Source organism: Corylus avellana, chromosome 6 (genome assembly GCF_965113065.1).
Source record: "Corylus avellana chromosome 6, dhCorAvel1.hap1.2, whole genome shotgun sequence".
Taxonomy (NCBI): Eukaryota; Viridiplantae; Streptophyta; class Magnoliopsida; order Fagales; family Betulaceae; genus Corylus; species Corylus avellana.
The window spans coordinates 14,036,388-14,180,566 of record NC_142495.1 but is presented as its reverse complement, the minus strand read 5'-3'; positions in this window follow the sequence as shown (position 1 = coordinate 14,180,566).

Here is a 144,179-nt window from a genome sequence, read left to right as displayed (position 1 = left end):
GGACCGAAACCTTAGGCCGAACAAAATGGTCGGATGCGAAGTGAAATTTTTTCGCTCAAAATTTTACGAGCTTGTGCAGAACTTCTAGGCAATCATATCGGCAGGTGACACGAATTGATTCGAGTTCGTTTGCCCCCCCATTTACTTTAACGAACGATAACTTTTTGTGAAAATAACAAGTGCCCCGATCGCGGCCAAAACGAGTCGAATTACACTTCGAGACCCGCCGACATGATCGCCACGATGCACAGAGCACCCTCGTAAATTTTCGGGACGTTTCATTTTTTCACAACCAGGACCGAAACCCTAGGCCGAACAAAATGGTCGGATACGAAGTGAAATTTTTTCGCTCGAAATTTTACGAGCTTGTGCAGAACTTCTAGGCAATCATATCTGCAGGTGACACGAATTGATTCGAGTTCGTTTGCCCCCCCATTTACTTTAACGAACGATAACTTTTTGTGAAAATAACAAGTGCCCCGATCCCGGCGGAAACGAGTCGAATTACACTTCGAGACCCGCCGACATGATCGCCACGATGCACAGAGCACCCTCGTAAATTTTCGGGACGTTTCATTTTTTCACAACCAGGACCGAAACCCTAGGCCGAACAAAATGGTCGGATACGAAGTGAAATTTTTTCGCTCGAAATTTTACGAGCTTGTGCAGAACTTCTAGGCAATCATATCGGCAGGTGACACGAAGTGATTCGAGTTCGTTTGCCCCCCCCATTTTCTTTAACGAACGATAACTTTTTGTCAAAATAACAAGTGCCCCGATCCCGGCCGAAACGACTCGAATTACACTTCGAGACCCGCCGACATGATCGCCACGATGCACAGAGCACCCTCGTAAATTTTCGGGACGTTTCATTTTTTCAAAACCAGGACCGAAACCCTAGGCCGAACAAAATGGTCGGATACGAAGTGAAATTTTTTCGCTCGAAATTTTACGAGCTTGTGCAGAACTTCTAGGCAATCATATCGGCAGGTGACAAGAAGTGATTCGAGTTCGTTTGCCCCCCCCCCCCCCCCCATTTTCTTTAACGAACGATAACTTTTTGTGAAAATAACAAGTGCCCCGATCCCGGCCGAAACGACTCGAATTACACTTCGAGCCCGCCGACATGATCGCCACGATGCACAGAGCACCCTCGTAAATTTTCGGGACGTTTCATTTTTTCACAACCAGGACCGAAACCCTAGGCCGAACAAAATGGTCGGATGCGAAGTGAAATTTTTTCGTTCGAAATTTTACGAGCTTGTGCAGAACTTCTAGGCAATCATATCGGCAGGTGACACGAAGTGATTCGAGTTCGTTTGCCCCCCCATTTTCTTTCACGAACGATAACTTTTTGTGAAAATAACAAGTGCCCCGAACCCGGCCGAAACGACTCGACTTACACTTCGAGACCCGCCGACATGATCGCCACGATGCACAGAGCACCCTCGTAAATTTTCGGGACGTTTCTTTTTTTCACAACCAGGACCGAAACCTTAGGCCGAACAAAATGGTCGGATACGAAGTGAAATTTTTTCGCTCAAATTGTACGATCATGTGCGGAACTTCTAGGCAATCATATCGGCAGGTGACACGAACTGATTCAAGTTCGTTTGCCCCCCCATTTTCTTTAACGAACGATAACTTTTTGTGAAAATAACAAGTGCCCCGATCCCGGCCGAAACGAGTCGAATTACACTTCGAGACCCGCCGACATGATCGCCACGATGCACAGAGCACCCTCGTAAATTTTCGGGACGTTTCATTTTTTCACAACCAGGACCGAAACCCTAGGCCGAACAAAATGGTCGGATACGAAGTGAAATTTTTTCGCTCGAAATTTTACGAGCTTGTGCAGAACTTCTAGGCAATCATATCGGCAGGTGACCCGAAGTGATTCGAATTCGCTTGCCCCCCCATTTTCTTTCACGAACGAGAACTTTTTGTGAAAATAACAAGTGCCCCGATCCCGGCCGAAACGACTCGAATTACACTTCGAGACCCGCCGACATGATCGCCACGATGCACAGAGCACCCTCGTAAATTTTGGGGACGTTTCATTTTTTCACAACCAGGACCGAAACCCTAGGCCGAACAAAATGGTCGGATACGAAGTGAAATTTTTTCGCTCGAAATTTTACGAGCTTGTGCAGAACTTCTAGGCAATCATATCGGCAGGTGACACGAAGTGATTCGAGTTCGTTTGCCCCCCCATTTTCTTTAACGAACGATAACTTTTTGTCAAAATAACAAGTGCCCCGATCCCGGCCGAAACGACTCGAATTACACTTCGAGACCCGCCGACATGATCGCCACGATGCACAGAGCACCCTCGTAAATTTTCGGGACGTTTCATTTTTTCACAACCAGGACCGAAACCCTAGGCCGAACAAAATGGTCGGATACGAAGTGAAATTTTTTCGCTCGAAATTTTACGAGCTTGTGCAGAACTTCTAGGCAATCATATCGGCAGGTGACCCGAAGTGATTCGAATTCGCTTGCCCCCCCATTTTCTTTCACGAACGAGAACTTTTTGTGAAAATAACAAGTGCCCCGATCCCGGCGGAAACGAGTCGAATTACACTTCGAGACCCGCCGACATGATCGCCACGATGCACAGAGCACCCTCGTAAATTTTCGGGACGTTTCATTTTTTCACAACCAGGACCGAAACCCTAGGCCGAACAAAATGGTCGGATGCAAAGTGAAATTTTGTCGCTCGAAATTTTACGAGCTTGTGCAGAACTTCTAGGCAATCATATCGGCAGGTGACACGAAGTGATTCGAGTTCGTTTGCCCCCCCCATTTTCTTTAACGAACGATAACTTTTTGTGAAAATAACAAGTGCCCCGAACCCGGCTGAAACGACTCGAATTACACTTCGAGACCCGCCGACATGATCGCCACGACGCACAGAGCACCCTCGTAAATTTTCGGGCAAATCGGACGACGTTCTATTTTTTCACAACCAGGACCGAAACCTTAGGCCGAACAAAATGGTCGGATGCGAAGTGAAATTTTTTCGCTCAAAATTTTACGAGCTTGTGCAGAACTTCTAGGCAATCATATCGGCAGGTGACACGAATTGATTCGAGTTCGTTTGCCCCCCCATTTACTTTAACGAACGATAACTTTTTGTGAAAATAACAAGTGCCCCGATCGCGGCCAAAACGAGTCGAATTACACTTCGAGACCCGCCGACATGATCGCCACGATGCACAGAGCACCCTCGTAAATTTTCGGGACGTTTCATTTTTTCACAACCAGGACCGAAACCCTAGGCCGAACAAAATGGTCGGATACGAAGTGAAATTTTTTCGCTCGAAATTTTACGAGCTTGTGCAGAACTTCTAGGCAATCATATCTGCAGGTGACACGAATTGATTCGAGTTCGTTTGCCCCCCCATTTACTTTAACGAACGATAACTTTTTGTGAAAATAACAAGTGCCCCGATCCCGGCCGAAACGAGTCGAATTACACTTCGAGACCCGCCGACATGATCGCCACGATGCACAGAGCACCCTCGTAAATTTTCGGGACGTTTCATTTTTTCACAACCAGGACCGAAACCCTAGGCCGAACAAAATGGTCGGATACGAAGTGAAATTTTTTCGCTCGAAATTTTACGAGCTTGTGCAGAACTTCTAGGCAATCATATCGGCAGGTGACACGAAGTGATTCGAGTTCGTTTGCCCCCCCCATTTTCTTTAACGAACGATAACTTTTTGTCAAAATAACAAGTGCCCCGATCCCGGCCGAAACGACTCGAATTACACTTCGAGACCCGCCGACATGATCGCCACGATGCACAGAGCACCCTCGTAAATTTTCGGGACGTTTCATTTTTTCAAAACCAGGACCGAAACCCTAGGCCGAACAAAATGGTCGGATACGAAGTGAAATTTTTTCGCTCGAAATTTTACGAGCTTGTGCAGAACTTCTAGGCAATCATATCGGCAGGTGACAAGAAGTGATTCGAGTTCGTTTGCCCCCCCCCCCCCCCCCCATTTTCTTTAACGAACGATAACTTTTTGTGAAAATAACAAGTGCCCCGATCCCGGCCGAAACGACTCGAATTACACTTCGAGCCCGCCGACATGATCGCCACGATGCACAGAGCACCCTCGTAAATTTTCGGGACGTTTCATTTTTTCACAACCAGGACCGAAACCCTAGGCCGAACAAAATGGTCGGATGCGAAGTGAAATTTTTTCGTTCGAAATTTTACGAGCTTGTGCAGAACTTCTAGGCAATCATATCGGCAGGTGACACGAAGTGATTCGAGTTCGTTTGCCCCCCCATTTTCTTTCACGAACGATAACTTTTTGTGAAAATAACAAGTGCCCCGAACCCGGCCGAAACGACTCGACTTACACTTCGAGACCCGCCGACATGATCGCCACGATGCACAGAGCACCCTCGTAAATTTTCGGGACGTTTCTTTTTTTCACAACCAGGACCGAAACCTTAGGCCGAACAAAATGGTCGGATACGAAGTGAAATTTTTTCGCTCAAATTGTACGAGCATGTGCGGAACTTCTAGGCAATCATATCGGCAGGTGACACGAACTGATTCAAGTTCGTTTGCCCCCCCATTTTCTTTAACGAACGATAACTTTTTGTAAAAATAACAAGTGCCCCGATCCCGGCCGAAACGAGTCGAATTACACTTCGAGACCCGCCGACATGATCGCCACGATGCACAGAGCACCCTCGTAAATTTTCGGGACGTTTCATTTTTTCACAACCAGGACCGAAACCCTAGGCCGAACAAAATGGTCGGATACGAAGTGAAATTTTTTCGCTCGAAATTTTACGAGCTTGTGCAGAACTTCTAGGCAATCATATCGGCAGGTGACCCGAAGTGATTCGAATTCGCTTGCCCCCCCATTTTCTTTCACGAACGAGAACTTTTTGTGAAAATAACAAGTGCCCCGATCCCGGCCGAAACGACTCGAATTACACTTCGAGACCCGCCGACATGATCGCCACGATGCACAGAGCACCCTCGTAAATTTTCGGGACGTTTCATTTTTTCACAACCAGGACCGAAACCCTAGGCCGAACAAAATGGTCGGATACGAAGTGAAATTTTTTCGCTCGAAATTTTACGAGCTTGTGCAGAACTTCTAGGCAATCATATCGGCAGGTGACACGAAGTGATTCGAGTTCGTTTGCCCCCCCCCCCCCCCCCCCCATTTTCTTTAACGAACGATAACTTTTTGTGAAAATAACAAGTGCCCCGATCCCGGCCGAAACGACTCGAATTACACTTCGAGCCCGCCGACATGATCGCCACGATGCACAGAGCACCCTCGTAAATTTTCGGGACGTTTCATTTTTTCACAACCAGGACCGAAACCCTAGGCCGAACAAAATGGTCGGATGCGAAGTGAAATTTTTTCGTTCGAAATTTTACGAGCTTGTGCAGAACTTCTAGGCAATCATATCGGCAGGTGACACGAAGTGATTCGAGTTCGTTTGCCCCCCCATTTTCTTTCACGAACGATAACTTTTTGTGAAAATAACAAGTGCCCCGAACCCGGCCGAAACGACTCGACTTACACTTCGAGACCCGCCGACATGATCGCCACGATGCACAGAGCACCCTCGTAAATTTTCGGGACGTTTCATTTTTTCACAACCAGGACCGAAACCTTAGGCCGAACAAAATGGTCGGATACGAAGTGAAATTTTTTCGCTCAAATTGTACGAGCATGTGCGGAACTTCTAGGCAATCATATCGGCAGGTGACACGAACTGATTCAAGTTCGTTTGCCCCCCCATTTTCTTTAACGAACGATAACTTTTTGTGAAAATAACAAGTGCCCCGATCCCGGCCGAAACGAGTCGAATTACACTTCGAGACCCGCCGACATGATCGCCACGATGCACAGAGCACCCTCGTAAATTTTCGGGACGTTTCATTTTTTCACAACCAGGACCGAAACCCTAGGCCGAACAAAATGGTCGGATACGAAGTGAAATTTTTTCGCTCGAAATTTTACGAGCTTGTGCAGAACTTCTAGGCAATCATATCGGCAGGTGACCCGAAGTGATTCGAATTCGCTTGCCCCCCCATTTTCTTTCACGAACGAGAACTTTTTGTGAAAATAACAAGTGCCCCGATCCCGGCCGAAACGACTCGAATTACACTTCGAGACCCGCCGACATGATCGCCACGATGCACAGAGCACCCTCGTAAATTTTCGGGACGTTTCATTTTTTCACAACCAGGACCGAAACCTAGGCCGAACAAAATGGTCGGATGCGAAGTGAAATTTTTTCGCTCGAAATTTTACGAGCTTGTGCAGAACTTCTAGGCAATCATATCGGCAGGTGACACGAAGTGATTCGAGTTCGTTTGCCCCCCCCCATTTTCTTTAACGAACGATAACTTTTTGTGAAAATAACAAGTGCCCCGATCCCGGCCGAATCGAGTCGAATTACACTTCGAGACCCGCCGACATGATCGCCACGATGCACAGAGCACCCTCGTAAATTTTCGGGACGTTTCATTTTTTCACAACCAGGACCGAAACCTTAGGCCGAACAAAATGGTCGGATACGAAGTGAAATTTTTTCGCTCAAATTTTACGAGCATGTGCGGAACTTCTAGGCAATCATATCGGCAGGTGACACGAACTGATTCAAGTTCGTTTGCCCCCCCATTTTCTTTAACGAACGATAACTTTTTGTGAAAATAACAAGTGCCCCGAACCCGGCCGAAACGACTCGAATTACACTTCGAGAGCCGCCGACATGATCGCCACGATGCACAGAGCACCCTCGTAAATTTTCGGGACGTTTCATTTTTTGACAACCAGGACCGAAACCCTAGGCCGAACAAAATGGTCGGATGCGAAGTGAAATTTTTTCGCACGAAATTTTACGAGCTTGTGCAGAACTTCTAGGCAATCATATCGGCAGGTGACACGAATTGATTCGAGTTCGTTTGCCCCCCCATTTACTTTAACGAACGATAACTTTTTGTGAAAATAACAAGTGCCCCGATCCCGGCCGAAACGACTCGAATTACACTTCGAGCCCGCCGACATGATCGCCACGATGCACAGAGCACCCTCGTAAATTTTCGGGACGTTTCATTTTTTCACAACCAGGACCGAAACCCTAGGCCGAACAAAATGGTCGGATGCGAAGTGAAATTTTTTCGTTCGAAATTTTACGAGCTTGTGCAGAACTTCTAGGCAATCATATCGGCAGTTGACACGAAGTGATTCGAGTTCGTTTGCCCCCCCATTTTCTTTCACGAACGATAACTTTTTGTGAAAATAACAAGTGCCCCGAACCCGGCCGAAACGACTCGACTTACACTTCGAGACCCGCCGACATGATCGCCACGATGCACAGAGCACCCTCGTAAATTTTCGGGACGTTTCATTTTTTCACAACCAGGACCGAAACCTTAGGCCGAACAAAATGGTCGGATACGAAGTGAAATTTTTTCGCTCAAATTGTACGAGCATGTGCGGAACTTCTAGGCAATCATATCGGCAGGTGACACGAACTGATTCAAGTTCGTTTGCCCCCCCATTTTCTTTAACGAACGATAACTTTTTGTGAAAATAACAAGTGCCCCGATCCCGGCCGAAACGAGTCGAATTACACTTCGAGACCCGCCGACATGATCGCCACGATGCACAGAGCACCCTCGTAAATTTTCGGGACGTTTCATTTTTTCACAACCAGGACCGAAACCCTAGGCCGAACAAAATGGTCGGATACGAAGTGAAATTTTTTCGCTCGAAATTTTACGAGCTTGTGCAGAACTTCTAGGCAATCATATCGGCAGGTGACACGAAGTGATTCGAGTTCGTTTGCCCCCCCCCCATTTTCTTTAACGAACGATAACTTTTTGTGAAAATAACAAGTGCCCCGATCCCGGCCGAAACGACTCGAATTACACTTCGAGCCCGCCGACATGATCGCCACGATGCACAGAGCACCCTCGTAAATTTTCGGGACGTTTCATTTTTTCACAACCAGGACCGAAACCCTAGGCCGAACAAAATGGTCGGATGCGAAGTGAAATTTTTTCTTTCGAAATTTTACGAGCTTGTGCAGAACTTCTAGGCAATCATATCGGCAGGTGACACGAAGTGATTCGAGTTCGTTTGCCCCCCCATTTTCTTTCACGAACGATAACTTTTTGTGAAAATAACAAGTGCCCCGAACCCGGCCGAAACGACTCGACTTACACTTCGAGACCCGCCGACATGATCGCCACGATGCACAGAGCACCCTCGTAAATTTTCGGGACGTTTCATTTTTTCACAACCAGGACCGAAACCTTAGGCCGAACAAAATGGTCGGATACGAAGTGAAATTTTTTCGCTCAAATTGTACGAGCATGTGCGGAACTTCTAGGCAATCATATCGGCAGGTGACACGAACTGATTCAAGTTCGTTTGCCCCCCCCATTTTCTTTAACGAACGATAACTTTTTGTGAAAATAACAAGTGCCCCGATCCCGGCCGAAACGAGTCGAATTACACTTCGAGACCCGCCGACATGATCGCCACGATGCACAGAGCACCCTCGTAAATTTTCGGGACGTTTCATTTTTTCACAACCAGGACCGAAACCTAGGCCGAACAAAATGGTCGGATGCGAAGTGAAATTTTTTCGCTCGAAATTTTACGAGCTTGTGCAGAACTTCTAGGCAATCATATCGGCAGGTGACACGAAGTGATTCGAGTTCGTTTGCCCCCCCCCATTTTCTTTAACGAACGATAACTTTTTGTGAAAATAACAAGTGCCCCGATCCCGGCCGAATCGAGTCGAATTACACTTCGAGACCCGCCGACATGATCGCCACGATGCACAGAGCACCCTCGTAAATTTTCGGGACGTTTCATTTTTTCACAACCAGGACCGAAACCTTAGGCCGAACAAAATGGTCGGATACGAAGTGAAATTTTTTCGCTCAAATTTTACGAGCATGTGCGGAACTTCTAGGCAATCATATCGGCAGGTGACACGAACTGATTCAAGTTCGTTTGCCCCCCCATTTTCTTTAACGAACGATAACTTTTTGTGAAAATAACAAGTGCCCCGAACCCGGCCGAAACGACTCGAATTACACTTCGAGAGCCGCCGACATGATCGCCACGATGCACAGAGCACCCTCGTAAATTTTCGGGACGTTTCATTTTTTGACAACCAGGACCGAAACCCTAGGCCGAACAAAATGGTCGGATGCGAAGTGAAATTTTTTCGCACGAAATTTTACGAGCTTGTGCAGAACTTCTAGGCAATCATATCGGCAGGTGACACGAATTGATTCGAGTTCGTTTGCCCCCCATTTACTTTAACGAACGATAACTTTTTGTGAAAATAACAAGTGCCCCGATCCCGGCCGAAACGAGTCGAATTACACTTCGAGAGCCGCCGACATGATCGCCACGATGCACAGAGGACCCTCGTAAATTTTCGGGACGTTTCATTTTTTCACAACCAGGACCGAAACCCTAGGCCGAACAAAATGGTCGGATGCGAAGTGAAATTTTTTCGCACGAAATTTTACGAGCTTGTGCAGAACTTCTAGGCAATCATATCGGCAGGTGACACGAATTGATTCGAGTTCGTTTGCCCCCCCATTTACTTTAACGAACGATAACTTTTTGTGAAAATAACAAGTGCCCCGATCCCGGCCGAAACGAGTCGAATTACACTTCGAGACCCGCCGACATGATCGCCACGATGCACAGAGCACCCTCGTAAATTTTCGGGACGTTTCATTTTTTCACAACCAGGGCCGAAACCCTAGGCCGAACAAAATGGTCGGATACGAAGTGAAATTTTTTCGCTCGAAATTTTACGAGCTTGTGCAGAACTTCTAGGCAATCATATCGGCAGGTGACACGAAGTGATTCGAGTTCGTTTGCCCCCCCCCCCCCCCCCATTTTCTTTAACGAACGATAACTTTTTGTGAAAATAACAAGTGCCCCGATCCCGGCCGAAACGACTCGAATTACACTTCGAGCCCGCCGACATGATCGCCACGATGCACAGAGCACCCTCGTAAATTTTCGGGACGTTTCATTTTTTCACAACCAGGACCGAAACCCTAGGCCGAACAAAATGGTCGGATGCGAAGTGAAATTTTTTCGCTCGAAATTTTACGAGCTTGTGCAGAACTTCTAGGCAATCATATCGGCAGGTGACACGAATTGATTCGAGTTCGTTTGCCCCCCCATTTACTTTAACGAACGATAACTTTTTGTGAAAATAACAAGTGCCCCGATCCCGGCCGAAACGAGTCGAATTACACTTCGAGACCCGCCGACATGATCGCCACGATGCACAGAGCACCCTCGTAAATTTTCGGGACGTTTCATTTTTTCACAACCAGGACCGAAACCGTAGGCCGAACAAAATGGTCGGATACGAAGTGAAATTTTCTCGCTCGAAATTTTACGAGCATGTGCGGAACTTCTTGGCAATCATATCGGCAGGGGACACGAAGTGATTCAAGTTCGTTTGCCCCCCCATTTTCTTTAACGAACGATAACTTTTTGTGAAAATAACAAGTGCCCCGAACCCGGCCAAAACGACTCGAATTACACTTCGAGACCCGCCGACATGATCGCCACGATGCACAGAGCACCCTCGTAAATTTTCAAGACGTTTCATTTTTTCACAACCAGGACCGAAACCCTAGGCCGAACAAAATGGTCGGATGCGAAGTGAAATTTCTTCGCACGAAATTTTACGAGCTTGTGCAGAACTTCTAGGCAATCATATCGGCAGGTGACACGAATTGATTCGAGTTCGTTTGCCCCCCCATTTACTTTAACGAACGATAACTTTTTGTGAAAATAACAAGTGCCCCGTTCCCGGCCGAAACGAGTCGAATTACACTTCGAGACCCGCCGACATGATCGCCACGATGCACAGAGCACCCTCGTAAATTTTCGGGACGTTTCATTTTTTCACAGCCAGGACCGAAACCCTAGGCCGAACAAAATGGTCGGATACGAAGTGAAATTTTTTCGCTCGAAATTTTACGAGCATGTGCAGAACTTCTAGGCAATCATATCGGCAGGTGACACGAAGTGATTCGAGTTCGTTTGCCCCACCCATTTTCCTTAACGAACGATAACTTTTTGTGAAATAACAAGTGCCCCGATCCCGGCCGAAACGAGTCGAATTACACTTCGAGACCCGCCGACATGATCGCCACGATGCACAGAGCACCCTCGTAAATTTTCGGGACGTTTCATTTTTTCACAACCAGGGCCGAAACCCTAGGCCGAACAAAATGGTCGGATACGAAGTGAAATTTTTTCGCTCGAAATTTTACGAGCTTGTGCAGAACTTCTAGGCAATCATATCGGCAGGTGACACGAAGTGATTCGAGTTCGTTTGCCCCCCCCCCCCCCCCCCCCCCCATTTTCTTTAACGAACGATAACTTTTTGTGAAAATAACAAGTGCCCCGATCCCGGCCGAAACGACTCGAATTACACTTCGAGCCCGCCGACATGATCGCCACGATGCACAGAGCACCCTCGTAAATTTTCGGGACGTTTCATTTTTTCACAACCAGGACCGAAACCCTAGGCCGAACAAAATGGTCGGATGCGAAGTGAAATTTTTTCGCTCGAAATTTTACGAGCTTGTGCAGAACTTCTAGGCAATCATATCGGCAGGTGACACGAATTGATTCGAGTTCGTTTGCCCCCCCATTTACTTTAACGAACGATAACTTTTTGTGAAAATAACAAGTGCCCCGATCCCGGCCGAAACGAGTCGAATTACACTTCGAGACCCGCCGACATGATCGCCACGATGCACAGAGCACCCTCGTAAATTTTCGGGACGTTTCATTTTTTCACAGCCAGGACCGAAACCCTAGGCCGAACAAAATGGTCGGATACGAAGTGAAATTTTTTCGCTCGAAATTTTACGAGCATGTGCAGAACTTCTAGGCAATCATATCGGCAGGTGACACGAAGTGATTCGAGTTCGTTTGCCCCCCCCATTTTCCTTAACGAACGATAACTTTTTGTGGAAATAACAAGTGCCCCGATCCCGGCCGAAACGAGTCGAATTACACTTCGAGACCCGCCGACATGATCGCCACGATGCACAGAGCACCCTCGTAAATTTTCGGGACGTTTCATTTTTTCACAACCAGGGCCGAAACCCTAGGCCGAACAAAATGGTCGGATACGAAGTGAAATTTTTTCGCTCGAAATTTTACGAGCTTGTGCAGAACTTCTAGGCAATCATATCGGCAGGTGACACGAAGTGATTCGAGTTCGTTTGCCCCCCCCATTTTCCTTAACGAACGATAACTTTTTGTGGAAATAACAAGTGCCCCGATCCCGGCCGAAACGAGTCGAATTACACTTCGAGACCCGCCGACATGATCGCCACGATGCACAGAGCACCCTCGTAAATTTTTGGGACGTTTCATTTTTTCACAACCAGGACCGAAACCCTAGGCCGAACAAAATGGTCGGATGCGAAGTGAAATTTTTTCGTTCGAAATTTTACGAGCTTGTGCAGAACTTCTAGGCAATCATATCGGCAGGTGACACGAAGTGATTCGAGTTCGTTTGCCCCCCCATTTTCTTTCACGAACGATAACTTTTTGTGAAAATAACAAGTGCCCCGAACCCGTCCGAAACGACTCGACTTACACTTCGAGACCCGCCGACATGATCGCCACGAAGCACAGAGCACCCTCGTAAATTTTCGGGACGTTTCATTTTTTCACAACCAGGACCGAAACCCTAGGCCGAACAAAATGGTCGGATACGAAGTGAAATTTTTTCGCTCGAAATTTTACGAGCTTGTGCAGAACTTCTAGGCAATCATATCGGCAGGTGACACGAAGTGATTCGAGTTCGTTTGCCCCCCCCCCCCCCCCCATTTTCTTTAACGAACGATAACTTTTTGTGAAAATAACAAGTGCCCCGATCCCGGCCGAAACGACTCGAATTACACTTCGAGCCCGCCGACATGATCGCCACGATGCACAGAGCACCCTCGTAAATTTTCGGGACGTTTCATTTTTTCACAACCAGGACCGAAACCCTAGGCCGAACAAAATGGTCGGATGCGAAGTGAAATTTTTTCGCTCGAAATTTTACGAGCTTGTGCAGAACTTCTAGGCAATCATATCGGCAGGTGACACGAAGTGATTCGAGTTCGTTTGCCCCCCCCATTTTCTTTCACGAACGATAACTTTTTGTGAAAATAACAAGTGCCCCGAACCCGGCCGAAACGAGTCGAATTACACTTCGAGACCCGCCGACATGATCGCCACGATGCACAGAGCACCCTCGTAAATTTTCGGGACATTTCATTTTTTCACAACCAGGACCGAAACCCTAGGCCGAACAAAATGGTCGGATACGAAGTGAAATTTTTTCGCTCGAAATTTTACGAGCTTGTGCAGAACTTCTAGGCAATCATATCGGCAGGTGAGACGAAGTGATTCGAGTTCGTTTGCCCCCCCCCCCCCCCCCATTTTCTTTAACGAACGATAACTTTTTGTGAAAATAACAAGTGCCCCGATCCCGGCCGAAACGACTCGAATTACACTTCGAGACCCGCCGACATGATCGCCACGATGCACAGAGCACCCTCGTAAATTTTCGGGACGTTTCATTTTTTCACAACCAGGACCGAAACCCTAGGCCGAACAAAATGGTCGGATGCGAAGTGAAATTTTTTCGCTCGAAATTTTACGAGCTTGTGCAGAACTTCTAGGCAATCATATCGGCAGGTGACACGAAGTGATTCGAGTTCGTTTGCCCCCCCCCCCCCCCCATTTTCTTTAACGAACGATAACTTTTTGTGAAAATAACAAGTGCCCCGATCCCGGCCGAAACGACTCGAATTACACTTCGAGACCCGCCGACATGATCGCCACGATGCACAGAGCACCCTCGTAAATTTTCGGGACGTTTCATTTTTTCACAACCAGGACCGAAACCCTAGGCCGAACAAAATGGTCGGATGCGAAGTGAAATTTTTTCGCTCGAAATTTTACGAGCTTGTGCAGAACTTCTAGGCAATCATATCGGCAGGTGACACGAAGTGATTCGAGTTCGTTTGCCCCCCCATTTTCTTTCACGAACGATAACTTTTTGTGAAAATAACAAGTGCCCCGAACCCGGCCGAAACGAGTCGAATTACACTTCGAGACCCGCCGACATGATCGCCACGATGCAAAGAGCACCCTCGTAAATTTTCGGGACATTTCATTTTTTCACAACCAGGACCGAAACCCTAGGCCGAACAAAATGGTCGGATGCGAAGTGAAATTTTTTCGTTCGAAATTTTACGAGCTTGTGCAGAACTTATAGGCAATCATATCGGCAGGTGACACGAAGTGATTCGAGTTCGTTTGCCCCCCCATTTTCTTTCACGAACGATAACTTTTTGTGAAAAAAACAAGTGCCCCGAACCCGTCCGAAACGACTCGACTTACACTTCGAGACCCGCCGACATGATCGCCACGATGCACAGAGCACCCTCGTAAATTTTCGGGACGTTTCATTTTTTCACAACCAGGACCGAAACCCTAGGCCGAACAAAATGGTCGGATACGAAGTGAAATTTTTTCGCTCGAAATTTTACGAGCTTGTGCAGAACTTCTAGGCAATCATATCGGCAGGTGACACGAAGTGATTCGAGTTCGTTTGCCCCCCCCCCCCCCCCCCCAATTTTCTTTAACGAACGATAACTTTTTGTGAAAATAACAAGTGCCCCGATCCCGGCCGAAACGACTCGAATTACACTTCGAGACCCGCCGACATGATCGCCACGATGCACAGAGCACCCTCGTAAATTTTCGGGACATTTCATTTTTTCACAACCAGGACCGAAACCATAGGCCGAACAAAATGGTCGGATACGAAGTGAAATTTTTTCGCTCGAAATTTTACGAGCTTGTGCAGAACTTCTAGGCAATCATATCGGCAGGTGACACGAAGTGATTCGAGTTCGTTTGCCCCCCCCCCCCCCCCCATTTTCTTTAACGAACGATAACTTTTTGTGAAAATAACAAGTGCCCCGATCCCGGCCGAAACGACTCGAATTACACTTCGAGACCCGCCGACATGATCGCCACGATGCACAGAGCACCCTCGTAAATTTTCGGGACGTTTCATTTTTTCACAACCAGGACCGAAACCCTAGGCCGAACAAAATGGTCGGATGCGAAGTGAAATTTTTTCGCTCGAAATTTTACGAGCTTGTGCAGAACTTCTAGGCAATCATATCGGCAGGTGACACGAAGTGATTCGAGTTCGTTTGCCCCCCCATTTTCTTTCACGAACGATAACTTTTTGTGAAAATAACAAGTGCCCCGAACCCGGCCGAAACGAGTCGAATTACACTTCGAGACCCGCCGACATGATCGCCACGATGCAAAGAGCACCCTCGTAAATTTTTGGGACATTTCATTTTTTCACAACCAGGACCGAAACCCTAGGCCGAACAAAATGGTCGGATGCGAAGTGAAATTTTTTCCCTCGAAATTTTACGAGCTTGTGCAGAACTTGTAGGCAATCATATCGGAAGGTGACACGAATTGATTCGAGTTCGTTTGCCCCCCCATTTACTTTAACGAACGATAACTTTTTTGTGAAAATAACAAGTGCCCCGATCCCGGCCGAAACGAGTCGAATTACACTTCGAGACCCGCCGACATGATCGCCACGATGCACAGACCACCCTCGTAAATTTTCGGGACGTTTCATTTTTTCACAACCAGGACCGAAACCCTAGGCCGAACAAAATGGTCGGATACGAAGTGAAATTTTTTCGCTCGAAATTTTACGAGCTTGTGCAGAACTTCTAGGCAATCATATCGGCAGGTGACACGAAGTGATTCGAGTTCGGTTGCCCCCCCCCCCCCCCCCCATTTTCTTTAACGAACGATAACTTTTTGTGAAAATAACAAGTGCCCTGAACCCGGCCGAAACGACTCGAATTACACTTCGAGACCCGCCGACATGATCGCCACGATGCACAGAGCACCCTCGTAAATTTTCGGGACGTTTCATTTTTTCACAACCAGGACCGAAACCCTAGGCCGAACAAAATGGTCGGATACGAAGTGAAATTTTTTCGCTCGAAATTTTACGAGCTTGTGCAGAACTTCTAGGCAATCATATCGGCAGGTGACACGAAGTGATTCGAGTTCGTTTGCCCCCCCCCCCCCCCCCCATTTTCTTTAACGAACGATAACTTTTTGTGAAAATAACAAGTGCCCCGATCCCGGCCGAAACGACTCGAATTACACTTCGAGCCCGCCGACATGATCGCCACGATGCACAGAGCACCCTCGTAAATTTTCGGGACATTTCATTTTTTCACAATCAGGACCGAAACCCTAGGCCGAACAAAATGGTCGGATACGAAGTGAAATTAGCTCTAGGATCAATCGGCAGGTGACACGAAGTGATTCGAGTTCGTTTGCCCCCCCCCCCCCCCCCCCCCCATCCCGGCCGAAACGACTCGAATTACACTTCGAGACCCGCCGACATGATCGCCACGATGCACAGAGCACCCTCGTAAATTTTCGGGACATTTCATTTTTTCTCGAATTACACTTCGAGACCCGCCGACATGATCGCCACGATGCACAGAGCACCCTCGTAAATTTTCGGGACATTTCATTTTTTCACAACCAGGACCGAAACCATAGGCCGAACAAAATGGTCGGATACGAAGTGAAATTTTTTCGCTCGAAATTTTACGAGCTTGTGCAGAACTTCTAGGCAATCATATCGGCAGGTGACACGAAGTGATTCGAGTTCGTTTGCCCCCCCCCCCCCCCCCCATTTTCTTTAACGAACGATAACTTTTTGTGAAAATAACAAGTGCCCCGATCCCGGCCGAAACGACTCGAATTACACTTCGAGACCCGCCGACATGATCGCCACGATGCACAGAGCACCCTCGTAAATTTTCGGGACGTTTCATTTTTTCACAACCAGGACCGAAACCCTAGGCCGAACAAAATGGTCGGATGCGAAGTGAAATTTTTTCGCTCGAAATTTTACGAGCTTGTGCAGAACTTCTAGGCAATCATATCGGCAGGTGACACGAAGTGATTCGAGTTCGTTTGCCCCCCCATTTTCTTTCACGAACGATAACTTTTTGTGAAAATAACAAGTGCCCCGAACCCGGCCGAAACGACTCGACTTACACTTCGAGACCCGCCGACATGATCGCCACGATGCACAGAGCACCCTCGTAAATTTTCGGGACGTTTCATTTTTTCACAACCAGGACCGAAACCCTAGGCCGAACAAAATGGTCGGATACGAAGTGAAATTTTTTCGCTCGAAATTTTACGAGCTTGTGCAGAACTTCTAGTCAATCATATCGGCAGGTGACACGAAGTGATTCGAGTTCGTTTGCCCCCCCATTTTCTTTCACGAACGATAACTTTTTGTTGAAATAACAAGTGCCCCGAACCCGGCCGAAACGACTCGACTTACACTTCGAGACCCGCCGACATGATCGCCACGATGCACAGAGCACCCTCGTAAATTTTCGGGACGTTTCATTTTTTCACAACCAGGACCGAAACCCTAGGCCGAACAAAATGGTCGGATACGAAGTGAAATTTTTTCGCTCGAAATTTTACGAGCTTGTGCAGAACTTCTAGGCAATCATATCGGCAGGTGACACGAAGTGATTCGAGTTCGTTTGCCCCCCCCCCCCCCCCCCCATTTTCTTTAACGAACGATAACTTTTTGTGAAAATAACAAGTGCCCCGAACCCGGCCGAAACGAGTCGAATTACACTTCGAGCCCGCCGACATGATCGCCACGATGCACAGAGCACCCTCGTAAATTTTCGGGACGTTTCATTTTTTCACAACCAGGACCGAAACCTTAGGCCGAACAAAATGGTCGGATGCGAAGTGAAATTTTTTCGCTCGAAATTTTACGAGCTTGTGCAGAACTTCTAGGCAATCATATCGGCAGGTGACACGAAGTGATTCGAGTTCGTTTGCCCCCCACCCCCCATTTTCTTTAACGAACGATAACTTTTTGTGAAAATAACAAGTGCCCCGATCCCGGCCGAAACGACTCGAATTACACTTCGAGACCCGCCGACATGATCGCCACGATGCACAGAGCACCCTCGTAAATTTTCGGGACGTTTCATTTTTTCACAACCAGGACCGAAACCCTAGGCCGAACAAAATGGTCGGATGCGAAGTGAAATTTTTTCGCTCGAAATTTTACGAGCTTGTGCAGAACTTCTAGGCAATCATATCGGCAGGTGACACGAAGTGATTCGAGTTCGTTTGCCCTCCCCATTTTCTTTCACGAACGATAACTTTTTGTGAAAATAACAAGTGCCCCGAACCCGGCCGAAACGAGTCGAATTACACTTCGAGACCCGCCGACATGATCGCCACGATGCAAAGAGCACCCTCGTAAATTTTCGGGACATTTCATTTTTTCACAACCAGGACCGAAACCCTAGGCCGAACAAAATGGTCGGATGCGAAGTGAAATTTTTTCCCTCGAAATTTTACGAGCTTGTGCAGAACTTCTAGGCAATCATATCGGCAGGTGACACGAATTGATTCGAGTTCGTTTGCCCCCCCATTTACTTTAACGAACGATAACTTTTTGTGAAAATAACAAGTGCCCCGATCCCGGCCGAAACGAGTCGAATTACACTTCGAGACCCGCCGACATGATCGCCACGATGCACAGAGCACCCTCGTAAATTTTCGGCCGAAATTTTTTCGCTCGAAATTTTACGAGCTTGTGCAAAATGGTCGGATGCGAAACCCTAGGCCGAACAAAATGGTCGGATGCGAAGTGAAATTTTTTCGTTCGAAATTTTACGAGCATGTGCGGAACTTCTAGGCAATTATATCGGCAGGTGACACGAAGTGATTCAAGTTCGTCTGCCCCCCCATTTTCTTTAACGAACGATAACTTTTTGTGAAAATAACAAGTGCCCCGAACCCGGCCGAAACGACTCGAATTACACTTCGAGACCCGCCGACATGATCGCCACGATGCACAGAGCACCCTCGTAAATTTTCGGGACGTTTCATTTTTTCACAACCAGGACCGAAACCTTAGGCCGAACAAAATGGTCGGATACGAAGTGAAATTTTTTCGCTCGAAATTTTACGAGCTTGTGCAGAACTTCTAGGCAATCATATCGGCAGGTGACACGAAGTGATTCGAGTTCGTTTGCCCCCCCCCCCCCCCATTTTCTTTAACGAACGATAACTTTTTGTGAAAATAACAAGTGCCCCGATCACGGCCGAAACGACTCGAATTACACTTCGAGACCCGCCGACATGATCGCCACGATGCACAGAGCACCCTCGTAAATTTTCGGGACGTTTCATTTTTTCACAACCAGGGCCGAAACCCTAGGCCGAACAAAATGGTCGGATACGAAGTGAAATTTTTTCGCTCGAAATTTTACGAGCTTGTGCAGAACTTCTAGGCAATCATATCGGCAGGTGACACGAAGTGATTCGAGTTCGTTTGCCCCCCCCCCCCCCCCCCCCATTTTCTTTAACGAACGATAACTTTTTGTGAAAATAACAAGTGCCCCGAACCCGGCCGAAACGACTCGAATTGCACTTCGAGACCCGCCGACATGATCGCCACGATGCACAGAGCACCCTCGTAAATTTTCGGGACGTTTCATTTTTTCACAACCAGGACCGAAACCCTAGGCCGAACAAAATGGTCGGATACGAAGTGAAATTTTTTCGCTCGAAATTTTACGAGCTTGTGCAGAACTTCTAGGCAATCATATCGGCAGGTGACACGAAGTGATTCGAGTTCGTTTGCCCCCCACCCCCCATTTTCTTTAACGAACGATAACTTTTTGTGAAAATAACAAGTGCCCCGATCCCGGCCGAAACGACTCGAATTACACTTCGAGACCCGCCGACATGATCGCCACGATGCACAGAGCACCCTCGTAAATTTTCGGGACGTTTCATTTTTTCACAACCAGGACCGAAACCCTAGGCCGAACAAAATGGTCGGATGCGAAGTGAAATTTTTTCGCTCGAAATTTTACGAGCTTGTGCAGAACTTCTAGGCAATCATATCGGCAGGTGACACGAAGTGATTCGAGTTCGTTTGCCCTCCCCATTTTCTTTCACGAACGATAACTTTTTGTGAAAATAACAAGTGCCCCGAACCCGGCCGAAACGAGTCGAATTACACTTCGAGACCCGCCGACATGATCGCCACGATGCAAAGAGCACCCTCGTAAATTTTCGGGACATTTCATTTTTTCACAACCAGGACCGAAACCCTAGGCCGAACAAAATGGTCGGATGCGAAGTGAAATTTTTTCCCTCGAAATTTTACGAGCTTGTGCAGAACTTCTAGGCAATCATATCGGCAGGTGACACGAATTGATTCGAGTTCGTTTGCCCCCCCATTTACTTTAACGAACGATAACTTTTTGTGAAAATAACAAGTGCCCCGATCCCGGCCGAAACGAGTCGAATTACACTTCGAGACCCGCCGACATGATCGCCACGATGCACAGAGCACCCTCGTAAATTTTCGGCCGAAATTTTTTCGCTCGAAATTTTACGAGCTTGTGCAAAATGGTCGGATGCGAAACCCTAGGCCGAACAAAATGGTCGGATGCGAAGTGAAATTTTTTCGTTCGAAATTTTACGAGCATGTGCGGAACTTCTAGGCAATTATATCGGCAGGTGACACGAAGTGATTCAAGTTCGTCTGCCCCCCCATTTTCTTTAACGAACGATAACTTTTTGTGAAAATAACAAGTGCCCCGAACCCGGCCGAAACGACTCGAATTACACTTCGAGACCCGCCGACATGATCGCCACGATGCACAGAGCACCCTCGTAAATTTTCGGGACGTTTCATTTTTTCACAACCAGGACCGAAACCTTAGGCCGAACAAAATGGTCGGATACGAAGTGAAATTTTTTCGCTCGAAATTTTACGAGCTTGTGCAGAACTTCTAGGCAATCATATCGGCAGGTGACACGAAGTGATTCGAGTTCGTTTGCCCCCCCCCCCCCCCATTTTCTTTAACGAACGATAACTTTTTGTGAAAATAACAAGTGCCCCGATCACGGCCGAAACGACTCGAATTACACTTCGAGACCCGCCGACATGATCGCCACGATGCACAGAGCACCCTCGTAAATTTTCGGGACGTTTCATTTTTTCACAACCAGGGCCGAAACCCTAGGCCGAACAAAATGGTCGGATACGAAGTGAAATTTTTTCGCTCGAAATTTTACGAGCTTGTGCAGAACTTCTAGGCAATCATATCGGCAGGTGACACGAAGTGATTCGAGTTCGTTTGCCCCCCCCCCCCCCCCCCCCATGTTCTTTAACGAACGATAACTTTTTGTGAAAATAACAAGTGCCCCGAACCCGGCCGAAACGACTCGAATTGCACTTCGAGACCCGCCGACATGATCGCCACGATGCACAGAGCACCCTCGTAAATTTTCGGGACGTTTCATTTTTTCACAACCAGGACCGAAACCCTAGGCCGAACAAAATGGTCGGATACGAAGTGAAATTTTTTCGCTCGAAATTTTACGAGCTTGTGCAGAACTTCTAGGCAATCATATCGGCAGGTGACACGAAGTGATTCGAGTTCGTTTGCCCCCCCCCCCCCCCCATTTTCTTTAACGAACGATAACTTTTTGTGAAAATAACAAGTGCCCCGATCCCGGCCGAAACGACTCGAATTACACTTCGAGCCCGCCGACATGATCGCCACGATGCACAGAGCACCCTCGTAAATTTTCGGGACGTTTCATTTTTTCACAACCAGGACCGAAACCTTAGGCCGAACAAAATGGTCGGATGCGAAGTGAAATTTTTTCGCTCGAAATTTTACGAGCTTGTGCAGAACTTCTAGGCAATCATATCGGCAGGTGACACGAAGTGATTCGAGTTCGTTTGCCCCCCCCCCCCCCCATTTTCTTTAACGAACGATAACTTTTTGTGAAAATAACAAGTGCCCCGATCCCGGCCGAAACGACTCGAATTACACTTCGAGACCCGCCGACATGATCGCCACGATGCACAGAGCACCCTCGTAAATTTTCGGGACATTTCATTTTTTCACAACCAGGACCGAAACCATAGGCCGAACAAAATGGTCGGATACGAAGTGAAATTTTTTCGCTCGAAATTTTACGAGCTTGTGCAGAACTTCTAGGCAATCATATCGGCAGGTGACACGAAGTGATTCGAGTTCGTTTGCCCCCCCCCCCCCCCATTTTCTTTAACGAACGATAACTTTTTGTGAAAATAACAAGTGCCCCGATCCCGGCCGAAACGACTCGAATTACACTTCGAGACCCGCGGACATGATCGCCACGATGCACAGAGCACCCTCGTAAATTTTCGGGACGTTTCATTTTTTCACAACCAGGACCGAAACCCTAGGCCGAACAAAATGGTCGGATGCGAAGTGAAATTTTTTCGCTCGAAATTTTACGAGCTTGTGCAGAACTTCTAGGCAATCATATCGGCAGGTGACACGAAGTGATTCGAGTTCGTTTGCCCCCCCCCATTTTCTTTCACGAACGATAACTTTTTGTGAAAATAACAAGTGCCCCGAACCCGGCCGAAACGAGTCGAATTACACTTCGAGACCCGCCGACATGATCGCCACGATGCAAAGAGCACCCTCGTAAATTTTCGGGACATTTCATTTTTTCACAACCAGGACCGAAACCCTAGGCCGAACAAAATGGTCGGATGCGAAGTGAAATTTTTTCCCTCGAAATTTTACGAGCTTGTGCAGAACTTCTAGGCAATCATATCGGCAGGTGACACGAATTGATTCGAGTTCGTTTGCCCCCCCATTTACTTTAACGAACGATAAGTTTTTGTGAAAATAACAAGTGCTCCGATCCCGGCCGAAACGAGTCGAATTACACTTCGAGACCCGCCGACATGATCGCCACGATGCACAGAGCACCCTCATAAATTTTGGGGACGTTTCATTTTTTCACAACCAGGACCGAAACCCTAGGCCGAACAAAATGGTCGGATACGAAGTGAAATTTTTTCGCTCGAAATTTTACGAGCTTGTGCAGAACTTCTAGGCAATCATATCGGCAGGTGACACGAAGTGATTCGAGTTCGTTTGCCCCCCCCCCCCCCCCATTTTCTTTAACGAACGATAACTTTTTGTGAAAATAACAAGTGCCCTGAACCCGGCCGAAACGACTCGAATTACACTTCGAGACCCGCCGACATGATCGCCACGATGCACAGAGCACCCTCGTAAATTTTCGGGACGTTTCATTTTTTCACAACCAGGACCGAAACCCTAGGCCGAACAAAATGGTCGGATGCGAAGTGAAATTTTTTCGTTCGAAATTTTACGAGCTTGTGCAGAACTTCTAGGCAATCATATCGGCAGGTGACACGAAGTGATTCGAGTTCGTTTGCCCCCCCATTTTCTTTCACGAACGATAACTTTTTGTGAAAATAACAAGTGCCCCGAACCCGGCCGAAACGACTCGACTTACACTTCGAGACCCGCCGACATGATCGCCACGATGCACAGAGCACCCTCGTAAATTTTCGGGACGTTTCATTTTTTCACACCCAGGACCGAAACCCTAGGCCGAACAAAATGGTCGGATACGAAGTGAAATTTTTTCGCTCGAAATTTTACGAGCTTGTGCAGAACTTCTAGGCAATCATATCGGCAGGTGACACGAAGTGATTCGAGTTCGTTTGCCCCCCCATTTTCTTTCACGAACGATAACTTTTTGTGAAAATAACAAGTGCCCCGAACCCGGGCGAAACGACTCGACTTACACTTCGAGACCCGCCGACATGATCGCCACGATGCACAGAGCACCCTCGTAAATTTTCGGGACGTTTCATTTTTTCACAACCAGGACCGAAACCCTAGGCCGAACAAAATGGTCGGATGCGAAGTGAAACTTTTTCGCTCGAAATTTTACGAGCTTGTGCAGAACTTCTAGGCAATCATATCGGCAGGTGACACGAAGTGATTCGAGTTCGTTTGCCCTCCCAATTTTCTTTCACGAACGATAACTTTTTGTGAAAATAACAAGTGCCCCGAACCCGGCCGAAACGAGTCGAATTACACTTCGAGACCCGCCGACATGATCGCCACGATGCAAAGAGCACCCTCGTAAATTTTCGGGACATTTCATTTTTTCACAACCAGGACCGAAACCCTAGGCCGAACAAAATGGTCGGATGCGAAGTGAAATTTTTTCCCTCGAAATTTTACGAGCTTGTGCAGAACTTCTAGGCAATCATATCGGCAGGTGACACGAATTGATTCGAGTTCGTTTGCCCCCCCATTTACTTTAACGAACGATAACTTTTTGTGAAAATAACAAGTGCCCCGATCCCGGCCGAAACGAGTCGAATTACACTTCGAGACCCGCCGACATGATCGCCACGATGCACAGAGCACCCTCGTAAATTTTCGGGACGTTTCATTTTTTCACAACCAGGACCGAAACCCTAGGCCGAACAAAATGGTCGGATGCGAAGTGAAATTTTTTCGTTCGAAATTTTACGAGCATGTGCGGAACTTCTAGGCAATCATATCGGCAGGTGACACGAATTGATTCGAGTTCGTTTGCCCCCCCATTTACTTTAACGAACGATAACTTTTTGTGAAAATAACAAGTGCCCCGAACCCGGCCGAAACGACTCGAATTACACTTCGAGACCCGCCGACATGATCGCCACGATGCACAGAGCACCCTCGTAAATTTTCGGGACGTTTCATTTTTTCACAACCAGGACCGAAACCCTAGGCCGAACAAAATGGTCGGATACGAAGTGAAATTTTTTCGCTCGAAATTTTACGAGCTTGTGCAGAACTTCTAGGCAATCATATCGGCAGGTGACACGAAGTGATTCGAGTTCGTTTGCCCCCCCCCCCCCCCCATTTTCTTTAACGAACGATAACTTTTTGTGAAAATAACAAGTGCCCCGATCACGGCCGAAACGACTCGAATTACACTTCGAGACCCGCCGACATGATCGCCACGATGCACAGAGCACCCTCGTAAATTTTCGGGACGTTTCATTTTTTCACAACCAGGGCCAAAACCCTAGGCCGAACAAAATGGTCGGATACGAAGTGAAATTTTTTCGCTCGAAATTTTACGAGCTTGTGCAGAACTTCTAGGCAATCATATCGGCAGGTGACACGAAGTGATTCGAGTTCGTTTGCCCCCCCCCCCCCCATTTTCTTTAACGAACGATAACTTTTTGTGAAAATAACAAGTGCCCCGAACCCGGCCGAAACGACTCGAATTACACTTCGAGACCCGCCGACATGATCGCCACGATGCACAGAGCACCCTCGTAAATTTTCGGGACGTTTCATTTTTTCACAACCAGGACCGAAACCCTAGGCCGAACAAAATGGTCGGATACGAAGTGAAATTTTTTCGCTCGAAATTTTACGAGCTTGTGCAGAACTTCTAGGCAATCATATCGGCAGGTAACACGAAGTGATTCGAGTTCGTTTGCCCCCCCCATTTTCTTTCACGAACGATAACTTTTTGTGAAAATAACAAGTGCCCCGAACCCGGCCGAAACGAGTCGAATTACACTTCGAGACCCGCCGACATGATCGCCACGATGCAAAGAGCACCCTCGTAAATTTTCGGGACATTTCATTTTTTCACAACCAGGACCGAAACCCTAGGCCGAACAAAATGGTCGGATGCGAAGTGAAATTTTTTCCCTCGAAATTTTACGAGCTTGTGCAGAACTTCTAGGCAATCATATCGGCAGGTGACACGAAGTGATTCGAGTTCGTTTGCCCCCCCCCCCCCCATTTTCTTTAACGAACGATAACTTTTTGTGAAAATAACAAGTGCCCTGAACCCGGCCGAAACGACTCGAATTACACTTCGAGACCCGCCGACATGATCGCCACGATGCACAGAGCACCCTCGTAAATTTTCGGGACGTTTCATTTTTTCACAACCAGGACCGAAACCCTAGGCCGAACAAAATGGTCGGATGCGAAGTGAAATTTTTTCGTTCGAAATTTTACGAGCTTGTGCAGAACTTCTAGGCAATCATATCGGCAGGTGACACGAAGTGATTCGAGTTCGTTTGCCCCCCCATTTTCTTTCACGAACGATAACTTTTTTTGAAAATAACAAGTGCCCCGAACCCGGCCGAAACGACTCGACTTACACTTCGAGACCCGCCGACATGATCGCCACGATGCACAGAGCACCCTCGTAAATTTTCGGGACGTTTCATTTTTTCACAACCAGGACCGAAACCCTAGGCCGAACAAAATGGTCGGATACGAAGTGAAATTTTTTCGCTCGAAATTTTACGAGCTTGTGCAGAACTTCTAGGCAATCATATCGGCAGGTGACACGAAGTGATTCGAGTTCGTTTGCCCCCCCATTTTCTTTCACGAACGATAACTTTTTGTGAAAATAACAAGTGCCCCGAACCCGGGCGAAACGACTCGACTTACACTTCGAGACCCGCCGACATGATCGCCACGATGCACAGAGCACCCTCGTAAATTTTCGGGACGTTTCATTTTTTCACAACCAGGACCGAAACCTTAGGCCGAACAAAATGGTCGGATGCGAAGTGAAATTTTTTCGCTCGAAATTTTACGAGCTTGTGCAGAACTTCTAGGCAATCATATCGGCAGGTGACACGAAGTGATTCGAGTTCGTTTGCCCCCCCCCCCCCCCCCCCCCATTTTCTTTAACGAACGATAACTTTTTGTGAAAATAACAAGTGCCCCGATCCCGGCCGAAACGACTCGAATTACACTTCGAGACCCGCCGACATGATCGCCACGATGCACAGAGCACCCTCGTAAATTTTCGGGACGTTTCATTTTTTCACAACCAGGACCGAAACCCTAGGCCGAACAAAATGGTCGGATGCGAAGTGAAACTTTTTCGCTCGAAATTTTACGAGCTTGTGCAGAACTTCTAGGCAATCATATCGGCAGGTGACACGAAGTGATTCGAGTTCGTTTGCCCTCCCCATTTTCTTTCACGAACGATAACTTTTTGTGAAAATAACAAGTGCCCCGAACCCGGCCGAAACGAGTCGAATTACACTTCGAGACCCGCCGACATGATCGCCACGATGCAAAGAGCACCCTCGTAAATTTTCGGGACATTTCATTTTTTCACAACCAGGACCGAAACCATAGGCCGAACAAAATGGTCGGATGCGAAGTGAAATTTTTTCCCTCGAAATTTTACGAGCTTGTGCAGAACTTCTAGGCAATCATATCGGCAAGTGACACGAATTGATTCGAGTTCGTTTGCCCCCCCATTTACTTTAACGAACGATAACTTTTTGTGAAAATAACAAGTGCCCCGATCCCGGCCGAAACGAGTCGAATTACACTTCGAGACCCGCCGACATGATCGCCACGATGCACAGAGCACCCTCGTAAATTTTCGGGACGTTTCATTTTTTCACAACCAGGACCGAAACCCTAGGCCGAACAAAATGGTCGGATGCGAAGTGAAATTTTTTCGTTCGAAATTTTACGAGCATGTGCGGAACTTCTAGGCAATCATATCGGCAGGTGACACGAATTGATTCGAGTTCGTTTGCCCCCCCATTTACTTTAACGAACGATAACTTTTTGTGAAAATAACAAGTGCCCCGAACCCGGCCGAAACGACTCGAATTACACTTCGAGACCCGCCGACATGATCGCCACGATGCACAGAGCACCCTCGTAAATTTTCGGGACGTTTCATTTTTTCACAACCAGGGCGAAAACCCTAGGCCGAACAAAATGGTCGGATACGAAGTGAAATTTTTTCGCTCGAAATTTTACGAGCTTGTGCAGAACTTCTAGGCAATCATATCGGCAGGTGACACGAAGTGATTCGAGTTCGTTTGCCCCCCCCCCATTTTCTTTAACGAACGATAACTTTTTGTGAAAATAACAAGTGCCCCGAACCCGGCCGAAACGACTCGAATTACACTTCGAGACCCGCCGACATGATCGCCACGATGCACAGAGCACCCTCGTAAATTTTCGGGACGTTTCATTTTTTCACAACCAGGACCGAAACCCTAGGCCGAACAAAATGGTCGGATACGAAGTGAAATTTTTTCGCTCGAAATTTTACGAGCTTGTGCAGAACTTCTAGGCAATCATATCGGCAGGTAACACGAAGTGATTCGAGTTCGTTTGCCCCCCCCATTTTCTTTCACGAACGATAACTTTTTGTGAAAATAACAAGTGCCCCGAACCCGGCCGAAACGAGTCGAATTACACTTCGAGACCCGCCGACATGATCGCCACGATGCAAAGAGCACCCTCGTAAATTTTCGGGACATTTCATTTTTTCACAACCAGGACCGAAACCCTAGGCCGAACAAAATGGTCGGATGCGAAGTGAAATTTTTTCCCTCGAAATTTTACGAGCTTGTGCAGAACTTCTAGGCAATCATATCGGCAGGTGACACGAATTGATTCGAGTTCGTTTGCCCCCCCATTTACTTTAACGAACGATAACTTTTTGTGAAAATAACAAGTGCTCCGATCCCGGCCGAAACGAGTCGAATTACACTTCGAGACCCGCCGACATGATCGCCACGATGCACAGAGCACCCTCATAAATTTTCGGGACGTTTCATTTTTTCACAACCAGGACCGAAACCCTAGGCCGAACAAAATGGTCGGATACGAAGTGAAATTTTTTCGCTCGAAATTTTACGAGCTTGTGCAGAACTTCTAGGCAATCATATCAGCAGGTGACACGAAGTGATTCGAGTTCGTTTGCCCCCCCCCCCCCCATTTTCTTTAACGAACGATAACTTTTTGTGAAAATAACAAGTGCCCTGAACCCGGCCGAAACGACTCGAATTACACTTCGAGACCCGCCGACATGATCGCCACGATGCACAGAGCACCCTCGTAAATTTTCGGGACGTTTCATTTTTTCACAACCAGGACCGAAACCCTAGGCCGAACAAAATGGTCGGATGCGAAGTGAAATTTTTTCGTTCGAAATTTTACGAGCTTGTGCAGAACTTCTAGGCAATCATATCGGCAGGTGACACGAAGTGATTCGAGTTCGTTTGCCCCCCCATTTTCTTTCACGAACGATAACTTTTTTTGAAAATAACAAGTGCCCCGAACCCGGCCGAAACGACTCGACTTACACTTCGAGACCCGCCGACATGATCGCCACGATGCACAGAGCACCCTCGTAAATTTTCGGGACGTTTCATTTTTTCACAACCAGGACCGAAACCCTAGGCCGAACAAAATGGTCGGATACGAAGTGAAATTTTTTCGCTCGAAATTTTACGAGCTTGTGCAGAACTTCTAGGCAATCATATCGGCAGGTGACACGAAGTGATTCGAGTTCGTTTGCCCCCCCATTTTCTTTCACGAACGATAACTTTTTGTGAAAATAACAAGTGCCCCGAACCCGGGCGAAACGACTCGACTTACACTTCGAGACCCGCCGACATGATCGCCACGATGCACAGAGCACCCTCGTAAATTTTCGGGACGTTTCATTTTTTCACAACCAGGACCGAAACCTTAGGCCGAACAAAATGGTCGGATGCGAAGTGAAATTTTTTCGCTCGAAATTTTACGAGCTTGTGCAGAACTTCTAGGCAATCATATCGGCAGGTGACACGAAGTGATTCGAGTTCGTTTGCCCCCCCCCCCCCCCCCCATTTTCTTTAACGAACGATAACTTTTTGTGAAAATAACAAGTGCCCCGATCCCGGCCGAAACGACTCGAATTACACTTCGAGACCCGCCGACATGATCGCCACGATGCACAGAGCACCCTCGTAAATTTTCGGGACGTTTCATTTTTTCACAACCAGGACCGAAACCCTAGGCCGAACAAAATGGTCGGATGCGAAGTGAAACTTTTTCGCTCGAAATTTTACGAGCTTGTGCAGAACTTCTAGGCAATCATATCGGCAGGTGACACGAAGTGATTCGAGTTCGTTTGCCCTCCCCATTTTCTTTCACGAACGATAACTTTTTGTGAAAATAACAAGTGCCCCGAACCCGGCCGAAACGAGTCGAATTACACTTCGAGACCCGCCGACATGATCGCCACGATGCAAAGAGCACCCTCGTAAATTTTCGGGACATTTCATTTTTTCACAACCAGGACCGAAACCCTAGGCCGAACAAAATGGTCGGATACGAAGTGAAATTTTTTCTCTCGAAATTTTACGAGCTTGTGCAGAACTTCTAGGCAATCATATCGGCAGGTGACACGATGTGATTCGAGTTCGTTTGCCCCCCCCCCCCCATTTTCTTTAACGAACGATAACTTTTTGTCAAAATAACAAGTGCCCCGATCCCGGCCGGAACGACTCGAATTACACTTCGAGACCCGCTGACATGATCGCCACGATGCACAGAGCACCGTCGTAAATTTTCGGGACGTTTCATTTTTTCACAACCAGGGCCGAAACCCTAGGCCGAACAAAATGGTCGGATACGAAGTGAAATTTTTTCGCTCGAAATTTTACGAGCTTGTGCAGAACTTGTAGGCAATCATATCGGCAGGTGACACGAAGTGATTCGAGTTCGTTTGCCCCCCCATTTTCTTTCACGAACGATAACTTTTTGTGAAAATAACAAGTGCCCTGAACCCGGCCGAAACGACTCGAATTACACTTCGAGACCCGCCGACATGATCGCCACGATGCACAGAGCACCCTCGTAAATTTTTGGGACGTTTCATTTTTTCACAACCAGGACCGAAACCCTACGCCGAACAAAATGGTCGGATGCGAAGTGAAATTTTTTCGCTCGAAATTTTACGAGCATGTGCGGAACTTCTAGGCAATCATATCGGCAGGTGACACGATGTGATTCGAGTTCGTTTGCCCCCCCCCCCCCCCATTTTCTTTAACGAACGATAACTTTTTGTCAAAATAACAAGTGCCCCGATCCCGGCCGGAACGACTCGAATTACACTTCGAGACCCGCTGACATGATCGCCACGATGCACAGAGCACCGTCGTAAATTTTCGGGACGTTTCATTTTTTCACAACCAGGGCCGAAACCCTAGGCCGAACAAAATGGTCGGATACGAAGTGAAATTTTTTCGCTCGAAATTTTACGAGCTTGTGCAGAACTTGTAGGCAATCATATCGGCAGGTGACACGAAGTGATTCGAGTTCGTTTGCCCCCCCATTTTCTTTCACGAACGATAACTTTTTGTGAAAATAACAAGTGCCCTGAACCCGGCCGAAACGACTCGAATTACACTTCGAGACCCGCCGACATGATCGCCACGATGCACAGAGCACCCTCGTAAATTTTTGGGACGTTTCATTTTTTCACAACCAGGACCGAAACCCTAGGCCGAACAAAATGGTCGGATGCGAAGTGAAATTTTTTCGCTCGAAATTTTACGAGCATGTGCGGAACTTCTAGGCAATCATATCGGCAGGTGACACGAAGTGATTCAAGTTCGTTTGCCCCCCCATTTTCTTTAACGAACGATAACTTTTTGTGAAAATAACAAGTGCCCCGAACCCGGCCGAAACGACTCGAATTACACTTCGAGACCCGCCGACATGATCGCCACGATGCACAGAGCACCCTCGTAAATTTTCGGGACGTTTCATTTTTTCACAACCAGGACCGAAACCCTAGGCCGAACAAAATGGTCGGATACGAAGTGAAATTTTTTCGCTCGAAATTTTACGAGCTTGTGCAGAACTTCTAGGCAATCATATCGGCAGGTGACACGAAGTGATTCGAGTTCGTTTGCCCCCCCCCCCCCCCCCCATTTTCTTTAACGAACGATAACTTTTTGTGAAAATAACAAGTGCCCCGATCCCGGCCGAAACGACTCGAATTACACTTCGAGACCCGCCGACATGATCGCCACGATGCACAGAGCACCCTCGTAAATTTTCGGGACGTTTCATTTTTTCACAACCAGGACCGAAACCCTAGGCCGAACAAAATGGTCGGATGCGAAGTGAAACTTTTTCGCTCGAAATTTTACGAGCTTGTGCAGAACTTCTAGGCAATCATATCGGCAGGTGACACGAAGTGATTCGAGTTCGTTTGCCCTCCCCATTTTCTTTCACGAACGATAACTTTTTGTGAAAATAACAAGTGCCCCGAACCCGGCCGAAACGAGTCGAATTACACTTCGAGACCCGCCGACATGATCGCCACGATGCAAAGAGCACCCTCGTAAATTTTCGGGACATTTCATTTTTTCACAACCAGGACCGAAACCCTAGGCCGAACAAAATGGTCGGATGCGAAGTGAAATTTTTTCCCTCGAAATTTTACGAGCTTGTGCAGAACTTCTAGGCAATCATATCGGCAGGTGACACGAATTGATTCGAGTTCGTTTGCCCCCCCATTTACTTTAACGAACGATAACTTTTTGTGAAAATAACAAGTGCCCCGATCCCGGCCGAAACGAGTCGAATTACACTTCGAGACCCGCCGACATGATCGCCACGATGCACAGAGCACCCTCGTAAATTTTCGGGACGTTTCATTTTTTCACAACCAGGACCGAAACCCTAGGCCGAACAAAATGGTCGGATGCGAAGTGAAATTTTTTCGTTCGAAATTTTACGAGCATGTGCGGAACTTCTAGGCAATCATATCGGCAGGTGACACGAATTGATTCGAGTTCGTTTGCCCCCCCATTTACTTTAACGAACGATAACTTTTTGTGAAAATAACAAGTGCCCCGAACCCGGCCGAAACGACTCGAATTACACTTCGAGACCCGCCGACATGATCGCCACGATGCACAGAGCACCCTCGTAAATTTTCGGGACGTTTCATTTTTTCACAACCAGGACCGAAACCCTAGGCCGAACAAAATGGTCGGATACGAAGTGAAATTTTTTCGCTCGAAATTTTACGAGCTTGTGCAGAACTTCTAGGCAATCATATCGGCAGGTGACACGAAGTGATTCGAGTTCGTTTGCCCCCCCCCCCCCCATTTTCTTTAACGAACGATAACTTTTTGTGAAAATAACTAGTGCCCCGATCACGGCCGAAACGACTCGAATTACACTTCGAGACCCGCCGACATGATCGCCACGATGCACAGAGCACCCTCGTAAATTTTCGGGACGTTTCATTTTTTCACAACCAGGGCCAAAACCCTAGGCCGAACAAAATGGTCGGATACGAAGTGAAATTTTTTCGCTCGAAATTTTACGAGCTTGTGCAGAACTTGTAGGCAATCATATCGGCAGGTGACACGAAGTGATTCGAGTTCGTTTGCCCCCCCATTTTCTTTCACGAACGATAACTTTTTGTGAAAATAACAAGTGCCCTGAACCCGGCCGAAACGACTCGAATTACACTTCGAGACCCGCCGACATGATCGCCACGATGCACAGAGCACCCTCGTAAATTTTTGGGACGTTTCATTTTTTCACAACCAGGACCGAAACCCTACGCCGAACAAAATGGTCGGATGCGAAGTGAAATTTTTTCGCTCGAAATTTTACGAGCATGTGCGGAACTTCTAGGCAATCATATCGGCAGGTGACACGAAGTGATTCAAGTTCGTTTGCCCCCCCATTTTCTTTAACGAACGATAACTTTTTGTGAAAATAACAAGTGCCCCGAACCCGGCCGAAACGACTCGAATTACACTTCGAGACCCGCCGACATGATCGCCACGATGCACAGAGCACCCTCGTAAATTTTCGGGACGTTTCATTTTTTCACAACCAGGACCCAAACCCTAGGCCGACCAAATGGTCGGATACGAAGTGAAATTTTTTCTCTCGAAATTTTACGAGCTTGTGCAGAACTTCTAGGCAATCATATCGGCAGGTGACACGATGTGATTCGAGTTCGTTTGCCCCCCCCCCCCCCCCCATTTTCTTTAACGAACGATTACTTTTTGTCAAAATAACAAGTGCCCCGATCCCGGCCGGAACGACTCGAATTACACTTCGAGACCCGCTGACATGATCGCCACGATGCACAGAGCACCGTCGTAAATTTTCGGGACGTTTCATTTTTTCACAACCAGGGCCGAAACCCTAGGCCGAACAAAATGGTCGGATACGAAGTGAAATTTTTTCGCTCGAAATTTTACGAGCTTGTGCAGAACTTGTAGGCAATCATATCGGCAGGTGACACGAAGTGATTCGAGTTCGTTTGCCCCCCCATTTTCTTTCACGAACGATAACTTTTTGTGAAAATAACAAGTGCCCTGAACCCGGCCGAAACGACTCGAATTACACTTCGAGACCCGCCGACATGATCGCCACGATGCACAGAGCACCCTCGTAAATTTTTGGGACGTTTCATTTTTTCACAACCAGGACCGAAACCCTAGGCCGAACAAAATGGTCGGATGCGAAGTGAAATTTTTTCGCTCGAAATTTTACGAGCATGTGCGGAACTTCTAGGCAATCATATCGGCAGGTGACACGAAGTGATTCAAGTTCGTTTGCCCCCCCATTTTCTTTAACGAACGATAACTTTTTGTGAAAATAACAAGTGCCCCGAACCCGGCCGAATCGACTCGAATTACACTTCCAGAGCCGCCGACATGATCGCCACGATGCACAGAGCACCCTCGTAAATTTTCGGGACGTTTCATTTTTTCACAACCAGGACCGAAACCCTAGGCCGAACAAAATGGTCGGATGCGAAGTGAAATTTTTTGGCTCGAAATTTTACGAGCTTGTGCAGAACTTCTAGGCAATCATATCGGCAGGTGACACGATGTGATTCGAGTTCGTTTGCCCCCCCCCCCCCCCCATTTTCTTTAACGAACGATAACTTTTTGTCAAAATAACAAGTGCCCCGATCCCGGCCGGAACGACTCGAATTACACTTCGAGACCCGCTGACATGATCGCCACGATGCACAGAGCACCGTCGTAAATTTTCGGGACGTTTCATTTTTTCACAACCAGGGCCGAAACCCTAGGCCGAACAAAATGGTCGGATACGAAGTGAAATTTTTTCGCTCGAAATTTTACGAGCTTGTGCAGAACTTGTAGGCAATCATATCGGCAGGTGACACGAAGTGATTCGAGTTCGTTTGCCCCCCCATTTTCTTTCACGAACGATAACTTTTTGTGAAAATAACAAGTGCCCTGAACCCGGCCGAAACGACTCGAATTACACTTCGAGACCCGCCGACATGATCGCCACGATGCACAGAGCACCCTCGTAAATTTTTGGGACGTTTCATTTTTTCACAACCAGGACCGAAACCCTACGCCGAACAAAATGGTCGGATGCGAAGTGAAATTTTTTCGCTCGAAATTTTACGAGCATGTGCGGAACTTCTAGGCAATCATATCGGCAGGTGACACGATGTGATTCGAGTTCGTTTGCCCCCCCCCCCCCCCATTTTCTTTAACGAACGATAACTTTTTGTCAAAATAACAAGTGCCCCGATCCCGGCCGGAACGACTCGAATTACACTTCGAGACCCGCTGACATGATCGCCACGATGCACAGAGCACCGTCGTAAATTTTCGGGACGTTTCATTTTTTCACAACCAGGGCCGAAACCCTAGGCCGAACAAAATGGTCGGATACGAAGTGAAATTTTTTCGCTCGAAATTTTACGAGCTTGTGCAGAACTTGTAGGCAATCATATCGGCAGGTGACACGAAGTGATTCGAGTTCGTTTGCCCCCCCATTTTCTTTCACGAACGATAACTTTTTGTGAAAATAACAAGTGCCCTGAACCCGGCCGAAACGACTCGAATTACACTTCGAGACCCGCCGACATGATCGCCACGATGCACAGAGCACCCTCGTAAATTTTTGGGACGTTTCATTTTTTCACAACCAGGACCGAAACCCTAGGCCGAACAAAATGGTCGGATGCGAAGTGAAATTTTTTCGCTCGAAATTTTACGAGCATGTGCGGAACTTCTAGGCAATCATATCGGCAGGTGACACGAAGTGATTCAAGTTCGTTTGCCCCCCCATTTTCTTTAACGAACGATAACTTTTTGTGAAAATAACAAGTGCCCCGAACCCGGCCGAAACGACTCGAATTACACTTCGAGACCCGCCGACATGATCGCCACGATGCACAGAGCACCCTCGTAAATTTTCGGGACGTTTCATTTTTTCACAACCAGGACCCAAACCCTAGGCCGACCAAATGGTCGGATACGAAGTGAAATTTTTTCTCTCGAAATTTTACGAGCTTGTGCAGAACTTCTAGGCAATCATATCGGCAGGTGACACGATGTGATTCGAGTTCGTTTGCCCCCCCCCCCCCCCCATTTTCTTTAACGAACGATTACTTTTTGTCAAAATAACAAGTGCCCCGATCCCGGCCGGAACGACTCGAATTACACTTCGAGACCCGCTGACATGATCGCCACGATGCACAGAGCACCGTCGTAAATTTTCGGGACGTTTCATTTTTTCACAACCAGGGCCGAAACCCTAGGCCGAACAAAATGGTCGGATACGAAGTGAAATTTTTTCGCTCGAAATTTTACGAGCTTGTGCAGAACTTGTAGGCAATCATATCGGCAGGTGACACGAAGTGATTCGAGTTCGTTTGCCCCCCCATTTTCTTTCACGAACGATAACTTTTTGTGAAAATAACAAGTGCCCTGAACCCGGCCGAAACGACTCGAATTACACTTCGAGACCCGCCGACATGATCGCCACGATGCACAGAGCACCCTCGTAAATTTTTGGGACGTTTCATTTTTTCACAACCAGGACCGAAACCCTACGCCGAACAAAATGGTCGGATGCGAAGTGAAATTTTTTCGCTCGAAATTTTACGAGCATGTGCGGAACTTCTAGGCAATCATATCGGCAGGTGACACGAAGTGATTCAAGTTCGTTTGCCCCCCCATTTTCTTTAACGAACGATAACTTTTTGTGAAAATAACAAGTGCCCCGAACCCGGCCGAAACGACTCGAATTACACTTCGAGACCCGCCGACATGATCGCCACGATGCACAGAGCACCCTCGTAAATTTTCGGGACGTTTCATTTTTTCACAACCAGGACCCAAACCCTAGGCCGACCAAATGGTCGGATACGAAGTGAAATTTTTTCTCTCGAAATTTTACGAGCTTGTGCAGAACTTCTAGGCAATCATATCGGCAGGTGACACGATGTGATTCGAGTTCGTTTGCCCCCCCCCCCCCCCCCCCATTTTCTTTAACGAACGATAACTTTTTGTCAAAATAACAAGTGCCCCGATCCCGGCCGGAACGACTCGAATTATACTTCGAGACCCGCTGACATGATCGCCACGATCCACAGAGCACCGTCGTAAATTTTCGGGACGTTTCATTTTTTCACAACCAGGGCCGAAACCCTAGGCCGAACAAAATGGTCGGATACGAAGTGAAATTTTTTCGCTCGAAATTTTACGAGCTTGTGCAGAACTTGTAGGCAATCATATCGGCAGGTGACACGAAGTGATTCGAGTTCGTTTGCCCCCCCCCCCCCCCCATTTTCTTTAACGAACGATAACTTTTTGTGAAAATAACAAGTGCCCTGAACCCGGCCGAAACGACTCGAATTACACTTCGAGACCCGCCGACATGATCGCCACGATGCACAGAGCACCCTCGTAAATTTTTGGGACGTTTCATTTTTTCACAACCAGGACCGAAACCCTAGGCCGAACAAAATGGTCGGATGCGAAGTGAAATTTTTTCGCTCGAAATTTTACGAGCATGTGCGGAACTTCTAGGCAATCATATCGGCAGGTGACACGAAGTGATTCAAGTTCGTTTGCCCCCCCATTTTCTTTAACGAACGATAACTTTTTGTGAAAATAACAAGTGCCCCGAACCCGGCCGAAACGACTCGAATTACACTTCGAGACCCGCCGACATGATCGCCACGATGCACAGAGCACCCTCGTAAATTTTCGGGACGTTTCATTTTTTCACAACCAGGACCGAAACCCTAGGCCGAACAAAATGGTCGGATGCGAAGTGAAATTTTTTCGCTCGAAATTTTACGAGCATGTGCGGAACCTCTAGGCAATCATATCGGCAGGTGACACGAAGTGATTCAAGTTCGTTTGCCCCCCCATTTTCTTTAACGAACGATAACTTTTTGTGAAAATAACAAGTGCCCCGAACCCGGCCGAAACGACTCGAATTACACTTCCAGAGCCGCCGACATGATCGCCACGATGCACAGAGCACCCTCGTAAATTTTCGGGACGTTTCATTTTTTCACAACCAGGACCGAAACCCTAGGCCGAACAAAATGGTCGGATGCGAAGTGAAATTTTTTGGCTCGAAATTTTACGAGCTTGTGCAGAACTTCTAGGCAATCATATCGGCAGGTGACACGAATTGATTCGAGTTCTTTTGCCCCCCCATTTACTTTAACGAACGATAACTTTTTGTGAAAATAACAAGTGCCCCGATCCCGGCCGAAACGAGTCGAATTACACTTCGAGACCCGCCGACATGATCGCCACGATGCACAGAGCACCCTCGTAAATTTTCGGGACGTTTCATTTTTTCACAACCAGGACCGAAACCCTAGGCCGAACAAAATGGTCGGATACGAAGTGAAATTTTTCGCTCGAAATTTTACGAGCATGTGCGGAACTTCTAGGCAATCATATCGGCAGGTGACACGAAGTGATTCAAGTTCGTTTGCCCCCCCATTTTCTTTAACGAACGATAACTTTTTGTGAAAATAACAAATGCCCCGATCCCGGCCGAAACGTGTCGAATTACACTTCGAGACCCGCCGACATGATCGCCAGGATGCACAGAGCACCCTCGTAAATTTTCGGGACGTTTCATTTTTTCACAACCAGGACCGAAACCCTAGGCCGAACAAAATGGTCGGATACGAAGTGAAATTTTTTCGCTCGAAATTTTACGAGCTTGTGCAGAACTTCTAGGCAATCATATCGGCAGGTAACACGAAGTGATTCGAGTTCGTTTGCCCCCCCCCCCCATTTTCTTTAACGAACGATAACTTTTTGTGAAAATAACAAGTGCCCCGATCCCGGCCGAAACGACTCGAATTACACTTCGAGCCCGCCGACATGATCGCCACGATGCACAGAGCACCCACGTAAATTTTCGGGACGTTTCATTTTTTCACAACCAGGACCGAAACCCTAGGCCGAACAAAATGGTCGGATACGAAGTGAAATTTTTCGCTCGAAATTTTACGAGCTTGTGCAGAACTTCTAGGCAATCATATCGGCAGGTGACACGAAGTGATTCGAGTTCGTTTGCCCCCCCCATTTTCTTTCACGAACGATAACTTTTTGTGAAAATAACAAGTGCCCCGAACCCGGCCGAAACGAGTCGAATTACACTTCGAGACCCGCCGACATGATCGCCACGATGCACAGAGCACCCTCGTAAATTTTCGGGACATTTCATTTTTTCACAACCAGAACCGAAACCCTAGGCCGAACAAAATGGTCGGATGCGAAGTGAAATTTTTTCGCTCGAAATTTTACGAGCATGTGCGGAACTTCTAGGCAATCATATCGGCAGGTGACACGAAGTGATTCAAGTTCGTTTGCCCCCCCATTTTCTTTAACGAACGATAACTTTTTGTGAAAATAACAAGTGCCCCGAACCCGGCCGAAACGACTCGAATTACACTTCGAGACCCGCCGACATGATCGCCACGATGCACAGAGCACCCTCGTAAATTTTCGGGACGTTTCATTTTTTCACAACCAGGACCCAAACCCTAGGCCGACCAAATGGTCGGATACGAAGTGAAATTTTTTCTCTCGAAATTTTACGAGCTTGTGCAGAACTTCTAGGCAATCATATCGGCAGGTGACACGAAGTGATTCAAGTTCGTTTGCCCCCCCCTTTTCTTTAACGAACGATAACTTTTTGTGAAAATAACAAGTGCCCCGAACCCGGCCGAAACGACTCGAATTACACTTCGAGACCCGCCGACATGATCGCCACGATGCACAGAGCACCCTCGTAAATTTTCGGGACGTTTCATTTTTTCACAACCAGGGCCGAAACCCTAGGCCGAACAAAATGGTCGGATACGAAGTGAAATTTTTTCGCTCGAAATTTTACGAGCTTGTGCAGAACTTGTAGGCAATCATATCGGCAGGTGACACGAAGTGATTCGAGTTCGTTTGCCCCCCCATTTTCTTTCACGAACGATAACTTTTTGTGAAAATAACAAGTGCCCTGAACCCGGCCGAAACGACTCGAATTACACTTCGAGACCCGCTGACATGATCGCCACGATGCACAGAGCACCGTCGTAAATTTTCGGGACGTTTCATTTTTTCACAACCAGGGCCGAAACCCTAGGCCGAACAAAATGGTCGGATACGAAGTGAAATTTTTTCGCTCGAAATTTTACGAGCTTGTGCAGAACTTGTAGGCAATCATATCGGCAGGTGACACGAAGTGATTCGAGTTCGTTTGCCCCCCCATTTTCTTTCACGAACGATAACTTTTTGTGAAAATAACAAGTGCCCCGAACCCGGCCGAAACGACTCGAATTACACTTCCAGAGCCGCCGACATGATCGCCACGATGCACAGAGCACCCTCGTAAATTTTCGGGACGTTTCATTTTTTCACAACCAGGACCGAAACCCTAGGCCGAACAAAATGGTCGGATGCGAAGTGAAATTTTTTGGCTCGAAATTTTACGAGCTTGTGCAGAACTTCTAGGCAATCATATCGGCAGGTGACACGAATTGATTCGAGTTCTTTTGCCCCCCCATTTACTTTAACGAACGATAACTTTTTGTGAAAATAACAAGTGCCCCGATCCCGGCCGAAACGAGTCGAATTACACTTCGAGACCCGCCGACATGATCGCCACGATGCACAGAGCACCCTCGTAAATTTTCGGGACGTTTCATTTTTTCACAACCAGGACCGAAACCCTAGGCCGAACAAAATGGTCGGATGCGAAGTGAAATTTTTTCGCTCGAAATTTTACGAGCATGTGCGGAACCTCTAGGCAATCATATCGGCAGGTGACACGAAGTGATTCAAGTTCGTTTGCCCCCCCATTTTCTTTCACGAACGATAACTTTTTGTGAAAATAACAAGTGCCCCGAACCCGGCCGAAACGACTCGAATTACACTTCGAGACCCGCCGACATGATCGCCACGATGCACAGAGCACCCTCGTAAATTTTCGGGACGTTTCATTTTTTCACAACCAGGACCGAAACCCTACGCCGAACAAAATGGTCGGATGCGAAGTGAAATTTTTTCGCTCGAAATTTTACGAGCATGTGCGGAACTTCTAGGCAATCATATCGGCAGGTGACACGATGTGATTCGAGTTCGTTTGCCCCCCCCCCCCCCCATTTTCTTTAACGAACGATAACTTTTTGTCAAAATAACAAGTGCCCCGATCCCGGCCGGAACGACTCGAATTACACTTCGAGACCCGCTGACATGATCGCCACGATGCACAGAGCACCGTCGTAAATTTTCGGGACGTTTCATTTTTTCACAACCAGGGCCGAAACCCTAGGCCGAACAAAATGGTCGGATACGAAGTGAAATTTTTTCGCTCGAAATTTTACGAGCTTGTGCAGAACTTGTAGGCAATCATATCGGCAGGTGACACGAAGTGATTCGAGTTCGTTTGCCCCCCCATTTTCTTTCACGAACGATAACTTTTTGTGAAAATAACAAGTGCCCCGAACCCGGCCGAAACGACTCGAATTACACTTCCAGAGCCGCCGACATGATCGCCACGATGCACAGAGCACCCTCGTAAATTTTCGGGACGTTTCATTTTTTCACAACCAGGACCGAAACCCTAGGCCGAACAAAATGGTCGGATGCGAAGTGAAATTTTTTGGCTCGAAATTTTACGAGCTTGTGCAGAACTTCTAGGCAATCATATCGGCAGGTGACACGAATTGATTCGAGTTCTTTTGCCCCCCCATTTACTTTAACGAACGATAACTTTTTGTGAAAATAACAAGTGCCCCGATCCCGGCCGAAACGAGTCGAATTACACTTCGAGACCCGCCGACATGATCGCCACGATGCACAGAGCACCCTCGTAAATTTTCGGGACGTTTCATTTTTTCACAACCAGGACCGAAACCCTAGGCCGAACAAAATGGTCGGATGCGAAGTGAAATTTTTTCGCTCGAAATTTTACGAGCATGTGCGGAACCTCTAGGCAATCATATCGGCAGGTGACACGAAGTGATTCAAGTTCGTTTGCCCCCCCATTTTCTTTAACGAACGATAACTTTTTGTGAAAATAACAAGTGCCCCGAACCCGGCCGAAACGACTCGAATTACACTTCCAGAGCCGCCGACATGATCGCCACGATGCACAGAGCACCCTCGTAAATTTTCGGGACGTTTCATTTTTTCACAACCAGGACCGAAACCCTAGGCCGAACAAAATGGTCGGATGCGAAGTGAAATTTTTTGGCTCGAAATTTTACGAGCTTGTGCAGAACTTCTAGGCAATCATATCGGCAGGTGACACGAATTGATTCGAGTTCTTTTGCCCCCCCATTTACTTTAACGAACGATAACTTTTTGTGAAAATAACAAGTGCCCCGATCCCGGCCGAAACGAGTCGAATTACACTTCGAGACCCGCCGACATGATCGCCACGATGCACAGAGCACCCTCGTAAATTTTCGGGACGTTTCATTTTTTCACAACCAGGACCGAAACCCTAGGCCGAACAAAATGGTCGGATACGAAGTGAAATTTTTTCGCTCGAAATTTTACGAGCATGTGCGGAACTTCTAGGCAATCATATCGGCAGGTGACACGAAGTGATTCAAGTTCGTTTGCCCCCCCATTTTCTTTAACGAACGATAACTTTTTGTGAAAATAACAAATGCCCCGATCCCGGCCGAAACGTGTCGAATTACACTTCGAGACCCGCCGACATGATCGCCAGGATGCACAGAGCACCCTCGTAAATTTTCGGGACGTTTCATTTTTTCACAACCAGGACCGAAACCCTAGGCCGAACAAAATGGTCGGATACGAAGTGAAATTTTTTCGCTCGAAATTTTACGAGCTTGTGCAGAACTTCTAGGCAATCATATCGGCAGGTAACACGAAGTGATTCGAGTTCGTTTGCCCCCCCCCCCCCCCATTTTCTTTAACGAACGATAACTTTTTGTGAAAATAACAAGTGCCCCGATCCCGGCCGAAACGACTCGAATTACACTTCGAGCCCGCCGACATGATCGCCACGATGCACAGAGCACCCACGTAAATTTTCGGGACGTTTCATTTTTTCACAACCAGGACCGAAACCCTAGGCCGAACAAAATGGTCGGATACGAAGTGAAATTTTTTCGCTCGAAATTTTACGAGCTTGTGCAGAACTTCTAGGCAATCATATCGGCAGGTGACACGAAGTGATTCGAGTTCGTTTGCCCCCCCCATTTTCTTTCACGAACGATAACTTTTTGTGAAAATAACAAGTGCCCCGAACCCGGCCGAAACGAGTCGAATTACACTTCGAGACCCGCCGACATGATCGCCACGATGCACAGAGCACCCTCGTAAATTTTCGGGACATTTCATTTTTTCACAACCAGAACCGAAACCCTAGGCCGAACAAAATGGTCGGATGCGAAGTGAAATTTTTTCGCTCGAAATTTTACGAGCATGTGCGGAACTTCTAGGCAATCATATCGGCAGGTGACACGAAGTGATTCAAGTTCGTTTGCCCCCCCATTTTCTTTAACGAACGATAACTTTTTGTGAAAATAACAAGTGCCCCGAACCCGGCCGAAACGACTCGAATTACACTTCGAGACCCGCCGACATGATCGCCACGATGCACAGAGCACCCTCGTAAATTTTCGGGACGTTTCATTTTTTCACAACCAGGACCCAAACCCTAGGCCGACCAAATGGTCGGATACGAAGTGAAATTTTTTCTCTCGAAATTTTACGAGCTTGTGCAGAACTTCTAGGCAATCATATCGGCAGGTGACACGAAGTGATTCAAGTTCGTTTGCCCCCCCATTTTCTTTAACGAACGATAACTTTTTGTGAAAATAACAAGTGCCCCGAACCCGGCCGAAACGACTCGAATTACACTTCGAGACCCGCCGACATGATCGCCACGATGCACAGAGCACCCTCGTAAATTTTCGGGACGTTTCATTTTTTCACAACCAGGGCCGAAACCCTAGGCCGAACAAAATGGTCGGATACGAAGTGAAATTTTTTCGCTCGAAATTTTACGAGCTTGTGCAGAACTTGTAGGCAATCATATCGGCAGGTGACACGAAGTGATTCGAGTTCGTTTGCCCCCCCATTTTCTTTCACGAACGATAACTTTTTGTGAAAATAACAAGTGCCCTGAACCCGGCCGAAACGACTCGAATTACACTTCGAGACCCGCCGACATGATCGCCACGATGCACAGAGCACCCTCGTAAATTTTTGGGACGTTTCATTTTTTCACAACCAGGACCGAAACCCTACGCCGAACAAAATGGTCGGATGCGAAGTGAAATTTTTTCGCTCGAAATTTTACGAGCATGTGCGGAACTTCTAGGCAATCATATCGGCAGGTGACACGATGTGATTCGAGTTCGTTTGCCCCCCCCCCCCCCCCCATTTTCTTTAACGAACGATAACTTTTTGTCAAAATAACAAGTGCCCCGATCCCGGCCGGAACGACTCGAATTACACTTCGAGACCCGCTGACATGATCGCCACGATGCACAGAGCACCGTCGTAAATTTTCGGGACGTTTCATTTTTTCACAACCAGGGCCGAAACCCTAGGCCGAACAAAATGGTCGGATACGAAGTGAAATTTTTTCGCTCGAAATTTTACGAGCTTGTGCAGAACTTGTAGGCAATCATATCGGCAGGTGACACGAAGTGATTCGAGTTCGTTTGCCCCCCCATTTTCTTTCACGAACGATAACTTTTTGTGAAAATAACAAGTGCCCTGAACCCGGCCGAAACGACTCGAATTACACTTCGAGACCCGCCGACATGATCGCCACGATGCACAGAGCACCCTCGTAAATTTTTGGGACGTTTCATTTTTTCACAACCAGGACCGAAACCCTAGGCCGAACAAAATGGTCGGATGCGAAGTGAAATTTTTTCGCTCGAAATTTTACGAGCATGTGCGGAACTTCTAGGCAATCATATCGGCAGGTGACACGAAGTGATTCAAGTTCGTTTGCCCCCCCATTTTCTTTAACGAACGATAACTTTTTGTGAAAATAACAAGTGCCCGGAACCCGGCCGAAACGACTCGAATTACACTTCGAGACCCGCCGACATGATCGCCACGATGCACAGAGCACCCTCGTAAATTTTCGGGACGTTTCATTTTTTCACAACCAGGACCCAAACCCTAGGCCGACCAAATGGTCGGATACGAAGTGAAATTTTTTCTCTCGAAATTTTACGAGCTTGTGCAGAACTTCTAGGCAATCATATCGGCAGGTGACACGATGTGATTCGAGTTCGTTTGCCCCCCCCCCCCCCCATTTTCTTTAACGAACGATTACTTTTTGTCAAAATAACAAGTGCCCCGATCCCGGCCGGAACGACTCGAATTACACTTCGAGACCCGCTGACATGATCGCCACGATGCACAGAGCACCGTCGTAAATTTTCGGGACGTTTCATTTTTTCACAACCAGGGCCGAAACCCTAGGCCGAACAAAATGGTCGGATACGAAGTGAAATTTTTTCGCTCGAAATTTTACGAGCTTGTGCAGAACTTGTAGGCAATCATATCGGCAGGTGACACGAAGTGATTCGAGTTCGTTTGCCCCCCCATTTTCTTTCACGAACGATAACTTTTTGTGAAAATAACAAGTGCCCTGAACCCGGCCGAAACGACTCGAATTACACTTCGAGACCCGCCGACATGATCGCCACGATGCACAGAGCACCCTCGTAAATTTTTGGGACGTTTCATTTTTTCACAACCAGGACCGAAACCCTACGCCGAACAAAATGGTCGGATGCGAAGTGAAATTTTTTCGCTCGAAATTTTACGAGCATGTGCGGAACTTCTAGGCAATCATATCGGCAGGTGACACGATGTGATTCGAGTTCGTTTGCCCCCCCCCCCCCCCCATTTTCTTTAACGAACGATAACTTTTGTCAAAATAACAAGTGCCCCGATCCCGGCCGGAACGACTCGAATTACACTTCGAGACCCGCTGACATGATCGCCACGATGCACAGAGCACCGTCGTAAATTTTCGGGACGTTTCATTTTTTCACAACCAGGGCCGAAACCCTAGGCCGAACAAAATGGTCGGATACGAAGTGAAATTTTTTCGCTCGAAATTTTACGAGCTTGTGCAGAACTTGTAGGCAATCATATCGGCAGGTGACACGAAGTGATTCGAGTTCGTTTGCCCCCCCATTTTCTTTCACGAACGATAACTTTTTGTGAAAATAACAAGTGCCCTGAACCCGGCCGAAACGACTCGAATTACACTTCGAGACCCGCCGACATGATCGCCACGATGCACAGAGCACCCTCGTAAATTTTTGGGACGTTTCATTTTTTCACAACCAGGACCGAAACCCTAGGCCGAACAAAATGGTCGGATGCGAAGTGAAATTTTTTCGCTCGAAATTTTACGAGCATGTGCGGAACTTCTAGGCAATCATATCGGCAGGTGACACGAAGTGATTCAAGTTCGTTTGCCCCCCCATTTTCTTTAACGAACGATAACTTTTTGTGAAAATAACAAGTGCCCGGAACCCGGCCGAAACGACTCGAATTACACTTCGAGACCCGCCGACATGATCGCCACGATGCACAGAGCACCCTCGTAAATTTTCGGGACGTTTCATTTTTTCACAACCAGGACCCAAACCCTAGGCCGACCAAATGGTCGGATACGAAGTGAAATTTTTTCTCTCGAAATTTTACGAGCTTGTGCAGAACTTCTAGGCAATCATATCGGCAGGTGACACGATGTGATTCGAGTTCGTTTGCCCCCCCCCCCCCCCATTTTCTTTAACGAACGATTACTTTTTGTCAAAATAACAAGTGCCCCGATCCCGGCCGGAACGACTCGAATTACACTTCGAGACCCGCTGACATGATCGCCACGATGCACAGAGCACCGTCGTAAATTTTCGGGACGTTTCATTTTTTCACAACCAGGGCCGAAACCCTAGGCCGAACAAAATGGTCGGATACGAAGTGAAATTTTTTCGCTCGAAATTTTACGAGCTTGTGCAGAACTTGTAGGCAATCATATCGGCAGGTGACACGAAGTGATTCGAGTTCGTTTGCCCCCCCATTTTCTTTCACGAACGATAACTTTTTGTGAAAATAACAAGTGCCCTGAACCCGGCCGAAACGACTCGAATTACACTTCGAGACCCGCCGACATGATCGCCACGATGCACAGAGCACCCTCGTAAATTTTTGGGACGTTTCATTTTTTCACAACCAGGACCGAAACCCTACGCCGAACAAAATGGTCGGATGCGAAGTGAAATTTTTTCGCTCGAAATTTTACGAGCATGTGCGGAACTTCTAGGCAATCATATCGGCAGGTGACACGAAGTGATTCAAGTTCGTTTGCCCCCCCATTTTCTTTAACGAACGATAACTTTTTGTGAAAATAACAAGTGCCCCGAACCCGGCCGAAACGACTCGAATTACACTTCGAGACCCGCCGACATGATCGCCACGATGCACAGAGCACCCTCGTAAATTTTCGGGACGTTTCATTTTTTCACAACCAGGACCCAAACCCTAGGCCGACCAAATGGTCGGATACGAAGTGAAATTTTTTCTCTCGAAATTTTACGAGCTTGTGCAGAACTTCTAGGCAATCATATCGGCAGGTGACACGATGTGATTCGAGTTCGTTTGCCCCCCCCCCCCCCCCATTTTCTTTAACGAACGATTACTTTTTGTCAAAATAACAAGTGCCCCGATCCCGGCCGGAACGACTCGAATTACACTTCGAGACCCGCTGACATGATCGCCACGATGCACAGAGCACCGTCGTAAATTTTCGGGACGTTTCATTTTTTCACAACCAGGGCCGAAACCCTAGGCCGAACAAAATGGTCGGATACGAAGTGAAATTTTTTCGCTCGAAATTTTACGAGCTTGTGCAGAACTTGTAGGCAATCATATCGGCAGGTGACACGAAGTGATTCGAGTTCGTTTGCCCCCCCATTTTCTTTCACGAACGATAACTTTTTGTGAAAATAACAAGTGCCCTGAACCCGGCCGAAACGACTCGAATTACACTTCGAGACCCGCCGACATGATCGCCACGATGCACAGAGCACCCTCGTAAATTTTTGGGACGTTTCATTTTTTCACAACCAGGACCGAAACCCTACGCCGAACAAAATGGTCGGATGCGAAGTGAAATTTTTTCGCTCGAAATTTTACGAGCATGTGCGGAACTTCTAGGCAATCATATCGGCAGGTGACACGAAGTGATTCAAGTTCGTTTGCCCCCCCATTTTCTTTAACGAACGATAACTTTTTGTGAAAATAACAAGTGCCCCGAACCCGGCCGAAACGACTCGAATTACACTTCGAGACCCGCCGACATGATCGCCACGATGCACAGAGCACCCTCGTAAATTTTCGGGACGTTTCATTTTTTCACAACCAGGACCCAAACCCTAGGCCGACCAAATGGTCGGATACGAAGTGAAATTTTTTCTCTCGAAATTTTACGAGCTTGTGCAGAACTTCTAGGCAATCATATCGGCAGGTGACACGATGTGATTCGAGTTCGTTTGCCCCCCCCCCCCCCCCCATTTTCTTTAACGAACGATAACTTTTTGTCAAAATAACAAGTGCCCCGATCCCGGCCGGAACGACTCGAATTACACTTCGAGACCCGCTGACATGATCGCCACGATGCACAGAGCACCGTCGTAAATTTTCGGGACGTTTCATTTTTTCACAACCAGGGCCGAAACCCTAGGCCGAACAAAATGGTCGGATACGAAGTGAAATTTTTTCGCTCGAAATTTTACGAGCTTGTGCAGAACTTGTAGGCAATCATATCGGCAGGTGACACGAAGTGATTCGAGTTCGTTTGCCCCCCCCCCCCCCCCCCCATTTTCTTTAACGAACGATAACTTTTTGTGAAAATAACAAGTGCCCTGAACCCGGCCGAAACGACTCGAATTACACTTCGAGACCCGCCGACATGATCGCCACGATGCACAGAGCACCCTCGTAAATTTTTGGGACGTTTCATTTTTTCACAACCAGGACCGAAACCTTAGGCCGAACAAAATGGTCGGATGCGAAGTGAAATTTTTTCGCTCGAAATTTTACGAGCATGTGCGGAACTTCTAGGCAATCATATCGGCAGGTGACACGAAGTGATTCAAGTTCGTTTGCCCCCCCATTTTCTTTAACGAACGATAACTTTTTGTGAAAATAACAAGTGCCCCGAACCCGGCCGAAACGACTCGAATTACACTTCGAGACCCGCCGACATGATCGCCACGATGCACAGAGCACCCTCGTAAATTTTCGGGACGTTTCATTTTTTCACAACCAGGACCGAAACCCTAGGCCGAACAAAATGGTCGGATGCGAAGTGAAATTTTTTCGCTCGAAATTTTACGAGCATGTGCGGAACCTCTAGGCAATCATATCGGCAGGTGACACGAAGTGATTCAAGTTCGTTTGCCCCCCCATTTTCTTTAACGAACGAAAACTTTTTGTGAAAATAACAAGTGCCCCGAACCCGGCCGAAACGACTCGAATTACACTTCCAGAGCCGCCGACATGATCGCCACGATGCACAGAGCACCCTCGTAAATTTTCGGGACGTTTCATTTTTTCACAACCAGGACCGAAACCCTAGGCCGAACAAAATGGTCGGATGCGAAGTGAAATTTTTTGGCTCGAAATTTTACGAGCTTGTGCAGAACTTCTAGGCAATCATATCGGCAGGTGACACGATGTGATTCGAGTTCGTTTGCCCCCCCCCCCCCCATTTTCTTTAACGAACGATAACTTTTTGTCAAAATAACAAGTGCCCCGATCCCGGCCAGAACGACTCGAATTACACTTCGAGACCCGCTGACATGATCGCCACGATGCACAGAGCACCGTCGTAAATTTTCGGGACGTTTCATTTTTTCACAACCAGGGCCGAAACCCTAGGCCGAACAAAATGGTCGGATACGAAGTGAAATTTTTTCGCTCGAAATTTTACGAGCTTGTGCAGAACTTGTAGGCAATCATATCGGCAGGTGACACGAAGTGATTCGAGTTCGTTTGCCCCCCCATTTTCTTTCACGAACGATAACTTTTTGTGAAAATAACAAGTGCCCTGAACCCGGCCGAAACGACTCGAATTACACTTCGAGACCCGCCGACATGATCGCCACGATGCACAGAGCACCCTCGTAAATTTTTGGGACGTTTCATTTTTTCACAACCAGGACCGAAACCCTACGCCGAACAAAATGGTCGGATGCGAAGTGAAATTTTTTCGCTCGAAATTTTACGAGCATGTGCGGAACTTCTAGGCAATCATATCGGCAGGTGACACGATGTGATTCGAGTTCGTTTGCCCCCCCCCCCCCCCCATTTTCTTTAACGAACGATAACTTTTTGTCAAAATAACAAGTGCCCCGATCCCGGCCGGAACGACTCGAATTACACTTCGAGACCCGCTGACATGATCGCCACGATGCACAGAGCACCGTCGTAAATTTTCGGGACGTTTCATTTTTTCACAACCAGGGCCGAAACCCTAGGCCGAACAAAATGGTCGGATACGAAGTGAAATTTTTTCGCTCGAAATTTTACGAGCTTGTGCAGAACTTGTAGGCAATCATATCGGCAGGTGACACGAAGTGATTCGAGTTCGTTTGCCCCCCCATTTTCTTTCACGAACGATAACTTTTTGTGAAAATAACAAGTGCCCTGAACCCGGCCGAAACGACTCGAATTACACTTCGAGACCCGCCGACATGATCGCCACGATGCACAGAGCACCCTCGTAAATTTTTGGGACGTTTCATTTTTTCACAATCAGGACCGAAACCCTAGGCCGAACAAAATGGTCGGATGCGAAGTGAAATTTTTTCGCTCGAAATTTTACGAGCATGTGCGGAACTTCTAGGCAATCATATCGGCAGGTGACACGAAGTGATTCAAGTTCGTTTGCCCCCCCATTTTCTTTAACGAACGATAACTTTTTGTGAAAATAACAAGTGCCCCGAACCCGGCCGAAACGACTCGAATTACACTTCGAGACCCGCCGACATGATCGCCACGATGCACAGAGCACCCTCGTAAATTTTCGGAACGTTTCATTTTTTCACAACCAGGACCCAAACCCTAGGCCGACCAAATGGTCGGATACGAAGTGAAATTTTTTCTCTCGAAATTTTACGAGCTTGTGCAGAACTTCTAGGCAATCATATCGGCAGGTGACACGATGTGATTCGAGTTCGTTTGCCCCCCCCCCCCCCCCCATTTTCTTTAACGAACGATAACTTTTTGTCAAAATAACAAGTGCCCCGATCCCGGCCGGAACGACTCGAATTACACTTCGAGACCCGCTGACATGATCGCCACGATGCACAGAGCACCGTCGTAAATTTTCGGGACGTTTCATTTTTTCACAACCAGGGCCGAAACCCTAGGCCGAACAAAATGGTCGGATACGAAGTGAAATTTTTTCGCTCGAAATTTTACGAGCTTGTGCAGAACTTGTAGGCAATCATATCGGCAGATGACACGAAGTGATTCGAGTTCGTTTGCCCCCCCCCCCCCCCCCCCCATTTTCTTTAACGAACGATAACTTTTTGTGAAAATAACAAGTGCCCTGAACCCGGCCGAAACGACTCGAATTACACTTCGAGACCCGCCGACATGATCGCCACGATGCACAGAGCACCCTCGTAAATTTTTGGGACGTTTTATTTTTTCACAACCAGGACCGAAACCCTAGGCCGAACAAAATGGTCGGATGCGAAGTGAAATTTTTTCGCTCGAAATTTTACGAGCATGTGCGGAACTTCTAGGCAATCATATCGGCAGGTGACACGAAGTGATTCAAGTTCGTTTGCCCCCCCATTTTCTTTAACGAACGATAACTTTTTGTGAAAATAACAAGTGCCCCGAACCCGGCCGAAACGACTCGAATTACACTTCGAGACCCGCCGACATGATCGCCACGATGCACAGAGCACCCTCGTAAATTTTCGGGACGTTTCATTTTTTCACAACCAGGACCCAAACCCTAGGCCGACCAAATGGTCGGATACGAAGTGAAATTTTTTCTCTCGAAATTTTACGAGCTTGTGCAGAACTTCTAGGCAATCATATCGGCAGGTGACACGATGTGATTCGAGTTCGTTTGCCCCCCCCATTTTCTTTAACGAACGATAACTTTTTGTCAAAATAACAAGTGCCCCGATCCCGGCCGGAACGACTCGAATTACACTTTGAGACCCGCTGACATGATCGCCACGATGCACAGAGCACCGTCGTAAATTTTCGGGACGTTTCATTTTTTCACAACTAGGGCCGAAACCCTAGGCCGAACAAAATGGTCGGATACGAAGTGAAATTTTTTCGCTCGAAATTTTACGAGCATGTGCGGAACTTCTAGGCAATCATATCGGCAGGGGACACGAAGTGATTCAAGTTCGTTTGCCCCCCCATTTTCTTTAACGAACGATAACTTTTTGTGAAAATAACAAGTGCCCCGAACCCGGCCGAAACCGACTCGAATTACACTTCGAGACCCGCCGACATGATCGCCACGATGCACAGAGCACCCTCGTAAATTTTCGGGACGTTTCATTTTTTCACAACCAGGACCGAAACCCTAGGCCGAACAAAATGGTCGGATACGAAGTGAAATTTTTTCGCTCGAAATTTTACGAGCATGTGCGGAACTTCTAAGCAATCATATCGGCAGGTGACACGAAGTGATTCAAGTTCGTTTGCCCCCCCATTTTCTTTCACGAACGATAACTTTTTGTGAAAATAACAAGTGCCCCGAACCCGGCCGAAACGACTCGAATTACACTTCGAGACCCGCCGACATGATCGCCACGATGCACAGAGCACCCTCGTAAATTTTCGGGACGTTTCATTTTTTCACAACCAGGACCGAAACCCTAGGCCGAACAAAATGGTCGGATACGAAGTGAAATTTTTTCGCTCGAAATTTTACGAGCATGTGCGGAACTTCTAAGCAATCATATCGGCAGGTGACACGAAGTGATTCAAGTTCGTTTGCCCCCCCATTTTCTTTCACGAACGATAATTTTTTGTGAAAATAACAAATGCCCCGATCCCGGCCGAAACGTGTCGAATTACACTTCGAGACCCGCCGACATGATCGCCAGGATGCACAGAGCACCCTCGTAAATTTTTGGGACGTTTCATTTTTTCACAACCAGGACCGAAACCCTAGGCCGAACAAAATGGTCGGATACGAAGTGAAATTTTTTCGCTCGAAATTTTACGAGCATGTGCGGAACTTCTAGGCAATCATATCGGCAGGTGACACGAAGTGATTCGAGTTCGTTTGCCCCCCCATTTTCTTTAACGAACGAGAACTTTTTGTGAAAATAACAAGTGCCCCGAACCCGGCCGAAACGACTCGAATTACACTTCGAGAGCCGCCGACATGATCGCCACGATGCACAGAGCACCCTCGTAAATTTTCGGGACGTTTCATTTTTTCACAACCAGGACCGAAACCCTAGGCCGAACAAAATGGTCGGATGCGAAGTGAAATTTTTTCGTTCGAAATTTTACGAGCTTGTGCAGAACTTCTAGGCAATCATATCGGCAGGTGACACGAAGTGATTCGAGTTCGTTTCCCCCCCATTTTCTTTCACGAACGATAACTTTTTGTGAAAATAACAAGTGCCCCGAACCCGGCCGAAACGAGTCGAATTACACTTCGAGACCCGCCGACATGATCGCCACGATGCACAGAGCACCCTCGTAAATTTTCGGGACGTTTCATTTTTTCACAACCAGGACCGAAACCCTAGGCCGAACAAAATGGTCGGATGCGAAGTGAAATTTTTTCGCTCGAAATTTTACGAGCATGTGCGGAACTTCTAGGCAATCATATCGGCAGGTGACACGAAGTGATTCAAGTTCGTTTGCCCCCCCATTTTCTTTAACGAACGATAACTTTTTGTGAAAATAACAAGTGCCCCGAACCCGGCCGAAACGACTCGAATTACACTTCGAGACCCGCCGACATGATCGCCACGATGCACAGAGCACCCTCGTAAATTTTCGGGACGTTTCATTTTTTCACAACCAGGACCCAAACCCTAGGCCGACCAAATGGTCGGATACGAAGTGAAATTTTTTCTCTCGAAATTTTACGAGCTTGTGCAGAACTTCTAGGCAATCATATCGGCAGGTGACACGATGTGATTCGAGTTCGTTTGCCCCCCCCATTTTCTTTAACGAACGATAACTTTTTGTCAAAATAACAAGTGCCCCGATCCCGGCCGGAACGACTCGAATTACACTTCGAGACCCGCTGACATGATCGCCACGATGCACAGAGCACCGTCGTAAATTTTCGGGACGTTTCATTTTTTCACAACCAGGGCCGAAACCCTAGGCCGAACAAAATGGTCGGATACGAAGTGAAATTTTTTCGCTCGAAATTTTACGAGCTTGTGCAGAACTTGTAGGCAATCATATCGGCAGGTGACACGAAGTGATTCGAGTTCGTTTGCCCCCCCATTTTCTTTAACGAACGATAACTTTTTGTGAAAATAACAAGTGCCCTGAACCCGGCCGAAACGACTCGAATTACACTTCGAGACCCGCCGACATGATCGCCACGATGCACAGAGCACCCTCGTAAATTTTTGGGACGTTTCATTTTTTCACAACCAGGACCGAAACCCTAGGCCGAACAAAATGGTCGGATGCGAAGTGAAATTTTTTCGCTCGAAATTTTACGAGCATGTGCGGAACTTCTAGGCAATCATATCGGCAGGTGACACGAAGTGATTCGAGTTCGTTTGCCCCCCCATTTTCTTTAACGAACGATAACTTTTTGTGAAAATAACAAGTGCCCCGAACCCGGCCGAAACGACTCGAATTACACTTCGAGACCCGCCGACATGATCGCCACGATGCACAGAGCACCCTCGTAAATTTTCGGGACGTTTCATTTTTTCACAACCAGGACCCAAACCCTAGGCCGACCAAATGGTCGGATACGAAGTGAAATTTTTTCTCTCGAAATTTTACGAGCTTGTGCAGAACTTCTAGGCAATCATATCGGCAGGTGACACGATGTGATTCGAGTTCGTTTGCCCCCCCCCCCCCCCATTTTCTTTAACGAACGATAACTTTTTGTCAAAATAACAAGTGCCCCGATCCCGGCCGGAACGACTCGAATTACACTTCGAGACCCGCTGACATGATCGCCACGATGCACAGAGCACCGTCGTAAATTTTCGGGACGTTTCATTTTTTCACAACCAGGGCCGAAACCCTAGGCCGAACAAAATGGTCGGATACGAAGTGAAATTTTTTCGCTCGAAATTTTACGAGCTTGTGCAGAACTTGTAGGCAATCATATCGGCAGGTGACACGAAGTGATTCGAGTTCGTTTGCCCCCCCATTTTCTTTCACGAACGATAACTTTTTGTGAAAATAACAAGTGCCCTGAACCCGGCCGAAACGACTCGAATTACACTTCGAGACCCGCCGACATGATCGCCACGATGCACAGAGCACCCTCGTAAATTTTTGGGACGTTTCATTTTTTCACAACCAGGACCGAAACCCTACGCCGAACAAAATGGTCGGATGCGAAGTGAAATTTTTTCGCTCGAAATTTTACGAGCATGTGCGGAACTTCTAGGCAATCATATCGGCAGGTGACACGAAGTGATTCAAGTTCGTTTGCCCCCCCATTTTCTTTAACGAACGATAACTTTTTGTGAAAATAACAAGTGCCCCGAACCCGGCCGAAACGACTCGAATTACACTTCGAGACCCGCCGACATGATCGCCACGATGCACAGAGCACCCTCGTAAATTTTCGGGACGTTTCATTTTTTCACAACCAGGACCCAAACCCTAGGCCGACCAAATGGTCGGATACGAAGTGAAATTTTTTCTCTCGAAATTTTACGAGCTTGTGCAGAACTTCTAGGCAATCATATCGGCAGGTGACACGATGTGATTCGAGTTCGTTTGCCCCCCCCCCCCCATTTTCTTTAACGAACGATAACTTTTTGTCAAAATAACAAGTGCCCCGATCCCGGCCGGAACGACTCGAATTACACTTCGAGACCCGCTGACATGATCGCCACGATGCACAGAGCACCGTCGTAAATTTTCGGGACGTTTCATTTTTTCACAACCAGGGCCGAAACCCTAGGCCGAAACGACTCGAATTACACTTCGAGAGCCGCCGACATGATCGCCACGATGCACAGAGCACCCTCGTAAATTTTCGGGACGTTTCATTTTTTCACAACCAGGACCGAAACCCTAGGCCGAACAAAATGGTCGGATGCGAAGTGAAATTTTTTCGTTCGAAATTTTACGAGCTTGTGCAGAACTTCTAGGCAATCCTATCGGCAGGTGACACGAAGTGATTCGAGTTCGTTTCCCCCCCATTTTCTTTCACGAACGATAACTTTTTGTGAAAATAACAAGTGCCTCGAACCCGGCCGAAACGACTCGAATTACACTTCGAGAGCCGCCGACATGATCGCCACGATGCACAGAGCACCCTCGTAAATTTTCGGGACGTTTCATTTTTTCACAACCAGGACTGAAACCCTAGGCCGAACAAAATGGTCGGATGCGAAGTGAAATTTTTTCGTTCGAAATTTTACGAGCTTGTGCAGAACTTCTAGGCAATCATATCGGCAGGTGACACGAAGTGATTCGAGTTCGTTTGCCCCCCCATTTTCTTTCACGAACGATAACTTTTTGTGAAAATAACAAGTGCCCCGAACCCGGCCGAAACGACTCGACTTACACTTCGAGACCCGCCGACATGATCGCCACGATGCACAGAGCACCCTCGTAAATTTTCGGGACGTTTCATTTTTTCACAACCAGGACCGAAACCCTAGGCCGAACAAAATGGTCGGATACGAAGTGAAATTTTTTCGCTCGAAATTTTACGAGCTTGTGCAGAACTTCTAGGCAATCATATCGGCAGGTGACACGAAGTGATTCGAGTTCGTTTGCCCCCCCCATTTTCTTTCACGAACGATAACTTTTTGTGAAAATAACAAGTGCCCCGAACCCGGCCGAAACGAGTCGAATTACACTTCGAGACCCGCCGACATGATCGCCACGATGCACAGAGCACCCTCGTAAATTTTCGGGACGTTTCATTTTTTCACAACCAGGACCGAAACCCTAGGCCGAACAAAATGGTCGGATGCGAAGTGAAATTTTTTCGCTCGAAATTTTACGAGCATGTGCGGAACTTCTAGGCAATCATATCGGCAGGTGACACGAAGTGATTCAAGTTCGTTTGCCCCCCCATTTTCTTTAACGAACGATAACTTTTTGTGAAAATAACAAGTGCCCCGAACCCGGCCGAAACGACTCGAATTACACTTCGAGACCCGCCGACATGATCGCCACGATGCACAGAGCACCCTCGTAAATTTTCGGGACGTTTCATTTTTTCACAACCAGGACCCAAACCCTAGGCCGACCAAATGGTCGGATACGAAGTGAAATTTTTTCTCTCGAAATTTTACGAGCTTGTGCAGAACTTCTAGGCAATCATATCGGCAGGTGACACGATGTGATTCGAGTTCGTTTGCCCCCCCCCCCCCCCATTTTCTTTAACGAACGATAACTTTTTGTCAAAATAACAAGTGCCCCGATCCCGGCCGGAACGACTCGAATTACACTTCGAGACCCGCTGACATGATCGCCACGATGCACAGAGCACCGTCGTAAATTTTCGGGACGTTTCATTTTTTCACAACCAGGGCCGAAACCCTAGGCCGAACAAAATGGTCGGATACGAAGTGAAATTTTTTCGCTCGAAATTTTACGAGCTTGTGCAGAACTTGTAGGCAATCATATCGGCAGATGACACGAAGTGATTCGAGTTCGTTTGCCCCCCCCCCCCCCCCCCCCCATTTTCTTTAACGAACGATAACTTTTTGTGAAAATAACAAGTGCCCTGAACCCGGCCGAAACGACTCGAATTACACTTCGAGACCCGCCGACATGATCGCCACGATGCACAGAGCACCCTCGTAAATTTTTGGGACGTTTTATTTTTTCACAACCAGGACCGAAACCCTAGGCCGAACAAAATGGTCGGATGCGAAGTGAAATTTTTTCGCTCGAAATTTTACGAGCATGTGCGGAACTTCTAGGCAATCATATCGGCAGGTGACACGAAGTGATTCAAGTTCGTTTGCCCCCCCATTTTCTTTAACGAACGATAACTTTTTGTGAAAATAACAAGTGCCCCGAACCCGGCCGGAACGACTCGAATTACACTTCGAGACCCGCTGACATGATCGCCACGATGCACAGAGCACCGTCGTAAATTTTCGGGACGTTTCATTTTTTCACAACCAGGGCCGAAACCCTAGGCCGAACAAAATGGTCGGATACGAAGTGAAATTTTTTCGCTCGAAATTTTACGAGTTTGTGCAGAACTTGTAGGCAATCATATCGGCAGGTGACACGAAGTGATTCGAGTTCGTTTGCCCCCCCATTTTCTTTCACGAACGATAACTTTTTGTGAAAATAACAAGTGCCCTGAACCCGGCCGAAACGACTCGAATTACACTTCGAGACCCGCCGACATGATCGCCACGATGCACAGAGCACCCTCGTAAATTTTTGGGACGTTTCATTTTTTCACAACCAGGACCGAAACCCTACGCCGAACAAAATGGTCGGATGCGAAGTGAAATTTTTTCGCTCGAAATTTTACGAGCATGTGCGGAACTTCTAGGCAATCATATCGGCAGGTGACACGAAGTGATTCAAGTTCGTTTGCCCCCCCATTTTCTTTAACGAACGATAACTTTTTGTGAAAATAACAAGTGCCCCGAACCCGGCCGAAACGACTCGAATTACACTTCGAGACCCGCCGACATGATCGCCACGATGCACAGAGCACCCTCGTAAATTTTCGGGACGTTTCATTTTTTCACAACCAGGACCCAAACCCTAGGCCGACCAAATGGTCGGATACGAAGTGAAATTTTTTCTCTCGAAATTTTACGAGCTTGTGCAGAACTTCTAGGCAATCATATCGGCAGGTGACACGATGTGATTCGAGTTCGTTTGCCCCCCCCCCCCCCCCATTTTCTTTAACGAACGATAACTTTTTGTCAAAATAACAAGTGCCCCGATCCCGGCCGGAACGACTCGAATTACACTTCGAGACCCGCTGACATGATCGCCACGATGCACAGAGCACCGTCGTAAATTTTCGGGACGTTTCATTTTTTCACAACCAGGGCCGAAACCCTAGGCCGAACAAAATGGTCGGATACGAAGTGAAATTTTTTCGCTCGAAATTTTACGAGCTTGTGCAGAACTTGTAGGCAATCATATCGGCAGGTGACACGAAGTGATTCGAGTTCGTTTGCCCCCCCCCCCCCCCCCATTTTCTTTAACGAACGATAACTTTTTGTGAAAATAACAAGTGCCCTGAACCCGGCCGAAACGACTCGAATTACACTTCGAGACCCGCCGACAAGATCGCCACGATGCACAGAGCACCCTCGTAAATTTTTGGGACATTTCATTTTTTCACAACCAGGACCGAAACCCTAGGCCGAACAAAATGGTCGGATGCGAAGTGAAATTTTTTCGCTCGAAATTTTACGAGCATGTGCGGAACTTCTAGGCAATCATATCGGCAGGTGACACGAAGTGATTCAAGTTCGTTTGCCCCCCCATTTTCTTTAACGAACGATAACTTTTTGTGAAAATAACAAGTGCCCCGAACCCGGCCGAAACGACTCGAATTACACTTCGAGACCCGCCGACATGATCGCCACGATGCACAGAGCACCCTCGTAAATTTTCGGGACGTTTCATTTTTTCACAACCAGGACCGAAACCCTAGGCCGAACAAAATGGTCGGATGCGAAGTGAAATTTTTTCGCTCGAAATTTTACGAGCATGTGCGGAACCTCTAGGCAATCATATCGGCAGGTGACACGAAGTGATTCAAGTTCGTTTGCCCCCCCATTTTCTTTAACGAACGATAACTTTTTGTGAAAATAACAAGTGCCCCGAACCCGGCCGAAACGACTCGAATTACACTTCCAGAGCCGCCGACATGATCGCCACGATGCACAGAGCACCCTCGTAAATTTTCGGGACGTTTCATTTTTTCACAACCAGGACCGAAACCCTAGGCCGAACAAAATGGTCGGATGCGAAGTGAAATTTTTTGGCTCGAAATTTTACGAGCTTGTGCAGAACTTCTAGGCAATCATATCGGCAGGTGACACGAATTGATTCGAGTTCTTTTGCCCCCCCATTTACTTTAACGAACGAAAACTTTTTGTGAAAATAACAAGTGCCCCGATCCCGGCCGAAACGAGTCGAATTACACTTCGAGACCCGCCGACATGATCGCCACGATGCACAGAGCACCCTCGTAAATTTTCGGGACGTTTCATTTTTTCACAACCAGGACCGAAACCCTAGGCCGAACAAAATGGTCGGATACGAAGTGAAATTTTTTCGCTCGAAATTTTACGAGCATGTGCGGAACTTCTAGGCAATCATATCGGCAGGTGACACGAAGTGATTCAAGTTCGTTTGCCCCCCCATTTTCTTTAACGAACGATAACTTTTTGTGAAAATAACAAATGCCCCGATCCCGGCCAAAACGTGTCGAATTACACTTCGAGACCCGCCGACATGATCGCCAGGATGCACAGAGCACCCTCGTAAATTTTTGGGACGTTTCATTTTTTCACAACCAGGACCGAAACCCTATGCCGAACAAAATGGTCGGATACGAAGTGAAATTTTTTCGCTCGAAATTTTACGAGCATGTGCGGAACTTCTAGGCAATCATATCGGCAGGTGACACGAAGTGATTCAAGTTCGTTTGCCCCCCCATTTTCTTTAACGAACGAGAACTTTTTGTGAAAATAACAAGTGCCCCGAACCCGGCCGAAACGACTCGAATTACACTTCGAGAGCCGCCGACATGATCGCCACGATGCACAGAGCACCCTCGTAAATTTTCGGGACGTTTCATTTTTTCACAACCAGGACTGAAACCCTAGGCCGAACAAAATGGTCGGATGCGAAGTGAAATTTTTTCGTTCGAAATTTTACGAGCTTGTGCAGAACTTCTAGGCAATCATATCGGCAGGTGACACGAAGTGATTCGAGTTCGTTTGCCCCCCCATTTTCTTTCACGAACGATAACTTTTTGTGAAAATAACAAGTGCCCCGAACCCGGCCGAAACGACTTGACTTACACTTCGAGACCCGCCGACATGATCGCCACGATGCACAGAGCACCCTCGTAAATTTTCGGGACGTTTCATTTTTTCACAACCAGGACCGAAACCCTAGGCCGAACAAAATGGTCGGATGCGAAGTGAAATTTTTTCGCTCGAAATTTTACGAGCATGTGCGGAACTTCTAGGCAATCATATCGGCAGGTGACACGAAGTGATTCAAGTTCGTTTGCCCCCCCATTTTCTTTAACGAACGATAACTTTTTGTGAAAATAACAAGTGCCCCGAACCCGGCCGAAACGACTCGAATTACACTTCGAGACCCGCCGACATGATCGCCACGATGCACAGAGCACCCTCGTAAATTTTCGGGACGTTTCATTTTTTCACAACCAGGACCGAAACCCTAGGCCGAACAAAATGGTCGGATGCGAAGTGAAATTTTTTCGCTCGAAATTTTACGAGCATGTGCGGAACCTCTAGGCAATCATATCGGCAGGTGACACGAAGTGATTCAAGTTCGTTTGCCCCCCCATTTTCTTTAACGAACGAGAACTTTTTGTGAAAATAACAAGTGCCCCGAACCCGGCCGAAACGACTCGAATTACACTTCCAGAGCCGCCGACATGATCGCCACGATGCACAGAGCACCCTCGTAAATTTTCGGGACGTTTCATTTTTTCACAACCAGGACCGAAACCCTAGGCCGAACAAAATGGTCGGATGCGAAGTGAAATTTTTTGGCTCGAAATTTTACGAGCTTGTGCAGAACTTCTAGGCAATCATATCGGCAGGTGACACGAATTGATTCGAGTTCTTTTGCCCCCCCATTTACTTTAACGAACGATAACTTTTTGTGAAAATAACAAGTGCCCCGATCCCGGCCGAAACGAGTCGAATTACACTTCGAGACCCGCCGACATGATCGCCACGATGCACAGAGCACCCTCGTAAATTTTCGGGACGTTTCATTTTTTCACAACCAGGACCGAAACCCTAGGCCGAACAAAATGGTCGGATACGAAGTGAAATTTTTTCGCTCGAAATTTTACGAGCATGTGCGGAACTTCTAGGCAATCATATCGGCAGGTGACACGAAGTGATTCAAGTTCGTTTGCCCCCCCATTTTCTTTAACGAACGATAACTTTTTGTGAAAATAACAAATGCCCCGATCCCGGCCAAAACGTGTCGAATTACACTTCGAGACCCGCCGACATGATCGCCAGGATGCACAGAGCACCCTCGTAAATTTTTGGGACGTTTCATTTTTTCACAACCAGGACCGAAACCCTATGCCGAACAAAATGGTCGGATACGAAGTGAAATTTTTTCGCTCGAAATTTTACGAGCATGTGCGGAACTTCTAGGCAATCATATCGGCAGGTGACACGAAGTGATTCGAGTTCGTTTGCCCCCCCATTTTCTTTCACGAACGATAACTTTTTGTGAAAATAACAAGTGCCCCGAACCCGGCCGAAACGACTTGACTTACACTTCGAGACCCGCCGACATGATCGCCACGATGCACAGAGCACCCTCGTAAATTTTCGGGACGTTTCATTTTTTCACAACCAGGACCGAAACCCTAGGCCGAACAAAATGGTCGGATACGAAGTGAAATTTTTTCGCTCGAAATTTTACGAGCATGTGCGGAACTTCTAGGCAATCATATCGGCAGGTGACACGAAGTGATTCAAGTTCGTTTGCCCCCCCATTTTCTTTAACGAACGATAACTTTTTGTGAAAATAACAAATGCCCCGATCCCGGCCAAAACGTGTCGAATTACACTTCGAGACCCGCCGACATGATCGCCAGGATGCACAGAGCACCCTCGTAAATTTTTGGGACGTTTCATTTTTTCACAACCAGGACCGAAACCCTATGCCGAACAAAATGGTCGGATACGAAGTGAAATTTTTTCGCTCGAAATTTTACGAGCATGTGCGGAACTTCTAGGCAATCATATCGGCAGGTGACACGAAGTGATTCAAGTTCGTTTGCCCCCCCATTTTCTTTAACGAACGAGAACTTTTTGTGAAAATAACAAGTGCCCCGAACCCGGCCGAAACGACTCGAATTACACTTCGAGAGCCGCCGACATGATCGCCACGATGCACAGAGCACCCTCGTAAATTTTCGGGACGTTTCATTTTTTCACAACCAGGACTGAAACCCTAGGCCGAACAAAATGGTCGGATGCGAAGTGAAATTTTTTCGTTCGAAATTTTACGAGCTTGTGCAGAACTTCTAGGCAATCATATCGGCAGGTGACACGAAGTGATTCGAGTTCGTTTGCCCCCCCATTTTCTTTCACGAACGATAACTTTTTGTGAAAATAACAAGTGCCCCGAACCCGGCCGAAACGACTTGACTTACACTTCGAGACCCGCCGACATGATCGCCACGATGCACAGAGCACCCTCGTAAATTTTCGGGACGTTTCATTTTTTCACAACCAGGACCGAAACCCTAGGCCGAACAAAATGGTCGGATGCGAAGTGAAATTTTTTCGCTCGAAATTTTACGAGCATGTGCGGAACTTCTAGGCAATCATATCGGCAGGTGACACGAAGTGATTCAAGTTCGTTTGCCCCCCCATTTTCTTTAACGAACGAGAACTTTTTGTGAAAATAACAAGTGCCCCGAACCCGGCCGAAACGACTCGAATTACACTTCGAGAGCCGCCGACATGATCGCCACGATGCACAGAGCACCCTCGTAAATTTTCGGGACGTTTCATTTTTTCACAACCAGGACTGAAACCCTAGGCCGAACAAAATGGTCGGATGCGAAGTGAAATTTTTTCGTTCGAAATTTTACGAGCTTGTGCAGAACTTCTAGGCAATCATATCGGCAGGTGACACGAAGTGATTCGAGTTCGTTTGCCCCCCCATTTTCTTTCACGAACGATAACTTTTTGTGAAAATAACAAGTGCCCCGAACCCGGCCGAAACGACTTGACTTACACTTCGAGACCCGCCGACATGATCGCCACGATGCACAGAGCACCCTCGTAAATTTTCGGGACGTTTCATTTTTTCACAACCAGGACCGAAACCCTAGGCCGAACAAAATGGTCGGATGCGAAGTGAAATTTTTTCGCTCGAAATTTTACGAGCATGTGCGGAACTTCTAGGCAATCATATCGGCAGGTGACACGAAGTGATTCAAGTTCGTTTGCCCCCCCATTTTCTTTAACGAACGATAACTTTTTGTGAAAATAACAAGTGCCCCGAACCCGGCCGAAACGACTCGAATTACACTTCGAGACCCGCCGACATGATCGCCACGATGCACAGAGCACCCTCGTAAATTTTCGGGACGTTTCATTTTTTCACAACCAGGACCGAAACCCTAGGCCGAACAAAATGGTCGGATGCGAAGTGAAATTTTTTCGCTCGAAATTTTACGAGCATGTGCGGAACCTCTAGGCAATCATATCGGCAGGTGACACGAAGTGATTCAAGTTCGTTTGCCCCCCCATTTTCTTTAACGAACGAGAACTTTTTGTGAAAATAACAAGTGCCCCGAACCCGGCCGAAACGACTCGAATTACACTTCCAGAGCCGCCGACATGATCGCCACGATGCACAGAGCACCCTCGTAAATTTTCGGGACGTTTCATTTTTTCACAACCAGGACCGAAACCCTAGGCCGAACAAAATGGTCGGATGCGAAGTGAAATTTTTTGGCTCGAAATTTTACGAGCTTGTGCAGAACTTCTAGGCAATCATATCGGCAGGTGACACGAATTGATTCGAGTTCTTTTGCCCCCCCATTTACTTTAACGAACGATAACTTTTTGTGAAAATAACAAGTGCCCCGATCCCGGCCGAAACGAGTCGAATTACACTTCGAGACCCGCCGACATGATCGCCACGATGCACAGAGCACCCTCGTAAATTTTCGGGACGTTTCATTTTTTCACAACCAGGACCGAAACCCTAGGCCGAACAAAATGGTCGGATACGAAGTGAAATTTTTTCGCTCGAAATTTTACGAGCATGTGCGGAACTTCTAGGCAATCATATCGGCAGGTGACACGAAGTGATTCAAGTTCGTTTGCCCCCCCATTTTCTTTAACGAACGATAACTTTTTGTGAAAATAACAAATGCCCCGATCCCGGCCAAAACGTGTCGAATTACACTTCGAGACCCGCCGACATGATCGCCAGGATGCACAGAGCACCCTCGTAAATTTTTGGGACGTTTCATTTTTTCACAACCAGGACCGAAACCCTATGCCGAACAAAATGGTCGGATACGAAGTGAAATTTTTTCGCTCGAAATTTTACGAGCATGTGCGGAACTTCTAGGCAATCATATCGGCAGGTGACACGAAGTGATTCGAGTTCGTTTGCCCCCCCATTTTCTTTCACGAACGATAACTTTTTGTGAAAATAACAAGTGCCCCGAACCCGGCCGAAACGACTTGACTTACACCTCGAGACCCGCCGACATGATCGCCACGATGCACAGAGCACCCTCGTAAATTTTCGGGACGTTTCATTTTTTCACAACCAGGACCGAAACCCTAGGCCGAACAAAATGGTCGGATGCGAAGTGAAATTTTTTGGCTCGAAATTTTACGAGCTTGTGCAGAACTTCTAGGCAATCATATCGGCAGGTGACACGAATTGATTCGAGTTCTTTTGCCCCCCCATTTACTTTAACGAACGATAACTTTTTGTGAAAATAACAAGTGCCCCGATCCCGGCCGAAACGAGTCGAATTACACTTCGAGACCCGCCGACATGATCGCCACGATGCACAGAGCACCCTCGTAAATTTTCGGGACGTTTCATTTTTTCACAACCAGGACCGAAACCCTAGGCCGAACAAAATGGTCGGATACGAAGTGAAATTTTTTCGCTCGAAATTTTACGAGCATGTGCGGAACTTCTAGGCAATCATATCGGCAGGTGACACGAAGTGATTCAAGTTCGTTTGCCCCCCCATTTTCTTTAACGAACGATAACTTTTTGTGAAAATAACAAATGCCCCGATCCCGGCCAAAACGTGTCGAATTACACTTCGAGACCCGCCGACATGATCGCCAGGATGCACAGAGCACCCTCGTAAATTTTTGGGACGTTTCATTTTTTCACAACCAGGACCGAAACCCTATGCCGAACAAAATGGTCGGATACGAAGTGAAATTTTTTCGCTCGAAATTTTACGAGCATGTGCGGAACTTCTAGGCAATCATATCGGCAGGTGACACGAAGTGATTCGAGTTCGTTTGCCCCCCCATTTTCTTTCACGAACGATAACTTTTTGTGAAAATAACAAGTGCCCCGAACCCGGCCGAAACGACTTGACTTACACTTCGAGACCCGCCGACATGATCGCCACGATGCACAGAGCACCCTCGTAAATTTTCGGGACGTTTCATTTTTTCACAACCAGGACCGAAACCCTAGGCCGAACAAAATGGTCGGATGCGAAGTGAAATTTTTTCGCTCGAAATTTTACGAGCATGTGCGGAACTTCTAGGCAATCTTATCGGCAGGTGACACGAAGTGATTCAAGTTCGTTTGCCCCCCCATTTTCTTTAACGAACGATAACTTTTTGTGAAAATAACAAGTGCCCCGAACCCGGCCGAAACGACTCGAATTACACATCGAGACCCGCCGACATGATCGCCACGATGCACAGAGCACCCTCGTAAATTTTCGGGACGTTTCATTTTTTCACAACCAGGACCCAAACCCTAGGCCGACCAAATGGTCGGATACGAAGTGAAATTTTTTCTCTCGAAATTTTACGAGCTTGTGCAGAACTTCTAGGCAATCATATCGGCAGGTGACACGATGTGATTCGAGTTCGTTTGCCCCCCCCATTTTCTTTTACGAACGATAACTTTTTGTCAAAATAACAAGTGCCCTGATCCCGGCCGGAACGACTCGAATTACACTTCGAGACCCGCTGACATGATCGCCACGATGCACAGAGCACCGTCGTAAATTTTCGGGACGTTTCATTTTTTAACAACCAGGGCCGAAACCCTAGGCCGAACAAAATGGTCGGATACGAAGTGAAATTTTTTCGCTCGAAATTTTACGAGCTTGTGCAGAACTTCTAGGCAATCATATCGGCAGGTGACACGAAGTGATTCGAGTTCGTTTGCCCCCCCATTTTCTTTCACGAACGATAACTTTTTGTGAAAATAACAAGTGCCCCGAACCCGGCCGAAACGACTCGACTTACACTTCGAGACCCGCCGACATGATCGCCACGATGCACAGAGCACCCTCGTAAATTTTCGGGACGTTTCATTTTTTCACAACCAGGACCGAAACCCTAGGCCGAACAAAATGGTCGGATACGAAGTGAAATTTTTTCGCTCGAAATTTTACGAGCTTGTGCAGAACTTCTAGGCAATCATATCGGCAGGTGACACGAAGTGATTCGAGTTCGTTTGCCCCCCCCCCATTTTCTTTCACGAACGATAACTTTTTGTGAAAATAACAAGTGCCCCGAACCCGGCCGAAACGAGTCGAATTACACTTCGAGACCCGCCGACATGATTGCCACGATGCACAGAGCACCCTCGTAAATTTTCGGGACATTTCATTTTTTCACAACCAGGACCGAAACCCTAGGCCGAACAAAATGGTCGGATGCGAAGTGAAATTTTTTCGCTCGAAATTTTACGAGCATGTGCGGAACTTCTAGGCAATCATATCGGCAGGTGACACGAAGTGATTCAAGTTCGTTTGCCCCCCCATTTTCTTTAACGAACGATAACTTTTTGTGAAAATAACAAGTGCCCCGAACCCGGCCGAAACGACTCGAATTACACTTCGAGACCCGCCGACATGATCGCCACGATGCACAGAGCACCCTCGTAAATTTTCGGGACGTTTCATTTTTTCACAACCAGGACCCAAACCCTAGGCCGACCAAATGGTCGGATACGAAGTGAAATTTTTTCTCTCGAAATTTTACGAGCTTGTGCAGAACTTCTAGGCAATCATATCGGCAGGTGACACGATGTGATTCGAGTTCGTTTGCCCCCCCCATTTTCTTTAACGAACGATAACTTTTTGTCAAAATAACAAGTGCCCCGATCCCGGCCGGAACGACTCGAATTACACTACGAGACCCGCTGACATGATCGCCACGATGCACAGAGCACCGTCGTAAATTTTCGGGACGTTTCATTTTTTCACAACTAGGGCCGAAACCCTAGGCCGAACAAAATGGTCGGATACGAAGTGAAATTTTTTCGCTCGAAATTTTACGAGCATGTGCGGAACTTCTAGGCAATCATATCGGCAGGGGACACGAAGTGATTCAAGTTCGTTTGCCCCCCCATTTTCTTTAACGAACGATAACTTTTTGTGAAAATAACAAGTGCCCCGAACCCGGCCGAAACGACTCGAATTACACTTCGAGACCCGCCGACATGATCGCCACGATGCACAGAGCACCCTCGTAAATTTTCGGGACGTTTCATTTTTTCACAACCAGGACCGAAACCCTAGGCCGAACAAAATGGTCGGATACGAAGTGAAATTTTTTCGCTCGAAATTTTACGAGCATGTGCGGAACTTCTAAGCAATCATATCGGCAGGTGACACGAAGTGATTCAAGTTCGTTTGCCCCCCCATTTTCTTTCACGAACGATAACTTTTTGTGAAAATAACAAATGCCCCGATCCCGGCCGAAACGTGTCGAATTACACTTCGAGACCCGCCGACATGATCGCCAGGATGCACAGAGCACCCTCGTAAATTTTTGGGACGTTTCATTTTTTCACAACCAGGACCGAAACCCTAGGCCGAACAAAATGGTCGGATACGAAGTGAAATTTTTTCGCTCGAAATTTTACGAGCATGTGCGGAACTTCTAGGCAATCATATCGGCAGGTGACACGAAGTGATTCAAGTTCGTTTGCCCCCCCATTTTCTTTAACGAACGAGAACTTTTTGTCAAAATAACAAGTGCCCCGAACCCGGCCGAAACGACTCGAATTACACTTCGAGAGCCGCCGACATGATCGCCACGATGCACAGAGCACCCTCGTAAATTTTCGGGACGTTTCATTTTTTCACAACCAGGACTGAAACCCTAGGCCGAACAAAATGGTCGGATGCGAAGTGAAATTTTTTCGTTCGAAATTTTACGAGCTTGTGCAGAACTTCTAGGCAATCATATCGGCAGGTGACACGAAGTGATTCGAGTTCGTTTGCCCCCCCATTTTCTTTCACGAACGATAACTTTTTGTGAAAATAACAAGTGCCCCGAACCCGGCCGAAACGACTCGACTTACACTTCGAGACCCGCCGACATGATCGCCACGATGCACAGAGCACCCTCGTAAATTTTCGGGACGTTTCATTTTTTCACAACCAGGACCGAAACCATAGGCCGAACAAAATGGTCGGATACGAAGTGAAATTTTTTCGCTCGAAATTTTACGAGCTTGTGCAGAACTTCTAGGCAATCATATCGGCAGGTGACACGAAGTGATTCGAGTTCGTTTGCCCCCCCCATTTTCTTTCACGAACGATAACTTTTTGTGAAAATAACAAGTGCCCCGAACCCGGCCGAAACGAGTCGAATTACACTTCGAGACCCGCCGACATGATCGCCACGATGCACAGAGCACCCTCGTAAATTTTCGGGACGTTTCATTTTTTCACAACCAGGACCGAAACCCTAGGCCGAACAAAATGGTCGGATGCGAAGTGAAATTTTTTCGCTCGAAATTTTACGAGCATGTGCGGAACTTCTAGGCAATCATATCGGCAGGTGACACGAAGTGATTCAAGTTCGTTTGCCCCCCCATTTTCTTTAACGAACGATAACTTTTTGTGAAAATAACAAGTGCCCCGAACCCGGCCGAAACGACTCGAATTACACATCGAGACCCGCCGACATGATCGCCACGATGCACAGAGCACCCTCGTAAATTTTCGGGACGTTTCATTTTTTCACAACCAGGACCCAAACCCTAGGCCGACCAAATGGTCGGATACGAAGTGAAATTTTTTCTCTCGAAATTTTACGAGCTTGTGCAGAACTTCTAGGCAATCATATCGGCAGGTGACACGATGTGATTCGAGTTCGTTTGCCCCCCCCATTTTCTTTAACGAACGATAACTTTTTGTCAAAATAACAAGTGCCCCGATCCCGGCCGGAACGACTCGAATTACACTTCGAGACCCGCTGACATGATCGCCACGATGCACAGAGCACCGTCGTAAATTTTCGGGACATTTCATTTTTTCACAACCAGGGCCGAAACCCTAGGCCGAACAAAATGGTCGGATACGAAGTGAAATTTTTTCGCTCGAAATTTTACGAGCTTGTGCAGAACTTGTAGGCAATCAAATCGGCAGGTGACACGAAGTGATTCGAGTTCGTTTGCCCCCCCATTTTCTTTAACGAACGATAACTTTTTGTGAAAATAACAAGTGCCCTGAACCCGGCCGAAACGACTCGAATTACACTTCGAGAGCCGCCGACATGATCGCCACGATGCACAGAGCACCCTCGTAAATTTTCGGGACGTTTCATTTTTTCACAACCAGGACCGAAACCCTAGGCCGAACAAAATGGTCGGATGCGAAGTGAAATTTTTTCGTTCGAAATTTTACGAGCTTGTGCAGAACTTCTAGGCAATCATATCGGCAGGTGACACGAAGTGATTCGAGTTCGTTTCCCCCCCATTTTCTTTCACGAACGATAACTTTTTGTGAAAATAACAAGTGCCTCGAACCCGGCCGAAACGACTCGAATTACACTTCGAGAGCCGCCGACATGATCGCCACGATGCACAGAGCACCCTCGTAAATTTTCGGGACGTTTCATTTTTTCACAACCAGGACTGAAACCCTAGGCCGAACAAAATGGTCGGATGCGAAGTGAAATTTTTTCGTTCGAAATTTTACGAGCTTGTGCAGAACTTCTAGGCAATCATATCGGCAGGTGACACGAAGTGATTCGAGTTCGTTTGCCCCCCCATTTTCTTTCACGAACGATAACTTTTTGTGAAAATAACAAGTGCCCCGAACCCGGCCGAAACGACTCGACTTACACTTCGAGACCCGCCGACATGATCGCCACGATGCACAGAGCACCCTCGTAAATTTTCGGGACGTTTCATTTTTTCACAACCAGGACCGAAACCCTAGGCCGAACAAAATGGTCGGATACGAAGTGAAATTTTTTCGCTCGAAATTTTACGAGCTTGTGCAGAACTTCTAGGCAATCATATCGGCAGGTGACACGAAGTGATTCGAGTTCGTTTGCCCCCCCCATTTTCTTTCACGAACGATAACTTTTTGTGAAAATAACAAGTGCCCCGAACCCGGCCGAAACGAGTCGAATTACACTTCGAGACCCGCCGACATGATCGCCACGATGCACAGAGCACCCTCGTAAATTTTCGGGACGTTTCATTTTTTCACAACCAGGACCGAAACCCTAGGCCGAACAAAATGGTCGGATGCGAAGTGAAATTTTTTCGCTCGAAATTTTACGAGCATGTGCGGAACTTCTAGGCAATCATATCGGCAGGTGACACGAAGTGATTCAAGTTCGTTTGCCCCCCCATTTTCTTTAACGAACGATAACTTTTTGTGAAAATAACAAGTGCCCCGAACCCGGCCGAAACGACTCGAATTACACATCGAGACCCGCCGACATGATCGCCACGATGCACAGAGCACCCTCGTAAATTTTCGGGACGTTTCATTTTTTCACAACCAGGACCCAAACCCTAGGCCGACCAAATGGTCGGATACGAAGTGAAATTTTTTCTCTCGAAATTTTACGAGCTTGTGCAGAACTTCTAGGCAATCATATCGGCAGGTGACACGATGTGATTCGAGTTCGTTTGCCCCCCCCATTTTCTTTAACGAACGATAACTTTTTGTCAAAATAACAAGTGCCCCGATCCCGGCCGGAACGACTCGAATTACACTTCGAGACCCGCTGACATGATCGCCACGATGCACAGAGCACCGTCGTAAATTTTCGGGACGTTTCATTTTTTCACAACCAGGGCCGAAACCCTAGGCCGAACAAAATGGTCGGATACGAAGTGAAATTTTTTCGCTCGAAATTTTACGAGCTTGTGCAGAACTTGTAGGCAATCATATCGGCAGGTGACACGAAGTGATTCGAGTTCGTTTGCCCCCCCATTTTCTTTAACGAACGATAACTTTTTGTGAAAATAACAAGTGCCCTGAACCCGGCCGAAACGACTCGAATTACACTTCGAGAGCCGCCGACATGATCGCCACGATGCACAGAGCACCCTCGTAAATTTTCGGGACGTTTCATTTTTTCACAACCAGGACCGAAACCCTAGGCCGAACAAAATGGTCGGATGCGAAGTGAAATTTTTTCGTTCGAAATTTTACGAGCTTGTGCAGAACTTCTAGGCAATCATATCGGCAGGTGACACGAAGTGATTCGAGTTCGTTTGCCCCCCCATTTTCTTTCACGAACGATAACTTTTTGTGAAAATAACAAGTGCCTCGAACCCGGCCGAAACGACTCGACTTACACTTCGAGACCCGCCGACATGATCGCCACGATGCACAGAGCACCCTCGTAAATTTTCGGGACGTTTCATTTTTTCACAACCAGGACCGAAACCCTAGGCCGAACAAAATGGTCGGATACGAAGTGAAATTTTTTCGCTCGAAATTTTACGAGCTTGTGCAGAACTTCTAGGCAATCATATCGGCAGGTGACACGAAGTGATTCGAGTTCGTTTGCCCCCCCCATTTTCTTTCACGAACGATAACTTTTTGTGAAAATAACAAGTGCCCCGAACCCGGCCGAAACGAGTCGAATTACTCTTCGAGACCCGCCGACATGATTGCCACGATGCACAGAGCACCCTCGTAAATTTTCGGGACATTTCATTTTTTCACAACCAGGACCGAAACCCTAGGCCGAACAAAATGGTCGGATGCGAAGTGAAATTTTTTCGCTCGAAATTTTACGAGCATGTGCGGAACTTCTAGGCAATCATATCGGCAGGTGACACGAAGTGATTCAAGTTCGTTTGCCCCCCCATTTTCTTTAACGAACGATAACTTTTTGTGAAAATAACAAGTGCCCCGAACCCGGCCGAAACGACTCGAATTACACTTCGAGACCCGCCGACATGATCGCCACGATGCACAGAGCACCCTCGTAAATTTTCGGGACGTTTCATTTTTTCACAACCAGGACCCAAACCCTAGGCCGACCAAATGGTCGGATACGAAGTGAAATTTTTTCTCTCGAAATTTTACGAGCTTGTGCAGAACTTCTAGGCAATCATATCGGCAGGTGACACGATGTGATTCGAGTTCGTTTGCCCCCCCCATTTTCTTTAACGAACGATAACTTTTTGTGAAAATAACAAGTGCCCCGATCCCGGCCGGAACGACTCGAATTACACTTCGAGACCCGCTGACATGATCGCCACGATGCACAGAGCACCGTCGTAAATTTTCGGGACGTTTCATTTTTTCACAACCAGGGCCGAAACCCTAGGCCGAACAAAATGGTCGGATACGAAGTGAAATTTTTTCGCTCGAAATTTTACGAGCATGTGCGGAACTTCTAGGCAATCATATCGGCAGGGGACACGAAGTGATTCAAGTTCGTTTGCCCCCCCATTTTCTTTAACGAACGATAACTTTTTGTGAAAATAACAAGTGCCCCGAACCCGGCCGAAACGACTCGAATTACACTTCGAGACCCGCCGACATGATCGCCACGATGCACAGAGCACCCTCGTAAATTTTCGGGACGTTTCATTTTTTCACAGCCAGGACCGAAACCCTAGGCCGAACAAAATGGTCGGATGCGAAGTGAAATTTTTTCGCTCGAAATTTTACGAGCATGTGCGGAACTTCTAGGCAATCATATCGGCAGGGGACACGAAGTGATTCAAGTTCGTTTGCCCCCCCATTTTCTTTAACGAACGATAACTTTTTGTGAAAATAACAAGTGCCCCGAACCCGGCCGAAACGACTCGAATTACACTTCGAGACCCGCCGACATGATCGCCACGATGCACAGAGCACCCTCGTAAATTTTCGGGACGTTTCATTTTTTCACAACCAGGACCAAAACCCTAGGCCGAACAAAATGGTCGGAGGCGAAGTGAAATTTTTTTGCTCGAAATTTTACGAGCATGTGCGGAACTTCTAGGCAATCATACCGGCAGGTGACACGAAGTGATTCAAGTTCGTTTGCCCCCCCATTTTCTTTAACGAACGATAACTTTTTGTGAAAATAACAAGTGCCCCGATCCCGGCCGAAACGAGTCGAATTACACTTCGAGGCCCGCCGACATGATCGCCACGATGCACAGACCACCCTCGTAAATTTTCGGGACGTTTCAGTTTTTTCACAACCAGGACCGAAACCCTAGGCCGAACAAAATGGTCGGATGCGAAGTGAAATTTTTTCGCTCGAAATTTTACGAGCATGTGCGGAACTTCTAGGCAATCATATCGGCAGGTGACACGAAGTGATTCAAGTTCGTTTGCCCCCCCATTTTCTTTAACGAACGATAACTTTTTGTGAAAATAACAAGTGCCCCGAACCCGGCCGAAACGACTCGAATTACACTTCGAGAGCCGCCGACATGATCGCCACGATGCACAGAGCACCCTCGTAAATTTTCGGGACGTTTCATTTTTTCACAACCAGGACCGAAACCCTAGGCCGAACAAAATGGTCGGATGCGAAGTGAAATTTTTTCGCTCGAAATTTTACGAGCTTGTGCAGAACTTCTAGGCAATCATATCGGCAGGTGACACGAATTGATTCGAGTTCTTTGGCCCCCACCATTTACTTTAACGAACGATAACTTTTTGTGAAAATAACAAGTGCCCCGATCCCGGCCGAAACGAGTCGAATTACACTTCGAGACCCGTCGACATGATCGCCACGATGCACAGAGCACCCTCGTAAATTTTCGGGACGTTTCATTTTTTCACAACCAGGACCGAAACCCTAGGCCGAACAAAATGGTCGGATACGAAGTGAAATTTTTTCGCTCGAAATTTTACGAGCATGTGCGGAACTTCTAGGCAATCATATCGGCAGGTGACACGAAGTGATTCAAGTTCGTTTGCCCCCCCATTTTCTTTAACGAACGATAACTTTTTGTGAAAATAACAAGTGCCCCGAACCCGGCCAAAACGACTCGAATTACACTTCGAGACCCGCCGACATGATCGCCACGATGCACAGAGCACCCTAGGCCGACCAAATGGTCGGATACGAAGTGAAATTTTTTCTCTCGAAATTTTACGAGCTTGTGCAGAACTTCTAGGCAATCATATCGGCAGGTGACACGATGTGATTCGAGTTCGTTTGCCCCCCCCATTTTCTTTAACGAACGATAAGTTTTTGTCAAAATAACAAGTGCCCCGATCCCGGCCGGAACGACTCGAATTACACTTCGAGACCCGCTGACATGATCGCCACGATGCACAGAGCACCGTCGTAAATTTTCGGGACGTTTCATTTTTTCACAACCAGGGCCGAAACCCTAGGCCGAACAAAATGGTCGGATACGAAGTGAAATTTTTTCGCTCGAAATTTTACGAGCTTGTGCAGAACTTGTAAGCAATCATATCGGCAGGTGACACGAAGTGATTCGAGTTCGTTTGCCCCCCCCCCCCCCCCCCCCATTTTCTTTAACGAACGATAACTTTTTGTGAAAATAACAAGTGCCCTGAACCCGGCCGAAACGACTCGAATTACACTTCGAGACCCGCCGACATGATCGCCACGATGCACAGAGCACCCTCGTAAATTTTTGGGACGTTTCATTTTTTCACAACCAGGACCGAAACCCTAGGCCGAACAAAATGGTCGGATACGAAGTGAAATTTTTTCGCTCGAAATTTTACGAGCATGTGCGGAACTTCTAGGCAATCATATCGGCAGGTGACACGAAGTGATTCAAGTTCGTTTGCCCCCCCATTTTCTTTAACGAACGAGAACTTTTTGTCAAAATAACAAGTGCCCCGAACCCGGCCGAAACGACTCGAATTACACTTCGAGAGCCGCCGACATGATCGCCACGATGCACAGAGCACCCTCGTAAATTTTCGGGACGTTTCATTTTTTCACAACCAGGACTGAAACCCTAGGCCGAACAAAATGGTCGGATGCGAAGTGAAATTTTTTGGTTCGAAATTTTACGAGCTTGTGCAGAACTTCTAGGCAATCATATCGGCAGGTGACACGAAGTGATTCGAGTTCGTTTGCCCCCCCATTTTCTTTCACGAACGATAACTTTTTGTGAAAATAACAAGTGCCCCGAACCCGGCCGAAACGACTCGACTTACACTTCGAGACCCGCCGACATGATCGCCACGATGCACAGAGCACCCTCGTAAATTTTCGGGACGTTTCATTTTTTCACAACCAGGACCGAAACCATAGGCCGAACAAAATGGTCGGATACGAAGTGAAATTTTTTCGCTCGAAATTTTACGAGCTTGTGCAGAACTTCTAGGCAATCATATCGGCAGGTGACACGAAGTGATTCGAGTTCGTTTGCCCCCCCCATTTTCTTTCACGAACGATAACTTTTTGTGAAAATAACAAGTGCCCCGAACCCGGCCGAAACGAGTCGAATTACACTTCGAGACCCGCCGACATGATCGCCACGATGCACAGAGCACCCTCGTAAATTTTCGGGACGTTTCATTTTTTCACAACCAGGACCGAAACCCTAGGCCGAACAAAATGGTCGGATGCGAAGTGAAATTTTTTCGCTCGAAATTTTACGAGCATGTGCGGAACTTCTAGGCAATCATATCGGCAGGTGACACGAAGTGATTCAAGTTCGTTTGCCCCCCCATTTTCTTTAACGAACGATAACTTTTTGTGAAAATAACAAGTGCCCCGAACCCGGCCGAAACGACTCGAATTACACATCGAGACCCGCCGACATGATCGCCACGATGCACAGAGCACCCTCGTAAATTTTCGGGACGTTTCATTTTTTCACAACCAGGACCCAAACCCTAGGCCGACCAAATGGTCGGATACGAAGTGAAATTTTTTCTCTCGAAATTTTACGAGCTTGTGCAGAACTTCTAGGCAATCATATCGGCAGGTGACACGATGTGATTCGAGTTCGTTTGCCCCCCCCATTTTCTTTAACGAACGATAACTTTTTGTCAAAATAACAAGTGCCCCGATCCCGGCCGGAACGACTCGAATTACACTTCGAGACCCGCTGACATGATCGCCACGATGCACAGAGCACCGTCGTAAATTTTCGGGACGTTTCATTTTTTCACAACCAGGGCCGAAACCCTAGGCCGAACAAAATGGTCGGATACGAAGTGAAATTTTTTCGCTCGAAATTTTACGAGCTTGTGCAGAACTTGTAGGCAATCAAATCGGCAGGTGACACGAAGTGATTCGAGTTCGTTTGCCCCCCCATTTTCTTTAACGAACGATAACTTTTTGTGAAAATAACAAGTGCCCTGAACCCGGCCGAAACGACTCGAATTACACTTCGAGAGCCGCCGACATGATCGCCACGATGCACAGAGCACCCTCGTAAATTTTCGGGACGTTTCATTTTTTCACAACCAGGACCGAAACCCTAGGCCGAACAAAATGGTCGGATGCGAAGTGAAATTTTTTCGTTCGAAATTTTACGAGCTTGTGCAGAACTTCTAGGCAATCATATCGGCAGGTGACACGAAGTGATTCGAGTTCGTTTCCCCCCCATTTTCTTTCACGAACGATAACTTTTTGTGAAAATAACAAGTGCCTCGAACCCGGCCGAAACGACTCGAATTACACTTCGAGAGCCGCCGACATGATCGCCACGATGCACAGAGCACCCTCGTAAATTTTCGGGACGTTTCATTTTTTCACAACCAGGACTGAAACCCTAGGCCGAACAAAATGGTCGGATGCGAAGTGAAATTTTTTCGTTCGAAATTTTACGAGCTTGTGCAGAACTTCTAGGCAATCATATCGGCAGGTGACACGAAGTGATTCGAGTTCGTTTGCCCCCCCATTTTCTTTCACGAACGATAACTTTTTGTGAAAATAACAAGTGCCCCGAACCCGGCCGAAACGACTCGACTTACACTTCGAGACCCGCCGACATGATCGCCACGATGCACAGAGCACCCTCGTAAATTTTCGGGACGTTTCATTTTTTCACAACCAGGACCGAAACCCTAGGCCGAACAAAATGGTCGGATACGAAGTGAAATTTTTTCGCTCGAAATTTTACGAGCTTGTGCAGAACTTCTAGGCAATCATATCGGCAGGTGACACGAAGTGATTCGAGTTCGTTTGCCCCCCCCATTTTCTTTCACGAACGATAACTTTTTGTGAAAATAACAAGTGCCCCGAACCCGGCCGAAACGAGTCGAATTACACTTCGAGACCCGCCGACATGATCGCCACGATGCACAGAGCACCCTCGTAAATTTTCGGGACGTTTCATTTTTTCACAACCAGGACCGAAACCCTAGGCCGAACAAAATGGTCGGATGCGAAGTGAAATTTTTTCGCTCGAAATTTTACGAGCATGTGCGGAACTTCTAGGCAATCATATCGGCAGGTGACACGAAGTGATTCAAGTTCGTTTGCCCCCCCATTTTCTTTAACGAACGATAACTTTTTGTGAAAATAACAAGTGCCCCGAACCCGGCCGAAACGACTCGAATTACACATCGAGACCCGCCGACATGATCGCCACGATGCACAGAGCACCCTCGTAAATTTTCGGGACGTTTCATTTTTTCACAACCAGGACCCAAACCCTAGGCCGACCAAATGGTCGGATACGAAGTGAAATTTTTTCTCTCGAAATTTTACGAGCTTGTGCAGAACTTCTAGGCAATCATATCGGCAGGTGACACGATGTGATTCGAGTTCGTTTGCCCCCCCCATTTTCTTTAACGAACGATAACTTTTTGTGAAAATAACAAGTGCCCCGATCCCGGCCGGAACGACTCGAATTACACTTCGAGACCCGCTGACATGATCGCCACGATGCACAGAGCACCGTCGTAAATTTTCGGGACGTTTCATTTTTTCACAACCAGGGCCGAAACCCTAGGCCGAACAAAATGGTCGGATACGAAGTGAAATTTTTTCGCTCGAAATTTTACGAGCTTGTGCAGAACTTGTAGGCAATCATATCGGCAGGTGACACGAAGTGATTCGAGTTCGTTTGCCCCCCCATTTTCTTTAACGAACGATAACTTTTTGTGAAAATAACAAGTGCCCTGAACCCGGCCGAAACGACTCGAATTACACTTCGAGAGCCGCCGACATGATCGCCACGATGCACAGAGCACCCTCGTAAATTTTCGGGACGTTTCATTTTTTCACAACCAGGACCGAAACCCTAGGCCGAACAAAATGGTCGGATGCGAAGTGAAATTTTTTCGTTCGAAATTTTACGAGCTTGTGCAGAACTTCTAGGCAATCATATCGGCAGGTGACACGAAGTGATTCGAGTTCGTTTGCCCCCCCATTTTCTTTCACGAACGATAACTTTTTGTGAAAATAACAAGTGCCTCGAACCCGGCCGAAACGACTCGACTTACACTTCGAGACCCGCCGACATGATCGCCACGATGCACAGAGCACCCTCGTAAATTTTCGGGACGTTTCATTTTTTCACAACCAGGACCGAAACCCTAGGCCGAACAAAATGGTCGGATACGAAGTGAAATTTTTTCGCTCGAAATTTTACGAGCTTGTGCAGAACTTCTAGGCAATCATATCGGCAGGTGACACGAAGTGATTCGAGTTCGTTTGCCCCCCCCATTTTCTTTCACGAACGATAACTTTTTGTGAAAATAACAAGTGCCCCGAACCCGGCCGAAACGAGTCGAATTACTCTTCGAGACCCGCCGACATGATTGCCACGATGCACAGAGCACCCTCGTAAATTTTCGGGACATTTCATTTTTTCACAACCAGGACCGAAACCCTAGGCCGAACAAAATGGTCGGATGCGAAGTGAAATTTTTTCGCTCGAAATTTTACGAGCATGTGCGGAACTTCTAGGCAATCATATCGGCAGGTGACACGAAGTGATTCAAGTTCGTTTGCCCCCCCATTTTCTTTAACGAACGATAACTTTTTGTGAAAATAACAAGTGCCCCGAACCCGGCCGAAACGACTCGAATTACACTTCGAGACCCGCCGACATGATCGCCACGATGCACAGAGCACCCTCGTAAATTTTCGGGACGTTTCATTTTTTCACAACCAGGACCCAAACCCTAGGCCGAACAAAATGGTCGGATGCGAAGTGAAATTTTTTCGCTCGAAATTTTACGAGCATGTGCGGAACTTCTAGGCAATCATATCGGCAGGTGACACGAAGTGATTCAAGTTCGTTTGCCCCCCCATTTTCTTTAACGAACGATAACTTTTTGTGAAAATAACAAGTGCCCCGAACCCGGCCGAAACGACTCGAATTACACATCGAGACCCGCCGACATGATCGCCACGATGCACAGAGCACCCTCGTAAATTTTCGGGACGTTTCATTTTTTCACAACCAGGACCCAAACCCTAGGCCGACCAAATGGTCGGATACGAAGTGAAATTTTTTCTCTCGAAATTTTACGAGCTTGTGCAGAACTTCTAGGCAATCATATCGGCAGGTGACACGATGTGATTCGAGTTCGTTTGCCCCCCCCATTTTCTTTAACGAACGATAACTTTTTGTCAAAATAACAAGTGCCCCGATCCCGGCCGGAACGACTCGAATTACACTTCGAGACCCGCTGACATGATCGCCACGATGCACAGAGCACCGTCGTAAATTTTCGGGACGTTTCATTTTTTCACAACCAGGGCCGAAACCCTAGGCCGAACAAAATGGTCGGATACGAAGTGAAATTTTTTCGCTCGAAATTTTACGAGCTTGTGCAGAACTTGTAGGCAATCAAATCGGCAGGTGACACGAAGTGATTCGAGTTCGTTTGCCCCCCCATTTTCTTTAACGAACGATAACTTTTTGTGAAAATAACAAGTGCCCTGAACCCGGCCGAAACGACTCGAATTACACTTCGAGAGCCGCCGACATGATCGCCACGATGCACAGAGCACCCTCGTAAATTTTCGGGACGTTTCATTTTTTCACAACCAGGACCGAAACCCTAGGCCGAACAAAATGGTCGGATGCGAAGTGAAATTTTTTCGTTCGAAATTTTACGAGCTTGTGCAGAACTTCTAGGCAATCATATCGGCAGGTGACACGAAGTGATTCGAGTTCGTTTCCCCCCCATTTTCTTTCACGAACGATAACTTTTTGTGAAAATAACAAGTGCCTCGAACCCGGCCGAAACGACTCGAATTACACTTCGAGAGCCGCCGACATGATCGCCACGATGCACAGAGCACCCTCGTAAATTTTCGGGACGTTTCATTTTTTCACAACCAGGACTGAAACCCTAGGCCGAACAAAATGGTCGGATGCGAAGTGAAATTTTTTCGTTCGAAATTTTACGAGCTTGTGCAGAACTTCTAGGCAATCATATCGGCAGGTGACACGAAGTGATTCGAGTTCGTTTGCCCCCCCATTTTCTTTCACGAACGATAACTTTTTGTGAAAATAACAAGTGCCCCGAACCCGGCCGAAACGACTCGACTTACACTTCGAGACCCGCCGACATGATCGCCACGATGCACAGAGCACCCTCGTAAATTTTCGGGACGTTTCATTTTTTCACAACCAGGACCGAAACCCTAGGCCGAACAAAATGGTCGGATGCGAAGTGAAATTTTTTCGCTCGAAATTTTACGAGCATGTGCGGAACTTCTAGGCAATCATATCGGCAGGGGACACGAAGTGATTCAAGTTCGTTTGCCCCCCCATTTTCTTTAACGAACGATAACTTTTTGTGAAAATAACAAGTGCCCCGAACCCGGCCGAAACGACTCGAATTACACTTCGAGACCCGCCGACATGATCGCCACGATGCACAGAGCACCCTCGTAAATTTTCGGGACGTTTCATTTTTTCACAACCAGGACCAAAACCCTAGGCCGAACAAAATGGTCGGAGGCGAAGTGAAATTTTTTTGCTCGAAATTTTACGAGCATGTGCGGAACTTCTAGGCAATCATACCGGCAGGTGACACGAAGTGATTCAAGTTCGTTTGCCCCCCCATTTTCTTTAACGAACGATAACTTTTTGTGAAAATAACAAGTGCCCCGATCCCGGCCGAAACGAGTCGAATTACACTTCGAGGCCCGCCGACATGATCGCCACGATGCACAGACCACCCTCGTAAATTTTCGGGACGTTTCAGTTTTTTCACAACCAGGACCGAAACCCTAGGCCGAACAAAATGGTCGGATGCGAAGTGAAATTTTTTCGCTCGAAATTTTACGAGCATGTGCGGAACTTCTAGGCAATCATATCGGCAGGTGACACGAAGTGATTCAAGTTCGTTTGCCCCCCCATTTTCTTTAACGAACGATAACTTTTTGTGAAAATAACAAGTGCCCCGAACCCGGCCGAAACGAGTCGAATTACACTTCGAGACCCGCCGACATGATCGCCACGATGCACAGAGCACCCTCGTAAATTTTCGGGACGTTTCATTTTTTCACAACCAGGACCGAAACCCTAGGCCGAACAAAATGGTCGGATGCGAAGTGAAATTTTTTCGCTCGAAATTTTACGAGCATGTGCGGAACTTCTAGGCAATCATATCGGCAGGTGACACGAAGTGATTCAAGTTCGTTTGCCCCCCCATTTTCTTTAACGAACGATAACTTTTTGTGAAAATAACAAGTGCCCCGAACCCGGCCGAAACGACTCGAATTACACATCGAGACCCGCCGACATGATCGCCACGATGCACAGAGCACCCTCGTAAATTTTCGGGACGTTTCATTTTTTCACAACCAGGACCCAAACCCTAGGCCGACCAAATGGTCGGATACGAAGTGAAATTTTTTCTCTCGAAATTTTACGAGCTTGTGCAGAACTTCTAGGCAATCATATCGGCAGGTGACACGATGTGATTCGAGTTCGTTTGCCCCCCCCATTTTCTTTAACGAACGATAACTTTTTGTCAAAATAACAAGTGCCCCGATCCCGGCCGGAACGACTCGAATTACACTTCGAGACCCGCTGACATGATCGCCACGATGCACAGAGCACCGTCGTAAATTTTCGGGACGTTTCATTTTTTCACAACCAGGGCCGAAACCCTAGGCCGAACAAAATGGTCGGATACGAAGTGAAATTTTTTCGCTCGAAATTTTACGAGCTTGTGCAGAACTTGTAGGCAATCATATCGGCAGGTGACACGAAGTGATTCGAGTTCGTTTGCCCCCCCATTTTCTTTAACGAACGATAACTTTTTGTGAAAATAACAAGTGCCCTGAACCCGGCCGAAACGACTCGAATTACACTTCGAGAGCCGCCGACATGATCGCCACGATGCACAGAGCACCCTCGTAAATTTTCGGGACGTTTCATTTTTTCACAACCAGGACCGAAACCCTAGGCCGAACAAAATGGTCGGATGCGAAGTGAAATTTTTTCGTTCGAAATTTTACGAGCTTGTGCAGAACTTCTAGGCAATCATATCGGCAGGTGACACGAAGTGATTCGAGTTCGTTTGCCCCCCCATTTTCTTTCACGAACGATAACTTTTTGTGAAAATAACAAGTGCCTCGAACCCGGCCGAAACGACTCGACTTACACTTCGAGACCCGCCGACATGATCGCCACGATGCACAGAGCACCCTCGTAAATTTTCGGGACGTTTCATTTTTTCACAACCAGGACCGAAACCCTAGGCCGAACAAAATGGTCGGATACGAAGTGAAATTTTTTCGCTCGAAATTTTACGAGCTTGTGCAGAACTTCTAGGCAATCATATCGGCAGGTGACACGAAGTGATTCGAGTTCGTTTGCCCCCCCCATTTTCTTTCACGAACGATAACTTTTTGTGAAAATAACAAGTGCCCCGAACCCGGCCGAAACGAGTCGAATTACTCTTCGAGACCCGCCGACATGATTGCCACGATGCACAGAGCACCCTCGTAAATTTTCGGGACATTTCATTTTTTCACAACCAGGACCGAAACCCTAGGCCGAACAAAATGGTCGGATGCGAAGTGAAATTTTTTCGCTCGAAATTTTACGAGCATGTGCGGAACTTCTAGGCAATCATATCGGCAGGTGACACGAAGTGATTCAAGTTCGTTTGCCCCCCCATTTTCTTTAACGAACGATAACTTTTTGTGAAAATAACAAGTGCCCCGAACCCGGCCGAAACGACTCGAATTACACTTCGAGACCCGCCGACATGATCGCCACGATGCACAGAGCACCCTCGTAAATTTTCGGGACGTTTCATTTTTTCACAACCAGGACCCAAACCCTAGGCCGACCAAATGGTCGGATACGAAGTGAAATTTTTTCTCTCGAAATTTTACGAGCTTGTGCAGAACTTCTAGGCAATCATATCGGCAGGTGACACGATGTGATTCGAGTTCGTTTGCCCCCCCCATTTTCTTTAACGAACGATAACTTTTTGTGAAAATAACAAGTGCCCCGATCCCGGCCGGAACGACTCGAATTACACTTCGAGACCCGCTGACATGATCGCCACGATGCACAGAGCACCGTCGTAAATTTTCGGGACGTTTCATTTTTTCACAACCAGGGCCGAAACCCTAGGCCGAACAAAATGGTCGGATACGAAGTGAAATTTTTTCGCTCGAAATTTTACGAGCATGTGCGGAACTTCTAGGCAATCATATCGGCAGGGGACACGAAGTGATTCAAGTTCGTTTGCCCCCCCATTTTCTTTAACGAACGATAACTTTTTGTGAAAATAACAAGTGCCCCGAACCCGGCCGAAACGACTCGAATTACACTTCGAGACCCGCCGACATGATCGCCACGATGCACAGAGCACCCTCGTAAATTTTCGGGACGTTTCATTTTTTCACAGCCAGGACCGAAACCCTAGGCCGAACAAAATGGTCGGATGCGAAGTGAAATTTTTTCGCTCGAAATTTTACGAGCATGTGCGGAACTTCTAGGCAATCATATCGGCAGGGGACACGAAGTGATTCAAGTTCGTTTGCCCCCCCATTTTCTTTAACGAACGATAACTTTTTGTGAAAATAACAAGTGCCCCGAACCCGGCCGAAACGACTCGAATTACACTTCGAGACCCGCCGACATGATCGCCACGATGCACAGAGCACCCTCGTAAATTTTCGGGACGTTTCATTTTTTCACAACCAGGACCAAAACCCTAGGCCGAACAAAATGGTCGGAGGCGAAGTGAAATTTTTTTGCTCGAAATTTTACGAGCATGTGCGGAACTTCTAGGCAATCATACCGGCAGGTGACACGAAGTGATTCAAGTTCGTTTGCCCCCCCATTTTCTTTAACGAACGATAACTTTTTGTGAAAATAACAAGTGCCCCGATCCCGGCCGAAACGAGTCGAATTACACTTCGAGGCCCGCCGACATGATCGCCACGATGCACAGACCACCCTCGTAAATTTTCGGGACGTTTCAGTTTTTTCACAACCAGGACCGAAACCCTAGGCCGAACAAAATGGTCGGATGCGAAGTGAAATTTTTTCGCTCGAAATTTTACGAGCATGTGCGGAACTTCTAGGCAATCATATCGGCAGGTGACACGAAGTGATTCAAGTTCGTTTGCCCCCCCATTTTCTTTAACGAACGATAACTTTTTGTGAAAATAACAAGTGCCCCGAACCCGGCCGAAACGACTCGAATTACACTTCGAGACCCGCCGACATGATCGCCACGATGCACAGAGCACCCTCGTAAATTTTCGGGACGTTTCATTTTTTCACAACCAGGACCGAAACCCTAGGCCGAACAAAATGGTCGGATGCGAAGTGAAATTTTTTCGCTCGAAATTTTACGAGCATGTGCGGAACTTCTAGGCAATCATATCGGCAGGTGACACGAAGTGATTCAAGTTCGTTTGCCCCCCCATTTTCTTTAACGAACGATAACTTTTTGTGAAAATAACAAGTGCCCCGAACCCGGCCGAAACGACTCGAATTACACATCGAGACCCGCCGACATGATCGCCACGATGCACAGAGCACCCTCGTAAATTTTCGGGACGTTTCATTTTTTCACAACCAGGACCCAAACCCTAGGCCGACCAAATGGTCGGATACGAAGTGAAATTTTTTCTCTCGAAATTTTACGAGCTTGTGCAGAACTTCTAGGCAATCATATCGGCAGGTGACACGATGTGATTCGAGTTCGTTTGCCCCCCCCATTTTCTTTAACGAACGATAACTTTTTGTCAAAATAACAAGTGCCCCGATCCCGGCCGGAACGACTCGAATTACACTTCGAGACCCGCTGACATGATCGCCACGATGCACAGAGCACCGTCGTAAATTTTCGGGACGTTTCATTTTTTCACAACCAGGGCCGAAACCCTAGGCCGAACAAAATGGTCGGATACGAAGTGAAATTTTTTCGCTCGAAATTTTACGAGCTTGTGCAGAACTTGTAGGCAATCATATCGGCAGGTGACACGAAGTGATTCGAGTTCGTTTGCCCCCCCATTTTCTTTAACGAACGATAACTTTTTGTGAAAATAACAAGTGCCCTGAACCCGGCCGAAACGACTCGAATTACACTTCGAGAGCCGCCGACATGATCGCCACGATGCACAGAGCACCCTCGTAAATTTTCGGGACGTTTCATTTTTTCACAACCAGGACCGAAACCCTAGGCCGAACAAAATGGTCGGATGCGAAGTGAAATTTTTTCGTTCGAAATTTTACGAGCTTGTGCAGAACTTCTAGGCAATCATATCGGCAGGTGACACGAAGTGATTCGAGTTCGTTTGCCCCCCCATTTTCTTTCACGAACGATAACTTTTTGTGAAAATAACAAGTGCCTCGAACCCGGCCGAAACGACTCGACTTACACTTCGAGACCCGCCGACATGATCGCCACGATGCACAGAGCACCCTCGTAAATTTTCGGGACGTTTCATTTTTTCACAACCAGGACCGAAACCCTAGGCCGAACAAAATGGTCGGATACGAAGTGAAATTTTTTCGCTCGAAATTTTACGAGCTTGTGCAGAACTTCTAGGCAATCATATCGGCAGGTGACACGAAGTGATTCGAGTTCGTTTGCCCCCCCCATTTTCTTTCACGAACGATAACTTTTTGTGAAAATAACAAGTGCCCCGAACCCGGCCGAAACGAGTCGAATTACTCTTCGAGACCCGCCGACATGATTGCCACGATGCACAGAGCACCCTCGTAAATTTTCGGGACATTTCATTTTTTCACAACCAGGACCGAAACCCTAGGCCGAACAAAATGGTCGGATGCGAAGTGAAATTTTTTCGCTCGAAATTTTACGAGCATGTGCGGAACTTCTAGGCAATCATATCGGCAGGTGACACGAAGTGATTCAAGTTCGTTTGCCCCCCCATTTTCTTTAACGAACGATAACTTTTTGTGAAAATAACAAGTGCCCCGAACCCGGCCGAAACGACTCGAATTACACTTCGAGACCCGCCGACATGATCGCCACGATGCACAGAGCACCCTCGTAAATTTTCGGGACGTTTCATTTTTTCACAACCAGGACCCAAACCCTAGGCCGACCAAATGGTCGGATACGAAGTGAAATTTTTTCTCTCGAAATTTTACGAGCTTGTGCAGAACTTCTAGGCAATCATATCGGCAGGTGACACGATGTGATTCGAGTTCGTTTGCCCCCCCCATTTTCTTTAACGAACGATAACTTTTTGTGAAAATAACAAGTGCCCCGATCCCGGCCGGAACGACTCGAATTACACTTCGAGACCCGCTGACATGATCGCCACGATGCACAGAGCACCGTCGTAAATTTTCGGGACGTTTCATTTTTTCACAACCAGGGCCGAAACCCTAGGCCGAACAAAATGGTCGGATACGAAGTGAAATTTTTTCGCTCGAAATTTTACGAGCATGTGCGGAACTTCTAGGCAATCATATCGGCAGGGGACACGAAGTGATTCAAGTTCGTTTGCCCCCCCATTTTCTTTAACGAACGATAACTTTTTGTGAAAATAACAAGTGCCCCGAACCCGGCCGAAACGACTCGAATTACACTTCGAGACCCGCCGACATGATCGCCACGATGCACAGAGCACCCTCGTAAATTTTCGGGACGTTTCATTTTTTCATAACCAGGACCGAAACCCTAGGCCGAACAAAATGGTCGGATGCGAAGTGAAATTTTTTCGTTCGAAATTTTACGAGCTTGTGCAGAACTTCTAGGCAATCATATCGGCAGGTGACACGAAGTGATTCGAGTTCGTTTCCCCCCCATTTTCTTTCACGAACGATAACTTTTTGTGAAAATAACAAGTGCCTCGAACCCGGCCGAAACGACTCGAATTACACTTCGAGAGCCGCCGACATGATCGCCACGATGCACAGAGCACCCTCGTAAATTTTCGGGACGTTTCATTTTTTCACAACCAGGACTGAAACCCTAGGCCGAACAAAATGGTCGGATGCGAAGTGAAATTTTTTGGTTCGAAATTTTACGAGCTTGTGCAGAACTTCTAGGCAATCATATCGGCAGGTGACACGAAGTGATTCGAGTTCGTTTGCCCCCCCATTTTCTTTCACGAACGATAACTTTTTGTGAAAATAACAAGTGCCCCGAACCCGGCCGAAACGACTCGACTTACACTTCGAGACCCGCCGACATGATCGCCACGATGCACAGAGCACCCTCGTAAATTTTCGGGACGTTTCATTTTTTCACAACCAGGACCGAAACCCTAGGCCGAACAAAATGGTCGGATACGAAGTGAAATTTTTTCGCTCGAAATTTTACGAGCTTGTGCAGAACTTCTAGGCAATCATATCGGCAGGTGACACGAAGTGATTCGAGTTCGTTTGCCCCCCCCATTTTCTTTCACGAACGATAACTTTTTGTGAAAATAACAAGTGCCCCGAACCCGGCCGAAACGAGTCGAATTACACTTCGAGACCCGCCGACATGATCGCCACGATGCACAGAGCACCCTCGTAAATTTTCGGGACGTTTCATTTTTTCACAACCAGGACCGAAACCCTAGGCCGAACAAAATGGTCGGATGCGAAGTGAAATTTTTTCGCTCGAAATTTTACGAGCATGTGCGGAACTTCTAGGCAATCATATCGGCAGGTGACACGAAGTGATTCAAGTTCGTTTGCCCCCCCATTTTCTTTAACGAACGATAACTTTTTGTGAAAATAACAAGTGCCCCGAACCCGGCCGAAACGACTCGAATTACACATCGAGACCCGCCGACATGATCGCCACGATGCACAGAGCACCCTCGTAAATTTTCGGGACGTTTCATTTTTTCACAACCAGGACCCAAACCCTAGGCCGACCAAATGGTCGGATACGAAGTGAAATTTTTTCTCTCGAAATTTTACGAGCTTGTGCAGAACTTCTAGGCAATCATATCGGCAGGTGACACGATGTGATTCGAGTTCGTTTGCCCCCCCCATTTTCTTTAACGAACGATAACTTTTTGTCAAAATAACAAGTGCCCCGATCCCGGCCGGAACGACTCGAATTACACTTCGAGACCCGCTGACATGATCGCCACGATGCACAGAGCACCGTCGTAAATTTTCGGGACGTTTCATTTTTTCACAACCAGGGCCGAAACCCTAGGCCGAACAAAATGGTCGGATACGAAGTGAAATTTTTTCGCTCGAAATTTTACGAGCTTGTGCAGAACTTGTAGGCAATCAAATCGGCAGGTGACACGAAGTGATTCGAGTTCGTTTGCCCCCCCATTTTCTTTAACGAACGATAACTTTTTGTGAAAATAACAAGTGCCCTGAACCCGGCCGAAACGACTCGAATTACACTTCGAGAGCCGCCGACATGATCGCCACGATGCACAGAGCACCCTCGTAAATTTTCGGGACGTTTCATTTTTTCACAACCAGGACCGAAACCCTAGGCCGAACAAAATGGTCGGATGCGAAGTGAAATTTTTTCGTTCGAAATTTTACGAGCTTGTGCAGAACTTCTAGGCAATCATATCGGCAGGTGACACGAAGTGATTCGAGTTCGTTTCCCCCCCATTTTCTTTCACGAACGATAACTTTTTGTGAAAATAACAAGTGCCTCGAACCCGGCCGAAACGACTCGAATTACACTTCGAGAGCCGCCGACATGATCGCCACGATGCACAGAGCACCCTCGTAAATTTTCGGGACGTTTCATTTTTTCACAACCAGGACTGAAACCCTAGTCCGAACAAAATGGTCGGATGCGAAGTGAAATTTTTTCGTTCGAAATTTTACGAGCTTGTGCAGAACTTCTAGGCAATCATATCGGCAGGTGACACGAAGTGATTCGAGTTCGTTTGCCCCCCCATTTTCTTTCACGAACGATAACTTTTTGTGAAAATAACAAGTGCCCCGAACCCGGCCGAAACGACTCGACTTACACTTCGAGACCCGCCGACATGATCGCCACGATGCACAGAGCACCCTCGTAAATTTTCGGGACGTTTCATTTTTTCACAACCAGGACCGAAACCCTAGGCCGAACAAAATGGTCGGATACGAAGTGAAATTTTTTCGCTCGAAATTTTACGAGCTTGTGCAGAACTTCTAGGCAATCATATCGGCAGGTGACACGAAGTGATTCGAGTTCGTTTGCCCCCCCCATTTTCTTTCACGAACGATAACTTTTTGTGAAAATAACAAGTGCCCCGAACCCGGCCGAAACGAGTCGAATTACACTTCGAGACCCGCCGACATGATCGCCACGATGCACAGAGCACCCTCGTAAATTTTCGGGACGTTTCATTTTTTCACAACCAGGACCGAAACCCTAGGCCGAACAAAATGGTCGGATGCGAAGTGAAATTTTTTCGCTCGAAATTTTACGAGCATGTGCGGAACTTCTAGGCAATCATATCGGCAGGTGACACGAAGTGATTCAAGTTCGTTTGCCCCCCCATTTTCTTTAACGAACGATAACTTTTTGTGAAAATAACAAGTGCCCCGAACCCGGCCGAAACGACTCGAATTACACATCGAGACCCGCCGACATGATCGCCACGATGCACAGAGCACCCTCGTAAATTTTCGGGACGTTTCATTTTTTCACAACCAGGACCCAAACCCTAGGCCGACCAAATGGTCGGATACGAAGTGACATTTTTTCTCTCGAAATTTTACGAGCTTGTGCAGAACTTCTAGGCAATCATATCGGCAGGTGACACGATGTGATTCGAGTTCGTTTGCCCCCCCCATTTTCTTTAACGAACGATAACTTTTTGTCAAAATAACAAGTGCCCCGATCCCGGCCGGAACGACTCGAATTACACTTCGAGACCCGCTGACATGATCGCCACGATGCACAGAGCACCGTCGTAAATTTTCGGGACGTTTCATTTTTTCACAACCAGGGCCGAAACCCTAGGCCGAACAAAATGGTCGGATACGAAGTGAAATTTTTTCGCTCGAAATTTTACGAGCTTGTGCAGAACTTGTAGGCAATCATATCGGCAGGTGACACGAAGTGATTCGAGTTCGTTTGCCCCCCCATTTTCTTTAACGAACGATAACTTTTTGTGAAAATAACAAGTGCCCTGAACCCGGCCGAAACGACTCGAATTACACTTCGAGAGCCGCCGACATGATCGCCACGATGCACAGAGCACCCTCGTAAATTTTCGGGACGTTTCATTTTTTCACAACCAGGACCGAAACCCTAGGCCGAACAAAATGGTCGGATACGAAGTGAAATTTTTTCGCTCGAAATTTTACGAGCTTGTGCAGAACTTCTAGGCAATCATATCGGCAGGTGACACGAAGTGATTCGAGTTCGTTTGCCCCCCCCATTTTCTTTCACGAACGATAACTTTTTGTGAAAATAACAAGTGCCCCGAACCCGGCCGAAACGAGTCGAATTACTCTTCGAGACCCGCCGACATGATTGCCACGATGCACAGAGCACCCTCGTAAATTTTCGGGACATTTCATTTTTTCACAACCAGGACCGAAACCCTAGGCCGAACAAAATGGTCGGATGCGAAGTGAAATTTTTTCGTTCGAAATTTTACGAGCTTGTGCAGAACTTCTAGGCAATCATATCGGCAGGTGACACGAAGTGATTCGAGTTCGTTTGCCCCCCCATTTTCTTTCACGAACGATAACTTTTTGTGAAAATAACAAGTGCCTCGAACCCGGCCGAAACGACTCGACTTACACTTCGAGACCCGCCGACATGATCGCCACGATGCACAGAGCACCCTCGTAAATTTTCGGGACGTTTCATTTTTTCACAACCAGGACCGAAACCCTAGGCCGAACAAAATGGTCGGATGCGAAGTGAAATTTTTTCGCTCGAAATTTTACGAGCTTGTGCAGAACTTCTAGGCAATCATATCGGCAGGTGACACGAATTGATTCGAGTTCTTTGGCCCCCCCATTTACTTTAACGAACGATAACTTTTTGTGAAAATAACAAGTGCCCCGATCCCGGCCGAAACGAGTCGAATTACACTTCGAGACCCGTCGACATGATCGCCACGATGCACAGAGCACCCTCGTAAATTTTCGGGACGTTTCATTTTTTCACAACCAGGACCGAAACCCTAGGCCGAACAAAATGGTCGGATACGAAGTGAAATTTTTTCGCTCGAAATTTTACGAGCATGTGCGGAACTTCTAGGCAATCATATCGGCAGGTGACACGAAGTGATTCAAGTTCGTTTGCCCCCCCATTTTCTTTAACGAACGATAACTTTTTGTGAAAATAACAAGTGCCCCGAACCCGGCCAAAACGACTCGAATTACACTTCGAGACCCGCCGACATGATCGCCACGATGCACAGAGCACCCTCGTAAATTTTCGGGACGTTTCATTTTTTCACAACCAGGACCCAAACCCTAGGCCGACCAAATGGTCGGATACGAAGTGAAATTTTTTCTCTCGAAATTTTACGAGCTTGTGCAGAACTTCTAGGCAATCATATCGGCAGGTGACACGATGTGATTCGAGTTCGTTTGCCCCCCCATTTTCTTTAACGAACGATAACTTTTTGTGAAAATAACAAGTGCCCCGATCCCGGCCGAAACGAGTCGAATTACACTTCGAGGCCCGCCGACATGATCGCCACGATGCACAGACCACCCTCGTAAATTTTCGGGACGTTTCAGTTTTTTCACAACCAGGACCGAAACCCTAGGCCGAACAAAATGGTCGGATGCGAAGTGAAATTTTTTCGCTCGAAATTTTACGAGCATGTGCGGAACTTCTAGGCAATCATATCGGCAGGTGACACGAAGTGATTCAAGTTCGTTTGCCCCCCCATTTTCTTTAACGAACGATAACTTTTTGTGAAAATAACAAGTGCCCCGAACCCGGCCGAAACGACTCGAATTACACTTCGAGAGCCGCCGACATGATCGCCACGATGCACAGAGCACCCTCGTAAATTTTCGGGACGTTTCATTTTTTCACAACCAGGACCGAAACCCTAGGCCGAACAAAATGGTCGGATGCGAAGTGAAATTTTTTCGCTCGAAATTTTACGAGCTTGTGCAGAACTTCTAGGCAATCATATCGGCAGGTGACACGAATTGATTCGAGTTCTTTGGCCCCCCCATTTACTTTAACGAACGATAACTTTTTGTGAAAATAACAAGTGCCCCGATCCCGGCCGAAACGAGTCGAATTACACTTCGAGACCCGTCGACATGATCGCCACGATGCACAGAGCACCCTCGTAAATTTTCGGGACGTTTCATTTTTTCACAACCAGGACCGAAACCCTAGGCCGAACAAAATGGTCGGATACGAAGTGAAATTTTTTCGCTCGAAATTTTACGAGCATGTGCGGAACTTCTAGGCAATCATATCGGCAGGTGACACGAAGTGATTCAAGTTCGTTTGCCCCCCCATTTTCTTTAACGAACGATAACTTTTTGTGAAAATAACAAGTGCCCCGAACCCGGCCAAAACGACTCGAATTACACTTCGAGACCCGCCGACATGATCGCCACGATGCACAGAGCACCCTCGTAAATTTTCGGGACGTTTCATTTTTTCACAACCAGGACCCAAACCCTAGGCCGACCAAATGGTCGGATACGAAGTGAAATTTTTTCTCTCGAAATTTTACGAGCTTGTGCAGAACTTCTAGGCAATCATATCGGCAGGTGACACGATGTGATTCGAGTTCGTTTGCCCCCCCCATTTTCTTTAACGAACGATAAGTTTTTGTCAAAATAACAAGTGCCCCGATCCCGGCCGGAACGACTCGAATTACACTTCGAGACCCGCTGACATGATCGCCACGATGCACAGAGCACCGTCGTAAATTTTCGGGACGTTTCATTTTTTCACAACCAGGGCCGAAACCCTAGGCCGAACAAAATGGTCGGATACGAAGTGAAATTTTTTCGCTCGAAATTTTACGAGCTTGTGCAGAACTTGTAGGCAATCATATCGGCAGGTGACACGAAGTGATTCGAGTTCGTTTGCCCCCCCCCCCCCCCCCATTTTCTTTAACGAACGATAACTTTTTGTGAAAATAACAAGTGCCCTGAACCCGGCCGAAACGACTCGAATTACACTTCGAGACCCGCCGACATGATCGCCACGATGCACAGAGCACCCTCGTAAATTTTTGGGACGTTTCATTTTTTCACAACCAGGACCGAAACCCTAGGCCGAACAAAATGGTCGGATGTGAAGCGAAATTTTTTCGCTCGAAATTTTACGAGCATGTGCGGAACTTCTAGGCAATCATATCGGCAGGTGACACGAAGTGATTCAAGTTCGTTTGCCCCCCCATTTTCTTTAACGAACGATAACTTTTTGTGAAAATAACAAGTGCCCCGAACCCGGCCGAAACGACTCGAATTACACTTCGAGACCCGCCGACATGATCGCCACGATGCACAGAGCACCCTCGTAAATTTTCGGGACGTTTCATTTTTTCACAACCAGGACCAAAACCCTAGGCCGAACAAAATGGTCGGAGGCGAAGTGAAATTTTTTCGCTCGAAATTTTACGAGCATGTGCGGAACTTCTAGGCAATCATATCGGCAGGTGACACGAAGTGATTCAAGTTCGTTTGCCCCCCCATTTTCTTTAACGAACGATAACTTTTTGTGAAAATAATAAGTGCCCCGATCCCGGCCGAAACGAGTCGAATTACACTTCGAGGCCCGCCGACATGATCGCCACGATGCACAGACCACCCTCGTAAATTTTCGGGACGTTTCAGTTTTTTCACAACCAGGACCGAAACCCTAGGCCGAACAAAATGGTCGGATGCGAAGTGAAATTTTTTCGCTCGAAATTTTACGAGCATGTGCGGAACTTCTAGGCAATCATATCGGCAGGTGACACGAAGTGATTCAAGTTCGTTTGCCCCCCCATTTTCTTTAACGAACGATAACTTTTTGTGAAAATAACAAGTGCCCCGAACCCGGCCGAAACGACTCGAATTACACTTCGAGAGCCGCCGACATGATCGCCACGATGCACAGAGCACCCTCGTAAATTTTCGGGACGTTTCATTTTTTCACAACCAGGACCGAAACCCTAGGCCGAACAAAATGGTCGGATGCGAAGTGAAATTTTTTCGCTCGAAATTTTACGAGCTTGTGCAGAACTTCTAGGCAATCATATCGGCAGGTGACACGAATTGATTCGAGTTCTTTGGCCCCCACCATTTACTTTAACGAACGATAACTTTTTGTGAAAATAACAAGTGCCCCGATCCCGGCCGAAACGAGTCGAATTACACTTCGAGACCCGTCGACATGATCGCCACGATGCACAGAGCACCCTCGTAAATTTTCGGGACGTTTCATTTTTTCACAACCAGGACCGAAACCCTAGGCCGAACAAAATGGTCGGATACGAAGTGAAATTTTTTCGCTCGAAATTTTACGAGCATGTGCGGAACTTCTAGGCAATCATATCGGCAGGTGACACGAAGTGATTCAAGTTCGTTTGCCCCCCCATTTTCTTTAACGAACGATAACTTTTTGTGAAAATAACAAGTGCCCCGAACCCGGCCAAAACGACTCGAATTACACTTCGAGACCCGCCGACATGATCGCCACGATGCACAGAGCACCCTAGGCCGACCAAATGGTCGGATACGAAGTGAAATTTTTTCTCTCGAAATTTTACGAGCTTGTGCAGAACTTCTAGGCAATCATATCGGCAGGTGACACGATGTGATTCGAGTTCGTTTGCCCCCCCCATTTTCTTTAACGAACGATAAGTTTTTGTCAAAATAACAAGTGCCCCGATCCCGGCCGGAACGACTCGAATTACACTTCGAGACCCGCTGACATGATCGCCACGATGCACAGAGCACCGTCGTAAATTTTCGGGACGTTTCATTTTTTCACAACCAGGGCCGAAACCCTAGGCCGAACAAAATGGTCGGATACGAAGTGAAATTTTTTCGCTCGAAATTTTACGAGCTTGTGCAGAACTTGTAAGCAATCATATCGGCAGGTGACACGAAGTGATTCGAGTTCGTTTGCCCCCCCCCCCCCCCCATTTTCTTTAACGAACGATAACTTTTTGTGAAAATAACAAGTGCCCTGAACCCGGCCGAAACGACTCGAATTACACTTCGAGACCCGCCGACATGATCGCCACGATGCACAGAGCACCCTCGTAAATTTTTGGGACGTTTCATTTTTTCACAACCAGGACCGAAACCCTAGGCCGAACAAAATGGTCGGATACGAAGTGAAATTTTTTCGCTCGAAATTTTACGAGCTTGTGCAGAACTTCTAGGCAATCATATCGGCAGGTGACACGAAGTGATTCGAGTTCGTTTGCCCCCCCATTTTCTTTAACGAACGATAACTTTTTGTGAAAATAACAAGTGCCCCGAACCCGGCCGAAACGACTCGAATTACACTTCGAGAGCCGCCGACATGATCGCCACGATGCACAGAGCACCCTCGTAAATTTTCGGGACGTTTCATTTTTTCACAACCAGGACCGAAACCCTAGGCCGAACAAAATGGTCGGATGCGAAGTGAAATTTTTTCGCTCGAAATTTTACGAGCTTGTGCAGAACTTCTAGGCAATCATATCGGCAGGTGACACGAATTGATTCGCGTTCTTTGGCCCCCCATTTTCTTTAACGAACGTTAACTTTTTGTGAAAATAACAAGTGCCCCGATCCCGGCCGAAACGAGTCGAATTACACTTCGAGACCCGTCGACATGATCGCCACGATGCACAGAGCACCCTCGTAAATTTTTGGGACGTTTCATTTTTTCACAACCAGGACCGAAACCCTAGGCCGAACAAAATGGTCGGATACGAAGTGAAATTTTTTCGCTCGAAATTTTACGAGCATGTGCGGAACTTCTAGGCAATCATATCGGCAGGTGACACGAAGTGATTCAAGTTCGTTTTCCCCCCCATTTTCTTTAACGAACGATAACTTTTTGTGAAAATAACAAGTGCCCCGAACCCGGCCGAAACGACTCGAATTACACTTCGAGAGCCGCCGACATGATCGCCACGATGCACAGAGCACCCTCGTAAATTTTCGGGACGTTTCATTTTTTCACAACCAGGACCAAAACCCTAGGCCGAACAAAATGGTCGGAGGCGAAGTGAAATTTTTTCGCTCGACATTTTACGAGCATGTGCGGAACTTCTAGGCAATCATATCGGCAGGTGACACGAAGTGATTCAAGTTCGTTTGCCCCCCCCATTTTCTTTAACGAACGATAACTTTTTGTGAAAATAACAAGTGCCCCGATCCCGGCCGAAACGAGTCGAATTACACTTCGAGGCCCGCCGACATGATCGCCACGATGCACAGAGCACCCTCGTAAATTTTCGGGACGTTTCATTTTTTCACAACCAGGACCGAAACGCTAGGCCGAACAAAATGGTCGGATGCGAAGTGAAATTTTTTCGCTCGAAATTTTACGAGCATGTGCGGAACTTCTAGGCAATCATATCGGCAGGTGACACGAAGTGATTCAAGTTCGTTTGCCCCCCCATTTTCTTTAACGAACGATAACTTTTTGTGAAAATAACAAGTGCCCCGAACCCGGCCGAAACGACTCGAATTACACTTCGAGAGCCGCCGACATGATCGCCACGATGCACAGAGCACCCTCGTAAATTTTCGGGACGTTTCATTTTTTCACAACCAGGACCGAAACCCTAGGCCGAACAAAATGGTCGGATGCGAAGTGAAATTTTTTCGCTCGAAATTTTACGAGCTTGTGCAGAACTTCTAGGCAATCATATCGGCAGGTGACACGAATTGATTCGAGTTCTTTGGCCCCCCCATTTACTTTAACGAACGATAACTTTTTGTGAAAATAACAAGTGCCCCGATCCCGGCCGAAACGAGTCGAATTACACTTCGAGACCCGCCGACATGATCGCCACGATGCACAGAGCACCCTCGTAAATTTTCGGGACGTTTCATTTTTTCACAGCCAGGACCGAAACCCTAGGCCGAACAAAATGGTCGGATGCGAAGTGAAATTTTTTCGCTCGAAATTTTACGAGCATGTGCGGAACTTCTAGGCAATCATATCGGCAGGGGACACGAAGTGATTCCAGTTCGTTTGCCCCCCCATTTTCTTTAACGAACGATAACTTTTTGTGAAAATAACAAGTGCCCCGAACCCGGCCGAAACGACTCGAATTACACTTCGAGACCCGCCGACATGATCGCCACGATGCACAGAGCACCCTCGTAAATTTTCGGGACGTTTCATTTTTTCACAACCAGGACCAAAACCCTAGGCCGAACAAAATGGTCGGAGGCGAAGTGAAATTTTTTCGCTCGAAATTTTACGAGCATGTGCGGAACTTCTAGGCAATCATATCGGCAGGTGACACGAAGTGATTCAAGTTCGTTTGCCCCCCCATTTTCTTTAACGAACGATAACTTTTTGTGAAAATAACAAGTGCCCCGATCCCGGCCGAAACGAGTCGAATTACACTTCGAGGCCCGCCGACATGATCGCCACGATGCACAGAGCACCCTCGTCAATTTTCGGGACGTTTCATTTTTTCACAACCAGGACCGAAACGCTAGGCCGAACAAAATGGTCGGATGCGAAGTGAAATTTTTTCGCTCGAAATTTTACGAGCATGTGCGGAACTTCTAGGCAATCATATCGGCAGGTGACACGAAGTGATTCAAGTTCGTTTGCCCCCCCATTTTCTTTAACGAACGATAACTTTTTGTGAAAATAACAAGTGCCCCGAACCCGGCCGAAACGACTCGAATTACACTTCGAGAGCCGCCGACATGATCGCCACGATGCACAGAGCACCCTCGTAAATTTTCGGGACGTTTCATTTTTTCACAACCAGGACCGAAACCCTAGGCCGAACAAAATGGTCGGATGCGAAGTGAAATTTTTTCGCTCGAAATTTTACGAGCTTGTGCAGAACTTCTAGGCAATCATATCGGCAGGTGACACGAATTGATTCGAGTTCTTTGGCCCCCCCATTTACTTTAACGAACGATAACTTTTTGTGAAAATAACAAGTGCCCCGATCCCGGCCGAAACGAGTCGAATTACACTTCGAGACCCGCCGACATGATTGCCACGATGCACAGAGCACCCTCGTAAATTTTCGGGACGTTTCATTTTTTCACAGCCAGGACCGAAACCCTAGGCCGAACAAAATGGTCGGATGCGAAGTGAAATTTTTTCGCTCGAAATTTTACGAGCATGTGCGGAACTTCTAGGCAATCATATCGGCAGGGGACACGAAGTGATTCAAGTTCGTTTGCCCCCCCATTTTCTTTAACGAACGATAACTTTTTGTGAAAATAACAAGTGCCCCGAACCCGGCCGAAACGACTCGAATTACACTTCGAGACCCGCCGACATGATCGCCACGATGCACAGAGCACCCTCGTAAATTTTCGGGACGTTTCATTTTTTCACAACCAGGACCAAAACCCTAGGCCGAACAAAATGGTCGGAGGCGAAGTGAAATTTTTTCGCTCGAAATTTTACGAGCATGTGCGGAACTTCTAGGCAATCATATCGGCAGGTGACACGAAGTGATTCAAGTTCGTTTGACTCCCCATTTTCTTTAACGAACGATAACTTTTTGTGAAAATAACAAGTGCCCCGATCCCGGCCGAAACGAGTCGAATTACACTTCGAGGCCCGCCGACATGATCGCCACGATGCACAGAGCACCCTCGTAAATTTTCGGGACGTTTCATTTTTTCACAACCAGGACCGAAACGCTAGGCCGAACAAAATGGTCGGATGCGAAGTTAAATTTTTTCGCTCGAAATTTTACGAGCATGTGCGGAACTTCTAGGCAATCATATCGGCAGGTGACACGAAGTGATTCAAGTTCGTTTGCCCCCCCATTTTCTTTAACGAACGATAACTTTTTGTGAAAATAACAAGTGCCCCGAACCCGGCCGAAACGACTCGAATTACACTTCGAGAGCCGCCGACATGATCGCCACGATGCACAGAGCACCCTCGTAAATTTTCGGGACGTTTCATTTTTTCACAACCAGGACCGAAACCCTAGGCCGAACAAAATGGTCGGATGCGAAATGAAATTTTTTCGCTCGAAATTTTACGAGCTTGTGCAGAACTTCTAGGCAATCATATCGGCAGGTGACACGAATTGATTCGAGTTCGTTTGCCCCCCCATTTACTTTAACGAACGATAACTTTTTGTGAAAATAACAAGTGCCCCGATCCCGGCCGAAACGAGTCGAATTACACTTCGAGACCCGTCGACATGATCGCCACGATGCACAGAGCACCCTCGTAAATTTTCGGGACGTTTCATTTTTTCACAACCAGGACCGAAACCCTAGGCCGAACAAAATGGTCGGATTCGAAGTGAAATTTTTTCGCTCGAAATTTTACGAGCATGTGCGGAACTTCTAGGCAATCATATCGGCAGGTGACACGAAGTGATTCAAGTTCGTTTGCCCCCCCATTTTCTTTAACGAACGATAACTTTTTGTGAAAATAAAAAGTGCCTCGAACCCGGCCGAAACGACTCGAATTACACTTCGAGACCCGCCGACATGATCGCCACGATGCACAGAGCACCCTCGTAAATTTTCGGGACGTTTCATTTTTTCACAACCAGGACCAAAACCCTAGGCCGAACAAAATGGTCGGAGGCGAAGTGAAATTTTTTCGCTCGAAATTTTACGAGCATGTGCGGAACTTCTAGGCAATCATATCGGCAGGTGACACGAAGTGATTCAAGTTCGTTTGCCCCCCCATTTTCTTTAACGAACGATAACTTTTTGTGAAAATAACAAGTGCCCCGATCCCGGCCGAAACGAGTCGAATTACACTTCGAGGCCCGCCGACATGATCGCCACGATGCACAGAGCACCCTCGTAAATTTTCGGGACGTTTCATTTTTTCACAACCAGGACCGAAACGCTAGGCCGAACAAAATGGTCGGATGCGAAGTTAAATTTTTTCGCTCGAAATTTTACGAGCATGTGCGGAACTTCTAGGCAATCATATCGGCAGGTGACACGAAGTGATTCAAGTTCGTTTGCCCCCCCATTTTCTTTAACGAACGATAACTTTTTGTGAAAATAACAAGTGCCCCGAACCCGGCCGAAACGACTCGAATTACACTTCGAGAGCCGCCGACATGATCGCCACGATGCACAGAGCACCCTCGTAAATTTTCGGGACGTTTCATTTTTTCACAACCAGGACCGAAACCCTAGGCCGAACAAAATGGTCGGATGCGAAATGAAATTTTTTCGCTCGAAATTTTACGAGCTTGTGCAGAACTTCTAGGCAATCATATCGGCAGGTGACACGAATTGATTCGAGTTCGTTTGCCCCCCCATTTACTTTAACGAACGATAACTTTTTGTGAAAATAACAAGTGCCCCGATCCCGGCCGAAACGAGTCGAATTACACTTCGAGACCCGTCGACATGATCGCCACGATGCACAGAGCACCCTCGTAAATTTTCGGGACGTTTCATTTTTTCACAACCAGGACCGAAACCCTAGGCCGAACAAAATGGTCGGATTCGAAGTGAAATTTTTTCGCTCGAAATTTTACGAGCATGTGCGGAACTTCTAGGCAATCATATCGGCAGGTGACACGAAGTGATTCAAGTTCGTTTGCCCCCCCATTTTCTTTAACGAACGATAACTTTTTGTGAAAATAACAAGTGCCCCGAACCCGGCCGAAACGACTCGAATTACACTTCGAGACCCGCCGACATGATCGCCACGATGCACAGAGCACCCTCGTAAATTTTCGGGACGTTTCATTTTTTCACAACCAGAACCGAAACCCTAGGCCGAACAAAATGGTCGGATGCGATGTGAAATTTTTTCGCTCGAAATTTTACGAGCTTGTGCAGAACTTCTAGGCAATCATATCGGCAGGTGACACGAATTGATTCGAGTTCTTTTGCCCCCCCATTTACTTTAACGAACGATAACTTTTTGTGAAAATAACAAGTGCCCCGATCCCGGCCGAAACGAGTCGAATTACACTTCGAGACCCGCCGACATGATCGCCACGATGCACAGAGCACCCTCGTAAATTTTCGGGACGTTTCATTTTTTCACAACCAGGACCGAAACCCTAGGCCGAACAAAATGGTCGGATACGAAGTGAAATTTTTTCGCTCGAAATTTTACGAGCATGTGCGAAACTTTTAGGCAATCATATCGGCAGGTGACACGAAGTGATTCAAGTTCGTTTGCCCCCCCATTTTCTTTAACGAACGATAACTTTTTGTGAAAATAACAAATGCCCCGATCCCGGCCGAAACGTGTCGAATTACACTTCGAGACCCGCCGACATGATCGCCACGATGCACAGAGCACCCTCGTAAATTTTTGGGACGTTTCATTTTTTCACAACCAGGACCGAAACCCTAGGCCGAACAAAATGGTCGGATGCGAAGTGAAATTTTTTCGCTCGAAATTTTACGAGCATGTGCGGAACTTCTAGGCAATCATATCGGCAGGTGACACGAAGTGATTCAAGTTCGTTTGCCCCCCCATTTTCTTTAACGAACGATAACTTTTTGTGAAAATAACAAGTGCCCCGAACCCGGCCGAAACGACTCGAATTACACTTCGAGAGCCGCCGACATGATCGCCACGATGCACAGAGCACCCTCGTAAATTTTCGGGACGTTTCATTTTTTCACAACCAGGACCGAAACCCTAGGCCGAACAAAATGGTCGGATGCGAAGTGAAATTTTTTCGCTCGAAATTTTACGAGCTTGTGCAGAACTTCTAGGCAATCATATCGGCAGGTGACACGAATTGATTCGAGTTCTTTTGCCCCCCCATTTACTTTAACGAACGATAACTTTTTGTGAAAATAACAAGTGCCCCGATCCCGGCCGAAACGAGTCGAATTACACTTCGAGACCCGCCGACATGATCGCCACGATGCACAGAGCACCCTCGTAAATTTTCGGGACGTTTCATTTTTTCACAACCAGGACCGAAACCCTAGGCCGAACAAAATGGTCGGATACGAAGTGAAATTTTTTCGCTCGAAATTTTACGAGCATGTGCGGAACTTTTAGGCAATCATATCGGCAGGTGACACGAAGTGATTCAAGTTCGTTTGCCCCCCCCATTTTCTTTAACGAACGATAACTTTTTGTGAAAATAACAAGTGCCCCGAACCCGGCCGAAACGACTCGAATTACACTTCGAGACCCGCCGACATGATCGCCACGAAACACAGAGCACCCTCGTAAATTTTCGGGACGTTTCATTTTTTCACAACCAGGACCGAAACCCTAGGCCGAACAAAATGGTCGGATGCGAAGTGAAATTTTTTCGTTCGAAATTTTACGAGCTTGTGCAGAACTTCTAGGCAATCATATCGGCAGGTGACACGAAGTGATTCGAGTTCGTTTGCCCCCCCATTTTCTTTCACGAACGATAACTTTTTGTGAAAATAACAAGTGCCCCGAACCCGGCCGAAACGACTCGACTTACACTTCGAGACCCGCCGACATGATCGCCACGATGCACAGAGCACCCTCGTAAATTTTCGGGACGTTTCATTTTTTCACAACCAGGACCGAAACCCTAGGCCGAACAAAATGGTCGGATACGAAGTGAAATTTTTTCGCTCGAAATTTTACGAGCTTGTGCAGAACTTCTAGGCAATCATATCGGCAGGTGACACGAAGTGATTCGAGTTCGTTTGCCCCCCCATTTTCTTTCACGAACGATAACTTTTTGTGAAAATAACAAGTGCCCCGAACCCGGCCGAAACGACTCGAATTACACTTCGAGAGCCGCCGACATGATCGCCACGATGCACAGAGCACCCTCGTAAATTTTCGGGACGTTTCATTTTTTCACAACCAGGACCGAAACCCTAGGCCGAACAAAATGGTCGGATGCGAAATGAAATTTTTTCGCTCGAAATTTTACGAGCATGTGCGGAACTTTTAGGCAATCATATCGGCAGGTGACACGAAGTGATTCAAGTTCGTTTGCCCCCCCCATTTTCTTTAACGAACGATAACTTTTTGTGAAAATAACAAGTGCCCCGATCCCGGCCGAAACGAGTCGAATTACACTTCGAGGCCCGCCGACATGATCGCCACGATGCACAGAGCACCCTCGTAAATTTTCGGGACGTTTCATTTTTTCACAACCAGGACCGAAACGCTAGGCCGAACAAAATGGTCGGATGCGAAGTTAAATTTTTTCGCTCGAAATTTTACGAGCATGTGCGGAACTTCTAGGCAATCATATCGGCAGGTGACACGAAGTGATTCAAGTTCGTTTGCCCCCCCATTTTCTTTAACGAACGATAACTTTTTGTGAAAATAACAAGTGCCCCGAACCCGGCCGAAACGACTCGAATTACACTTCGAGAGCCGCCGACATGATCGCCACGATGCACAGAGCACCCTCGTAAATTTTCGGGACGTTTCATTTTTTCACAACCAGGACCGAAACCCTAGGCCGAACAAAATGGTCGGATGCGAAATGAAATTTTTTCGCTCGAAATTTTACGAGCTTGTGCAGAACTTCTAGGCAATCATATCGGCAGGTGACACGAATTGATTCGAGTTCGTTTGCCCCCCCATTTACTTTAACGAACGATAACTTTTTGTGAAAATAACAAGTGCCCCGATCCCGGCCGAAACGAGTCGAATTACACTTCGAGACCCGTCGACATGATCGCCACGATGCACAGAGCACCCTCGTAAATTTTCGGGACGTTTCATTTTTTCACAACCAGGACCGAAACCCTAGGCCGAACAAAATGGTCGGATTCGAAGTGAAATTTTTTCGCTCGAAATTTTACGAGCATGTGCGGAACTTCTAGGCAATCATATCGGCAGGTGACACGAAGTGATTCAAGTTCGTTTGCCCCCCCATTTTCTTTAACGAACGATAACTTTTTGTGAAAATAACAAGTGCCCCGAACCCGGCCGAAACGACTCGAATTACACTTCGAGACCCGCCGACATGATCGCCACGATGCACAGAGCACCCTCGTAAATTTTCGGGACGTTTCATTTTTTCACAACCAGGACCGAAACCCTAGGCCGAACAAAATGGTCGGATGCGATGTGAAATTTTTTCGCTCGAAATTTTACGAGCTTGTGCAGAACTTCTAGGCAATCATATCGGCAGGTGACACGAATTGATTCGAGTTCTTTTGCCCCCCCATTTACTTTAACGAACGATAACTTTTTGTGAAAATAACAAGTGCCCCGATCCCGGCCGAAACGAGTCGAATTACACTTCGAGACCCGCCGACATGATCGCCACGATGCACAGAGCACCCTCGTAAATTTTCGGGACGTTTCATTTTTTCACAACCAGGACCGAAACCCTAGGCCGAACAAAATGGTCGGATACGAAGTGAAATTTTTTCGCTCGAAATTTTACGAGCATGTGCGAAACTTTTAGGCAATCATATCGGCAGGTGACACGAAGTGATTCAAGTTCGTTTGCCCCCCCATTTTCTTTAACGAACGATAACTTTTTGTGAAAATAACAAATGCCCCGATCCCGGCCGAAACGTGTCGAATTACACTTCGAGACCCGCCGACATGATCGCCACGATGCACAGAGCACCCTCGTAAATTTTTGGGACGTTTCATTTTTTCACAACCAGGACCGAAACCCTAGGCCGAACAAAATGGTCGGATGCGAAGTGAAATTTTTTCGCTCGAAATTTTACGAGCATGTGCGGAACTTCTAGGCAATCATATCGGCAGGTGACACGAAGTGATTCAAGTTCGTTTGCCCCCCCATTTTCTTTAACGAACGATAACTTTTTGTGAAAATAACAAGTGCCCCGAACCCGGCCGAAACGACTCGAATTACACTTCGAGAGCCGCCGACATGATCGCCACGATGCACAGAGCACCCTCGTAAATTTTCGGGACGTTTCATTTTTTCACAACCAGGACCGAAACCCTAGGCCGAACAAAATGGTCGGATGCGAAGTGAAATTTTTTCGCTCGAAATTTTACGAGCTTGTGCAGAACTTCTAGGCAATCATATCGGCAGGTGACACGAATTGATTCGAGTTCTTTTGCCCCCCCATTTACTTTAACGAACGATAACTTTTTGTGAAAATAACAAGTGCCCCGATCCCGGCCGAAACGAGTCGAATTACACTTCGAGACCCGCCGACATGATCGCCACGATGCACAGAGCACCCTCGTAAATTTTCGGGACGTTTCATTTTTTCACAACCAGGACCGAAACCCTAGGCCGAACAAAATGGTCGGATACGAAGTGAAATTTTTTCGCTCGAAATTTTACGAGCATGTGCGGAACTTTTAGGCAATCATATCGGCAGGTGACACGAAGTGATTCAAGTTCGTTTGCCCCCCCCATTTTCTTTAACGAACGATAACTTTTTGTGAAAATAACAAGTGCCCCGAACCCGGCCGAAACGACTCGAATTACACTTCGAGACCCGCCGACATGATCGCCACGAAACACAGAGCACCCTCGTAAATTTTCGGGACGTTTCATTTTTTCACAACCAGGACCGAAACCCTAGGCCGAACAAAATGGTCGGATGCGAAGTGAAATTTTTTCGTTCGAAATTTTACGAGCTTGTGCAGAACTTCTAGGCAATCATATCGGCAGGTGACACGAAGTGATTCGAGTTCGTTTGCCCCCCCATTTTCTTTCACGAACGATAACTTTTTGTGAAAATAACAAGTGCCCCGAACCCGGCCGAAACGACTCGACTTACACTTCGAGACCCGCCGACATGATCGCCACGATGCACAGAGCACCCTCGTAAATTTTCGGGACGTTTCATTTTTTCACAACCAGGACCGAAACCCTAGGCCGAACAAAATGGTCGGATACGAAGTGAAATTTTTTCGCTCGAAATTTTACGAGCTTGTGCAGAACTTCTAGGCAATCATATCGGCAGGTGACACGAAGTGATTCGAGTTCGTTTGCCCCCCCATTTTCTTTCACGAACGATAACTTTTTGTGAAAATAACAAGTGCCCCGAACCCGGCCGAAACGACTCGAATTACACTTCGAGAGCCGCCGACATGATCGCCACGATGCACAGAGCACCCTCGTAAATTTTCGGGACGTTTCATTTTTTCACAACCAGGACCGAAACCCTAGGCCGAACAAAATGGTCGGATGCGAAATGAAATTTTTTCGCTCGAAATTTTACGAGCTTGTGCAGAACTTCTAGGCAATCATATCGGCAGGTGACACGAATTGATTCGAGTTCGTTTGCCCCCCCATTTACTTTAACGAACGATAACTTTTTGTGAAAATAACAAGTGCCCCGATCCCGGCCGAAACGAGTCGAATTACACTTCGAGACCCGCCGACATGATCGCCACGATGCACAGAGCACCCTCGTAAATTTTCGGGACGTTTCATTTTTTCACAACCAGGACCGAAACCCTAGGCCGAACAAAATGGTCGGATACGAAGTGAAATTTTTTCGCTCGAAATTTTACGAGCATGTGCGGAACTTTTAGGCAATCATATCGGCAGGTGACACGAAGTGATTCAAGTTCGTTTGCCCCCCCCATTTTCTTTAACGAACGATAACTTTTTGTGAAAATAACAAGTGCCCCGAACCCGGCCGAAACGACTCGAATTACACTTCGAGACCCGCCGACATGATCGCCACGATGCACAGAGCACCCTCGTAAATTTTCGGGACGTTTCATTTTTTCACAACCAGGACCGAAACCCTAGGCCGAACAAAATGGTCGGATTCGAAGTGAAATTTTTTCGCTCGAAATTTTACGAGCTTGTGCAGAACTTCTAGGCAATCATATCGGCAGGTGACACGAAGTGATTCGAGTTCGTTTGCCCCCCCCATTTTCTTTCACGAACGATAACTTTTTGTGAAAATAACAAGTGCCCCGATCCCGGCCGAAACGAGTCGAATTACACTTCGAGGCCCGCCGACATGATCGCCACGATGCACAGAGCACCCTCGTAAATTTTCGGGACGTTTCATTTTTTCACACCCAGGACCGAAACCCTAGGCCGAACAAAATGGTCGGATGCGAAGTGAAATTTTTTCGCTCGAAATTTTACGAGCATGTGCGGAACTTCTAGGCAATCATATCGGCAGGTGACACGAAGTGATTCAAGTTCGTTTGCCCCTCCATTTTCTTTAACGAACGATAACTTTTTGTGAAAATAACAAGTGCCCCGAACCCGGCCGAAACGACTCGAATTACACTTCGAGACCCGCCGACATGATCGCCACGATGCACAGAGCACCCTCGTAAATTTTCGGGACGTTTCATTTTTTCTCAACCAGGGCCGAAACCCTAGGCCGAACAAAATGGTCGGATACGAAGTGAAATTTTTTCGCTCGAAATTTTACGAGCTTGTGCAGAACTTGTAGGCAATCATATCGGCAGGTGACACGAAGTGATTCGAGTTCGTTTGCCCCCCCATTTTCTTTAACGAACGATAACTTTTTGTGAAAATAACAAGTGCCCCGAACCCGGCCGAAACGACTCGAATTACACTTCGAGAGCCGCCGACATGATCGCCACGATGCACAGAGCACCCTCGTAAATTTTCGGGACGTTTCATTTTTTCACAACCAGGACCGAAACCCTAGGCCGAACAAAATGGTCGGATGCGAAGTGAAAGTTTTTCGCTCGAAATTTTACGAGCTTGTGCAGAACTTCTAGGCAATCATATCGGCAGGTGACACGAATTGATTCGAGTTCTTTGGCCCCCCATTTTCTTTAACGAACGATAACTTTTTGTGAAAATAACAAGTGCCCCGATCCCGGCCGAAACGAGTCGAATTACACTTCGAGACCCGTCGACATGATCGCCACGATGCACAGAGCACCCTCGTAAATTTTTGGGACGTTTCATTTTTTCACAACCAGGACCGAAACCCTAGGCCGAACAAAATGGTCGGATACGAAGTGAAATTTTTTCGCTCGAAATTTTACGAGCATGTGCGGAACTTCTAGGCAATCATATCGGCAGGTGACACGAAGTGATTCAAGTTCGTTTTCCCCCCCATTTTCTTTAACGAACGATAACTTTTTGTGAAAATAACAAGTGCCCCGAACCCGGCCGAAACGACTCGAATTACACTTCGAGAGCCGCCGACATGATCGCCACGATGCACAGAGCACCCTCGTAAATTTTCGGGACGTTTCATTTTTTCACAACCAGGACCAAAACCCTAGGCCGAACAAAATGGTCGGAGGCGAAGTGAAATTTTTTCGCTCGAAATTTTACGAGCATGTGCGGAACTTCTAGGCAATCATATCGGCAGGTGACACGAAGTGATTCAAGTTCGTTTGCCCCCCCATTTTCTTTAACGAACGATAACTTTTTGTGAAAATAACAAGTGCCCCGATCCCGGCCGAAACGAGTCGAATTACACTTCGAGGCCCGCCGACATGATCGCCACGATGCACAGAGCACCCTCGTAAATTTTCGGGACGTTTCATTTTTTCACAACCAGGACCGAAACGCTAGGCCGAACAAAATGGTCGGATGCGAAGTGAAATTTTTTCGCTCAAAATTTTACGAGCATCTGCGGAACTTCTAGGCAATCATATCGGCAGGTGACACGAAGTGATTCAAGTTCGTTTGCCCCCCCATTTTCTTTAACGAACGATAACTTTTTGTGAAAATAACAAGTGCCCCGAACCCGGCCGAAACGACTCGAATTACACTTCGAGAGCCGCCGACATGATCGCCACGATGCACAGAGCACCCTCGTAAATTTTCGGGACGTTTCATTTTTTCACAACCAGGACCGAAACCCTAGGCCGAACAAAATGGTCGGATGCGAAGTGAAATTTTTTCGCTCGAAATTTTACGAGCTTGTGCAGAACTTCTAGGCAATCATATCGGCAGGTGACACGAATTGATTCGAGTTCTTTGGCCCCCCCATTTACTTTAACGAACGATAACTTTTTGTGAAAATAACAAGTGCCCCGATCCCGGCCGAAACGAGTCGAATTACACGTCGAGACCCGTCGACATGATCGCCACGATGCACAGAGCACCCTCGTAAATTTTCGGGACGTTTCATTTTTTCACAACCAGGACCGAAACCCTAGGCCGAACAAAATGGTCGGATACGAACTGAAATTTTTTCGCTCGAAATTTTACGAGCATGTGCGGAACTTCTAGGCAATCATATCGGCAGGTGACACGAAGTGATTCAAGTTCGTTTGCCCCCCCATTTTCTTTAACGAACGATAACTTTTTGTGAAAATAACAAGTGCCCCGAACCCGGCCGAAACGACTCGAATTACACTTCGAGACCCGCCGACATGATCGCCACGATGCACAGAGCACCCTCGTAAATTTTCGGGACGTTTCATTTTTTCACAACCAGGACCGAAACCTTAGGCCGAACAAAATGGTCGGATGCGAAGTGAAATTTTTTCGCTCGAAATTTTACGAGCTTGTGCAGAACTTCTAGGCAATCATATCGGCAGGTGACACGAATTGATTCGAGTTCGTTTGCCCCCCCATTTACTTTAACGAACGATAACTTTTTGTGAAAATAACAAGTGCCCCGATCCCGGCCGAAACGAGTCGAATTACACTTCGAGGCCCGCCGACATGATCGCCACGATGCACAGAGCACCCTCGTAAATTTTCGAGACGTTTCATTTTTTCACAACCAGGACCGAAACCCTAGGCCGAACAAAATGGTCGGATGCGAAGTGAAATTTTTTCGCTCGAAATTTTACGAGCTTGTGCAGAACTTCTAGGCAATCATATCGGCAGGTGACACGAATTGATTCGAGTTCTTTGGCCCCCACATTTACTTTAACGAGCGATAACTTTTTGTGAAAATAACAAGTGCCCCGATCCCGGCCGAAACGAGTCGAATTACACTTCGAGGCCCGCCGACATGATCGCCACGATGCACAGAGCACCCTCGTAAATTTTCGGGACGTTTCATTTTTTCACAACCAGGACCGAAACCCTAGGCCGAACAAAATGGTCGGATGCGAAGTGAAATTTTTTCGCTCGAAATTTTACGAGCATGTGCGGAACTTCTAGGCAATCATATCGGCAGGAGACACGAAGTGATTCAAGTTCGTTTGCCCCCCCATTTTCTTTAACGAACGATAACTTTTTGTGAAAATAACAAGTGCCCCGAACCCGGCCGAAACGACTCGAATTACACTTCGAGAGCCGCCGACATGATCGCCACGATGCACAGAGCACCCTCGTAAATTTTCGGGACGTTTCATTTTTTCACAACCAGGACCAAAACCCTAGGCCGAACAAAATGGTCGGAGGCGAAGTGAAATTTTTTCGCTCGAAATTTTACGAGCATGTGCGGAACTTCTAGGCAATCATATCGGCAGGTGACACGAAGTGATTCAAGTTCGTTTGCCCCCCCATTTTCTTTAACGAACGATAACTTTTTGTGAAAATAACAAGTGCCCCGATCCCGGCCGAAACGAGTCGAATTACACTTCGAGGCCCGCCGACATGATCGCCACGATGCACAGAGCACCCTCGTAAATTTTCGGGACGTTTCATTTTTTCACAACCAGGACCGAAACCCTAGGCCGAACAAAATGGTCGGATGCGAAGTGAAATTTTTTCGCTCGAAATTTTACGAGCATGTGCGGAACTTCTAGGCAATCATATCGGCAGGTGACACGAAGTGATTCAAGTTCGTTTGCCCCCCCATTTTCTTTAACGAACGATAACTTTTTGTGAAAATAACAAGTGCCCCGAACCCGGCCGAAACGACTCGAATTACACTTCGAGAGCCGCCGACATGATCGCCACGATGCACAGAGCACCCTCGTAAATTTTCGGGACGTTTCATTTTTTCACAACCAGGACCGAAACCCTAGGCCGAACAAAATGGTCGGAGGCGAAGTGAAATTTTTTCGCTCGAAATTTTACGAGCTTGCGCAGAACTTCTAGGCAATCATATCGGCAGGTGACACGAATTGATTCGAGTTCTTTGGCCCCCCCATTTACTTTAACGAACGATAACTTTTTGTGAAAATAACAAGTGCCCCGATCCCGGCCGAAACGAGTCGAATTACACTTCGAGACCCGTCGACATGATCGCCACGATGCACAGAGCACCCTCGTAAATTTTCGGGACGTTTCATTTTTTCACAACCAGGACCGAAACCCTAGGCCGAACAAAATGGTCGGATACGAAGTGAAATTTTTTCGCTCGAAATTTTACGAGCATGTGCGGAACTTCTAGGCAATCATATCGGCAGGTGACACGAAGTGATTCCAGTTCGTTTGCCCCCCCCATTTTCTTTAACGAACGATAACTTTTTGTGAAAATAACAAATGCCCCGATCCCGGCCGAAACGAGTCGAATTACACTTCGAGACCCGCCGACATGATCGCCAGGATGCACAGAGCACCCTCGTAAATTTTTGGGACGTTTCATTTTTTCACAACCAGGACCGAAACCCTAGGCCGAACAAAATGGTCGGATACGAAGTGAAATTTTTTCGCTCGAAATTTTACGAGCATGTGCGGAACTTCTAGGCAATCATATCGGCAGGTGACACGAAGTGATTCCAGTTCGTTTGCCCCCCCATTTTCTTTAACGAACGATAACTTTTTGTGAAAATAACAAGTGCCCCGATCCCGGCCGAAACGAGTCGAATTACACTTCGAGACCCGTCGACATGATCGCCACGATGCACAGAGCACCCTCGTAAATTTTCGGGACGTTTCATTTTTTCACAACCAGGACCGAAACCCTAGGCCGAACAAAATGGTCGGATACGAAGTGAAATTTTTTCGCTCGAAATTTTACGAGCATGTGCGGAACTTCTAGGCAATCATATCGGCAGGTGACACGAAGTGATTCAAGTTCGTTTGCCCCCCCATTTTCTTTAACGAACGATAACTTTTTGTGAAAATAACAAGTGCCCCGAACCCGGCCGAAACGACTCGAATTACACTTCGAGACCCGCCGACATGATCGCCACGATGCACAGAGCACCCTCGTAAATTTTCGGGACGTTTCATTTTTTCACAACCAGGACCAAAACCCTAGGCCGAACAAAATGGTCGGAGGCGAAGTGAAATTTTTTCGCTCGAAATTTTACGAGCATGTGCGGAACTTCTAGGCAATCATATCGGCAGGTGACACGAAGTGATTCAAGTTCGTTTGCCCCCCCATTTTCTTTAACGAACGATAACTTTTTGTGAAAATAACAAGTGCCCCGATCCCGGCCGAAACGAGTCGAATTACACTTCGAGGCCCGCCGACATGATCGCCACGATGCACAGAGCACCCTCGTAAATTTTCGGGACGTTTCATTTTTTCACAACCAGGACCGAAACCCTAGGCCGAACAAAATGGTCGGATGCGAAGTGAAATTTTTTCGCTCGAAATTTTACGAGCTTGTGCAGAACTTCTAGGCAATCATATCGGCAGGTGACACGAATTGATTCGAGTTCTTTGGCCCCCACATTTACTTTAACGAGCGATAACTTTTTGTGAAAATAACAAGTGCCCCGATCCCGGCCGAAACGAGTCGAATTACACTTCGAGGCCCGCCGACATGATCGCCACGATGCACAGAGCACCCTCGTAAATTTTCGGGACGTTTCATTTTTTCACAACCAGGACCGAAACCCTAGGCCGAACAAAATGGTCGGATGCGAAGTGAAATTTTTTCGCTCGAAATTTTACGAGCATGTGCGGAACTTCTAGGCAATCATATCGGCAGGGGACACGAAGTGATTCAAGTTCGTTTGCCCCCCCATTTTCTTTAACGAACGATAACTTTTTGTGAAAATAACAAGTGCCCCGAACCCGGCCGAAACGACTCGAATTACACTTCGAGAGCCGCCGACATGATCGCCACGATGCACAGAGCACCCTCGTAAATTTTCGGGACGTTTCATTTTTTCACAACCAGGACCAAAACCCTAGGCCGAACAAAATGGTCGGAGGCGAAGTGAAATTTTTTCGCTCGAAATTTTACGAGCATGTGCGGAACTTCTAGGCAATCATATCGGCAGGTGACACGAAGTGATTCAAGTTCGTTTGCCCCCCCATTTTCTTTAACGAACGATAACTTTTTGTGAAAATAACAAGTGCCCCGATCCCGGCCGAAACGAGTCGAATTACACTTCGAGGCCCGCCGACATGATCGCCACGATGCACAGAGCACCCTCGTAAATTTTCGGGACGTTTCATTTTTTCACAACCAGGACCGAAACCCTAGGCCGAACAAAATGGTCGGATGCGAAGTGAAATTTTTTCGCTCGAAATTTTACGAGCATGTGCGGAACTTCTAGGCAATCATATCGGCAGGTGACACGAAGTGATTCAAGTTCGTTTGCCCCCCCATTTTCTTTAACGAACGATAACTTTTTGTGAAAATAACAAGTGCCCCGAACCCGGCCGAAACGACTCGAATTACACTTCGAGAGCCGCCGACATGATCGCCACGATGCACAGAGCACCCTCGTAAATTTTCGGGACGTTTCATTTTTTCACAACCAGGACCGAAACCCTAGGCCGAACAAAATGGTCGGATGCGAAGTGAAATTTTTTCGCTCGAAATTTTACGAGCATGTGCGGAACTTCTAGGCAATCATATCGGCAGGTGACACGAAGTGATTCAAGTTCGTTTGCCCCCCCATTTTCTTTAACGAACGATAACTTTTTGTGAAAATAACAAGTGCCCCGAACCCGGCCGAAACGACTCGAATTACACTTCGAGAGCCGCCGACATGATCGCCACGATGCACAGAGCACCCTCGTAAATTTTCGGGACGTTTCATTTTTTCACAACCAGGACCGAAACCCTAGGCCGAACAAAATGGTCGGAGGCGAAGTGAAATTTTTTCGCTCGAAATTTTACGAGCTTGCGCAGAACTTCTAGGCAATCATATCGGCAGGTGACACGAATTGATTCGAGTTCTTTGGCCCCCCCATTTACTTTAACGAACGATAACTTTTTGTGAAAATAACAAGTGCCCCGATCCCGGCCGAAACGAGTCGAATTACACTTCGAGACCCGTCGACATGATCGCCACGATGCACAGAGCACCCTCGTAAATTTTCGGGACGTTTCATTTTTTCACAACCAGGACCGAAACCCTAGGCCGAACAAAATGGTCGGATACGAAGTGAAATTTTTTCGCTCGAAATTTTACGAGCATGTGCGGAACTTCTAGGCAATCATATCGGCAGGTGACACGAAGTGATTCCAGTTCGTTTGCCCCCCCCATTTTCTTTAACGAACGATAACTTTTTGTGAAAATAACAAATGCCCCGATCCCGGCCGAAACGAGTCGAATTACACTTCGAGACCCGCCGACATGATCGCCAGGATGCACAGAGCACCCTCGTAAATTTTTGGGACGTTTCATTTTTTCACAACCAGGACCGAAACCCTAGGCCGAACAAAATGGTCGGATACGAAGTGAAATTTTTTCACTCGAAATTTTACGAGCATGTGCGGAACTTCTAGGCAATCATATCGGCAGGTGACACGAAGTGATTCCAGTTCGTTTGCCCCCCCCATTTTCTTTAACGAACGATAACTTTTTGTGAAAATAACAAATGCCCCGATCCCGGCCGAAACGAGTCGAATTACACTTCGAGACCCGCCGACATGATCGCCAGGATGCACAGAGCACCCTCGTAAATTTTTGGGACGTTTCATTTTTTCACAACCAGGACCGAAACCCTAGGCCGAACAAAATGGTCGGATACGAAGTGAAATTTTTTCGCTCGAAATTTTACGAGCATGTGCGGAACTTCTAGGCAATCATATCGGCAGGTGACACGAAGTGATTCAAGTTCGTTTGCCCCCCCATTTTCTTTAACGAACGATAACTTTTTGTGAAAATAACAAGTGCCCCGAACCCGGCCGAAACGACTCGAATTACACTTCGAGAGCCGCCGACATGATCGCCACGATGCACAGAGCACCCTCGTAAATTTTCGGGACGTTTCATTTTTTCACAACCAGGACCGAAACCCTAGGCCGAACAAAATGGTCGGAGGCGAAGTGAAATTTTTTCGCTCGAAATTTTATGAGCTTGCGCAGAACTTCTAGGCAATCATATCGGCAGGTGACACGAATTGATTCGAGTTCTTTGGCCCCCCCATTTACTTTAACGAACGATAACTTTTTGTGAAAATAACAAGTGCCCCGATCCCGGCCGAAACGAGTCGAATTACACTTCGAGACCCGTCGACATGATCGCCACGATGCACAGAGCACCCTCGTAAATTTTCGGGACGTTTCATTTTTTCACAACCAGGACCGAAACCCTAGGCCGAACAAAATGGTCGGATACGAAGTGAAATTTTTTCGCTCGAAATTTTACGAGCATGTGCGGAACTTCTAGGCAATCATATCGGCAGGTGACACGAAGTGATTCCAGTTCGTTTGCCCCCCCCATTTTCTTTAACGAACGATAACTTTTTGTGAAAATAACAAATGCCCCGATCCCGGCCGAAACGAGTCGAATTACACTTCGAGACCCGCCGACATGATCGCCAGGATGCACAGAGCACCCTCGTAAATTTTTGGGACGTTTCATTTTTTCACAACCAGGACCGAAACCCTAGGCCGAACAAAATGGTCGGATACGAAGTGAAATTTTTTCGCTCGAAATTTTACGAGCATGTGCGGAACTTCTAGGCAATCATATCGGCAGGTGACACGAAGTGATTCAAGTTCGTTTGCCCCCCCATTTTCTTTAACGAACGATAACTTTTTGTGAAAATAACAAGTGCCCCGAACCCGGCCGAAACGACTCGAATTACACTTCGAGAGCCGCCGACATGATCGCCACGATGCACAGAGCACCCTCGTAAATTTTCGGGACGTTTCATTTTTTCACAACCAGGACCGAAACTCTAGGCCGAACAAAATGGTCGGATGCGAAGTGAAATTTTTTCGCTCGAAATTTTACGAGCTTGTGCAGAACTTCTAGGCAATCATATCGGCAGGTGACACGAATTGATTCGAGTTCGTTTGCCCCCCCATTTACTTTAACGAACGATAACTTTTTGTGAAAATAACAAGTGCCCCGATCCCGGCCGAAACGAGTCGAATTACACTTCGAGGCCCGCCGACATGATCGCCACGATGCACAGAGCACCCTCGTAAATTTTCGGGACGTTTCATTTTTTCACAACCAGGACCGAAACCCTAGGCCGAACAAAATGGTCGGATGCGAAGTGAAATTTTTTCGCTCGAAATTTTACGAGCATGTGCGGAACTTCTAGGCAATCATATCGGCAGGTGACACGAAGTGATTCAAGTTCGTTTGCCCCCCCATTTTCTTTAACGAACGATAACTTTTTGTGAAAATAACAAGTGCCCCGAACCCGGCCGAAACGACTCGAATTACACTTCGAGAGCCGCCGACATGATCGCCACGATGCACAGAGCACCCTCGTAAATTTTCGGGACGTTTCATTTTTTCACAACCAGGATCGAAACCCTAGGCCGAACAAAATGGTCGGATGCGAAGTGAAATTTTTTCGCTCGAAATTTTACGAGCTTGTGCAGAACTTCTAGGCAATCATATCGGCAGGTGACACGAATTGATTCGAGTTCTTTGGCCCCCCCATTTACTTTAACGAACGATAACTTTTTGTGAAAATAACAAGTGCCCCGATCCCGGCCGAAACGAGTCGAATTACACTTCGAGGCCCGCCGACATGATCGCCACGATGCACAGAGCACCCTCGTAAATTTTCGGGACGTTTCATTTTTTCACAACCAGGACCGAAACCCTAGGCCGAACAAAATGGTCGGATACGAAGTGAAATTTTTTCGCTCGAAATTTTACGAGCATGTGCGGAACTTCTAGGCAATCATATCGGCAGGTGACACGAAGTGATTCAAGTTCGTTTGCCCCCCCATTTTCTTTAACGAACGATAACTTTTTGTGAAAATAACAAGTGCCCCGATCCCGGCCGAAACGAGTCGAATTACACTTCGAGGCCCGCCGACATGATCGCCACGATGCACAGAGCACCCTCGTAAATTTTCGGGACGTTTCATTTTTTCACAACCAGGACCGAAACCCTAGGCCGAACAAAATGGTCGGATGCGAAGTGAAATTTTTTCGCTCGAAATTTTACGAGCATGTGCGGAACTTCTAGGCAATCATATCGGCAGGTGACACGAAGTGATTCAAGTTCGTTTGCCCCCCCATTTTCTTTAACGAACGATAACTTTTTGTGAAAATAACAAGTGCCCCGAACCCGGCCGAAACGACTCGAATTACACTTCGAGAGCCGCCGACATGATCGCCACGATGCACAGAGCACCCTCGTAAATTTTCGGGACGTTTCATTTTTTCACAACCAGGACCGAAACCCTAGGCCGAACAAAATGGTCGGAGGCGAAGTGAAATTTTTTCGCTCGAAATTTTACGAGCTTGCGCAGAACTTCTAGGCAATCATATCGGCAGGTGACACGAATTGATTCGAGTTCTTTGGCCCCCCCATTTACTTTAACGAACGATAACTTTTTGTGAAAATAACAAGTGCCCCGATCCCGGCCGAAACGAGTCGAATTACACTTCGAGACCCGTCGACATGATCGCCACGATGCACAGAGCACCCTCGTAAATTTTCGGGACGTTTCATTTTTTCACAAACAGGACCGAAACCCTAGGCCGAACAAAATGGTCGGATACGAAGTGAAATTTTTTCGCTCGAAATTTTACGAGCATGTGCGGAACTTCTAGGCAATCATATCGGCAGGTGACACGAAGTGATTCCAGTTCGTTTGCCCCCCCCATTTTCTTTAACGAACGATAACTTTTTGTGAAAATAACAAATGCCCCGATCCCGGCCGAAACGAGTCGAATTACACTTCGAGACCCGCCGACATGATCGCCAGGATGCACAGAGCACCCTCGTAAATTTTTGGGACGTTTCATTTTTTCACAACCAGGACCGAAACCCTAGGCCGAACAAAATGGTCGGATACGAAGTGAAATTTTTTCGCTCGAAATTTTACGAGCATGTGCGGAACTTCTAGGCAATCATATCGGCAGGTGACACGAAGTGATTCAAGTTCGTTTGCCCCCCCATTTTCTTTAACGAACGATAACTTTTTGTGAAAATAACAAGTGCCCCGAACCCGGCCGAAACGACTCGAATTACACTTCGAGAGCCGCCGACATGATCGCCACGATGCACAGAGCACCCTCGTAAATTTTCGGGACGTTTCATTTTTTCACAACCAGGACCGAAACTCTAGGCCGAACAAAATGGTCGGATGCGAAGTGAAATTTTTTCGCTCGAAATTTTACGAGCTTGTGCAGAACTTCTAGGCAATCATATCGGCAGGTGACACGAATTGATTCGAGTTCGTTTGCCCCCCCATTTACTTTAACGAACGATAACTTTTTGTGAAAATAACAAGTGCCCCGATCCCGGCCGAAACGAGTCGAATTACACTTCGAGGCCCGCCGACATGATCGCCACGATGCACAGAGCACCCTCGTAAATTTTCGGGACGTTTCATTTTTTCACAACCAGGACCGAAACCCTAGGCCGAACAAAATGGTCGGATACGAAGTGAAATTTTTTCGCTCGAAATTTTACGAGCATGTGCGGAACTTCTAGGCAATCATATCGGCAGGTGACACGAAGTGATTCAAGTTCGTTTGCCCCCCCATTTTCTTTAACGAACGATAACTTTTTGTGAAAATAACAAATGCCCCGATCCCGGCCGAAACGTGTCGAATTACACTTCGAGACCCGCCGACATGATCGCCAGGATGCACAGAGCACCCTCGTAAATTTTTGGGACGTTTCATTTTTTCACAACCAGGACCGAAACCCTAGGCCGAACAAAATGGTCGGATACGAAGTGAAATTTTTTCGCCCGAAATTTTACGAGCATGTGCGGAACTTCTAGGCAATCATATCGGCAGGTGACACGAAGTGATTCAAGTTCGTTTGCCCCCCCATTTTCTTTAACGAACGATAACTTTTTGTGAAAATAACAAGTGCCCCGAACCCGGCCGAAACGACTCGAATTACACTTCGAGAGCCGCCGACATGATCGCCACGATGCACAGAGCACCCTCGTAAATTTTCGGGACGTTTCATTTTTTCACAACCAGGACCGAAACCCTAGGCCGAACAAAATGGTCGGATGCGAAGTGAAATTTTTTCGCTCGAAATTTTACGAGCTTGTGCAGAACTTCTAGGCAATCATATCGGCAGCTGACACGAATTGATTCGAGTTCGTTTGCCCCCCCATTTACTTTAACGAACGATAACTTTTTGTGAAAATAACAAGTGCCCCGATCCCGGCCGAAACGAGTCGAATTACACTTCGAGACCCGCCGACATGATCGCCACGATGCACAGAGCACCCTCGTAAATTTTCGGGACGTTTCATTTTTTCACAACCAGGACCGAAACCCTAGGCCGAACAAAATGGTCGGATGCGAAGTGAAATTTTTTCGCTCGAAATTTTACGAGCATGTGCGGAACTTCTAGGCAATCATATCGGCAGGTGACACGAAGTGATTCAAGTTCGTTTGCCCCCCCATTTTCTTTAACGAACGATAACTTTTTGTGAAAATAACAAGTGCCCCGAACCCGGCCGAAACGACTCGAATTACACTTCGAGAGCCGCCGACATGATCGCCACGATGCACAGAGCACCCTCGTAAATTTTCGGGACGTTTCATTTTTTCACAACCAGGACCGAAACCCTAGGCCGAACAAAATGGTCGGATGCAAAGTGAAATTTTTTCGCTCGAAATTTACGAGCTTGTGCAGAACTTCTAGGCAATCGTATCGGCAGGTGACACAAATTGATTCGAGTTCGTTTGCCCCCCCATTTACTTTAACGAACGATAACTTTTTGTGAAAATAACAAGTGCCCCGATCCCGGCCGAAACGAGTCGAATTACACTTCGAGACCCGCCGACATGATCGCCACGATGCACAGAGCACCCTCGTAAATTTTCGGGACGTTTCATTTTTTCACAACCAGGACCGAAACCCTAGGCCGAACAAAATGGTCGGATGCGAAGTGAAATTTTTTCGCTCGAAATTTTACGAGCATGTGCGGAACTTCTAGGCAATCATATCGGCAGGGGACACGAAGTGATTCAAGTTCGTTTGCCCCCCCATTTTCTTTAACGAACGATAACTTTTTGTGAAAATAACAAGTGCCCCGATCCCGGCCGAAACGAGTCGAATTACACTTCGAGGCCCGCCGACATGATCGCCACGATGCACAGAGCACCCTCGTAAATTTTCGGGACGTTTCATTTTTTCACAACCAGGACCGAAACCCTAGGCCGAACAAAATGGTCGGATGCGAAGTGAAATTTTTTCGCTCGAAATTTTACGAGCATGTGCGGAACTTCTAGGCAATCATATCGGCAGGTGACACGAAGTGATTCAAGTTCGTTTGCCCCCCCATTTTCTTTAACGAACGATAACTTTTTGTGAAAATAACAAATGCCCCGATCCCGGCCGAAACGTGTCGAATTACACTTCGAGACCCGCCGACATGATCGCCAGGATGCACAGAGCACCCTCGTAAATTTTTGGGACGTTTCATTTTTTCACAACCAGGACCGAAACCCTAGGCCGAACAAAATGGTCGGATACGAAGTGAAATTTTTTCGCTCGAAATTTTACGAGCTTGTGCAGAACTTCTAGGCAATCATATCGGCAGGTGACACGAATTGATTCGAGTTCTTTAGCCCCCCCATTTACTTTAACGAACGATAACTTTTTGTGAAAATAACAAGTGCCCCGATCCCGGCCGAAACGAGTCGAATTACACTTCGAGACCCGTCGACATGATCGCCACGATGCACAGAGCACCCTCGTAAATTTTCGGGACGTTTCATTTTTTCACAACCAGGACCGAAACCCTAGGCCGAACAAAATGGTCGGATACGAAGTGAAATTTTTTCGCTCGAAATTTTACGAGCATGTGCGGAACTTCTAGGCAATCATATCGGCAGGTGACACGAAGTGATTCAAGTTCGTTTGCCCCCCCATTTTCTTTAACGAATGATAACTTTTTGTGAAAATAACAAATGCCCCGATCCCGGCCGAAACGTGTCGAATTACACTTCGAGACCCGCCGACATGATCGCCAGGATGCACAGAGCACCCTCGTAAATTTTTGGGACGTTTCATTTTTTCACAACCAGGACCGAAACCCTAGGCCGAACAAAATGGTCGGATACGAAGTGAAATTTTTTCGCTCGAAATTTTACGAGCATGTGCGGAACTTCTAGGCAATCATATCGGCAGGTGACACGAAGTGATTCAAGTTCGTTTGCCCCCCCATTTTCTTTAACGAACGATAACTTTTTGTGAAAATAACAAGTGCCCCGAACCCGGCCGAAACGACTCGAATTACACTTCGAGAGCCGCCGACATGATCGCCACGATGCACAGAGCACCCTCGTAAATTTTCGGGACTTTTCATTTTTTCACAACCAGGACCGAAACCCTAGGCCGAACAAAATGGTCGGATGCGAAGTGAAATTTTTTCGCTCGAAATTTACGAGCTTGTGCAGAACTTCTAGGCAATCGTATCGGCAGGTGACACGAATTGATTCGAGTTCGTTTGCCCCCCCATTTACTTTAACGAACGATAACTTTTTGTGAAAATAACAAGTGCCCCGATCCCGGCCGAAACGAGTCGAATTACACTTCGAGACCCGTCGACATGATCGCCACGATGCACAGAGCACCCTCGTAAATTTTCGGGACGTTTCATTTTTTCACAACCAGGACCGAAACCCTAGGCCGAACAAAATGGTCGGATACGAAGTGAAATTTTTTCGCTCGAAATTTTACGAGCATGTGCGGAACTTCTAGGCAATCATATCGGCAGGTGACACGAAGTGATTCAAGTTCGTTTGCCCCCCCATTTTCTTTAACGAATGATAACTTTTTGTGAAAATAACAAATGCCCCGATCCCGGCCGAAACGTGTCGAATTACACTTCGAGACCCGCCGACATGATCGCCAGGATGCACAGAGCACCCTCGTAAATTTTTGGGACGTTTCATTTTTTCACAACCAGGACCGAAACCCTAGGCCGAACAAAATGGTCGGATACGAAGTGAAATTTTTTCGCTCGAAATTTTACGAGCATGTGCGGAACTTCTAGGCAATCATATCGGCAGGTGACACGAAGTGATTCAAGTTCGTTTGCCCCCCCATTTTCTTTAACGAACGATAACTTTTTGTGAAAATAACAAGTGCCCCGAACCCGGCCGAAACGACTCGAATTACACTTCGAGAGCCGCCGACATGATCGCCACGATGCACAGAGCACCCTCGTAAATTTTCGGGACGTTTCATTTTTTCACAACCAGGACCGAAACCCTAGGCCGAACAAAATGGTCGGATGCGAAGTGAAATTTTTTCGCTCGAAATTTACGAGCTTGTGCAGAACTTCTAGGCAATCGTATCGGCAGGTGACACGAATTGATTCGAGTTCGTTTGCCCCCCCATTTACTTTAACGAACGATAACTTTTTGTGAAAATAACAAGTGCCCCGATCCCGGCCGAAACGAGTCGAATTACACTTCGAGACCCGCCGACATGATCGCCACGATGCACAGAGCACCCTCGTAAATTTTCGGGACGTTTCATTTTTTCACAACCAAGACCGAAACCCTAGGCCGAACAAAATGGTCGGATGCGAAGTGAAATTTTTTCGCTCGAAATTTTACGAGCATGTGCGGAACTTCTAGGCAATCATATCGGTAGGGGACACGAAGTGATTCAAGTTCGTTTGCCCCCCCATTTTCTTTAACGAACGATAACTTTTTGTGAAAATAACAAGTGCCCCGAACCCGGCCGAAACGACTCGAATTACACTTCGAGACCCGCCGACATGATCGCCACGATGCACAGAGCACCCTCGTAAATTTTCGGGACGTTTCATTTTTTCACAACCAGGACCGAAACCCTAGGCCGAACAAAATGGTCGGATACGAAGTGAAATTTTTTCGCTCGAAATTTTACGAGCTTGTGCAGAACTTCTAGGCAATCATATCGGCAGGTGACACGAATTGATTCGAGTTCTTTAGCCCCCCCATTTACTTTAACGAACGATAACTTTTTGTGAAAATAACAAGTGCCCCGATCCCGGCCGAAACGAGTCGAATTACACTTCGAGACCCGTCGACATGATCGCCACGATGCACAGAGCACCCTCGTAAATTTTCGGGACGTTTCATTTTTTCACAACCAGGACCGAAACCCTAGGCCGAACAAAATGGTCGGATACGAAGTGAAATTTTTTCGCTCGAAATTTTACGAGCATGTGCGGAACTTCTAGGCAATCATATCGGCAGGTGACACGAATTGATTCGAGTTCGTTTGCCCCCCCATTTACTTTAACGAACGATAACTTTTTGTGAAAATAACAAGTGCCCCGATCCCGGCCGAAACGAGTCGAATTACACTTCGAGACCCGCCGACATGATCGCCACGATGCACAGAGCACCCTCGTAAATTTTCGGGACGTTTCATTTTTTCACAACCAGGACCGAAACCCTAGGCCGAACAAAATGGTCGGATGCGAAGTGAAATTTTTTCGCTCGAAATTTTACGAGCTTGTGCAGAACTTCTAGGCAATCATATCGGCAGGTGACACGAATTGATTCGAGTTCGTTTGCCCCCCCATTTACTTTAACGAACGATAACTTTTTGTGAAAATAACAAGTGCCCCGATCCCGGCCGAAACGAGTCGAATTACACTTCGAGAGCCGCCGACATGATCGCCACGATGCACAGAGCACCCTCGTAAATTTTCGGGACGTTTCATTTTTTCACAACCAGGACCGAAACCCTAGGCCGAACAAAATGGTCGGATGCGAAGTGAAATTTTTTCGCTCGAAATTTTACGAGCTTGTGCAGAACTTCTAGGCAATCATATCGGCAGGTGACACGAATTGATTCGAGTTCGTTTGCCCCCCCATTTACTTTAACGAACGATAACTTTTTGTGAAAATAACAAGTGCCCCGATCCCGGCCGAAACGAGTCGAATTACACTTCGAGACCCGCCGACATGATCGCCACGATGCACAGAGCACCCTCGTAAATTTTCGGGACGTTTCATTTTTTCACAACCAGGACCGAAACCCTAGGCCGAACAAAATGGTCGGATACGAAGTGAAATTTCTTCGCTCGAAATTTTACGAGCATGTGCGGAACTTCTAGGCAATCATATCGGCAGGTGACACGAAGTGATTCAAGTTCGTTTGCCCCCCCATTTTCTTTAACGAACGATAACTTTTTGTGAAAATAACAAGTGCCCCGATCCCGGCCGAAACGAGTCGAATTACACTTCGAGACCCGCCGACATGATCGCCACGATGCACAGAGCACCCTCGTAAATTTTCGGGACGTTTCATTTTTTCACAACCAGGACCGAAACCCTAGGCCGAACAAAATGGTCGGATACGAAGTGAAATTTTTTCGCTCGAAATTTTACGAGCATGTGCGGAACTTCTAGGCAATCATATCGGCAGGTGACACGAAGAGATTCAAGTTCGTTTGCCACCCCATTTTCTTTAACGAACGATAACTTTTTGTGAAAATAACAAATGCCCCGATCCCGGCCGAAACGTGTCGAATTACACTTCGAGACCCGCCGACATGATCGCCACGATGCACAGAGCACCCTCGTAAATTTTTGGGACGTTTCATTTTTTCACAACCAGGACCGAAACCCTAGGCCGAACAAAATGGTCGGATACGAAGTGAAATTTTTTCGCTCGAAATTTTACGAGCATGTGCGGAACTTCTAGGCAATCATATCGGCAGGTGACACGAAGTGATTCAAGTTCGTTTGCCCCCCCATTTTCTTTAACGAACGATAACTTTTTGTGAAAATAACAAGTGCCCCGAACCCGGCCGAAACGACTCGAATTACACTTCGAGACCCACCGACATGATCGCCACGATGCACAGCGCACCCTCGTAAATTTTCGGGACGTTTCATTTCTTCACAACCAGGACCAAAACCCTAGGCCGAACAAAATGGTCGGAGGCGAAGTGAAATTTTTTCGCTCGAAATTTTACGAGCATGTGCGGAACTTCTAGGCAATCATATCGGCAGGTGACACGAAGTGATTCAAGTTCGTTTGCCCCCCCCCATTTTCTTTAACGAACGATAACTTTTTGTGAAAATAACAAGTGCCCCGATCCCGGCCGAAACGAGTCGAATTACACTTCGAGACCCGCCGACATGATCGCCACGATGCGCAGAGCACCCTCGTAAATTTTCGGGACGTTTCATTTTTTCACAACCAGGACCGAAACCCTAGGCCGAACAAAATGGTCGGATCCGAAGTGAAATTTTTTCGCTCGAAATTTTACGAGCATGTGCGGAACTTCTAGGCAATCATATCGGCAGGGGACACGAAGTGATTCAAGTTCGTTTGCCCCCCCAATTTTCTTTAACGAACGATAACTTTTTGTGAAAATAACAAGTGCCCCGAACCCGGCCGAAACGACTCGAATTACACTTCGAGACCCGCCGACATGATCGCCACGATGCACAGAGCACCCTCGTAAATTTTCGGGACGTTTCATTTTTTCACAACCAGGACCGAAACCCTAGGCCGAACAAAATGGTCGGATGCGAAGTGAAATTTTTTCGCTCGAAATTTTACGAGCTTGTGCAGAACTTCTAGGCAATCATATCGGCAGGTGACACGGATTGATTCGAGTTCTTTGGCCCCCCCATTTACTTTAACGAACGATAACTTTTTGTGAAAATAACAAGTGCCCCGATCCCGGCCGAAACGAGTCGAATTACACTTCGAGACCCGTCGACATGATCGCCACGATGCACAGAGCACCCTCGTAAATTTTCGGGACGTTTCATTTTTTCACAACCAGGACCGAAACCCTAGGCCGAACAAAATGGTCGGATACGAAGTGAAATTTTTTCGCTCGAAATTTTACGAGCATGTGCGGAACTTCTAGGCTATCATATCGGCAGGTGACACGAAGTGATTCAAGTTCGTTTGCCCCCCCCATTTTCTTTAACGAACGATAACTTTTTGTAAAAATAACAAATGCTCCGATCCCGGCCGAAACGTGTCGAATTACACTTCGAGACCCGCCGACATGATCGCCACGATGCACAGAGCACCCTCGTAAATTTTTGGGACGTTTCATTTTTTCACAACCAGGACCGAAACCCTAGGCCGAACAAAATGGTCGGATACGAAGTGAAATTTTTTCGCTCGAAATTTTACGAGCATGTGCGTAACTTCTAGGCAATCATATCGGCAGGTGACACGAAGTGATTCAAGTTCGTTTGCCCCCCCATTTTCTTTAACGAACGATAACTTTTTGTGAAAATAACAAGTGCCCCGAACCCGGCCGAAACGACTCGAATTACACTTCGAGAGCCGCCGACATGATCGCCACGACGCACAGAGGACCCTCGTAAATTTTCGGGACGTTTCATTTTTTCACAACCAGGACCGAAACCCTAGGCCGAACAAAATGGTCGGATGCGAAGTGAATTTTTTCGCTCGAAATTTTACGAGAATGTGCGGAACTTCTAGGCAATCATATCGGCAGGGGACACGAAGTGATTCAAGTTCGTTTGCCCCCCCATTTTCTTTAACGAACGATAACTTTTTGTGAAAATAACAAGTGCCCCGAACCCGGCCGAAACGACTCGAATTACACTTCGAGAGCCGCCGACATGATCGCCACGATGCACAGAGCACCCTCGTAAATTTTCGGGACGTTTCATTTTTTCACAACCAGGACCGAAACCCTAGGCCGAACAAAATGGTCGGAGGCGAAGTGAAATTTTTTCGCTCGAAATTTTACGAGCATGTGCGGAACTTCTAGGCAATCATATCGGCAGGTGACACGAATTGATTCGAGTTCGTTTGCCCCCCCATTTTCTTTAACGAACGATAACTTTTTGTGAAAATAACAAGTGCCCCGAACCCGGCCGAAACGACTCGAATTACACTTCGAGACCCGCCGACATGATCGCCACGATGCACAGAGCACCCTCGTAAATTTTCGGGACGTTTCATTTTTTCACAGCCAGGACCGAAACCCTAGGCCGAACAAAATGGTCGGATGCGAAGTGAAATTTTTTCGCTCGAAATTTTACGAGCTTGTGCAGAACTTCTAGGCAATCATATCGGCAGGTGACACGAATTGATTCGAGTTCTTTTGCCCCCCCATTTACTTTAACGAACAATACCTTTTTGTGAAAATAACAAGTGCCCCGATCCCGGCCGAAACGACTCGAATTACACTTCGAGACCCGCCGACATGATCGCCACGATGCACAGAGCACCCTCGTAAATTTTTGGGACGTTTCATTTTTTCACAACCAGGACCGAAACCCTAGGCCGAACAAAATGGTCGGAGGCGAAGTGAAATTTTTTCGCTCGAAATTTTACGAGCATGTGCGGAACTTCTAGGCAATCATATCGGCAGGTGACACGAATTGATTCGAGTTCGTTTGCCCCCCCATTTTCTTTAACGAACGATAACTTTTTGTGAAAATAACAAGTGCCCCGATCCCGGCCGAAACGACTCGAATTACACTTCGAGAGCCGCCGACATGATCGCCACGATGCACAGAGCACCCTCGTAAATTTTCGGGACGTTTCATTTTTTCACAACCAGGACCGAAACCATAGGCCGAACAAAATGGTCGGAGGCGAAGTGAAATTTTTTCGCTCGAAATTTTACGAGCATGTGCGGAACTTCTAGGCAATCATATCGGCAGGTGACACGAAGTGATTCAAGTTCGTTTGCCCCCCCATTTTCTTTAACGAACGATAACTTTTTGTGAAAATAACAAGTGCCCCGATCCCGGCCGAAACGAGTCGAATTACACTTCGAGACCCGCCGACATGATCGCCACGATGCACAGAGCACCCTCGTAAATTTTCGGGACGTTTCATTTTTTCACAACCAGGACCGAAACCCTAGGCCGAACAAAATGGTCGGATGCGAAGTGAAATTTTTTCGCTCGAAATTTTACGAGCTTGTGCAGAACTTCTAGGCAATCATATCGGCAGGTGACACGAATTGATTCGAGTTCGTTTGCCCCCCCCATTTACTTTAACGAACGATAACTTTTTGTGAAAATAACAAGTGCCCCGATCCCGGCCGAAACGAGTCGAATTACACTTCGAGACCCGCCGACATGATCGCCACGATGCACAGAGCACCCTCGTAAATTTTTGGGACGTTTCATTTTTTCACAACCAGGACCGAAACCCTAGGCCGAACAAAATGGTCGGATACGAAGTGAAATTTTTTCGCTCGAAATTTTACGAGCATGTGCGGAACTTCTAGGCAATCATATCGGCAGGTGACACGAAGTGATTCAAGTTCGTTTGCCCCCCCATTTTCTTTAACGAACGATAACTTTTTGTGAAAATAACAAGTGCCCCGAACCCGGCCGAAACGACTCGAATTACACTTCGAGACCCACCGACATGATCGCCACGATGCACAGCGCACCCTCGTAAATTTTCGGGACGTTTCATTTCTTCACAACCAGGACCAAAACCCTAGGCCGAACAAAATGGTCGGAGGCGAAGTGAAATTTTTTCGCTCGAAATTTTACGAGCATGTGCGGAACTTCTAGGCAATCATATCGGCAGGTGACACGAAGTGATTCAAGTTCGTTTGCCCCCCCCCATTTTCTTTAACGAACGATAACTTTTTGTGAAAATAACAAGTGCCCCGATCCCGGCCGAAACGAGTCGAATTACACTTCGAGACCCGCCGACATGATCGCCACGATGCGCAGAGCACCCTCGTAAATTTTCGGGACGTTTCATTTTTTCACAACCAGGACCGAAACCCTAGGCCGAACAAAATGGTCGGATCCGAAGTGAAATTTTTTCGCTCGAAATTTTACGAGCATGTGCGGAACTTCTAGGCAATCATATCGGCAGGGGACACGAAGTGATTCAAGTTCGTTTGCCCCCCCAATTTTCTTTAACGAACGATAACTTTTTGTGAAAATAACAAGTGCCCCGAACCCGGCCGAAACGACTCGAATTACACTTCGAGACCCGCCGACATGATCGCCACGATGCACAGAGCACCCTCGTAAATTTTCGGGACGTTTCATTTTTTCACAACCAGGACCGAAACCCTAGGCCGAACAAAATGGTCGGATGCGAAGTGAAATTTTTTCGCTCGAAATTTTACGAGCTTGTGCAGAACTTCTAGGCAATCATATCGGCAGGTGACACGGATTGATTCGAGTTCTTTGGCCCCCCCATTTACTTTAACGAACGATAACTTTTTGTGAAAATAACAAGTGCCCCGATCCCGGCCGAAACGAGTCGAATTACACTTCGAGACCCGTCGACATGATCGCCACGATGCACAGAGCACCCTCGTAAATTTTCGGGACGTTTCATTTTTTCACAACCAGGACCGAAACCCTAGGCCGAACAAAATGGTCGGATACGAAGTGAAATTTTTTCGCTCGAAATTTTACGAGCATGTGCGGAACTTCTAGGCTATCATATCGGCAGGTGACACGAAGTGATTCAAGTTCGTTTGCCCCCCCCATTTTCTTTAACGAACGATAACTTTTTGTAAAAATAACAAATGCTCCGATCCCGGCCGAAACGTGTCGAATTACACTTCGAGACCCGCCGACATGATCGCCACGATGCACAGAGCACCCTCGTAAATTTTTGGGACGTTTCATTTTTTCACAACCAGGACCGAAACCCTAGGCCGAACAAAATGGTCGGATACGAAGTGAAATTTTTTCGCTCGAAATTTTACGAGCATGTGCGTAACTTCTAGGCAATCATATCGGCAGGTGACACGAAGTGATTCAAGTTCGTTTGCCCCCCCATTTTCTTTAACGAACGATAACTTTTTGTGAAAATAACAAGTGCCCCGAACCCGGCCGAAACGACTCGAATTACACTTCGAGAGCCGCCGACATGATCGCCACGACGCACAGAGGACCCTCGTAAATTTTCGGGACGTTTCATTTTTTCACAACCAGGACCGAAACCCTAGGCCGAACAAAATGGTCGGATGCGAAGTGAATTTTTTCGCTCGAAATTTTACGAGAATGTGCGGAACTTCTAGGCAATCATATCGGCAGGGGACACGAAGTGATTCAAGTTCGTTTGCCCCCCCATTTTCTTTAACGAACGATAACTTTTTGTGAAAATAACAAGTGCCCCGAACCCGGCCGAAACGACTCGAATTACACTTCGAGAGCCGCCGACATGATCGCCACGATGCACAGAGCACCCTCGTAAATTTTCGGGACGTTTCATTTTTTCACAACCAGGACCGAAACCCTAGGCCGAACAAAATGGTCGGAGGCGAAGTGAAATTTTTTCGCTCGAAATTTTACGAGCATGTGCGGAACTTCTAGGCAATCATATCGGCAGGTGACACGAATTGATTCGAGTTCGTTTGCCCCCCCATTTTCTTTAACGAACGATAACTTTTTGTGAAAATAACAAGTGCCCCGAACCCGGCCGAAACGACTCGAATTACACTTCGAGACCCGCCGACATGATCGCCACGATGCACAGAGCACCCTCGTAAATTTTCGGGACGTTTCATTTTTTCACAGCCAGGACCGAAACCCTAGGCCGAACAAAATGGTCGGATGCGAAGTGAAATTTTTTCGCTCGAAATTTTACGAGCTTGTGCAGAACTTCTAGGCAATCATATCGGCAGGTGACACGAATTGATTCGAGTTCTTTTGCCCCCCCATTTACTTTAACGAACAATACCTTTTTGTGAAAATAACAAGTGCCCCGATCCCGGCCGAAACGACTCGAATTACACTTCGAGACCCGCCGACATGATCGCCACGATGCACAGAGCACCCTCGTAAATTTTTGGGACGTTTCATTTTTTCACAACCAGGACCGAAACCCTAGGCCGAACAAAATGGTCGGAGGCGAAGTGAAATTTTTTCGCTCGAAATTTTACGAGCATGTGCGGAACTTCTAGGCAATCATATCGGCAGGTGACACGAATTGATTCGAGTTCGTTTGCCCCCCCATTTTCTTTAACGAACGATAACTTTTTGTGAAAATAACAAGTGCCCCGATCCCGGCCGAAACGACTCGAATTACACTTCGAGAGCCGCCGACATGATCGCCACGATGCACAGAGCACCCTCGTAAATTTTCGGGACGTTTCATTTTTTCACAACCAGGACCGAAACCATAGGCCGAACAAAATGGTCGGAGGCGAAGTGAAATTTTTTCGCTCGAAATTTTACGAGCATGTGCGGAACTTCTAGGCAATCATATCGGCAGGTGACACGAAGTGATTCAAGTTCGTTTGCCCCCCCATTTTCTTTAACGAACGATAACTTTTTGTGAAAATAACAAGTGCCCCGATCCCGGCCGAAACGAGTCGAATTACACTTCGAGACCCGCCGACATGATCGCCACGATGCACAGAGCACCCTCGTAAATTTTCGGGACGTTTCATTTTTTCACAACCAGGACCGAAACCCTAGGCCGAACAAAATGGTCGGATGCGAAGTGAAATTTTTTCGCTCGAAATTTTACGAGCTTGTGCAGAACTTCTAGGCAATCATATCGGCAGGTGACACGAATTGATTCGAGTTCGTTTGCCCCCCCCATTTACTTTAACGAACGATAACTTTTTGTGAAAATAACAAGTGCCCCGATCCCGGCCGAAACGAGTCGAATTACACTTCGAGACCCGCCGACATGATCGCCACGATGCACAGAGCACCCTCGTAAATTTTTGGGACGTTTCATTTTTTCACAACCAGGACCGAAACTTTAGGCCGAACAAAATGGTCGGATACGAAGTGAAATTTTTTCGCTCGAAATTTTACGAGCATGTGCGGAACTTCTAGGCAATCATATCGGCAGGTGACACGAAGTGATTCAAGTTCGTTTGCCCCCCCATTTTCTTTAACGAACGATAACTTTTTGTGAAAATAACAAGTGCCCCGAACCCGGCCGAAACGACTCGAATTACACTTCGAGACCCACCGACATGATCGCCACGATGCACAGCGCACCCTCGTAAATTTTCGGGACGTTTCATTTCTTCACAACCAGGACCAAAACCCTAGGCCGAACAAAATGGTCGGAGGCGAAGTGAAATTTTTTCGCTCGAAATTTTACGAGCATGTGCGGAACTTCTAGGCAATCATATCGGCAGGTGACACGAAGTGATTCAAGTTCGTTTGCCCCCCCCCATTTTCTTTAACGAACGATAACTTTTTGTGAAAATAACAAGTGCCCCGATCCCGGCCGAAACGAGTCGAATTACACTTCGAGACCCGCCGACATGATCGCCACGATGCGCAGAGCACCCTCGTAAATTTTCGGGACGTTTCATTTTTTCACAACCAGGACCGAAACCCTAGGCCGAACAAAATGGTCGGATCCGAAGTGAAATTTTTTCGCTCGAAATTTTACGAGCATGTGCGGAACTTCTAGGCAATCATATCGGCAGGGGACACGAAGTGATTCAAGTTCGTTTGCCCCCCCAATTTTCTTTAACGAACGATAACTTTTTGTGAAAATAACAAGTGCCCCGAACCCGGCCGAAACGACTCGAATTACACTTCGAGACCCGCCGACATGATCGCCACGATGCACAGAGCACCCTCGTAAATTTTCGGGACGTTTCATTTTTTCACAACCAGGACCGAAACCCTAGGCCGAACAAAATGGTCGGATGCGAAGTGAAATTTTTTCGCTCGAAATTTTACGAGCTTGTGCAGAACTTCTAGGCAATCATATCGGCAGGTGACACGGATTGATTCGAGTTCTTTGGCCCCCCCATTTACTTTAACGAACGATAACTTTTTGTGAAAATAACAAGTGCCCCGATCCCGGCCGAAACGAGTCGAATTACACTTCGAGACCCGTCGACATGATCGCCACGATGCACAGAGCACCCTCGTAAATTTTCGGGACGTTTCATTTTTTCACAACCAGGACCGAAACCCTAGGCCGAACAAAATGGTCGGATACGAAGTGAAATTTTTTCGCTCGAAATTTTACGAGCATGTGCGGAACTTCTAGGCTATCATATCGGCAGGTGACACGAAGTGATTCAAGTTCGTTTGCCCCCCCCATTTTCTTTAACGAACGATAACTTTTTGTAAAAATAACAAATGCTCCGATCCCGGCCGAAACGTGTCGAATTACACTTCGAGACCCGCCGACATGATCGCCACGATGCACAGAGCACCCTCGTAAATTTTTGGGACGTTTCATTTTTTCACAACCAGGACCGAAACCCTAGGCCGAACAAAATGGTCGGATACGAAGTGAAATTTTTTCGCTCGAAATTTTACGAGCATGTGCGGAACTTCTAGGCAATCATATCGGCAGGTGACACGAAGTGATTCAAGTTCGTTTGCCCCCCCATTTTCTTTAACGAACGATAACTTTTTGTGAAAATAACAAGTGCCCCGAACCCGGCCGAAACGACTCGAATTACACTTCGAGAGCCGCCGACATGATCGCCACGACGCACAGAGCACCCTCGTAAATTTTCGGGACGTTTCATTTTTTCACAACCAGGACCGAAACCCTAGGCCGAACAAAATGGTCGGATGCGAAGTGAATTTTTTCGCTCGAAATTTTACGAGAATGTGCGGAACTTCTAGGCAATCATATCGGCAGGGGACACGAAGTGATTCAAGTTCGTTTGCCCCCCCATTTTCTTTAACGAACGATAACTTTTTGTGAAAATAACAAGTGCCCCGAACCCGGCCGAAACGACTCGAATTACACTTCGAGAGCCGCCGACATGATCGCCACGATGCACAGAGCACCCTCGTAAATTTTCGGGACGTTTCATTTTTTCACAACCAGGACCGAAACCCTAGGCCGAACAAAATGGTCGGAGGCGAAGTGAAATTTTTTCGCTCGAAATTTTACGAGCATGTGCGGAACTTCTAGGCAATCATATCGGCAGGTGACACGAATTGATTCGAGTTCGTTTGCCCCCCCATTTTCTTTAACGAACGATAACTTTTTGTGAAAATAACAAGTGCCCCGAACCCGGCCGAAACGACTCGAATTACACTTCGAGACCCGCCGACATGATCGCCACGATGCACAGAGCACCCTCGTAAATTTTCGGGACGTTTCATTTTTTCACAGCCAGGACCGAAACCCTAGGCCGAACAAAATGGTCGGATGCGAAGTGAAATTTTTTCGCTCGAAATTTTACGAGCTTGTGCAGAACTTCTAGGCAATCATATCGGCAGGTGACACGAATTGATTCGAGTTCTTTTGCCCCCCCATTTACTTTAACGAACAATACCTTTTTGTGAAAATAACAAGTGCCCCGATCCCGGCCGAAACGACTCGAATTACACTTCGAGACCCGCCGACATGATCGCCACGATGCACAGAGCACCCTCGTAAATTTTTGGGACGTTTCATTTTTTCACAACCAGGACCGAAACCCTAGGCCGAACAAAATGGTCGGATACGAAGTGAAATTTTTTCGCTCGAAATTTTACGAGCATGTGCGGAACTTCTAGGCAATCATATCGGCAGGTGACACGAAGTGATTCAAGTTCGTTTGCCCCCCCATTTTCTTTAACGAACGATAACTTTTTGTGAAAATAACAAGTGCCCCGAACCCGGCCGAAACGACTCGAATTACACTTCGAGAGCCGCCGACATGATCGCCACGACGCACAGAGCACCCTCGTAAATTTTCGGGACGTTTCATTTTTTCACAACCAGGACCGAAACCATAGGCCGAACAAAATGGTCGGAGGCGAAGTGAAATTTTTTCGCTCGAAATTTTACGAGCATGTGCGGAACTTCTAGGCAATCATATCGGCAGGTGACACGAAGTGATTCAAGTTCGTTTGCCCCCCCATTTTCTTTAACGAACGATAACTTTTTGTGAAAATAACAAGTGCCCCGAACCCGGCCGAAACGACTCGAATTACACTTCGAGACCCACCGACATGATCGCCACGATGCACAGCGCACCCTCGTAAATTTTTGGGACGTTTCATTTCTTCACAACCAGGACCAAAACCCTAGGCCGAACAAAATGGTCGGAGGCGAAGTGAAATTTTTTCGCTCGAAATTTTACGAGCATGTGCGGAACTTCTAGGCAATCATATCGGCAGGTGACACGAAGTGATTCAAGTTCGTTTGCCCCCCCCCCATTTTCTTTAACGAACGATAACTTTTTGTGAAAATAACAAGTGCCCCGATCCCGGCCGAAACGAGTCGAATTACACTTCGAGACCCGCCGACATGATCGCCACGATGCGCAGAGCACCCTCGTAAATTTTCGGGACGTTTCATTTTTTCACAACCAGGACCGAAACCCTAGGCCGAACAAAATGGTCGGATCCGAAGTGAAATTTTTTCGCTCGAAATTTTACGAGCATGTGCGGAACTTCTAGGCAATCATATCGGCAGGGGACACGAAGTGATTCAAGTTCGTTTGCCCCCCCAATTTTCTTTAACGAACGATAACTTTTTGTGAAAATAACAAGTGCCCCGAACCCGGCCGAAACGACTCGAATTACACTTCGAGACCCGCCGACATGATCGCCACGATGCACAGAGCACCCTCGTAAATTTTCGGGACGTTTCATTTTTTCACAACCAGGACCGAAACCCTAGGCCGAACAAAATGGTCGGATGCGAAGTGAAATTTTTTCGCTCGAAATTTTACGAGCTTGTGCAGAACTTCTAGGCAATCATATCGGCAGGTGACACGGATTGATTCGAGTTCTTTGGCCCCCCCATTTACTTTAACGAACGATAACTTTTTGTGAAAATAACAAGTGCCCCGATCCCGGCCGAAACGAGTCGAATTACACTTCGAGACCCGTCGACATGATCGCCACGATGCACAGAGCACCCTCGTAAATTTTCGGGACGTTTCATTTTTTCACAACCAGGACCGAAACCCTAGGCCGAACAAAATGGTCGGATACGAAGTGAAATTTTTTCGCTCGAAATTTTACGAGCATGTGCGGAACTTCTAGGCTATCATATCGGCAGGTGACACGAAGTGATTCAAGTTCGTTTGCCCCCCCCATTTTCTTTAACGAACGATAACTTTTTGTAAAAATAACAAATGCTCCGATCCCGGCCGAAACGTGTCGAATTACACTTCGAGACCCGCCGACATGATCGCCACGATGCACAGAGCACCCTCGTAAATTTTTGGGACGTTTCATTTTTTCACAACCAGGACCGAAACCCTAGGCCGAACAAAATGGTCGGATACGAAGTGAAATTTTTTCGCTCGAAATTTTACGAGCATGTGCGGAACTTCTAGGCAATCATATCGGCAGGTGACACGAAGTGATTCAAGTTCGTTTGCCCCCCCATTTTCTTTAACGAACGATAACTTTTTGTGAAAATAACAAGTGCCCCGAACCCGGCCGAAACGACTCGAATTACACTTCGAGAGCCGCCGACATGATCGCCACGACGCACAGAGCACCCTCGTAAATTTTCGGGACGTTTCATTTTTTCACAACCAGGACCGAAACCCTAGGCCGAACAAAATGGTCGGATGCGAAGTGAATTTTTTCGCTCGAAATTTTACGAGAATGTGCGGAACTTCTAGGCAATCATATCGGCAGGGGACACGAAGTGATTCAAGTTCGTTTGCCCCCCCATTTTCTTTAACGAACGATAACTTTTTGTGAAAATAACAAGTGCCCCGAACCCGGCCGAAACGACTCGAATTACACTTCGAGAGCCGCCGACATGATCGCCACGATGCACAGAGCACCCTCGTAAATTTTCGGGACGTTTCATTTTTTCACAACCAGGACCGAAACCCTAGGCCGAACAAAATGGTCGGAGGCGAAGTGAAATTTTTTCGCTCGAAATTTTACGAGCATGTGCGGAACTTCTAGGCAATCATATCGGCAGGTGACACGAATTGATTCGAGTTCGTTTTCCCCCCCATTTTCTTTAACGAACGATAACTTTTTGTGAAAATAACAAGTGCCCCGAACCCGGCCGAAACGACTCGAATTACACTTCGAGACCCGCCGACATGATCGCCACGATGCACAGAGCACCCTCGTAAATTTTCGGGACGTTTCATTTTTTCACAACCAGGACCGAAACCCTAGGCCGAACAAAATGGTCGGAGGCGAAGTGAAATTTTTTCGCTCGAAATTTTACGAGCATGTGCGGAACTTCTAGGCAATCATATCGGCAGGTGACATGAATTGATTCGAGTTCGTTTGCCCCCCCATTTTCTTTAACGAACGATAACTTTTTGTGAAAATAACAAGTGCCCCGAACCCGGCCGAAACGACTCGAATTACACTTCGAGACCCGCCGACATGATCGCCACGATGCACAGAGCACCCTCGTAAATTTTCGGGACGTTTCATTTTTTCACAGCCAGGACCGAAACCCTAGGCCGAACAAAATGGTCGGATGCGAAGTGAAATTTTTTCGCTCGAAATTTTACGAGCTTGTGCAGAACTTCTAGGCAATCATATCGGCAGGTGACACGAATTGATTCGAGTTCTTTTGCCCCCCCATTTACTTTAACGAACAATACCTTTTTGTGAAAATAACAAGTGCCCCGATCCCGGCCGAAACGACTCGAATTACACTTCGAGACCCGCCGACATGATCGCCACGATGCACAGAGCACCCTCGTAAATTTTTGGGACGTTTCATTTTTTCACAACCAGGACCGAAACCCTAGGCCGAACAAAATGGTCGGATACGAAGTGAAATTTTTTCGCTCGAAATTTTACGAGCATGTGCGGAACTTCTAGGCAATCATATCGGCAGGTGACACGAAGTGATTCAAGTTCGTTTGCCCCCCCATTTTCTTTAACGAACGATAACTTTTTGTGAAAATAACAAGTGCCCCGAACCCGGCCGAAACGACTCGAATTACACTTCGAGAGCCGCCGACATGATCGCCACGATGCACAGAGCACCCTCGTAAATTTTCGGGACGTTTCATTTTTTCACAACCAGGACCGAAACCCTAGGCCGAACAAAATGGTCGGATGCGAAGTGAAATTTTTTCGCTCGAAATTTTACGAGCATGTGCGGAACTTCTAGGCAATCATATCGGCAGGGGACACGAAGTGATTCAAGTTCGTTTGCCCCCCCATTTTCTTTAACGAACGATAACTTTTTGTGAAAATAACAAGTGCCCCGAACCCGGCCGAAACGACTCGAATTACACTTCGAGAGCCGCCGACATGATCGCCACGATGCACAGAGCACCCTCGTAAATTTTCGGGACGTTTCATTTTTTCACAGCCAGGACCGAAACCCTAGGCCGAACAAAATGGTCGGATGCGAAGTGAAATTTTTTCGCTCGAAATTTTACGAGCTTGTGCAGAACTTCTAGGCAATCATATCGGCAGGTGACACGAATTGATTCGAGTTCTTTTGCCCCCCCATTTACTTTAACGAACAATACCTTTTTGTGAAAATAACAAGTGCCCCGATCCCGGCCGAAACGACTCGAATTACACTTCGAGACCCGCCGACATGATCGCCACGATGCACAGAGCACCCTCGTAAATTTTTGGGACGTTTCATTTTTTCACAACCAGGACCGAAACCCTAGGCCGAACAAAATGGTCGGATACGAAGTGAAATTTTTTCGCTCGAAATTTTACGAGCATGTGCGGAACTTCTAGGCAATCATATCGGCAGGTGACACGAAGTGATTCAAGTTCGTTTGCCCCCCCATTTTCTTTAACGAACGATAACTTTTTGTGAAAATAACAAGTGCCCCGAACCCGGCCGAAACGACTCGAATTACACTTCGAGAGCCGCCGACATGATCGCCACGATGCACAGAGCACCCTCGTAAATTTTCGGGACGTTTCATTTTTTCACAACCAGGACCGAAACCCTAGGCCGAACAAAATGGTCGGATGCGAAGTGAAATTTTTTCGCTCGAAATTTTACGAGCATGTGCGGAACTTCTAGGCAATCATATCGGCAGGGGACACGAAGTGATTCAAGTTCGTTTGCCCCCCCATTTTCTTTAACGAACGATAACTTTTTGTGAAAATAACAAGTGCCCCGAACCCGGCCGAAACGACTCGAATTACACTTCGAGAGCCGCCGACATGATCGCCACGATGCACAGAGCACCCTCGTAAATTTTCTGGACGTTTCATTTTTTCACAACCAGGACCGAAACCATAGGCCGAACAAAATGGTCGGAGGCGAAGTGAAATTTTTTCGCTCGAAATTTTACGAGCATGTGCGGAACTTCTAGGCAATCATATCGGCAGGTGACACGAAGTGATTCAAGTTCGTTTGCCCCCCCATTTTCTTTAACGAACGATAACTTTTTGTGAAAATAACAAGTGCCCCGATCCCGGCCGAAACGAGTCGAATTACACTTCGAGACCCGCCGACATGATCGCCACGATGCACAGAGCACCCTCGTAAATTTTCGGGACGTTTCATTTTTTCACAACCAGGACCGAAACCCTAGGCCGAACAAAATGGTCGGATGCGAAGTGAAATTTTTTCGCTCGAAATTTTACGAGAATGTGCGGAACTTCTAGGCAATCATATCGGCAGGGGACACGAAGTGATTCAAGTTCGTTTGCCCCCCCATTTTCTTTAACGAACGATAACTTTTTGTGAAAATAACAAGTGCCCCGAACCCGGCCGAAACGACTCGAATTACACTTCGAGAGCCGCCGACATGATCGCCACGATGCACAGAGCACCCTCGTAAATTTTCTGGACGTTTCATTTTTTCACAACCAGGACCGAAACCCTAGGCCGAACAAAATGGTCGGATGCGAAGTGAAATTTTTTCGCTCGAAATTTTACGAGCTTGTGCAGAACTTCTAGGCAATCATATCGGCAGGTGACACGAATTGATTCGAGTTCTTTTGCCCCCCCATTTACTTTAACGAACGATAACTTTTTGTGAAAATAACAAGTGCCCCGATCCCGGCCGAAACGGCTCGAATTACACTTCGAGACCCGCCGACATGATCGCCACGATGCACAGAGCACCCTCGTAAATTTTCGGGACGTTTCATTTTTTCACAGCCAGGACCGAAACCCTAGGCCGAACAAAATGGTCGGATGCGAAGTGAAATTTTTTCGCTCGAGATTTTACGAGCATGTGCGGAACTTCTAGGCAATCATATCGGCAGGTGACACGAAGTGATTCAAGTTCGTTTGTCCCCCCCATTTTCTTTAACGAACGATAACTTTTTGTGAAAATAACAAGTGCCCCGATCCCGGCCGAAACGAGTCGAATTACACTTCGAGACCCGCCGACATGATCGCCACGATGCACAGAGCACCCTCGTAAATTTTCGGGACGTTTCATTTTTTCACAACCAGGACCGAAACCTTAGGCCGAAGAAAATGGTCGGATCCGAAGTGAAATTTTTTCGCTCGAAATTTTACGAGCATGTGCGGAACTTCTAGGCAATCATATCGGCAGGGGACACGAAGTGATTCAAGTTCGTTTGCCCCCCCATTTTCTTTAACGAACGATAACTTTTTGTGAAAATAACAAGTGCCCCGAACCCGGCCTAAACGACTCGAATTACACTTCGAGAGCCGCCGACATGATCGCCACGATGCACAGAGCACCCTCGTAAATTTTCGGGACGTTTCATTTTTTCACAACCAGGACCGAAACCCTAGGCCGAACAAAATGGTCGGATGCGAAGTGAAATTTTTTCGCTCGAAATTTTACGAGCTTGTGCAGAACTTCTAGGCAATCATATCGGCAGGTGACACGGATTGATTCGAGTTCTTTGGCCCCCCCATTTACTTTAACGAACGATAACTTTTTGTGAAAATAACAAGTGCCCCGATCCCGGCCGAAACGAGTCGAATTACACTTCGAGACCCGTCGACATGATCGCCACGATGCACAGAGCACCCTCGTAAATTTTCGGGACGTTTCATTTTTTCACAACCAGGACCGAAACCCTAGGCCGAACAAAATGGTCGGATGCGAAGTGAAATTTTTTCGCTTGAAATTTTACGAGCATGTGCGGAACTTCTAGGCAATCATATCGGCAGGGGACACGAAGTGATTCAAGTTCGTTTGCCCCCCCATTTTCTTTAACGAACGATAACTTTTTGTGAAAATAACAAGTGCCCCGAACCCGGCCGAAACGACTCGAATTACACTTCGAGAGCCGCCGACATGATCGCCACGATGCACAGAGCACCCTCGTAAATTTTCGGGACGTTTCATTTTTTCACAACCAGGACCGAAACCCTAGGCCGAACAAAATGGTCGGAGGCGAAGTGAAATTTTTTCGCTCGAAATTTTACGAGCATGTGCGGAACTTCTAGGCAATCATATCGGCAGGTGACACGAAGTGATTCAAGTTCGTTTGCCCCCCCATTTTCTTTAACGAACGATAACTTTTTGTGAAAATAACAAGTGCCCCGATCCCGGCCGAAACGAGTCGAATTACACTTCGAGACCCGCCGACATGATCGCCACGATGCACAGAGCACCCTCGTAAATTTTCGGGACGTTTCATTTTTTCACAACCAGGACCGAAACCCTAGGCCGAACAAAATGGTCGGATGCGAAGTGAAATTTTTTCGCTCGAAATTTTACGAGCATGTGCGGAACTTCTAGGCAATCATATCGGCAGGGGACACGAAGTGATTCAAGTTCGATTGCCCCCCCATTTTCTTTAACGAACGATAACTTTTTGTGAAAATAACAAGTGCCCCGAACCCGGCCGAAACGACTCGAATTACACTTCGAGACCCGCCGACATGATCGCCACGATGCACAGCGCACCCTCGTAAATTTTCGGGACGTTTCATTTTTTCACAACCAGGACCAAAACCCTAGGCCGAACAAAATGGTCGGAGGCGAAGTGAAATTTTTTCGCTCGAAATTTTACGAGCATGTGCGGAACTTCTAGGCAATCATATCGGCAGGTGACACGAAGTGATTCAAGTTCGTTTGCCCCCCCCATTTTCTTTAACGAACGATAACTTTTTGTGAAAATAACAAGTGCCCCGATCCCGGCCGAAACGAGTCGAATTACACTTCGAGACCCGCCGACATGATCGCCACGATGCACAGAGCACCCTCGTAAATTTTCGAAACGTTTCATTTTTTCACAACCAGGACCGAAACCCTAGGCCGAAGAAAATGGTCGGATCCGAAGTGAAATTTTTTCGCTCGAAATTTTACGAGCATGTGCGGAACTTC